This window comes from Macaca mulatta, chromosome 1 (genome assembly GCF_049350105.2).
Source record: "Macaca mulatta isolate MMU2019108-1 chromosome 1, T2T-MMU8v2.0, whole genome shotgun sequence".
Taxonomy (NCBI): Eukaryota; Metazoa; Chordata; class Mammalia; order Primates; family Cercopithecidae; genus Macaca; species Macaca mulatta.
This window is the reverse complement of record NC_133406.1, coordinates 124453836-124575731: the sequence shown is the minus strand read 5'-3', so window position 1 is coordinate 124575731 and position 121896 is coordinate 124453836. Positions and strand designations below refer to the sequence as shown.

At 41.8% G+C, this 121896-nt stretch overlaps 1 protein-coding gene across 2 annotated transcripts; it reads right to left on the bottom strand.

Annotated features, from left to right (window-relative positions):
- Positions 1–1124: 1124 nt before the first annotated feature.
- CASQ2 (calsequestrin 2) lies at positions 1125–70770 on the bottom strand. Of its 2 annotated transcripts, XM_015148921.3 has the most exons (11): positions 70214–70770; positions 46305–46389; positions 42041–42141; positions 39556–39667; positions 34418–34491; positions 28426–28556; positions 26950–26995; positions 18965–19019; positions 6290–6390; positions 3990–4064; positions 1125–2520 (listed from the first exon to the last, which is right to left on the bottom strand). In XM_015148921.3, exons 1-11 carry the CDS (start codon positions 70445–70447, stop codon positions 2332–2334), a joined length of 1203 nt encoding a protein of 400 aa, XP_015004407.3. In that variant the 5' UTR covers positions 70448–70770; the 3' UTR covers positions 1125–2331. The 2 variants fall into 2 exon arrangements, with proteins under 2 accessions (XP_015004407.3, XP_077806655.1); XM_077950529.1 differs by lacking the exons at positions 26950–26995; positions 28426–28556 and having other exon boundaries at positions 70214–70748.
- Between the last annotated feature and the right edge of the window lie 51126 nt (positions 70771–121896).

Below are 121896 nucleotides of genomic sequence, written 5' to 3'. Positions count from 1 at the left end.
CACCTTGTGCTATCATTTGGATATTTGTTCCCACTAAATCCCATGTTGAAATTTAATCCCCAGTGTGGCAGTGTTAGGAGGTAGGGTCTAAAGGGAGTGATTTAAGAACTTGGGTCATGGGATAGAGCCTTCATGAACAGATGAATGTCCTCTCTGGAGGAAGTGGGGTGTGAGTGGGTCGCTCTGTTAGTTCCCTGGAGAGCTGGTTGTTAGAAAGAGGTTGGCACCTCCTCTCTCATGCTTCCTCTCTCACCATGTGATCTCTGCACACACTGGTTTTCCTTTACCTTCTGCCATGAATGGAAGCAGCCAGGGCTTTCACATGATGCCCAGTCTTGCAGCCAGCAGAATTGTGAGCCAAGTAAATTTACTTCATAAATAACCCACTCTTCGTTATTCCTTTGTATCCATAAAAACAGACTAAGATACCTTGTAAGCTCTGTTACCCAATAGTGCTGGGGAATTATAGGTATTCTGGTTAACCAATTATTCATCCACCAACTCAATAAATGAGTATCTACTTTGTGATGGGCAAAGTGCTAAGTGCTAGGGATTCTAAGATAAATTCCTTGCCTCTAAAGAGCCTGCAATTTAGTGAAAGGACAAACATGCAAATATATGTTATACCTTAAATGATAAGTGACATGATCCAGGGATTCACAAAGCACAGAGGGGAAGGGGCACCTTCAGGTCACCTAGACAATTGGATAAATGGTGCTATCACCCACCCAAACTAGGACTCCATGAAGAGGAGAAGGAGATGCTTAGGGGAGAAGGCAATGAGTTCAGGTTTTATTGTGTTGAGTCTGAAGTGCTTGTACAACATCAAGTCAAGATGTCCAGAGGCAGTTGAATGAATGTGTCTAAAAATAAGGCGAGGAGTCAAGGTTAGAGACTCATATTTGGAGGTAATTAGCACATGGATAGTATTGATGGGCATGATGACATCGTTTTGGAAAAGTGTGTAGAGTTGAGATGCTGTGAAATACCATCATTTAAAGAGCAGGCAGAGGAAGAGGGGCTGGAAAGGAAAATAGAGAAGAAATAAGGAGGTAGGACTGGAGCCAGATGAGAATGAGCAGAGTCAGAAAAATCAAGATAGGATTTTCAACATTGTCTGAATATTTTCAAAATATGAGTTTAATGACAGAATTAGTTAGCTAGTTTTCCACAAAAACTATTGCTCTATTTTCAAAAAATTTGTACAGTGTCTTACACATGTGCTAAAAGATTGAGAAAATAAATTAGAAAATCATACTGCACACTTAACACTAAAACTACCAAGCACAATATAACTTTTAGACAGCTCAGAAGGCACTTTGGAATTTTTTTTCAGTGCCTCAGGGCATCAGTATGAACTCCAATTACTGTTGCCCTGGCCAACTGTGAGAGTACTGATAACTGGAGAGTTAATTGACTGCTGGATAAAGCAATCTTTAATCCAAATGGGAAGGCTCACTAGCAGCTACAGAGAAGGGGTATTCAGATCCCAGCTTAGGCTAGGAAGCTAGCTGACCCAGTCAGAGACATGAACCCATCAGAAAAATGTAAGACCTTTCATCTTTCTAGTTTTCCCCCACCCTCACTCCTGCTAATGAATATGTGAGACTTACCAACCAGAGGGAAGTTTAGAGAGCAAATCCACCTCCCATCCCAGTTTCCTAATACACTAGAAATGATGGTGACAACTGTACACATTTCAAGTCCTCTCCACAGCCATCCAAAGGCTTGAATATCCATAATGATATGAATGACCATCACGTGAAATAAGCTTAACAGAGTCATGAGAATATGATTTACAAGTTTGCTTCCAAGGCTAGCCTTCCCTAAGAAGGATCGTCTTGGCTGGAGGAGGGATTCCAACTCATGTTCGAGGTATGGAGGGAACTAAATCATTAATCATGTGTCTTCCCTGGGCTCTGATTATAAGGTCACTCTATGCCTGTGAGTTAGAAAGCTGTCAATTCTGTTACTGTCATAATCAAAGACAACATAAACTGGTGTTAAGGGATTGTTCACCCCAGACTGCCATGTTCAGGCACTGCCATGACCCTTGATGGTCCAGCAAAGAACAAGATCTGTTCCATGACTGTCAAGACAGTCAACATGGGGATAATTTTCCTCCTGTCTCTGCTAAGTGGGATTGCTGCATTTGAAAAGGCATTTGCTGAATGATACTGCTCCTGATGCAAAGGGAGTGGGAAAAGAGATAATGGAAAAGGGAAAGGAGCTGGCTGGGTGTGGGGCAGAATTGCTTGCTGCCACCTTGTGCTGTCTGTATGGTAGTGGGTAGCTGTGATTTTGTTTTCATCAGAATTGTTTGGAGTTGGGCTATTCATCATCATCATCATCACTGTCATCATTATCCTCATCAGAATTATTATCATCATCATCGTCATCATCTTCATCATCATCTTCAGTGTTTATCTTTCCAGAAAGCACATCCTCAATCCAGTCCTCCAGCTCCTCAGCAGTTGGAAGATCATCATCATCTGGAATCTCCATCCAGACACTGTCAGCCTGCAGTGAGGGATTAATGAACGAGTGAGTGGATGCATGAAGGCTGAGCCAGACCAGGGGTAGCTGTGCTGAGTAGCTGTGCTGAGTGCCCCCCGACTCTCTCACACTTATTAGGAATGTGCACATTGTTAAATGGAAATGCCAAACAGCAAAACGATATGTGTAATACACTGTTTGTGTTGCATAAAAGGAAATGTGTATTCCATTACCCAGTGGAATATGTATATGACATTTCTGGTAATATACTCATGCAACAACCACCAGTGGTTCCCTCTAGGAATGAGACTAGGGGTTGGGTCAGGGGAGTAGGAAATACTTTTTACTTTGACCTTCTATTCTACTGTTCTGTTTTAAAATGTTTCACTTGAGCATATTTTAAAAGTTAGGTATTATTATTAATTTTAAAGTAGCTTACAAAATAAATGAATGTAGAGTTCCCTAGGTGATTGAACACCTACCAACGGGGAGAAAGACAATGCTAACTGGCCCTCATTCTTTTTTTTTTTTTTTTTTTGAGACGGAGTTTTGCTCTTGTTGCCCAGGGTGGAGTGCAATGGCGTGATCTCAGCGCACTGCTACCTCTTCCTCCTGCATTCAAGCAATTATCTTGCCTCAGCCTCTCAAGTAGTTGGTATTACAGGTGCCCATGACCATGCCTGGCTAATTTTTGTAATAGAGATGGGGTTTCACCATGTTGGCCAGCTGGTCTCAAACTCCTGACCTCAGGTGACCAACCCAGTTCGGCCTCCCGAAGTTCTGGGATTACAGGCATGAGCCACCACGCCTGACTTGGCCCCCATTCTTAAGAGATTCTACCTCAATTAAGTATGGCTCTAATAATCCTCTGTGATCATCCCTTTCTGTCCATTATTTGCCTGGTTGTATCTGTTCCCACTTCAGCTTTATGATGGTGGAGTTGTATCAGATGTCTGGACTGAGATCTAAGATTTCTTCGCATTCTGCCAGTGCACCTCACTAGCCTGTCCCACCCTCACTTCAACAATGCCTGAACTCTGAGGAGAAGCCCCTTACTCGCATATAATTTTCTTCCTTCCCTTCTGCAGGCCTTGTCTCCTGGCTGGGATTCTGGGCCACAATGGCCCCATCACACATTGTACAATGATGGCTCCTGGTGTGGGTTCCCTTTTGTAAAGGACCTTATTGTTTGTTGTTTGGCTTTGGGGGTAAATACAGGAGAGTTTACTTGAGGGGAAAGTTCCAAATCAGTGATTCAGGAAAGGCTGGTCCCATAGGCAAGAAAACGTGTCCATGGAAGGGAGCCATGTAACCACAGATTGGAACTGGCTTGGAGACCAGGCGTGGAACACACTGGCAAGTTTCCTTGAGCAGGACCCCCGCCCTCTTCTGAAGAGACTGGACTCCTGTAGATGCTCTCACAATCTAGGCTGTGTAGCAGAACACAGGGCAGGCCAAGGGTGCCTGAGCAAGCCTTCATAGGGGATACTCACATCTGTGACATTCACCACCCCAATCTGTGGCCTGAATAGGTCAATCTTGAAAGTCTTCTCCCAATAGGCAACGAGCTGCAGCAACAAAAAAATAATATTAGACAGCAGGCAGAGGGCATTCTCTGTTAAGGACCCACCCACCGTCCCATTGCAGTAACTAGGTCACCATTGGTTAAAGGTCTTCAAAACAGCTGTGGGCACTTAGCAAATTGAAGACTTGGCCCCAGCCTTCAAGCACTTCAAATAAGCATTAAATAAAAGATGACATAGCATAAATTACGGAAACATGTGTCTACAGCTGTAAGAGAGAAAATTATAGAGGTGGTCTAATGTTGCTTTCCAAATTACTTGTAGCTGTTTTATAGTTTGTAGAGCCATTTCCCTCCACCTCTTTTTTAATGTCCCATTTTTAAAAATACCTTATCTTGTGCTACATGAGATAGCTGGGAAAGCCATGATGGGTCATAAGTTGCCGAGTAAGGAGAAGGCTTCTTCATTCAACCAGGCCTGGACTCCATGTGGACAAATCTCTGACTGGGGCAAAAATAGAGGAGCAAGGGACCACAGGATTTTTTTTTTTTTAATGGAGATGCTCAGTGGTAGAAAATCTCCCATGCAAATATATGGCCTAGTGGGGACTAGGGATAATCAGGAATCTGGAAATCAGAATAGTCTGAAGATTTCTTCTTTGCAAAAACCAAGGCAAACACATAGAACTGGCCAGAAGAGAGGCTGGGCGCAGTGGCTCACGCCTGTAGTCCCAGCACTTTGGGACTGGAGTCCGGGAGTTTGAAACCAACCTGAGCAACCTAGTGAGACCTTGTCTCTACAAGAAATTTTAAAAATTAGCTGGGCATGGTGGCACACACCTCTAGCCCCAACTGCTCAGGAGGTTGAGGCAGGAGGATTGCTTGAGCCTGGGAACTTAAGGCTGCAGGAAGTTGAGATTATGCCACTGCACTCCAGCCTGGGTGACAGAGTGAGATCCTGTCTCAAAAAAAAAACAAAAAACAAAAAACAAAAAAAAAAAGAACGGGCCAGGAAAACTGCAAACCATCTGCAAGCTTGTATAACAAAATAGTCAGATAAACTAGAAACACAACCAGGCAAAAGCTATATCACCAAAGCTGTACTGTATGCAGTCTTATATGGCCATGACTTTGTTATAATTACCCAGTGCTATGACAATGGTCTCAAGTGTCACGGAAGCCTCTGCCTTTGATTCGCCCCCCTCCTCTACATAGGGCTGATTTTCAGGACCCTTGAGATGCCTCTCAATTTTCTCTATTTAATCACAGTATCATCAGTCATGACCTATGCAAATAATGATAATTCCTGGAAGATAAAGTCATCATTCATAACCTAATGATAACTAAACTTGTACTGATTACCGCGATAAGCTTTTACCTAAAGCAGTAGGTAGACCAAGCTTTAGCATCATGTAGACCTAGATTGGAATATCACATCTATCACTCACTAGCTTTAACCTTCCCAGCTATCATTCTCTCCACCTTGTGACAGGGATTATAATAGTACCTACTTCACAGCGTTGTTGAGAGGATTGCTGTGATGAGGCATGTAAAGCATTACTATAGTTCCATGCATACAGTAGAGTATATCAGCTATGCTTATTGTCAGTACCAGTACTTATTATCAGTACCAGAACCAGTACCAGGGTTCAATTCATGTAGTGTACAAATTCTGTTTATTCTTTTTAAAAACATGTAAGTATAATCAAAGCTTTCGGGCCACTGATCATGGACACTAGCAAAAGTGTGGACTTTAAGGTTCTTTCACATTCATCGTAGGCTAGACACTATGCTAGGTCCTGGGGAGAACATGATGAACATGACAGGCATAGGCTCTCTTTCTCTCCACAAAGTTCTGAACTCGCTGAAAAATGTTCATCTCTGATTTTAATTACTTGGTAATTCAGGTGGCCTCAGAACGATGGTCCCCACCCAGAAGGTCAAAGTAGTTCTGGGGACAGGGAGTGCAGTGATGAGGGGTAGCTCTGGAGCTGCCGCCAAAGGAGTTTACCCTGCCCACTTGGGTGGGTCCCCAAGGGTCAAGGGTTTTCAACTCCTGGTTTCAACTCCAGGGAGTAAGCCTCATCCTTTCAGGGTCAGCACCAGGCCCCAAGTTCAATACTGCCCCAAGGGCCAAGACCTCCCACATTGGATGGGGGCTGTCACTGGGTTTCTTCAAGTGCCCCCACCTATTTCACCTCCTTGGATGCTAAACGCAATCATGAGGCTGTGACAGCAACTGAGGGTGGGGCGCTGGCCGGAGCCACTCACCAGAGGAAAGTCGTCGGGGTCGATCCACAGGATGCTCAGGTCGGGGTTGTCGGTATTGTCCCGGGCAACCTGTTTCAGGATCTCCAGGAATTCGTAGCCATCTGAAGCAGGATTCAAGAGAGTTGAGTAACCCCTGCACACACACAGCTTCTAACGTGGAGAGCAGAGTGCGGTTTTTCCACGAGGACTTCTTAGGCCATTTGGTGCTTACCCTCAATTATAGGATTATTCTATAGAATGAGTCAGATGAGAGCTCCAGGCACAAAGCAGCTTATACAAAGGAAACAATAAAAAATTTGAACAAAGGATTAAAGGTTCACAGAGAACTGGCTGGTTTTTCACTGGAAGCCAAACTTCATTTGTGAAAACTGCCCAGCCTTGGGTCAGAAAGTCAGTCCCAGAACAGAGAAACTGCTGCCTGTCCTCACTGATCCCATGCCATCTCTTGAAACAGATACTTTGCTGTCCCTTAGAGTCCCAATAACATCTGCTGTATAGACCAAGAATGTTTAAGCCTGGACCCTTAGTTTTCTACAACCAGGAATTGCTAAAACCTTCAAACCAAACGAGCATCTGATTTACAGTTGGTTTCACAGCTCTGAGATAGTAAACGCGGCTTCCCTCCCTCCCTCCCTCCCTCCCTCCGTATTTCCTTGTATACTGGGCCCTCCCTCTGTTCAGTCAGCAGCAGTCATTGCCCTAGGGGCGGGATGATTCATAAGAAAAGCAGAGAGGAGCTTTATAAGTTTCAAGAACACAAACTTCTTAGCTTTAAAAGCCTAAACCTTGAAGGACTGTGAGCATACAACTTTTGCCATAAACAAAAATTATAGGAGAATATTCAGTAAGAGATAGCATACTCTCAACCCTCAGCACCACTCCCCAGCCCCCAGCTAGAAACTGAAAAAATGGTTTAGATTCTGGAAGATCCCTGAGAATACTAAACTGCGCCTGTGTGTGTGTGCGTGCGTGTGTGTGTGTGCGTGTGCATGTGTGCACGTGCGTGTGTGTGTGCATGTGCAGAAACACAAGCCATGTGCGCATGTACAGAATCTCCATTGTTTCCGGGAATCCCAGGGTATAGAAGACCCATGATTTGTTTCCGAATTAAACTTAGGCAAATGAAAAGATCCCAGAATCCCCTAAAGAACCCCCTAGTATAGGAGCACTAGGGCAGAAGAGCCTGTCGAAAGGCCCCATGGAGTTGTCTTGTCATTCTGAGGAACTTGGACAAATGATGATGACCCCTACCAGATGTGCACCCCACTCAGCTATGCCTGGGAACCAGAGAGACCCTGGATCCCTCGGGATGGTGGAATTGGGGTGGAGAACCTTTAATTATCAGCCCCAGCTTCCACCACTCAGTGGTATACACTCAAAATTGAAATTTAGGTTCAGTTCTAAATAATAAAGTTACAGTTCTTGCATAGCTGAATTCGTGGCTTGAAATTTATACCGTGAATATAAGTAACTCACCAGCTACTTGGGAATTCAATTAACTGTGTTTTCTTTGCAAAGTTTTTTCCTTTTGCCTGGAATCTCAGCAAACTTGAGCTCCTCCCTATGGCCTCTGTTTAGCAAGCCTCTCCTCTCTCCAGGAATGCTAGCTTTTGTTTGGCTCTTTTGGACTCTTGGTAAAAGTTTTTTCTACACTTCCTTATCTCTAATGCATTCCAGGCAAAACGCATACTATTCTTAGCAACTCTACTTTGAGTTTTTGAGTTGGTGTAGTCACTGTTGCTAGCTCACACTGAAGATTCAGGCTGAGCCCCCTTAGGCCTTACTACGTGGGAAGCACAGCGACCTCTAGTGGAGAAGTTCCTTTTTGGCGGGGGCGGGGGGGGGGGGCTCTGTTGCCCAGGCTGGAGTGTGTGATGGGAACATAGCTCACTGCAGCCTCGACCTCCCAGGCTCAAATGATCCTCCTGTGTCAGCCTCACAAGTAGCTAAAACTACAGATGCATGCCATTATGCCCAGCTAGTTTTTAAAATTTTATTGTTTTATTTTGTAGAGACAGGGATCTCACATTGTTGCCCAGGTTGGTTTTAAACTCCTGGGCTCAAGTGATCCTGCCTCAGCTTTCCAAAGTGCAGGATTACAGACTTGAGTCACTATGTCAGGCCTAGAAGTGGTCTTTATGGCTGGTGTCCACTTCTTGCAGAGATACAGAGTGGACTTGGGTAATCTTTTAATCTGTGCTCATAACCATATTACAAATGAGATTATGACAGACACCGGAGACTGACAGGGCCCTAAGCATTAGAGTTCATTTATCTGTAATTGCGGGGCTGGGGGCAAGGTGGGGTAGGGGCATTACTCCTGCTGCCTGTAGGTGGAACTGAGAAGGTCTGGCCCCTCCAGTGTATCACTGGCTGCCAAGTGTGGACACTATGGGTTCTCCTTTGGCCATATGTCTGTCACAGGAGAGGGAAATATGGTGCCGCCTTGGTTATCTGTAGAGATAGGAATCATAATACAAAGACCACAAGGAGGAATTCCTCCAAAACAACTTCAGTTACTATTTTTAGCTGCAGAAAATAAAGAAATGATAATCAATGAGGTGACCCTGCTAGTACTTTGGAAGATGAGAGAGAGTCAAGCATAAAAGGGACATGACAAATCTGAAATTCACAAAGAGGATGAAATGCAACAACACAGACTCAAATGAAAGTAGAAAGCAAACTTGTGGTGCAAGAGACTGATTCACATAAAGAAAAGGAGAGTCTAGGTAGGCACGAGTGTTGTGGAGGGACAGGATCTGTGACCCAGAACTACAAGCTGCATACACAACAGAGCGCTGTTGTTTTCTTATGGGAAAAACTCTCTTAACATTGGGATGCATCAAAAGGAATGTGGTATCCAAGAACATACCTACTACATTCCTATTTGACATTCTAGAGCAGGTTAAGAGACGAAAAGAAAAACTGAACTGTGCAAGAAAAATCAAATGGATGGTAGTATTTATGTAAATGAGCAAAGTCAAAAGTATGGCCTGAAGCCCATTTTCAAGAAAATAAAAAGAGTTTTGTAATATTCTTTGTGTCTATGGAGAAGCAAAGAAATCTCAAAAACCATTCCCAGAATAAATTAATAAATAAGGTTGACATTAAAGCTGAAAAAGTTTCCTCTAGATCCAAGGGCAGGTTTCAGATGTTCAGGGTGATGAACTCTGTAATGGACAATGTCTGTGTCCCCGAATACTTTTAATGATAGAACAGAGCCCATTCTTCAGGGAGTCAACCCAGCATAGCCCTTAAACACACAGACTCTGGGGCCAAATGACCTTGGCCAAGGTCCTGGATGTACCCTTAGAGTGTGACTTAGAGCAAGTTATTTAATGTTTGTCTCCTCATCTGTAAAACGGGGATGATGACAATGATAGCATCTACTTCACTGGGTAGTTGTGAGTTAAATGAATCAGTTTTCCTGCAGCACTTGGACAGTGCCTGGCATAGAGTAAGGTTTAGCCATTATTTTACTTAAATTACCTGACATTCTACATTCAAAGGCAAGGAAGCTAGCTGGAACTCCCTAAGCCTGGCCGTTCCTCTGTTCATTTACCACATCGGTATTAAGTTCAGTGATCTGGGCACCGGGAGTGGGGTGGAGGCAGTCTTGGACCCACGTGGTAGAGAACATGCCCACGGAAAACTACATCACAAGACAGTACAGCGTGGGGCAGTTCCTTCCGGCTCCTGTTGCTGATTCTGTGACCAAAGGCTTCAGGGATGGCTGTGCCAGCTGGTGTGACCACGAGAACCCTGCCTTGATAACTGGGTCAGGAAAAGGTTTAATTCCTTTGCTTTTAAGGCATTAGCTTGTATGGATATTCCTGATCAAAGGCTTACGAGCCTCCAGGGCTCTCCCCTCTTCAGACCCCAGCCTTGAGTGCAGACCTGTTAAAATGGATTCTCATTAATCTGTGAAAGTGAGTTAAGGCAGCTAACCTGGTCTCACATGTATTCAGTTGCTAAAATTGTAAGTTACAAGTTCAATTTTTTCCAAAGAGAGCCTCTGTTTCTTTGTAAAACTGGCAGGTCCCCTGGAAAAGAGAAACATTCTCTGTGGATCCTCCCTTTTTGACCAGGAAGGCAGGTGTAGGAAGCCGCGTTTCACTTTAGTAATTCAATGTTAAGCAAGAACTAGTCCACTGTTAAAATTACATGGATGAATGACTGAGTTTAAAATGAGTAAATGTTTCCTTTATCAGTGGTAGACATGGCTTGGAGGCCTTTCAAGACTGTGGTCATGCATGTTTCAGAAGGAATATAGCCCATACTTCAAAAAAGTATATAGAGATAAAGGGGGAAATACTATTCAGAGATGTGTAGGCTAATAGTTATCTAGACATAGCAAGTAGAGGACTAGTCTCTGCAGTCATCAGAAAAGCATCAGTTCTCAAAATGAGAAGAGACCCCGGCAACCCAGACATTCCAAACATCCAGGTAGGTGAATAGCCCCCACTCAAAACATTTGTATCTTTTGAATATTTCCGGGACTGAGACCCTTCGACATTGCTAAAGGCTGACTACAGAGTTGATCATTGTAACAGCCAAGAATCTTATCCTTGCATCCAATTGAAATCTCCTTTTATACACATGACGTTTACTCCCCACTCTTCCTTTATGGACACTAGACATTGTTCTTTTTTGTTGTGTTTTGAGATGGAGTCTCGCTCTGTTCCCCAGGCTGAAATGCAGTGGTGCAATCACGGCTCACTGCAGTCTTGACTTCCCAGGCTCAAGTGATTCTCCCATCTCAGCCTCCTAAGTAGCTGGGACCAGAGGCACACATCACCACACAGTTAATTTTTTAATTATTATTTGTAAAGATGAAGTCTCTCTGTGTTGTCCAGGCTGGTCTTGAACTCCTGGGCTCAAGCGATACTCCCACCTCAGCCTCCCAGAGTGCTGGGATTATAGGCGAAAGCCACCACGCCCAACCAGGACACAGGACATTGTTCTCCACATGCAGAAAGTCTATAATCACGCTGCTCCAGCCTTTATTTTCTGAGTGTCTATTGAACACTTACTGGGTACTGAGTACTTTCGCATTTGATTTTTACAACTCGTCTTGATGGAGGTTAGGAAGATTTTATCATCTCCATTTTAAAGGGGATGGAATTAAGACCCAAGGAGAGCAAATGACTTGCCCAGCATCACACGGGAGCAAATGGTAGAGTTGGGAGTTGAACTCAGGTCTTAAGTCTGCACGTCTGGCGCCACTTCCACTGTCTCCTACCCTCTGAGGTCTCCTCACTCCTACCAGTGTTGCTGCCATCTTCCTTCCTCGAGTTTGTGCTTGAAATTTTTAAGCCCAGTGTGAAAGCTTCAACATCAGGGAAGCAGGGGCTGGGACTCTGAGGAAACTGTCCATGGGGTCAGCGCCAGGGCTGGAGGGCTGGCCTCTACCTTCCCATGGAAGAGTCCCATCCCCTCCTTCAAACCACACTGCCAAGCCCTCGCCTCCCAGCAGCTGCAGTATGGTGGGTTGGCTAACTCAGGGATGGCTCTGAGGGGGACTGGTGTCTCAGAGATGGATGTAAATAAAGAGACCTGGAGCTGTGAGAACTGCAACTCCTCTCCTGCCACTCAGGCTTAGAGTCCTGAGAGGCCATGACCCACAGCCAAGGGATGCACGTTGAACCAGGAGGTTTCCCACGGCAAGCGAGTGGCCTCTGGGAATCACATCTTTGTGGGAGGAGAAACTGGTGATTATCCTCTCCTGTTTCCCTGGCAGGGACTGATGGGAATGAGCCTTCACCAAGCCCTAGGGGACCGGTCCCAGGCCAGGTACAGCCAAGTCAGGAGCCAAGGCCACATTCAGCAGAGGCTCGTGTGTCTCAGACCAAGCAGCGGTCTAGGAGCGAACAGGCCCACAGCACGCTGGCTGTGCTCACTCCACAAAGGCACTGAAAGGGACCCTTCCTGACTCAATGCCGTGGGAAGTTCTGGGCCTCAGGGTCTCTGCTCCTGTGAAGAGAGGCCTGAGCTTGGGGGGGCCAAGCTCTTAGAGTGGGGTCCTGCCCTTACTTATGTGGCAGGTGGACAGATAAACGGCCGGGGCTGGAACCACAGAGCTTAGAGGTTGTGTCTAAAGAGGGCACTGGGTCTGGAGTTTAAAGACCTTGCACAGGTCGCTTAACCGCTCCCCTTTCGTCTCCTCCTCTGAAAGTGGAGAGAACAGCAGCCACATGACCTCTCAGGCATGTTGATATAATGAGATGCTCTCAGCATGTGGGTTGGGTAAAGTGTGTAGGGAGACACAGGCAGAAGGGCCTCGTAAAGACTTCCTCTGTCTTCTTCCTTTTTCTCCTCCACCCCCATCACACTCTTAATCATTTTAAGGCTTTTTTTTTTTTTTTCTCACTACTTTGATCCTTCATTGACGGGAAGGGTTTTTGTTTGTTTGTTTTGTTTTGTTTTGTTTTTGAGATGGAGTCTCACTCTGTCACTGAGGCTGGAGTGCAATGGTGTGGTCTTGGCTCACTGCAACCTCTGCCTCCTGGGTTCAAATGATTCTCCTGCATCAGCCTCCCAAGTAGGTGGGACTACAGGTATATGCCACCACGCCCAGCTAAGTTTTGAATTTTTAGTAGAGACGGGGTTTCACTATGTCGGCCAGGCTGGTCTCGAACTCCTGACTTTGTGATTCACCTGCCTGCAATTCCAAAGTGCTGGGATTACAGGTGTAAGGGTTTTGTTTGTTTGTTTGTTTTCATCAGGCAGGTATAATTTGAGTTCCCACAACATCTTAAGCCCAGAGCCAGGGGCTGAGACACAAGGGTGTATAGGACAGGTCCTCTCTCAGAAAGGCCTTGTTGGTCTCTAGGCCAGAGCTCACTCAGTAAGTATGGAATTCTCAAAAAGCGGCCCAGCATCTGAACTGGACCCTTTGGGAAACCTCAGAGGGAGCTCTCCTCTCACAAGATGGAGTTGCCAAGAAGTCACCCGTGAGAGTCAAACATCCGCGTAGGACAGGGGACATTGTCTGGGCCCCACGGCTGTGAGACGGCACTTGAGACATGTGAATACACTACCACTCCTTACCACAGCCCTCTTTCTCTGCCTGTCTTCTGGCCCTAAGATCCCGGAATTGGTGAAAAAGTAAAATGACACGGTGTTGTCATGAAGAGAAGCTTAAGCTGGTTGTTACAGAGCCCAGACTTGGGGCTGGACTGCTAGGTTTGAATCCCAGTTCTATCACTGATTAGCCATGTGAGCTGGGGACATTATTTAACTTCTTCGTCCCTGTATTTTCTCATCTGTACACCGGGGAAGATGATAAAAACAGCACCTAACACGTTGGGTTGTTGCGAAGGTTAAATATGTTGATACTTGTTAAGTGCTTGGAATAACATTCAACACATAGCAAGAACCAGGCCAGGCACAGTGGCTCACGCCCATAATCCCAGCACTTTGGGAGGCTACTGAAAATACAAAACTTAGCCAGGTGTGGTGGCCCATGCCTCTAATCCCAGCTACTCCAGAGGCTGAGGCAGGAGAATCACTTGAACCCGGGAGGTGGAGGTTGCAGTGAGCAGAGATGGTGCCACTGCACTCCAGCCTGGGCAATTGAGGGAGACTCTGTCTCAAAAAAAAAAAAAAAAGAAGGAAAAGAAAGAAAGAAAGAAAGAAAGAAAGAAAGAAAGAAAGAAAGAAAGAAAGAAAGAAAGAAAGAAAGAAAGAAAGAAAGAAAGAAAGAAGGAAAGAGAGAACCAAATGTTACATTTGATAAACCAAATTTAAAATCAAAAGCTCAAAGAGGCAGTTAGTGGTCCTACTTGAGACAATGGTCTCAAAAAGATTTTTACAGGAACCTGAACCAGTGGAAGCTTAGATGGAACAGAGCTTGGAGACATTCTTTCCAGGGCCTGTCACTAATTCTGTTCCACATGCGCAGACAGCAGCCTGTCCTTGCATTTCCAGCTAACCTTGTTAGCGCTAATATTCCCAGTGCCCTTTGAGGATATCCATCCAGCATGCACTCATGTAGAAATGCCGCTTTGCAAACCTTTCATCACATGTTATAAAGAAGATGTCAGCCTGACACAGACACATCTAGGAGTGGTGAGGAAGAGCGTCGTTCATTTTCAAACCTGTCAGACGAGCGGCTCTGGCGGGCGCTTTGAGCGCAGGAGCTGGAGGAAGACTGGCAGCACCACCAGGCAATGGGCAAGAGCGCAGGGCTAGGAAATGCCCTTCCCAGCCAGGCCTGCCTGAGGGCACGGGATGAGTACAGCAGGAGAGATCCAGCGATTAGGCTCTAGGGCCAGGAGAGCAGACCCTGCCTCCTGGCAGGTGGGGGTGAGAGTACAGGGTTGCTGCTTGCCCTCAGCTTTCTACAAGGGGTGAACTCAAGTTCTTGGCCGTGAGGGTCATGTCAGAACTGTTGGGAGAAGAAAGTGGTTGGGGCAGCTGGATCGCTGGGACGTGTGGTTGTTGCTGCTGTATAATCTTAGATCCCAAACCTGGACAGTGGGAGGAAGCCGGACTTTTATTCCCTGACTAGGCTCTCAAGCTTCCAGGTGGTTTTGCGCTCTTCTCACCTCCCCCTGCTCTGCCTGCTCGTGCCCCCTTCCCCAGTACATGAGGCAGCACTGCACATGCTCAGAGCCTGCACTGGCTGGGGCATTGTTTGGAGTTGGTGTGATAGGGTGGACTGTGCACAGGAGGGGCCCTTGGGAAATCTAAGCTTGATTTTCCACTATTCCTATAACCCTGTGATCTCAAACATGCCATTGCATTGCCCTGGGTCTCTGTTTTCTTGTCTTTCAAACGTTGGAGGTGGAGAAGATGGTGAAGGGCAATAGAGAGGCAGGAAGGAGGACCAAATGATCACTTAGCACAGGCCCTGCTACAGACTTACATGCCACTCAGAGTTGCTACCCTGACGACTTCATATAACTCTATGGCAGGGCCTTGTGGTTAAGGGTGTGGGCTGGGAAGCCAGACGTCCTCAGCGTCATTCCAACTTTATGCTTCCCAGTGAGGTAAGCTCTCTCAGCCTCAGCTTCCTCAGTTGTAATAAAAATAATGCCTTCCTCATGGGGTTCTTGTGTACGTATAAGTACACAGTAAGTGACAATCACCATCATCTCCCTCATAGTCATGATGTATTTAGAGGTCAAGACAGCCTGCTTGAATTTGAATCTTGGCTTAGGTACAGTGAGTGATTTGGGCAACTTATTTAACCTCTAAAGCTCACGTTCCTCATCTGACACCAGAATAATCATCATCAGGCACATATTACAGAGTGGCTTTAGGTGCTAAATAAGGTCATCCACATAAAGCTCCTAGCACAGTTCCTCAATGATGTTAGCTCTTTAAGAAGAACTGTATTATTTTCCTGAATGTATGATCTTCTTCCCTGGGTTGGTGGGGTAGGTGTTTGGCTGGGGCGAAAGGCCATGTCTAACTTGTTAGCAAGAACAAAGGAATGCAGAGGGACTGTTTTGCAGGAATGAAATTCCTAGTCCTGCAGTCAGGCCCATTGCCCCAGGTTACACACCAGTGCTCTGCAGGTAAATCACTGATTAACCACAAATTCAGAGTCAGGGACTTTCACAGACAGTTCTTCCCCTTTCCCAACCCGGAGTGGCAAGGCCCTCGCTCACAGAAGATGCTTCCAGAGCTCCTACCCCTCCCCCTCCCCTCACCTCAGTGCGTGCTTACAGCTTCCCAGTACAAGCCCCAGCTTGGGCTCTTTTGGGGAAAGACACAGCTTCAGGCCCAGGGATATTTGTGCAGGGAGGAGGTGGAAGTAGTTTCTGGAGCTTGATTCATTACAGCAGCAATCTCGGTCAAACAGGTTCCTGCAACTTCAGGGAGGCCTCTTTGTTCTATTGTTCCAAAGAGCCAGACAGGCTTCCCCACAGTCCTGGAAGGGGGCAGGTGAGGTGGGGAAGGAGCCCTCTGGAGTCTGGCCAGCAGGCTGCTGCCTATGGCAACTGCATCTCTGTTCACATAACACCAGGGATCCAATTCTGTTTGATTATAGTTTGTAAACCTTAGGCAATTGGCTTCCTTTGCTATTTGCTCCTCTGGGGCAGAGTGGTGGCCAGAATCTGTGGAAAACCCACTGAAACCACACTGGCTTTTTTTTGAGGGGGTGGAGACAAGGGCTAGATCATGATGAAAAATGAAAAAAGCCAAGAGAGTGCTCAGATAATTCAGAACATAAATTTGGTTTTGATACAATGGAATATGATTCGGCCCTTAAAAGGAATATGTGCAATATCATTGGGACACCTTGAAAACATCATGCTAAGTCAAAGATGTCACACACAAAAGGCTACATAGTAAATGATTCCATTTGTATGAAATATCCAGAATAGGCAAATTTTAGTGATAGTAAGTAATTCCTGCCTGCAGAGGTGGGTGAGAGGGAAATGGGAGTGACTGCTAATGGCTGTTTTTCAAAATATTCTAGAATTAGATACTGATTATGTTTGCACAACTTTGTGAATGTACTAAAAACCACTGAAATCTTCACTTTAAAAGGGTTAATATTACGGTATGTGGATTATATCTTGATTTTACAAATTATATGATAAAAAATGTGGGTTTCACTCTATAAGAAACTATGGAGGCTATTAGTGTATTGCCAAAAAAGGGAAGGAAAAGCTGGTCTGCCAGTGAAGAGTTTGGGGCTCGGTCTTGTTTGGTCATCTAACTCTCTAATCATCTGCCAGACAAATATTTATTGAGCACCTACCATGTGTCAAGACATTGTGCAAGAATCAGCTATATATTGATGAACAAGGCGATCTGTTCACCCTTGATGATCTACCACTAACTGTGTTCTCTTGGGCAGTTTTCTTTTTTTTAACTTCTCCAAATGGCTGTTTCCTGATCTGTCCAGTGGAACCATCTCTAAATCTCTCCCTATGAGTATATAAGAGACTGAGGTCCCCAGCAAGTACCATGATGTCTACATTCCCTTGTCTTTGGTTACATTCTGGGTTGTCTCAGGGTTTCCAAAATGCACTTCAGAATCTGTGCTTCCACTTTCTTTTGGGGACTCTCTATCTCACAGAGTACTGCCATAGGAAATTGCTACCTGCAAAATTAATTTGCCTGCACTTCACTCTCCACTGGTGTTGAAAAGAGTGAAACCAGTGAAAAGTTGTCCAAGTTCCAAAAACAAAGTTACAAATTCATTTACAGGGTCATCTTGCACTTTTAAAATAAGCTGCTCATTTTCCCCAGTTCTCATTATTTAGGGGAATGTTTCCTACTTCATTTCCTAAGCACAGACAATACTTTATGGATCAAAGTATACATTTATCCTATTTTCAGGTAGAACTGTGGTTGATATAGGCTCGATGGCAAAATTGGTAAATACTCTTTTAATATGAACAGAAGTTCACACATGCACACACACACACACAAGCACACACACACCCTGTAAAGCTGGTATGTTTTAATATCCTCCCCAGTGCCCAGTGTACCTTTCTATGTTTGAGCAGCAAAGCAGAATGTTTGAGGTTCTTGAAAGCATCTCCAAAAGCATTTTATAAAATCAATTGGAGAAAAAAATAAAATCCCACTAGGCTTCCCACACCATCAGCAGCCATTGTGAAGCTGGCTTGCCCTCTGGCCACTTCTGGTCACTGTGTACTACCCCAGGATAATGTAGCCCTTGTCACAAGACTTGTTATCCCTTCTCTGTTCCATAGATGAAATTTAAGACATGGTGAGATTAAAAGTGATATGGTTTGGATCTGTGTTCCCCACCCAAATCTCCTGTTCAAATGTAATCCCCAATGCTGGAGGTGGGGCCTAGTGGAAGATGATTGGATCATGGGGGTGGTTTCTTATGGTTTAACACTATGCCCCGCTTGGTGTGAGTTCTCACAAGATATGGTTATATAAAAGTGTGTGGCGCCTCCCCACCACCTTGGTCCTGCTCCTGCCATGTGAGATGTCTGCTCCTGCTTTGCCTTCTGCCATGAGTAAAAGCTCCCTGAAGCCTCCCCAGAAGCAGATACTGCCCTGTTTCCTGTACAACCTGAAGAACTGTGAGCCAATGAAGCCTCTTTTCTTTATAAATTACCATGTCTCTGGTATTTCTTTATAGCAATGTGAGAACTGACTAATACAATAAGATTTCCATTTGAGTTTCTCTTTTAGGTTCTGCATACCAATAAAACTACTGACATCAGCTGGTCTAAAAGGCTGAGCAAGGAGCTGACTTATGGAAGAATGCAGTTTCCACATCCTCATGATTTCATCCTCTTACCCAGATCAATTGATGACCCCAATTTTCCAGGCCCTCACCTTCCATGACCCTCTTAAAAACCCTTGCCCAGAACCCCTTGAAGAATTGGATTTGTGGCTTGAGAATCCCTCCCCTTACCCATTTGGCAACCTTGCGATTATTAAACTCTTTCTCTGCTGCAAATCCCACTGACTCAGTGTATTGATCCATTGCTGTGCAGCGGTGTAGGAACCTGGTAGTCTATAACATTCTGATTTGTTCACATCTTTTCTTCTCTTAGCCATGTGCACAATTGAAAACAAACTCATACTTAATGGGTGCCACCAGGGGGTGCCCAATATCTTGCAGTTGCATTGCGGATGGGACGTGAGAGAAGAGAAAGGTGAGGGCTGACAAAGGTGAGAAATCGGTTCTCGCTAAAGTTGTAAAAGAGCAGATTGAAAATTTCCTACCTGGGTCACTCTTCTCTGCAAAGGCCACAATGTGGATCCCATTCAAATCATCTTCCTGTATGAGAAAAGAATCAAAAGTTACACTTCCAGCTGGAGGGATACAAAGGACTGAGCCTGGGACAGAGACTCAGAAGCTGGAATGGAAACAGGAGAGGTAGGGAGAAGTGTGGAAGCGGGGATGAACACAGAGGCACAGAGGAGTAGAGTGGGGCTCACATTAAGGAAGGCATGCTGAGGAGCAACTGGCAGGAATGCATAGGGTTTGGACCAGGGACTCAGATAAATGAGTTTGCAAGACAAGAAAATACCAACCACACGTAAGACATTAGCACTAAATAAGCCTCACTCCTGTGGTCTGGTGGTTCCGGGAGAGCAACAGCAAAAGGCAAAATGAAAAAGAACATGAGTCTGGTTTATGAGGAGATCTGAGGGCAACAATGGCTCTAGAGGCGGCTCAGTAGAAGCAGCTGTCAGTCTCTGTTTCAAGAGTTTACCACTGGCAGATAGAGTCAGTGATGCACCAGATTATGCAGGCTTCTGAATGCTGTGGACAGATCCTGAAACTATCCCCAAATGGATGGCAGACAGGAATCATTGAGGTCAATTAGGATGTGGGCTGGTGTTGTTCACACAAGAATCACAGACAACGGTTGAGCTTCCCTGTTAGGTCCCTGCCTACGGAATCCATGTAGTGTGTAGGGGACACTTTGCTTTCTGTGACCTCTAGGTGACTTCCTTGAAGTCCTTGCCCAGTCAGTATAGGCCTCCAACGCATTTCTGAGGCTGCAGGAATTGTCTGGAATTTGAGTGTAGGGAAAGTTGAGGGTGTGTGACTGAGAAAAGTGGGTATAGCTGTGGGGGCAGGGGCAGGAAGAAGAACCTAAAGAGAGTATTTTAAGTCTATGGGGCAAACGAGGGGCATTTCATGTCTCTACACCCTGGACAGCAAGGACCCTATGCCTTGTGTCTCCTTTGCAATGATTATTTCTGGAGAAAGAGGAGCTGGAGCTTGGAAGCGGCTCTGCTGTCACAAATGTGATTCTCAGGAGACTTGGAGAGGAATATGTGTGAGAAAGAGGCACCTGGGGACAAAGCTGAGTGCATACTGATGATGAGACATGGGGAGAGGTATGCTTTGGGCACTCGGAATGTCATATCAGAATCATCCTATGGAGAAACCTCCAGGCGTCTCAACCTTCCCGTGATCTCTGTTTCCATTTCAATTGATTTTAATGCTGGTGCAATCCTATCTAAATGCTAATTTTTTTCCTTTGAGTTTGGAATGGACAAAACTTCCACAAATTCTAAGAAAGATTAAACGGAAAATATTATTATTAAAAACAAGAGAGTGGGCATTGCCTTGGTCAGATTCTCCGGGGAATTTAATTTTACAGATATACGCATGTGTGTGCCTGTGTGTGCCGGCTTATTACACAAATCCGACAGCAACCAGAAGGGGAGTCCGAGGTTTCCCTGTTTTACATTTGCTATTATCGCCAGACAGAATATCCCGATCCGTTCTCATTAGGCTAGCCTGTGTCTCTGTCTCCTGCCATCAGATGGGAGTGAGCGCTGTTAACTCTGTGAAGCGGGCTTCATTTCTGTGTGCCCTGCTAGAACGCATTTGGAAATTGGCTTTAGAATTAAGAATCCATATTTGTTTTCTAGGAGGCTGCTCATAATATGGCTGTCACTCCCCAGACCCAAGATGGCCCCTGGAGGGAGCACTGTCACTAAGGGAAAAAGCTTGTCTCTGTGTGGTCACAAAGATTCAGCACGCAGACCTGTATGCCACATCTACAAGGAAGCAGGCCAGCCCTAGGTGCCAGGCATTTTCAAGTAATAAACTCACAGAGTAGGAACCCAAGGGCAAACCGGCAAGTCGGGGTTACTCAGTGAGAACCCAGCTTGCACAGGGAGGAAGAGCTATGCTGATCTCAGGGCTGGGAACCCCCAGGGCTTCTCTGAATCCCACAGCCTTTGCTACTCAGATCTCTCTTTTGGTCTTTAGGTTACATTGTCTTGGAAATTCCGTTTTTAATTGCATGAATCTTCCCTCCTCAACTAGATGGCAAGCTCACTGAAAGAAGGGATTATGCCTTAAAATAACAATTATTAAAGTGGCAACGATATCTGCTATTTGCTATTTTTTCCGTACTTACTTTGTAAGAACATTATCTCAAAATCTCCTAAGAAAGACTTACTCTTATTGAATGCTTGAAGAATCGAAGTGACTTACCTAAGGCCACAGAACTACTAGTGACAGAAGGGGGATTCAAGCCAATTCTGTCTGGCCCCAACGCCCACTGTCTTGGTCCATTCAAGCTGCTATAACAACATATCAAAAACTAGGTAGCTTATAAACCACAGAAATGTATTTCTCACTGTTATGGAGGCTGGGAAGTCAAGGCACTGGCAGATTCGGTGTCCGGCGAGGCCTGCTTTCTGTCTCAGAAACACTGCCTATCTTCATGCTGTATCCTCACAGTGGAAGGGACCAGCTAGCTCTCTGGGGCCTCTTTAATCAGGGCACTAATCCCAACATGAGGGTTGAGCCCTCAAAACCTAATCACTTCCCAAAGGCCCCATCTCCTCACACCCTTACCTTGGGGGCTATGCTTCCAATGTATGAATTTGTGGGGGGACACAAACATTCAGACCACAGAACCTGTACTCTTTCTTTCTCACCACCACCAGCAGAACAGGCTCCATGAATGTATTGCCCCCTGCAGGGTTTGCAGAAGATGTTGCAAACTTGGATCAATGGCTCTTAAGTTGAAAGAGGCTGGAAAGAGGCCTGCATGGAAAGTAACTGAGTGCAAGATTTCCCAAAGAACTGGAGATTTTGGAGTAACTTCAGTGAATCCCTTCCTTTGGATCCCCCAGCACTTTGTATGTCCCTCTGTTGCAGCAGTGAGCATACTGGGTTGGCGTTATATGTCTTGAGACTGTTTCATCTACTCAACCTGAGCTCCTAAGGACAGGACAGCAATGTTCATTTTTATAACCTCATTGCTTAGCACAGGGGTTCTTTTTAATGCCTAGACTCAAAAAAGGAGTATGGCAATAAAAACCTTACTCACTGAGGCCGGGCGAGGTGGCTCACGCCTGTAATCCCAGCACTTTGGGAGGCCGAGACGGGCAGATCAAGAGGTCAGGAGATTGAGACCATCCTGGCTAACACAGTGAAACCTCATCTCTACTAAAAATACAAAAAATTAGCCGGGTGCGGTGGTAGGCGCCTGTAGTCCCAGCTACACGGGAGGCTGAGGCAGGAGGATGGCATGAACCCGGGAGACGGAGCTTGCAGTGAGCTGAGATCGCGCCACTGCACTCCAGCCTGGGCGACAGAGCAAGACTCCATCTCAAAAAAAAAAAAAAAAAAAAAAAAAAAAAACCTTACTCACTGAAGAAAATTAAATTAGAAAATATTAGGTATACCAAGAAGAAACTATGTGTATCAATTACCTACCAACTGCATACATCACCACTTAATATTTTACTCAGTTTCCTTCCAGTCTCTGTTGAATATTTGTTCTCATGTTGAATGAAGAGATGCAAAGAAAAAATGTGGTTAAAATAAGCAGGCTCCCTATTTAAGGTGCAATGGAGTGACCTAGATGCCTGTCTGGGGGTCTCTGACCCCATCTTGAAAGTATTTTGCTGTTGCAATAGAGGGAAGCTTCTTTTAGAAGAAACTGCTGACTCTCCTTCCCTGTGGGCAGTTCCCCAGGACTCTAGCGGGCCACTTGGCTAGATGGAGGGTGAGGTCTCCAAGGGGAATGACAGATCAGCACTGGGTCTCTTTTTGACAGCTTGACATTCTTTGAGTATTTAAAATAAATAAATAGCTTTCCAAGGTACACACAGCAAATATTACCAGGCACCAGTTTCTTTAGTAATCATATGTGATGTGTTTTCTATGGCCTGCATCTTAAAAACCTGCACAATTAGAGAGAGAGAAAGATCAATAGTTGTTTTAGTCCTAGCTGGCTTTCCCATCTTATTTAAATACTTCTCAGTGTCTGGGGAAGTGGATGTTGAAGATAAAGACTTTTCTTTTTCTTTCGAAATGGGGTTTCACTCTGTTTCCCAGGTTGGAGTGCAATGGCACATCTCGGCTCACAGCAGCCTCTGCCTCCCAGGCTCAAGGGATCCTCCTGCCTCAGCCTCTCAAGTAGCTGGGATTATTGGCACGCACCACCACACCCAGCTAATTTTTGTATTTTTTGCAGAGACGGAGTTTTGCTGTGTTGCCCAGGCTGGTCTTGAATTCCTTGACTCAAGCGATTTGCCCACCTCAGCCTCCCAAAGTGCTGGGACTACAGACATGAGCCACGTTGCCTGGCCAAAGACAAAGCCTTTGAAGTTCACTAGCTGGTCACTTTCCACAGCCACATCTGTGGTTTAAGTTGCTGTGGCCATGTGGCCCACAGAGATGCCACTCTTCAGAGCAGTGACCTGCCAAGGGGCACAGGTAGAGGAGGAGGTATGGAAAGTGGCTCCTCAGAGGTCCTTTGGATGCACTGATTTCTGTTTCTCCCTTTCAAGGAAACAAAGGTGACACTGGAGGGGCCTGTCCTGCCTTCCCTCTCTAGTTGGAGACTTGAATGAGGGGCTGACTAGGTCTGGTTAGGGCTCCTGGGTAAGTCATGAGGCTTTTCCAGAATGGGGAGGGAAGGAATAAACCATTTCAGTTGCCCTTTTCTCTACCTGGTTAAATTCAATGCACTGCCCTTCCCCAAGTAGAGAACAATTCAATATGCACTAATGTGGAAAATAGGAGCCATCACCATTATTTTATATTATTGCAAAAGGCTGTATTTTATCTTATTCATTAAATGAAAAGAAAGGAGAGAGTGAGTTCCAATGAAACCAGACACTGAACTTCCTGTCTGAACATCTGCCTCTAATGTGTCCACAGGGAGTATTTCTGCAGCAGTGTGGGATATGTGAGGACAGAGGCTCCCCATCTACAAAACACCATGGTCTTGGGTGTGATACTGCTGTGACAGGAAGGAAAGACCTGGGAGAAGGGGTCCATGGTTTTATATTCCCTCCCTTCCTAGAACCTAGGTAATGGAGATGTGCCTCTTAGGAATAAAGACAATAAAAAGAAAAAAACTGAAGATAAAGCCATAGCAGAAGAGAACATCAATAATGACTCTCAATTTAAAGTGGTATTTTGTGTCATGAAAGACAAAGACCAAGATCCTGTTCCAAATTAAAGGTGACTAAAGAAGCATAAGCAGGCCAGGCGTGGTGGCTCATGCCTGTAATCCCAGCACTTTGGGAGGCCGAGGAGGGAGGATCACCTGAGGTCAGCAGTTCAAGACCAGCCTGACCAACATGGTGAAACCCTGTCTCTACTAAAAACACAAAAATTAGCCAGGCATGGTGGTGTGCACCTGTAATCCCAGCTACTTGGGAGGCTGAGGGAGGAGAATCACATGAACCTGGGAGGCAGAGGCTGCAGTGAGCCAAGATGGAGCCACTGTACTCCAGCCTGGGTGACAGAGGGAGAATCTGTCTCAAAAAAAATAAAAAGAAAAGAAAAAGAAAAAGAAACATAGGCAAATGCAAGTGTGGGATCCTGGATTGGATCCTGGGCCAGGAAACAGAGATGTTTTTCTTTTGCAGTAAAGGACATTGGTGGGACAACTGGCCAATCTGAATAATGGTAGTAGACTTATTATATCAGTGTTAATTTCCTGATTTTGATAAGTCTCTCTCTCTCTCTCTCTCTCTCTCTCTCTCTCTCTCTCTCTCTCTCTGTCTATCTATCTATCATCTATCTCTCTATGTATCTGCGTAGATAGAAGGCATCGTAAAATGTTAACATTTGGGAGATCTGGGTGAAGAGATAATGAAGTTCTTTGCACTACTTTTGTACATCTGAAATTATTTTAGGGTAAAAAGTAAAAACGATTTTAAAAAAATATATATTATTTTAAAGCACTATTATACCTTTTTGCTATTACCATTTTAAAATATATTAATAAGACTCTTTTTTTGAGACAGGGTCTCACTCTGTTGCCCAGGCTGGAGTGCAGTGGTGCAATCACAGCTAACTGCAACCTCTGCCTCCCAGGTGAAAGTGATTCTCTTACGTCGGCCTCCCAAGTAGCTGGGACTACAGGCGCCTGCCACCACACTCAGTTAATTTTTGTATTTTTTGGTAGGAATGGGGTTTCACCATGTTGGCCAGGCTGGTCTCGAACTCCTGACGTCAAGTGATCTGCCCACCTTGGCCTCCCAAAGTGCTGAGATTACAGGCGTGAGTCACTATGCCTAGCGATAAGACTGTTTTAATATCTTTGAAAGCTTTAAATGTTAGGAAAGTTTGTTTCTATTGTGCTGAGTTGGTATTAAATAGTCCACTCCTCTGGATTGTATTATTTACCCTTTGGTATCTTGTGAAATGTTTGCTTTACCTTCAAACATCCAAGTAAGTTACAGACCAGTAAAACAATGTCAAGTTACTCCCTGGTTCTGTTCATCCATCACTTCAAAGAATTAAATAGATAAATACTTCCGTGTTAATTCATCTCTCCTCCTCCCCATCCCTCACCCCAAATGGCCCCTTGTGGGGATATAGTCACTCCGGGGAGGCATTCTGCAGAGAACACCAGGTTTGGCTCCAGATGGCCTGTATTTAAGTTCCAACAACTAATGGTTATTAGTTATGTGTCCTTTAGTGATTAATCTGTATGAGCACCAGTTTCTGACTATGTAAGATGGGGCTGAAATAGTACTTGGTTTTTGTTTGTTTGGGGGGACAGAATCTTGCTGTGTTGCCCAGGCTGGAGTGCAGTGGCATTATCATGGCCCACTGAAGCCTCAAGCTCCTGTGCTCAAACAATTCTCCCACCTCAACTTTCCAACTAGCTGGGACTACAGGTGTGCCCCCTATGACCAACTAATTAATAATACTTCTTCTACATCACTTTCTAGAGCTATTGGAAGATCCAAATAAAAGGATGCATGAAACGCTTTGAAAAATGCTCCACAGCCTTTGTTATTTATGAAATTCTGTACAAAGTTGAGGTGTGGGTTGGGGGTTTATCTCCAAGGCCCTCCATCTAACACTATTTGAGCTGCCTGACATATTATCCATGACACAGACCTAGAGGACAAGTTGGCTCAGCTGCTTGCCAGTACCTTCACTTGATATTTTTAAAAACAGCTACCATATTCTGAACTCTTCATATCATTCATCCTTATAAAAAGTCCCAACTCTAGATAAGGAAATTTAGAAGAGCTCAGAAAGGCCACATGACTTGACGTAGGACACAAAGCTACTAGGTGGCAGATTCTGGACCTGAACCCAAGTCTCTATGACTTTGTAGCCTGAGTCCCTTCTGCTGTGTTACTGTGCGGCTCTGGTGGTCAATGAACAGAAGCTATAGTCACTGTGGGAAATGAACTAAGAGCGATTTTGCCTAGTGAGTAGTACCAAAAAGGCTTAGATTGATCCATCAAGAACTGTGTTTTAATTGAGCATGATGTTGTCCATGTTTTTGTCTTGTTTTGTTTTTTGTTTTGTTTTGTTTTGTTTAAAACAGTGTCTCGCTCTGTTGCCCAGGCTGGAGTGCAGCACCATGATCACAATTCACTGCAGCCTTGACCTCCCAGGCTCAAGCAATTCTCCTGCCTCAGCCTCCCAAGTAGCTGTAACTCCAGGCACGTGCCAGCATGCTCGGTTACTTTTTGTATATTTTGTAGAGATAGATAGGGTTTTGCTATGTTGCCCAGGCTGCTCTTGGACACCTGAACTCAAGTGATCCCCTACCCCAACCTCCCAAAGTGCTGGGATTACAGTTATGAGCCCTCGTACCCAAACTGTCCATGTTTCAAATACTCACCTAGACATCCACCTCAGCCAAATAAAGCTTGGTTTGAGTTTAGGGACTTAATCTAAGAAGCACTGCTCTTGGGGACTATACTCATCTCTACAAGGCAAAGAGAATTTGCCTCTTTCTTACCCATGTTTCAAACATTTCTTCTGGGCGCAGGCGACGTAGAGTGGGTCTGGAAAAAAAAAAGGGCTTCCTTGAGTAGGGGTCACTGTGGCAGATACAGCAGCCACAGCATCTTGAAATGTAAAATGAGATGCTGGTTCCTTTAAGGCATGGAGAACCCTAAAGACCCACTTATCTCCTAAGGAAACAGACCAGCTCTACTCTGCTGTGTCAGGCAGCGAGCTGGGCCTAAGCCACTCAGCCTTTTCATAGACCCACTGATCCAAGGATTATAAAGTCTGTTACAAACAATGGGTCAGAGGGCACAGGGTCAGCTCACTCCCAAGGCAAGATGCCATTTCCCTCCTCACAGGTAGCCACCACTCCGGAGAGCCCACAGCAGGCCTGGAATGAGAAACCTGAGGGGGAAAACAGGAAATCTCGGATTTTGTAGGTTAAAACTGCCTTTGTTTTATCATCTGGGGTATCCATTGAAAGTCCTTTAGAGATATTTAGGGGAGCAGACAAAATATAGAGCAGATCTATATTTTGCTCATAGTTTCATTTCTTTTTGAATATTGGCAAATAGTGCTGGACATAATAATATTTGTTCCTCCAAGTACTGCCTTCCTGAAGGAACTAGGACTGTCCAGGCGAGGGGGATCACAGTCCTCCAGGTAAAATGAACACACACGTGCACATGTCAGGTAGGATAGATGGACAAGACAGTGAGCGCACTACCATGTTCCTTTTTCCCATATCATCCCTACCTCAAGAGCAGGGGTCAGAAGACTACAGCTGGTGGGACAAATCCAGCCAGGGCCTCCTATTTTCCTAAATAAACTTTGACTGGGACACAGCCACACCCATTTGTTTATACATGATCCATGGCTGCTTTCATGCCACAGCCGCAGAGTTAAGTAGTTGCAACAGACGCCATCTGACCCACAGAACCTGGAAGATTTACCATTTTGTTCTTTACAGAAAAGATTTGCTGATTCATGCTAGAGCTACCCTGAGTGGTATCAAGCATTCCTCTCCCAGAAGTCCTATGCACAGAGTGTTCATCTTTGGCTAAGTTACTTAACTATTGAGTCCAATTTCTTGATCTGTAAAATTGGAATAATAATTACCCAGTAAGGTTGGAGATTAGATAAAATAGTTTCCCTAAAACACTGGGCATGGTTATTGGTATACAGGAACTTTCAGTAAATTGCTATCATTTCTAGTACAGAATTTTATTTATATCTTGCCCTGGCTTTGAGGGGATTTGCTGACTGAGGGATTTATCAAACCCTGCTTGCAGGTGCAGACTTACATTCAAAAGTAATCATATCCCTGCTAGTCATCACTGATCAACAAAGCCATACTACTGAGTTCTGTACTCCTGGGGTACTAACTAGGTTGTTGCTCTTGGTGGGTCTGAAATGGTAGCACAGAGAGGCTCCTCTCCATTCCCCAGATCCCGGGCCCCCAGCCCCCGCATGCTATCTCAGGCACCTTTGGTGTTCCTTCACAAACTCTACAATCTCCTCTTCTGTGTAAGGTTTGTTGGGGATGGCAATGGGCTCATCCATAAATGGCTCATAGAAGTCAACCTCATTCATCTTCAAAGATAATTTCTTTGCAACCTGTAACCATTAGAAATAAGACAAAGTTTATTTGGATGCTAGTCTAGAATAGCAATGTGTTGTCCATCTAAGACAAGTGTGTATGTTTTCTGGCAAAGACATAAAAACAAATGTACAGTTTTAACTTCAATGTTGAAGTGATAGGAACTCATCACCCAAGGCCTGGCTAGCCCAATCTTCTTTTGTGATCAAAGAAGGAAAGATAGGAAGGAAAAAGACTTATCTAGCAAATGAGGGTCAGGCTGGGGCAGGGAGCAGTTGAGATGAGAAGTGGGAAGTTTAATTCTACAATCACCGTCACTCTACTGCATTTGTCAGGGCTGGATGGGAAGCAAATGCCAATGGAACATATTTACTATCCTGGGTTGTGTGGTTTTAATGGAACCAATGTTGATAAAACAGGCAATTGATGGAGATCCTTAAGGCATATAGGTACTCAGAATCAGAACCCAACTCATTAGCCTGTCTTTGATTTGCTCATAACCCTGATTGTTATTTAGGTTGAAGTGCTGGCCCTACAGTTAAATCTCTCAGTACCCAGCTTGCTTTGTGGTTTGTCAGACTTTGGGAGCTGCCCGGTTTGTCAGCAGTCATGAGGTGACTGACCATCTTGCTTTGCTCTGGGTGGAAGGGCTTCCTGGGATGCAGGACTTTCAGTACTAAAACTTGGACAGACCCCAGTAAGCCAGGATGGTTTGCTCATCTTACAACAGATAAGGAGCTCGGAGAGCCAGCCCATAGCCTGGAAGACGTTTTCTCTCTGGATTAAAGCAGCCACATGTTCAGTGTGTTGTCAAGGCAGAATGGTTGCTGTTTGCCTGCACAGCTGCCGAACTCGGGACCTCTGTTTGTGAAATGATTTGAGAGGCCTGGAATGTGCAACGCTCTATAGAAAACCAAATGCCATTCTTTTCTAGTTCAGAGCTGTGGTTCAAGAAAGCACAGGGATAAACAGTGGTTCTCTTGAAGCTGAAGAGGAACTGCCTAAGAGCTGATGCTCTGTGGGGGTAACCCATGGTGCCGTGACCCAGGCTGGCTGCAACTAACTGGGGAAGAAGAGGAGCTGGGTATTGCATAAGCTCTTACACAAGGAGGTCCATTCTGAGGAAACACTGATATCCATATGGTTTTTGTCATCAATTGCTATTAATTCCAGGTCACTATATTCCGAAAGGCATTTTATATAGTACTTAAGGGAAAGAAATTCCAGCATCCTACTCAGAGATAAAGGAAACAGGCCATGTTTTCTTTTTTGTTGACAGGTTAATTTTAAGAGAGGGAGACGTGGAGTTTTTCCTAAGTGCTTTTCCATCGTCTCAGGGGTGGGGGGGGGGTGATATAGATGAGGGGCTGATGAAGCAGGGAACCAAAGTAGGCTAGAAAATGACATTGAATTCTGGTTTTCTGAGTTCGCTTACTATATATCCTAGGAATCAGAGGACTGTTTCCATGAAAGGAGAAGTGATCAGAATGAAAACAGTAATAATAACAAACATACGGAGTGCTTATCATGTGCCAGGCACTGCTGCCAGGTGTTTTAGGTTGATTCTTTGTTTAATTCTCACTTGGATTGTATGTGGTAAGAATGATTATTATATTTATTTTACAAATGATGAACCTGAGGCACAATTTGCGTGAGAGATTTGTCAGGATCATATATCTGGAGGGAGCAGAGCCAGAAGTCAAACCCACCCGGTGGTGGTGGTAGTCTCCAGTCCTTGAATGCCAGTGTCTGGGGCCACAGTGCTGTCTATGAATGTAAAAATTGGATTGTCGCATCCTTAATTTAAGTCTTGGAAATGCTGAGTAAAATTTCCCAGGGATCTCCTCCCTGTCTCCCTACCACCATCATGGAGTGCCCTCATCTTGTATCTCAGAGAATTCCTCTCTTTCATTTTTTTTTCTTTTTTCTTTTTCTTTTTTCTTTTTTTTTTTTTTTGAGATGGAGTTTTGCTCTTGTTGCCCAGGCTGGAGAGCAATGGCACAGTATCAGGCTCACTGCAACCTCCACCTCCCAGGTTCAAGTGATTCTCCTGCCTCAGCCTCCCGAGTAGCTGGGATTACAGGCACAGGCCACCACACCCAGCTAATTTTTGTGTTTTTAGTAAAGATGGGTTTTTGCCACGTTGGCCAGGCTGATCTTGAACTACTGACCTCAGGTGATCCACCTCCCCCCTCAGCCTCCCAAAGTGCTGGGATTACAGGCATGAGTCACCTCACCTGACCCCCTCTTTCATTCTTATTATTCCTGTCTTGGATGGTAAGGACTGAAGGGGATTTGATTGGTTGAAGCTTTTATTCATTCATTTATTCAGTAAGTATTTAGTGGGGCCTACTGAATCCAAGGCATTATTCCAGGAGGAGATCTGGTTCATGGGTATTACCATTATATAAGAATGAATTATATTATTAAGAACCAAATAGGTCCATAAAATGAATTCTTTCATGCTTTTATTTGTTAACTAGTTGGAATGGATTTAACAAAGATAAGAAAACTACAAAGTACAACGCTGATTTTCTGACATGTGCATGTGTATGAATTTTGATACAGGTCATTTTTCCTCCAGTTCGCAAGTCAGTTTGGTTGTTGCCAATGAAACCAACTCAAGTATTAGGTTGGTGCAAAAGTAGTCACAGTTTTTGCCAAAAGTAATGGTTTTTGCCATTACTAAATTTAGGTCTTCCCAACATCTATCTTCTCCACTAACTTTGTTTAGTCACAGCTCCCTTTGGCTCCAGTGTGATTTTAAAAAGAAAGTGATTTTTCATCTCATTGTTCACTCAGACAGAGAAAGGAACAGGTCAGTGGGAGGGGATGTGGGATTATAAGAACTGATATTTTTCAGGCTGTGAGGTACAGCAGAGTGGAACCATCCTTGGCCCTCTGACACTTTCTTGTTCTAACTGCTTCTTCAGAGAGTTTGCGCCTTCCTGTGGCTTGATTTAGGATTAGTATCAATAGATCAGTACTGGTCCCAAACCTGAACACCCTTTATAATTCCTTGGGAGGCTTTCAAAAATGCAGATTCCCAGACACTGCCACAACCCTAAAAAATTAAAATTTCCAGGGCCAGGACCCAGAGACTAATGGTTTTAAAAGCTTGTCAGAGGATACTAATATGGATAGTGGTTGGGAACTACTGACCTCCAAATTTACATCAGCAGCCATGACATGTCAACCTCTTTACGGTCCTGCAACTCACATGATGTATTTATTGGTTTGTTTACTTTTTAATTTTCTGTCTTTCCATCTTCTCTTTCCCACACTAAACCTTAAATTCTAAAGGGCAGGAATCTGCTTTGCTCAATGTTGTGTCCCTGGCACTGAGAAGAGTGCCTGGCACGTAAAGGGCACTCAATAAATACTTGTTGAGTGAATGAATGACTGAATTAATTAAAGACATTTCCAGTTGAAAGTTTCCCCAACTTTTAGAAAATAGAATTCATAACCCCATCTCATGTTCCTCAATAGATTCTTCTTCCTAGATTTCCTAATGTTTTCAGTAGCTTCATAATTTTTGCTGTCTTGATGCCAAGACTTGCTATCTTAAGTTATTTTGAGGCCTTCTCTCATCACCTCATCAATGGCCAGATCTTCTTGTTACATCCACTTTTGCTAGTGCCGGTTGTTTTTTGCATTTTTGTAACTGCATTAGTGCTTTCTTGTCCCTTGACTCTCCTGGTTTCTGACCTTAACAAAGCACTTCCCGGTCTCTCTGAGATTCCCTAGGGTGTGTTGTACAAACAGCTCCTTTCAGCCACTTCACATTTATTACTTTTCCCCTCTTCTGTCCTAGCACTCCCTGCTGGACACCGCTGAGGCTCTACTGGGTGCAGTCATGCCTTCTGAACCCCACCATCTCCCCTTGGACACCCTTTCCACCCCAACTGACGGGTGCAAGTTCTTAAGCACCAAATGGTGTCAGAGTCCTCTCAGTGCTCTCCGCTCTGTGTGCCTTTGTCTTTTTAAATGTTCTGAAATCCAACAAGGCTACGTGAACGCTGGAACTTATGACTCAGTGTCCTACAGAGTTTTAATAAAGCATCTCTCTGAATTTTTAATGATAGCCTGACCTCACCTTTTTCATGGGCCACAGGCAAGAAGCTATACAGTTGCACTAGGAGGCACTTCTATAAACAGATACTACGCTGAGCTCAACATTGAACCACCCCTCTAAAAACTAAGGCTTTGTTGCTTGGCCAAATTAATTGGCCTGCCTCTCTCTTCCTTTCAGCTGGATTCTTACCCAGGAGCCACTTTAGCCACACCTAGTCCATCAGAACCAAATGTTCCATCAGAACCATATGTCAGTAATGGATTCAGTTTCGGCTTCTCTGTTCCTCCCTTTCTCTACTAATATCCTATCCAAGCCTCCCACTTCCTGGGCCTAGATGACTGCCTTCTTATAAACAATGGTGCTCATAGCTGGCTAACTATTACCGAATGCTTCCTGTGTGCCAAACACCAGTCACGCAGTTTGCATATATTGCTTCTTTCTCTGGAGTAAAGTAGGACAGAGCACTGACTTTGAAGTCAGGCTGGTCTGAGAATATAGCAAGCTTCTCAACTCAGTAACTACATGACCATGAAAAAATCACCTAATCTTTCAGCACCTCAGTTTCATCCTCTGTAGAATGAGGATACTAATTCCTCCCTTATGTGAGTGTTGAGAGGATGAAGTAAGAAAATCCATGTTAACTTCTTAGCACACACTCTGGCACAAAGACATTTCTTAGCACAGACTCTGGCACATAAAATTTTTTTGAATTTATTATTTTTTATATTCTTATTTTTTGAAAGAGGATCTCACTCCATTGCCCAGGTTGGAGTGCAATGGTATGATCACAGCTCACTGCAGCTTCAACCTCTTGGGCTCAAGTGATCCTCCCAGCTCAGCCTCCCAAGTAATTGGAACTACAAGTGTGTGCCACCACACCCAGCTAATTTTTGTATTTTTTGTAGAGATGGGGGTCTCACTATGTTGCCCAGGCTGGTCTCCAACTCCAAGGCTCATGCAATCCATGCCCCTCAGCCTCCCAAAGTGTTGGGATTACAGGTGTGAGCACCTGGCCCATAACAGACACTTAATACATGATAGTTTTAAAATATTCTTGCTCGAGATCCTTCCCAACTGTAATACAACTAATTAGAATAAACATTCTTCAAGTTTAGATTATAATACTTGGATTATAGATCACTCTTCTGGATCATAGGCTTGAAGACAGGGCCACTTCCACAGAAGTGGTTCATCGTATACAAGAACTGAACGCAGTCTCATCCCACCATGCCCCTTCCCTGCTCCAGCTCACTGGCTTCTTCTTGTATTTTACAGACCACTTGCTTGAACTCATCACAGAGGAGTTCCCATTCTACTCCCCATCCTGACCCAGTAGAAGGGGAAGTATGTAACCCCAGGAAGGGAGAGGATACCCGCTAAGGAAAAAGGAAGCAGTGACTGAGTGGGCTGGCACACTCTGGGCCCACACATTTCCCATCTCAGTGTATGAGAAGATAAGTGTGGGCCATCACTTTTCCTTGGATGTTTTTAAAAATATTCTTACATCCTCTGAATTAGTCATCTTTGTACTCATCTTAAATCCAATAGTGATTTAGTGATCTTATTAAGAATAAATCACAGGCTGATTGACTCTCAGGCTTACAGCATTTATTCATAACCACCACCACCACCACCACCACCATTACCATCACCCTCACAACTAAGGCTTCTTAACCCTTCTAGAGAAAGAGGCAAGGGAGGATAGTTAATGTTGCTACAAGAAAAGAAAGAGTGGTGGCAAGTTCAAACTTCAATTCTTCATGCCTACAAAACTGTTCACATTGGGGTTTCGTAGGTACTTACCCCTTTGTCAAAGGTGGCAAAGAATTTGATGTAAGGCTGGAAGTGTTCAGCTGCTTCTTCAAAAGCTTTGTAGTCTAAGGGGAAAAATAAAGATGAAGGGAGAGAGATTTTCAAGATGCACACTGAAGAATCTTCTTTTTAAATGATGTAGAGAGTAGAAAGTCAATTAATCCTGATGGGATAACAATTTAGTAGATATTATTTAGATAGGTATTATTTAATATTATTTAAACCCATAGTTCCCCACAAGGAGTTGGAATTGACTGGCATTCAAACACCCAAGAGAAGACCCCTTCACCACACTTTTATGAACTGCAGGTAGAAAGCAGGAAACAGAGGGAACCGGGAGGACAAGAGAGAGAAGAAGGCACGTAAAACTCCAAACCGAAATAAAAAGGCCTTTCACTCTAACTCACTGCTACTTATAATCATGCCCTCTAGAGAGAGTGCAGTTTGCCAGAATAAATGAGCTGTAAGTAAGAAGGAAATTCATCTCACTGTGTAAAGTAACCTCAATCACAAATGACATCACAGAAGTATTTTAAACTTCTTAATGGAAGTACCCCTGTTGCTGAATTCTAGTTTTCTTTCCCTTTTTTCATTTTAAAGTTTTCTTCTTTATTCTGATGCTTCAAGAGGATTTCTTAAACTTAAACCCTTGATAGACTATGGTCCCAAGCTTGAGTCTACACTGGCCGAGACAGTATGAGATCAGGTGAGTGTGGGAGTGCTGTACCTTGGTCCATCTGGGGAGTCACTTGGGAAAGAGATTTGTACTCAAGCCTTAGTTGTGAGGGTGATGGTAATGGTGGTGGTGGTGGTGGTGGTGGTTATGAATAAATGCTGTAAGCCTGAGAGTCAATCAGCCTGTGATTTATTCTTAATAAGATTAACTTCTTTCCATTTCATGGAATTCCATTTCCCTTAACCATCATAAGTATAAGCCTCTGTTAGACAATGCAGAATTTACTAAGATTCTATCAATTTTTTTCTAGAATAATGTGAATTCAGAGGATCCCAAAATGAATAAGACAAAGATACTGATCTTCCAAAGCTCTCAGCCTCGCGAGGGCTATGAATCCTTTAAAGAATCAAAAGGCAGCGTGATAGTTGTTACCACAGAGGTGAGTGCCGCAAGCACAGGTGAGAGGGGGGTTGGAAAGTCATGAGAATACTTGCACATACTGATACACACTCACACTAACTTGTCCTCATAAAAGTAAGTGGGTAGTCAGAAAAGATACCCTGTAACCTCATAGCTGGAGTCGAGAATTGGGTAGAGGGGAGAAGATGGCTGAGAGCATTTTTTTTTTTTTGAGGTGAGGTCTCCCTCTGTCGCCCAGGCTGGAGGGCAGTGGCATGGTCTTGGCTCACTGCAAGCTCTGCCTCCCGGATTCACGCCATTCTCCTGCCTCAGCCTTCCAAGTAGCTGGGACTAGAGACGCCTGCCACCACGCCTGGCTAATTTTTTGTGTTTTTTAGTAGGGATGGGGTTTCGCCGTGTTAGCCAGGATGATCTCGATCTCCTGACCTCATGATCCACCCATCTTGGCCTCCCAAAGTGCTGGGATTACAGGTGTGAGCCACCGAGCCCAACCAGCTGAGAGCATTTGAAGAATGAATGGAGTGAAGGTAAGGAAGTAGAATGGCTAAAGCAACACCTAGGCCATCTGTGTCTAAAGCAGCAATGGGCTCTATCAGAATCCTCTGTCCCCTCTTTTCCAATCCCCATGTCCCTGATGAATTTCTCCTCCCCTCCATGTACTCTCACCCTGATGGAAAGAATGGCTTAGGCCTGTGTCAGGAGCCTCCCTTCCTCTCTTGGAGAGTTGGTCGACATCACTTTAAGACGAAGAACGAAGCAAGGTGACCTCTAGATGGATGATTCAAAATGTGGCTTGACCTTTAGCCTCAGCCAAACAGCAGTTGCTTTCCAAGAAGCCTCCTCCTCTTGTGTTCTACTCTGTTGGAGCTCAGGTCATGTCTAGGCTTTCCCTGCCTCTTGACCAACCTGTTCCTGGTCCCTTCCAGTCAGACTCCCCTCCCACTTTCTTTGATGACTCTTTTGGCTTCTGGAATAGGCTCCTGAACGTTTAGTTCCCAGCCTCCAGCTTACTACAAACTTATCTTAGCATTTTCTCTCCTTTCTTCCCCCTCTCTCAGGGTTGTGCATACTGGATATTAGTGTCACAGATTTTAGTAACTGGGTGTGGTTGATGGCACCAGTTAGAAACGCTGACCAGAAATGCTTGGAATAATATCATCGGTCTTACAAAGAAGAACCAAACCAAGTTGTTGGGGATGAAACATTCAGAGAAGTAGATAAACATGTCAAAATAGATTCTGAAAGCACTGCGCAAGATAAGTGTACACAATTAAATGTATAAACGTTGTAGTGTATAAATTCAATACACAGTTAAGTGTGTAAACTCTGAAGTCAGATTTTGAATGTCCAAGTTCAAGTATTGATAGTGCAGCTACAATGACAAGGAGGTGTAAAGGCTTTACACCAAGTTCTTTCTGAAAATCTTGAGATTCAAATAATATTTCTTCAGAGAAAAAGGTCATCATATAAAGGTTTGCCTGTGAATCTGCATGCCACAAAAAGGTTGTTATTTTTAAAAAGGGACTCCAATAACATTCAAACCCGTACAACTCCTTCTCTTTATAGCTTTTGGTGAAGAAATGGGTTCAGGAGACCTCTCCCCACTCTTTCATCCTGAAGTGGGTTAACTGGGCAAGAATTTTACAAAGAGTCTTTCAGCTAAAAAGTAGATTTTAAAATATGCTATGAATTATACTTACTTTGAAAATATTTTGAGGAATCATTATTGGTTCCAAAAAAGGCTAGACCTTGCTAAACACCTGCCTAAATGTACTTAATTGAAAATTACAAGGACTACGTGAAATATGTAATGTACTAACAAAGTCTATAAATTTAAAAAAAAATTCAACCTTAAAAAGCGGTTAAAATGATTCACTAGCAATTTTATTAACTTTTAAGAATGATTATTAAGATCAGTAGAGCAATATCTGTGTATTCCTAAGGAAAAGCTTCATTATTATTTTGAAATATTGATGATATAAAAATTTAATTAGGATTTGTAATCCTTTCAAATTCATTCAAATTATTATAAGAAATGTGAACATTACGTTTGTCAATGAAAAGAAAAGCAATAGCTGTCAGATTGAACTAAGTGCCCTTGAAGGACACTTTACAGATGGAATTATCTGAATTATGTCCAATGGCAAAAAAAGAATGCTCATCAGTCAAAGAAAGAGCAGGGCCAGGCGCGGCGGCTCACGCCTGTAATCCCAGCACTTTGGGAGGCCAAGGCTGGTGGATCACCTGAGGTCATGAGTTCGAGACCAGCCTGGCCAACATGGTGAAACCCCGTCTCTACTAAAAATACTAAAATTAGCCAGGCATGGTAGTGGGTACCTGTAATCCCAGCTACTCAGGAGGCTGAGGCAGGGGAATCACTTGAACCCGGGAGGCAGAGGTTGCAGTGAGCCAAGATCATGCCACTGCACTCCAGCCTGGGTGACAGAGCAAAACTAGGTCTCAAAAAAAAAGCTATATTCTTGAGGCAAGCATAAGAGTCTCATTTAAATTTTTTTTAAAAAATTGGAAATTTTTTTATAATGCAATATGTAATATATTTCATATTACTTTGTACACTGTACTAGCCATGTGATAATGGGCAAGTTAATTGCATCTTTCTGTTCCATCCTTTCATCATCATTAACATGCAGATAATAATGATAAACACCTCACAGGCTTGTTGTGAGAATGAAATTAAGGCATCCATATAAGATCCTAGCATAGGCCCTGGCATATGAAATGTGTTAATTAAATAGTGTTATTATGACGATTCATCTAGGCGGGGGAAGACGCCAAGGGTACTGAAAGGTGTGCTCTTTATCCTAACCTTGGTTTTGCTTCCCTCTTATCTGCCATCCTGAGCTACATGGATGAAGAGGATAGAGGAATATAAAGATGGAAACAAATTGAGACAGAGGAACTGAAAAGGAAGGGGCAGGAGAAGCACCCCAGAGTAGTCAGGACTGATATGGATATGTACGAACTAAAATAAAATTGCCTAAAGAAGAACTGGGGCAAATCTCCCTGGTTAGCCACCTCCCTCTAGCACTTTCATTTTAAGCACAGTAAATGCAGGTTTTAATAAAGCAAATGAAAAGAGGGTTAAGTTGGGACACGGGAGACAGAAAATGAAAGCATTGTTGATGAGGTGACTAAGGATGCTAGTGGGCAGACTGTTTAAAGAAATGGGTTTGCAAACAATTTCAGAATATTTTGGGGTTCCCAGGAATAGTCATAAGCAGCCCACATTTGCACTTCCTACTTGTATGAATGCTACCAGAGTTATGCTCACCCCCGCTAATGCTTTTCCTCTCTCCAAGGCTGAGATACCAGAAAAAAGCCTACCTCATTGGGGCCATGCTGCCAAAGCAGTTTTTAAATATGTACAGTACTCAAGTGCTTACTCCTCCTGATCCCTTCTCCCTGCTCTTCCTGACTCACCCCACCACCCTCTCATCCCTATATGGGCTGTGGTGATGTTATCATAGGTCCTGTGTCCACCCAAAACCTGGTCACAAAGCTTTCAAAGGGAATATGCCCAAGGGTGTGGCTGCACTACGACAGGCAGCCTTGGTGGTCAGCAATTTTTCACATTCTGTAGCTGCTGCTAAGCCCATTCCTACCCCAATTTTCCACTCATGGTTTCCAATTGACTACAAAGCTCTCCAGCTGGTGACCATAGGAGCTACCAAGGCCAGGAGACAGCCCATTGCTTGTCCCATTGTAGGGGAAAATCTGACTGGGAGGTGGGTAGGCAGGAAAAGTGGAGAAGGGTTTTCCTCTCTTTTGTAGAACACTCAGTCTGCTTTAAAACCAGAGGACCTGTCCCCACCTGAATATTCTTTCAGCTTTCCTGACTGTTTTGTATAATTTTTGCACATGTACTCCACTGTGTTAGGCTCAGGAAGGATTCTAACCACCATTCTACCAGCAAAAGAGATGCTGAAGAGCCATCCTCTTTTGGGGTAAACTGACATATCTTGTTTGGAATCTAGCTTTTAGACTCATAGGCTGGGGTTGGCAGGCAACTTACATTCTGAGTCCTCGCTCTTGAAAAATCCGATGAGTTTGATGTGGTCCTCAATGCGTTCGAAGGCTTGGACTTCCAGTTTGCTGCTGATGATCTCCACTGGGTCTTCAATTAGCTGAAATGGCACACACACACACACACACACACACACACACACATGTTCAAACAAGAGATTTCCTTCTTCACTGGGGAAACAGAGTGCATTGGAGGGAAGTTGTAGCGGACTTTGTGGTTGGTGCCTCAAATATCTATTCCATTCTCCCCACAGTCCCGCAGTGAGCATACCGGCAGTATCTTCTGAGAAACAGACCTTAACTCAAAGAGTGAGATGATTGGTGGGGGCAACCTATTCCTTTTGCCAGTTTTAAAAAACATTTATTTTTAATTGTAGATTGACAAATTATAATTGTATGTATTTATTGGATATAAAGTGTTGCGATGACCTATAAATACATGAAATAATTAAATAAGCTAATTAACTTATCCATCACCTCAAATACTCATCATTTTTTGTGGTGAGAACATTTGAAATTTACTCTTTTAGTGATTTTGGAATGTGTAATGCATATTATTCACTATATTTACCATGCTGTACAATATATGCCAAAGAAGAAAATCTTATTCTTCTTATCTAATTGAGGCTTTGCACCTTTTGACCATCATCTCTCCATTCCCACCACCCCCCACCCCCATCCAGCCTCTGGTAACTACTCTCTGCTTCTTTGAGTTCTTGTGTTCTAGATTCCACATATAATAAGTGAGAACATGTGGAATTAGTATTTCTGTGCCTAGCTTATTTCACTTAGCATAATGTTCTCCAATTCCGTCTGTATAGTTAGTATTTCTTTGTGTTTATATACACCATTTTTTTTTTTTTTTTTTTTTTTGAGACAGAGTTTTGCTCTGTCACCCAGGCTGGAGTGCAGTGTTGCAATCTAGGCTCACTGCAAGCTCCGCCTTCCGGGTTCATGCCAGTCTGCTGCCTCAGCCCCCCAAGTAGCTGGGACTACAGGCGCCTACCACCACACCCGGCTAATTTTTTGTTGTTGTTGTTGTATTTTTAGTAGAGACGGGGTTTCACCGTGTTAGACAGGATGGTCTCAATTTCCTGACCTCGTGATCCACCTGCCTTGGCCTCTCAAAGTGCTGGGATTACAGGCATGAGCCACTGCGCCCGGCCATATACCACATTTTCTTTATCCATTCATCTGCTGATGGACATTTAGGTGAATTTCATAACTTCCCTTGCCAGTTATTGATTCAGGAATGGGCAAATAACTGGCCCAATTAGAACAGATTTGCTGAAGGCTTTGGGAAAAGTTCTTTACTCTTAAAAGGGCAATGGGAAGACAAATTTGTTTTTCTATCATGAAATATGAATGAGGAAACGTGATGTATTGGTTCCTGCTGCTGGCCTTCTTATAGCTAACTTGAGAATAGTCAGCTTGAAGACACAGGCAACATACTGAAGAAACACTTATCTGTGATTTACAGAGAAAAATGGAGCCAGTGTCTGGATTTGATCAAGTCTGAAGTCTCCCCTAACTGGAGCCTTCTACTTAGGTAAGTCAATCACATTGTTTATTGTTTGAAGCAGTTAGAGTCTTATTTCCAAAAGCCTCCTCGTAGCTGATAAAGCTGGGGCAGAACCATGCTGTCCCAGAGTTGTTCTATCACCCCCTCAACTTTTTTAGGGCTTGTGGGTGTGAGTCAATGAGATGGCCAAGCACGGTGGGTCATGAGATGGCACCTTTTTTTGGTAAGAGGTAGCTTCCAACCCACTTCTGACCTTCCCTCTGGTTTTTGACACTGTAGAGAAAGAATGATAGACCACTGGGTACTGGCTGGTAGATAAGGAATCGTCGGCATGGATGCTGAACACTAGGTTCTTTATCTGTGCAAGAATGTGTGTTCAAAGCATTGAACTTCACAGTGGTCACTGAAAGTGTGAGTTTAACTATGGATGAAATATTTTTAGAATGTTTGTTCCTCTGTTTGTCTGAGCATATGGATATGAGGGTGTGCTATGTCCATGGCTGAAAATGAGTGTGATATTGGGGGTCTCTTTAGCTCTGCCACTTCTCTATGTTGCTCTGAGGGTAGCTAACTCAGGGTGACCTGGCTGATTGGTACTCCCATCCCTCCTCTCTCTTCAGGTGGCTGCTTAGCCCCCTCTCTCTCCACATTCCCCAGCTCCTCTTCAGCAGCAGTGGAGCAAAGCCAAGGAGATTTCAATAGATGTCTATGTATAACTGGTAAGAGAATTAGCATAGTATTACTACATTGCTCCCGACAGTTTCTAGGGTGACTTAAAGATCAGCTTCCCGGTAGAGTGCAATATAGGTGCTCCTTAGTTTTTTTGTGAATCCTGAAAAACCTATCACAGACGAGGCCAGGTTCTCCAGCTTGTCTGTTCTTTGGGGTTCTACCTCTCCCTATATTTGAACAGAGGCAGCTCCATGCAGTGTCACCGTGTATACATGCTTACATCCAAGAGGAACTCCACCAAGACATCAGCTGCAAACTCGCCATCAAACTCTATTGTGCGATCACCCTTAAGAACATACAGGCTTCCTTCTTCATCAAAACCTGTAAGAAACAAAGAGGCCCACAGAGAAGGTCATCCTGACATAGGAAGAGCCTTTGCATTGGCTGAGGTCTGGCTCAGGGTTTCTGGGTGACAGTGGGGTCAGGATTAATGGAACTAGCATTAACCCAAGAAGCAGTTGCCTTGAAATAACACTTTAGAAGAGTTCCTGAAGTGGACATTTAATTGGAAATAGTCAAGAACAATTCCAGCTGGATTTTGACTTAAGAAAAAAGTCTATTCTCCACCCCACCACTGCTTTAATTTTCCAAAGATACCAGATACAGCTGATCCCATGTCATTCTCCTTATCAAAGATAACCACTGCCCACCTGACTCCTTAGCCTTGCGTTAAAGTCCCTCCAAAATCTTGTTCCAAATCTATCCCTTTCATTCTTCCTTGGGTAGACCTGTACTCCTTTGAAAACTGCTCTCTTGTCCCTTGTGCAACTCCCTTTGCTTCCTGCCCACGTGCTTATATGGAAAGGTGAGTAAAGGAAAAGTCACTGAGCATTATTCTCTAGACTTCTGTATTCCTTGTTCCCCAAGCCTGGAATGACCTCCATCTTGGTTAGCTTCTTCAGGTCTCAGCTTAGGATTCATTTTTCTAAAGAAAGGTCACTTTAATCTCACTGAGATCATGCCATTATTGATCTTTCTTCAGCTCAATTTACAGGTCTTCACTATCACAGTGAGTTCTCTGAGGGTAGGATCATTGTCTTCTTGGTATCCCAGTGCCTTGTACAGAGCCTGTGCACATCAGCAACCCATTAATGTATGTGACCAGGATGGACAGCTTGCTTTCCTGTTCCAGTTGAATCCCACACATCTTCTTTATCCAGTTGGCCAGTAGATGTTGCAAGGACAGGCTCAGCATCTTCTTATTTTGCTGCCCTTTAGCACCCTTGGTCTGATGTTGTGTACCTTAACAAACACTTGTTGGAAAAATGCATTTTTCTCCTTAGGGATGTTAAATAGCCAAAACTGGCATTTAGTCCAATTGCATGCCATCCTTAATTCCTTAGACTGTTTTAAAACTCTATTAGCTGGAGAAACTTTTCTCCAAATGAACTCTTCTGCAGAACCTCCAGGGACAGGAAGGCTGGACTGCCACATGCTGTGTCCCAAGGCATCCATGAGGTGTAAGGAGCCTTTGGCACATAGGTGGGAAATGGTGGAGGCACCATTTGTAAATCAAAAGGAGCAATGTGCCAGGTATTCTTTTTGTTTGTTTGTTCTTGGAGACAAAGTTTCCTTCTGTCACCCAGGCTGGAGTGCAGGGCCATGATCATGGCTCCTGCCTCAGCCTCCTGAATAGCTGAGACAACAGGCATGTGCTACTATGCAGGCTAATTTTTCATATATACACACACATACATATATACACACATATATATGAAAAATTATATATTTTATATATGAAAAATTATACATTATATAATATATAATGTATATTATATTGTATATATTATATATAATATATAATTATATAGTATATATTATATATACTATATATTATAATACATAATATAATATATTATATACATAATTACATGCTTGTTTTATATATATATAAAATATATTATATATATATATAAATTACAAGCATGAGACACTGTGTCTGGCCCTGCCAGATTTTCTTGATATTGGTGATGGCCGATCTCAAAAGGTGCCCTAGGGAACATCAGCCAGTGTCCTGCTGTTGGATTCTGTCTTGAGCAAAACCACAGTAGGAAGGCTACTGCAATTGTTCAGGCACAACTTGATAGAGGCCAAAATAAGGCAAATGGAAGAGGAATGAAGATGAAGGAGCAGGTTCACAAAATACCTCCACTGTCCTGTAAACGCCCAGAGATCAAATAACCAGAAAGAACCTGCCCCAACTCTTCCAAACTGAGCTTGTTTCAGTGTATCAAGCCCCATCATATTCTTTCCTAGTCTATTTTTATGTATACTTGCTCAGCTTGTCCATCCAAAATTTTTAGATCACTGGGACACTAGTTTTTTTCTCTCAATAAATTTGCTGGAAATTCTCCCAAATTCAGCTTCTCATTAAACCAATGGGAAGGCAGAAGAGGAATCAAGAGACTGCTGGGGAAGGAGGCAGAACTCATTAAACTGTTGTTGTTTGTTTGTTTGTTTTCAGACGGAGTCTTGCTCTGTCGTCCAGGCTAGAGTGTAGTGACGCGATCTCAGCTCACTGTAAGCTCTGCCTCCCGGGTTCACGCCATTCTCCTACCTCAGCCCCCCGAGTAGCTGGGACTACAGGTGCCCGCCACCACGCCCAGGCAATTTTTTTGTATTTTTAGTAGGGATGGGGTTTCACTGTGTTACCCAGGATGGTCTCGATATCCTGACCTTGTCATTCGCCTGCCTCAGCCTCCAAAAGTGCTGGAATTATAGGTGTGAGCCACCGCACCCAGCCATTAAACTGTCTTTGACTCCAGGGAAAGAGTTTAACATATTTTGCTCCCATACTCAAGGGAGAAAAATATCCCTTAATATGTCTCCAGGGAAACAGATATCCCAGGCATTCTTTATTTTTATTTATTTATTTATTTACTCATTCATTCATTTATTTTGAGACAGAATCTCACCTTGTTGCCCAGGCTGGAGTGCAGTGGTGCAATCATGCAGGTAGAAGTCACAGCAATCTTGACCTCCCTGGCTCAAGCCATCCTCTCCTCCCAGTCCTCCCAAGTAGCTGGCACTACAGGCACATGCCACCATGCCCAGCTAATTTTTAAATTTTTTGTAGAGATGAGGTTTCGCTGTTGCCCAAGCTGTTCTCAAACTCCTTGGCTCAAACAATCCTTTGCCCTTGGCCTCCTCAAGTGCCCAGACATTCTTAATAACTCATCATAATTTTATAGTCATGAATTCTTCCTCGTGTCTAACCTAAATAGTTTCCTATAATTTAAATCATTTTTTAAAAAAAGATTGGTCTGCTTGAAAATAAAATAGAAAACAGTTGTCTGTAATTTTCCAGGATAATGGACTTTTATGTACCTGAAGGTATTTATTGAACCACCACTAATCTCTTTTTTTTCTGTACTTACCACTCTAAATCCAATTAACCTTTCTCCAAAGATCCGGTTTTATAACCCGCTATTTTTTTTAATAGCCATTCTTCATTGGTCATGGAGAAAAAGCCAAATGGGCAGTACATGTGTGTCGGTGTTTGAAAATCAGAGGAGCAGGCCAGGAGCTGTGGCTCACCCCTGTAATCCCAACATTTTGGGAGGCCAAGGCGGGCAGATCATTCAAGGTCAGGAGTTCAACACCAGCCTGGCCAATATGGTGAAACCCTGTCTCTTCTAAAAATACAAAAAAATGAACTGAGCATGGTAGCGTGTGACTGTAATCTCAGCTACTCAAGAGGCACAAGAATCGTTTGAATCCAGGAGGCAGAGGTTGCAGTGAGCCGAGATCATACCACTGCACGCCAACCTGGGTGACAGAGTGAGACCTGTCAAAAAAAAAAAAAAAAAGAAATGAAAAAAAAGAAAGAAAAAGAAAACCAGAGGCGCTATCTATATTCTCTCTCTTTGGGATTACAGCATTGTGAATCTTAAAGTGCACTGTACTTAAGCCTGACATATCGACACTAGAGAGTACAACTTCCATTGTGCGGTCACTTAACTGTACCTCACCTATGTCCTCCCTCTCATCCTTAGTGATAATGCCCAGCTGGGGTTTAGCCTTAAATTTAAAAAGCACTGTTACCCTGGCATTATTACTATTAATGCTATCTTTTGTTGGCTGCTTCAGCTGCAAGGCAACGAAATAATATGTGATGAAAGAAGAGAATTTTTAACTCTCTCAGAGAGATCACCACAGTGGTGAGCTAAGAGAAGCTGGCCTTTTAGCTTGCTTTAGAATCTAAAAATAAAAACTTAACTCTTTAGCATTAGTTTCTCCAGGAGGAAACCCTCCTCATTGTACTGATACAACAATCTCTTACATGATTAATGTGAAATTATTCAATTCAGGCCTATATTTACTTTTATGAAACGCTTCTCCAACCAAAGATGAAGGTATGCAGGATCATTTTATATATTTTAAAAGAGAATCTGCTTATGCAAGAATAATTGCAACTGGACTTTTCCTTTTGCAAGACGCATTCCTTTCTTTCCCTCATACAGTATCTCAAAAATCACACTTACCCAGTTTCTTGGCAAGCTTGGCTTCTTTCTTGGCATCCACCATCACAAAGCCTATAGCTTTGTGTTCAAGGACCTGGGCCACAAGCTGAAGAAACAATGGAAAGATGAGCGTGCTAAGGGCAGAAAGATGGTACAAAATATTACAGAATTACTATCCTCTTGTATCAACAGAAGGGTTTTCCTCTATACTTTCTGTTACTATGTGACCAAGTCGAGCAGCAGCAGAGGAAATGTACTGTTGTCCCTTCAGGAGAAGGATGATTCAGAAGAATGCTGAGAATCAAGGAGGGAAAATCTGAGGAGCAAACCTAAGAGAGAAAATTTGGAAGAGTATATCCACTGTCACATACCAGTTTCTGCCCTCAGAGTAGATAAAACCTGGATCAAGAGAAAGAAGAATCAGGAAGGAAGCATGGGTGCCTGACAAGGGACCCTGAGCCTTTCTCTAGCTGCCAAATGTACCTGGGGTAGAGTGGGAACACAAGAGGACCTAAGAAAAAAGGAGGCCTATGTCCTCGATATCCAAGCATTGCCCTCAATTCCCCCACTCCTGGGCTTGTGAAGTAGGAATGCCCATTGGGTGAATAGACCTGAGATGTCCTCTCAAGGTTCCCTGAAGCACACTAAGACTTGTAGAGTATCGGGGGTCAGGGGTTTGGCTTCAAAGGCCAGGAGGATGCAGCAGTGTCCTAGATGGACAGGTAGCTGAAAACTTCTCTGGGTAGACACCAGCATAGATGATGACACCAAGCACAAGATTGGCATTATGTTAAGCTTCCTGAAACGCAGAGTGAGCAAGTAGTGAATACTTGCTTACTTCAGGACTGAGACCTAATTCTTGCCATCTGTTTGAATAGGGACTTGAAACAGAAACAGAATGGAGATGCTACCAGACAGATCATGAAATACTCATACTACTTTTTTTAGTTAAACTTTAAAAAAAAGATAATTGTAGATTAACATGCAGTAGTTGTGAGAAATAATACAGATATCTTGTACATTTTATCCAGTTTCCCTCAACAGTAACATCTTGCAAAACGGAGGTACGGAGGTACGATGTCACAAATTGTGTACTGACATTGATACAGTTAAGATACAGAACATTTCCATCACCACAAGGATCCCTCTGTTGCCCTTCACGGTCACACCCACTGCTTCATGTCCCCATCCCCAACCACTAATTTGTTCTCCATTCCTATAATTTTGTCATTTCAAGAATGTTGTGTAAATGGAATTATATAGCATGTAACCTTTTGAGACTGACTTTTTTCACTCAGCATAATTATGTAGAGATTTGTCTAGGTTGTTGCATGTATCAATACGCTGTTTTGTTTTTTTTTTTTAATTGCTGAGTGCAATGTATGGTATGAATGTACCACAGTTTGTTCAATCGTTCACTCGTTAAAGGATATGTGTGTCGTTCTCAGTTATTGGCTAGTATGAAGAGAGCTGCTATAAACTTTTGTGTATAGGTTTTTGAGTTAAATATTAGTCTCAATTTCTCTGAGATAAACGTCTAATAGTACAATTACTGGGTTGTGTGGTAGCTACATGTTTAGTGTTTAAATGAAGCTGCCAAACTATTTTTCAGAGTAGCTGTATTATTTTACCTTCCCATGAGCAAGGTATGAATAATCCAATTTTTCCACGTCTTTGTCAGGACTTGGTAGCATAACCATTTTTCATTTTAGTCATTCTGACAGGTATGCAGTGCTATCTCATTGTGGTTTCAATTTGTATTTTCCTAATGGCTAATAATGTTGAGCATTTTAAAATGTGCTTATTTGTTGTATGTATGTTCTCTTCTATGAAATGCCTGTTCACATCTTTTGCTCATTTTTCAACTGGATTGCTTTTTGGTTGTTGAATTTTGAGAGTTTTTTTTAATATCAGTCCTTTTTCAGATATATGGTTTACAAGTATTTTTTTTACTCTGTATGTGTGTCATTTCATCTTCTTTTTCTATTTGACAAATAATAATTGTACATATCCATAGGGTACACAGTGATGTTTTTTATTCATATAATGTATAGTGAGCAGGGTAATTAGCATGCCTATCATTTCAAATATTTATCACTTTCTTGTGTTGAGAACATTCAATATCCTAATCATTTCATCTTCTTAATAGGATCTTTCACAGAACAAACATTTTCAATTATGATGAAGTCCAGTTGATCACTTTTTTCATTCAGGGATTGTGCTTTTGATGTTAAGTCCAAGAACTCTTTGTCTAGCCTCAGATCCTGAATTCTCCTATTTTTTTCTAAAAGCTTTATGGCTCTTCATTTTACATTTAAGTTCATGATTCACTTTGAGTCAAATTTAAAATAGGTTGAGGTTCCTTTTTCTTTTTTTGCCAATAGATGTCCAACTGTTCTGACACTTTTTGGTGAAAAGGCTGTCTTTCATCCATTCAATTGCTTTTGTTCCTTTGTCAAAAATCGGTTGGCATATTCATGTGGGTCTATTTGTGGTTTCTCGATTCTGTTCCATTGCTCTATATGTCTGTTCCTCTGCCAACACCACATAGTCTTGATTGCAGTAGCTAGGATCAAGTATACCTGAAAGCAGGTAGACTATCTCTTTTCACTTTATTCTTTTTTTTTTGTAAATTGCTTTAACTATACTAGTCCTTCAGCATTTTTATATAAACTTCAGAATAATCTTGTTTATACATACAAAAAAATCTTACAAGAATTTTGGTAGGAATTGCATTAAATCAATTTAATCAACTTGTGTATCAACTTGGGAAGAGTGACATATTTACTATGTTGAGTCTTCCAATTCATGAATATGGTATGTCTCTCCATTTATTTGATCTTCTTTGGTTTCTTTCATCAACATTGCATAGTTTTCAGCCTACAAGTCTTGCACAAGTTTTGTTAGATTTATATCTAATCAGTTAAATCATTTCAGCTACTGTAAATGGTTTTGTATTTTTAATTTTCATGTCCATGTGTTTATTGCTAGTTTATAGATATACAATTAATTTGTTAATGTTAATGCTAAACTCACTTATTAGTTCTAAGAGGTTTTTGTTTTGTAGATTCCTTGGGATTTTTCTAGGTAGACAATTTTGTCACCTGCAAATAACTTCTTCCTTTTTAATCTGCATGCCATTTTATTTATGTTTCCTTACTGCACTGGTGAGAACTTCTAGCACTATCTTGAATAGGAGTGATAAGAACATCTTGTTTTCTTAAATTTTTTGTTTGTTTCCCAATCTTAGAGTTTCGTTCATTTTTCCTTTCACTTCTATCAGTTTTTGCTTTGCGTATTTTGCAGTTCTATTTTTTGGTCCAGAAACCTTTAGGATTTATTGTCTTCTTGATGGTTTGACCCTGGGTCTGTTTGGCTCTACAACTCATACTATGAATCCCTCTACTTTCTTTTCTATGTTTGTTTCTTTCATATCTTCTTCATTTTTATGTCTTCCTTTCATTGTTCCCAGTATCTGTGTCTTCTCCTTCAGAGCTCCTCTTCTGAACATCTTGAGGTTTTTCTTTGCATATTCATTCTTCCCTCCCAGACTTTTTCATCTGTTCCCAGGCTCTTTCTTTCTCTCTGGTTTCTAACCATTTCCATTCCTTGAAGAGCAAGGATTGTGAGCAGAAGCACCAAGAGCAGCTCCGAGGAGTACCTCTGGTGGTTGGGGCCTGGGAGGTGGGTGTAGAATGGCAGGTAGCAAATGAGCCAACCCCCACCCCCACCCCTCATTCAGTTTTCTCTTATTTATTTTATTTTGGCTGGAACTAGGCAAAACTTAGGATGAAAGGCATCATCAGTGTTTATGCATGACTCATCTTGAGATTTTCTGCAGTGCCTAAACAGACCAAACTTTCTGCAAGTCACTTGGCTTCACTCTATTGCATTTAATCTATTAGACAAGGTCATTTTTTAATGACTTTTCTGGTTTCCAACATAAGCCCCCTGTGTTCTATTTAGTGCTGTCAAAATCTTAAGTTAAATGTTCCCTTGTATATCATTCAGAGTCAGTAAGGATGGGACCTCATGGCTTTGTGGTATCGTAAGTTTTCTTACTCCTAGTACGTGAGCCTCTGACAGTGGTTCGTAAACTTCAGTGTGCATAAGAATCACTCAGGGACTAAAGTGGGGCTTCCTGGGCCTCAGCACAAGAGAGTAGAAAATAGACCTGGGTGGGGCTCAGGAATCTACATTTTTATAAACCACACTACCACACCCCATTATTCTAACACAGCAGATCTCAAACCACACACTGGAAAACACTGCTATAAATGGTTGTCAGCACACCCAAAGTGACATGACACAGTGCTCTTCTAACTGCTTGGCTCTTTAAGCCCCTCTACCTTTGGCATAGGAGAGAAGTATTCCTAATAGTAAGAATAACCAATGACACAAAATAAGAAATGAACTCTGAGAATTAAACAGAGAATTTAACTCTGATCTCTTCTAGGTATGCACTACCATGTTTTATCTGGTTTTAGGCAGATCCAAATGTGTGCCTCTCATAGGCATGTAAAGCATGGCCTTCTGGTTATCTTATGGATATTTATATGTGATTTTTGAAGATTTATGAGTGGGAGGTGCTATCTCAAATGAACTCTAATCTTTTTTCCTGATTCCCTGGTTAACTAAACACAGCCAATCACTGTCCTGTGCTATAGATGGAGAGACAGAGCAGGCAACAACACATGGGCCAGGATCCCATGCCTAGCTGAGACTTTCCCACCTCCTCTTCGGCACCCTTAGTCAAAATCCCTCCAGAACTCCCATCACTCTTGCCTCCCATGCTGACAAGACCCAAAGTCTGCCTACTTGAGTTCTGTCATCACTGCTGTCAGTCCTAGCAAGTCTCCTTCATGGGAGCCAAGGGTGCCAGGGCTGGCAGCACTTGAGAGAGCAATGAGACTGGGAAGGGGAGAATGGCTGTGGTAAAATTCTGGGACCTTCTAGGTGACTCCTGACACGGCAGCCAGGAGCCTCTGCTGGGCCAGTGGGGCAGGCAGGAGTCTGTCTACCTCTCACATTTGGGTTGGCCTCACCTCCACCTTTGCTTTGGCCCTAAATCTCCAGCTCACATGTTCCCTTCTCTCCTGCAGCCTAGTCTCACTGCATTCTCAGGTCACTGCCAGCCCTGGCCACCCTTGGCTGCAGAGCCCAGCTCCAGTTCATCTTTCACTCCATTCTCCTCTCTGGAACTCCAAAAGCCCCTCACAAGGGCATAGTACTCTGGCACTTATTGTGTAATCATTAGAGTTGTGTATAGTCTCTATATTGTGACTCTTTCCTCTATAAGAAGAAGGACCCTCTTGTGTGCTTCTTTTGTATCTTGCAGTTTCTTGGAGACACTCAGCATACTTGTGGATGAATGGGTGGATTGGTCCAAGTACTTCACAAGTTCAAGGGCATTGTAAGCCAAGGAGTTAGAGGCAATTGTCATCAAATACAGTGACAAAGAGTTACATACATGAGAAAAAAAAGCAGAGTCAATATATCTCCTAAATTCCCAGACAACTAGTACACGCTTTTCAGATAGGTTTGCAATTTTCTCCTGTTGATGTACAACTGTTTCTCTGCTGGTTTTGTTTGTTTGGTTAGTTACCTCTTAGACAGTCCATCCTAGTGAATGGGGTTGTCTCTTATCGGTTGGTTATATTCAGCCTCTGGGCATTGGTCAGTGCTCATTCTTCCTAGAAACATTAGGATTTGCTTTAACCATTGCTGATTCTATTGATTACAAAAAACGTTTTTTAAAAGTTATTTTAAGGTCCTTAAGGTTTTGTTTTGTTTTGGGACCTGGTCTCACTCCTTTGCCCAGGCTGCAGTGCAGTGGCACAATCACGGCTCACTGAAGCCTTGACCTCCCAGGTTCAAGCAATCCTCCCACTTCAGCTCCCTGAGTAGCTGGGAATACAGGCCTGCACCACCACGCTTGGCTAATTTTCTAAGTTTTGTCAAGACAGGATCTTGCTTTGTTGCCAGGGCTAGTCTTCAGCTCCTGGGCTCAAGTGATCCTCCCACTTTGGCCTCCCAAATTGTTGGGATTACAGGCATGAGCCACTGCACACAGCCTAAAAAGTTCTATGTAAATAATATGCATAATTCAATAGGAAAGAAGAGGATATTTATAATATAGCTTTACTCTTGTTAAAAGATTGTATCCTGTAGGTATTTATTGCATCACTGTTACCCCTGTAATGACAGGGTGGATCCAAGTAGATCTCATCTTCGAATGAATAAATGACTCATGGATACTATGGCCCAGTTGTTAAGTGCACAGGGCTTGGAATCAGAGACCTGGATTTTTGACTTGTCCACAAGCCTGTGCTGTGACTCCAGTGTAAAAAGTGGACAATACCAATATCTATTCAATGGGACTGTTTTGATGATTTAACTGAATGCATGTAAAGTGCTTGGCACAGTTCTTGGCATGCAGTAAGTGCTTAGTAAACATTAGATTTTCTTCTTAATATTATGACAGCTGGCTAGGGTTCTGGATCTTGTTCCAATTCAGAAATACCATAGTGTAAAGTATTACAATGGAAAGAGAACAATTATTAATTGAGAACCTACTGTTTTAACAAAAATGAGTAAGACACATGTCAGCTCCAAGGACCTTGTGATTTAATGAGGGAAGAAATTCATTTAAAAAAATAGCTCTAGGGCCGGGCGCGGTGGCTCACGCCTGTAATCCCAGCACTTTGGGAGGCCAAGGCAGGAGGATCACAAGGTCAGGAGATCAAGACCATCCTGGCTAACACGGTGAAATCCTGTCTCTACTAAGAAAAATACATAAAAAATGGCGAGGTGTGGTGGCCGGTGCTTGTAGTCCCAGCCACTTGGGAGGCTGAGGCAGAAGAATGGCGTGAACCTGAGAGGCGGAGCTTGTAGTGAGCCGAGATCACACCACTACACTCCAGCCTGAGAGACAGAGCTAGATTCTGTCTTAAAAAAAAAAAAAAAAAAAAAAAAAAAAAAAAAAAAAAAACTCTAGGTGCTACAGGAGTAGGACAAAAAAAGAGCTATGAAGATTTAGAAAGTTTGCGAACTGGGAGGTCAAATCCTGCAGAGCCTAGTGGGTTGTGATGAATACTGTGTATTAAATTTCCATGCACTCAGGATGAACCTAAATCCCTAACATGGCCACGAATGTCCTGCACTCTTTGTCCCACCTGTCTCCAGCCTCATCTGGGGTCACTCTGTTTCTTACTTAATACAATTGTCTTCAGCTTCTCAAAACACCAAGCTTGTTCAGGTCTTTGCACAGGATCACCTCCTTCAGCTGTGCTCTCAAGCCCTAGGCCAGTTGAAGATTCAGCTGCTTGCAGGGACGTGGATGCCTTGTTCTAATTCACACAAAGGCACCAACACATGCTCTGCTTCTACACACACCCTTCACTCCAAATAGAATTCCTTTTCCCTGTCTGTTTGCTGGTTTCTACTTTCCTTGAAGTCTACATTTAAAAGTCAGTTCCTCAAAGGCATTCCCTGACTCCCAATCTCAATTTTTCCCTTTTTACCCTTGATCATAGCACCCTGTGCTTTTCCTTTGCAACCATTTCGCAGTTGCAAGTGCACATTAATTTATATGATTCTTTGTCTAGCAATTGTCCATGCTGTAGCGTATAAGCTCTATGTCCATGTCTGTTTTTCTCCCATGCCATCTCTAGCACCTACCATAATACCTGAACAGAATAGATTTCAAAACAAAAAACAAAACCAGTAGTTTCTTCAGTAAATGAATGAATGAAGAGGGAGGCTGCTTAGAAAAGGGGATGCCAGCTAGACCTTGGAGGAGGAGTGTGTGGATAGGTGGAGGGGGGCTGCAAGGGCATCCCAGGAGGAAGAAGTGGTATAAGCAAAGGTTTGCAGGTGGGAATGTGCAGGAGTGTGCAGGAGAACAGGCTGACCTACTTGAGCAGTGGGCTTATTCGGGGCGATGAAAGACGTCCTGTGTTAAAATCACACTAGAAAAAAAGTGTGAAGGATTTAACTACTAGGACTGGAAGCTCTGATTTGGGGTTGTCTGAGTAGGAGAGTGATATGACTAAGTTGTGTTTGGCAAGAGTGGATCTGAGTGCGTAGAGGAGACAGAAAGGAGAGTGGAAAGGAAAGGCCACAGTTGGGAGGCTGATGTCCTAGCCTGCATGGGAGATGTCTCTGATCTCAGACCAAGACAGTGTCAGTGGGAGAAAAAGTGACTTGAGCAGGTGATGCTACAAGTTGAGAATCCGTCAGACCTGGTAAGTCTTCCTTTGGCTTTGGAGAGAGAATGGAGAGAGATCAAAGAAGAGGGAGGAGGCACGATGGTTGGAGGGTCTCCCATGAGGAAACGAAGTGGAGGACACACAATGATGGCAGGAGGGCATGACAGAACTGGGGAAGCTTCTCAGCATGGATTCAGACCCAGAGAGTTCACGGTCACGGCAGTCCAGCCCAGACCCGGAGGTGCTGATCTAGGGCTCAGGGGAGAGGTCCTGTATGAGAAGTGAAGGCTTGAGGACAGGTGCCATCTTTGGGAGATGAGTGTGAGAGAAAGCCACAGGGTCAAGTGCTGGCTGTCTCAGAAGGAAGAGCAAGACACCTACCCTGGAGGCAGAGTGGAGCCATGGGAGAAATGTGGGGAGAGAAAGGATCCTGGTGTCATGACTCCAGAGTCACAAAGGAGCGGGTGGTCATATCAAATGTTGCAGGGAGTCAAGGAGGGGTAGGACCCCCATGAGGCCTCTCATCTCAGGACTGGTAAGTCACGGGTGACCTTTTAGAGAAGAGCTGGGACAGAAGCCAAAGCACTGGGAGTTAAACCACGGGGTGGGTGACAAGGATATGTTACAGCAGGTGTGGTTCGCCTAATTAAGGAGTCACACAGAAGCGAGAGGGACACCCTGTGCTGCGTGACTGCCCCTGGGGCTCCCAGGGCAGCACATCCAATACCTCCAAAAAGACCCCACCCAATGCAGTCTCTTCATAGGACTTACCAGCTCGAATCCAGGGAAAGACAGGAAGAAAGTCACATTTATACCATTGCCCAAGAATTGTCTTTGTAGAGGAGAAAGACTAATTTACTACACAGTCAGAGGGAGGGTGGGGAGGTGGCGGGTCATAAAGAAAAAGGAGGTGGTTACTTGTTGAAGGGAGGTAGGTGGAGATTACTTTCTGCAGGGCCAAGAATCTGAAAAAGAAGTTGAGCCTCGGGGAAAATGTCACAGATCTCTGCTCCAAGTGAATGTCCCTCAAGCCAGTCATTAAAAACGCCCTGGCTGTAACCCTGCTCTCTTCATGTAAGCCAAGAGCCACACGGCTGTTCATACCCACTGTCCCTCATGCCATCTGGCAACATGTCAAGCAATTCAACAACTGTGTGTCCTCCCCTGAAACCAGAGAGCTGACGTTTCTCTCCGGTAATCTCCTGTCACTTTCTGCCACCCTCAAAGTAGGCCTGAGCTATGTATAGCTGGGCAGCTGGCATGTGATGGTGTTCACGAAGGAGGCTGGCTCAATGAAGGGACAGCTATTCTGTGGGATTCAAGCGAGTATCGGGGGCCTCTTTAGGGCTGGGATAGGTGGCCTCTGAAAGAGCCTTCGGGGAGAGGGAGGCTGTTGATTGTTTTTATTGGCATTTTGGACTATCACGTTGGTCAATGCCAAGGAAAAGACCAAGGGAAGATGCTATGTATTTTTTCCACCCCACAATTCTGAGAGGCTATGTAACAACAACAATATAAAAAAAAATAGCACTTACTGGGTGTTTACTATATGCCAGCTATTGCTCCACCTGCCTTACAAGAATTATCTTATTGAATCTCTACAAAACCCTCATGAGGCAGAGGCTTGCAGATGAGAAAACAGAGGCACAGAGTGGTTAACCAACTTGCCTGGGGACACGCAGAGCTTAAGCGACCCAGCTAGGATTTCAACCCTGACACTCTGTCTCCAGAGCCCAAACTTTCATCAATCACATTTTGTTCCTATACCTGGGCCTCCAAGGGACCTGGGCCCAAATCCTGGCTTTGCAACTTACCAGCTGTGAGACTCTGGGCAAGTCACAACTTAACTGATCTTCAATTTCCTTATCTAAAAAACTGAGATCCAATCTCACAGGAGTAACATGTATACAAGGACATAGTGAAAGTTCCCTACCAATTAATTACAGGGCAAACCCCACTACACTAAGTCAGTGGTTTTAGAACCTGGGTGTACATCAGCATTCCCTGGAGGGGTAGCCAGTAAAAAGAGATTGCTGGGCCCACCCCAGAGTTTCTGATTCAGCAGGTCTGGGAGGGGACACAAGAATTTGCATTTCTGCCCGGGTCCCAGGGGCTGCTGAGGCTGCCGGTCTCGGGCCCACACATTGAGAGCCGTGGCCCTACCAGTCTCTAACACAAAATCACAGCCTTTTATTGTGGAGCATTTTGCCATGTCCAAACTGACAGACTGAGGGAGACTGTCCCTGAAGGCCAGGTTTGTTTTGTTTTATCTAAAAACATTATTGCAATGGAATTTTTAAAGAGTGAATTTGTCTGACGTGGGGCAAGGCCATGCCCTTTTCCAATTTTTCTCAACAGAATTCTGTGCCCCAGTGCCTGTGAAAATGCAGTCTGGAAGCCTAGGCCCTGACCTCCTCTGGTAGCCCCTCCCTCCAACTCTCCTTGGAAAAAAGTTCCACATGATACTCAGTGCTTTCTGGGGCCAGAGAGATCATCCCCTTTTAAACTGTCCTTCAGTGAAGGTCGATACACCTCATTTTAAAAAGCGGATGGGGTGCTTCCTCTCATGGAGAGGCCTCATAAATGTAAACTAATGATTGAATGAAGAGATCTTTGACTTATTGCTTCCACAGCACACATTGAAAAACAGAAGAGGAACCTGCTCCTGCTTGGCTGAACTTTCTGAAATGTCTGACTAGTGTTTACTTTGATAGCATCTGCTAATGACAGCAAATGCCATGGAAAACTAACTTGTGTTTTCCCAAGAATGGCAGTTTTCAATGTGCTTTCACATACACAACGATTTCAGGAACAGCCCATTACTAAGCACCAAGCATGTGCCCATCACTTTACACATATTACCTGTTTTGTCTTCTTAAAACCCCTACGAGGAGGGTACTGTGGCTTAGATTTTTCTTGTTTTGTTTTTTGTTTTGAGACGGAGTCTCGCTCTGTTGCCCAGGCCGGAGTGCAGTGGCGCGATCTCTGCTCACTGCAAGCTCCGCCTCCCGGGTTCACGCCATTCTCCTGCCTCAGCCTCCCGAGTAGCTGGGACTACAGGTGCCCGCCACCACACCCGGCTAGTTTTTTTGTATTTTTAGTGGAGACGGGGTTTCACTGCGTTAGCCAGGATGACCTCAATCTCCTGACTTCTTGATCTGCCCACCTCGGCCTCCCAAAGTGCTGTGATTACAGGCGTGAGCCACCCTGCCTGGCCTCTGGCTTAGATTTTATAAAGGAAGCACTCAGCCTTGTGGAGCTAAGTGACCCGCCTACAGTCACACAGCTAGTGCAAGGACTCAATCCCAGCTGGCTCTGACTCCAAAGCCTGTGCATCTCACACTGCTAGGTGCTACTGCCAGTAGTCATTTATGTGTTGCATTCACTACTTCTGTGTCTGGAGGAGGCTTCGCTCCCTTCATAAATCAGAGGTGTGTGGTCTGGCTAACAGTTAGATATCCAGGGCCAGAGTAATTGTGTGTGCTGTGTAGGTAGAAGCAGGTGATCATGTGAGGGAGTACTTGTTAGGTCTCCTGGCCACCCAGCTCATGGCAGATGGTGAGGAGAGGCCTGTCTGGCTTGGGGCACCTGGACAGCAGGTGGGAGCTCCTGGAACTGGCACCCTGGGCACACAGAAGCGGCTCTGGCCTGCCCAGCCCATCACATTGCAAGATGCTGCACTGGCCCCTTTCCTTCATGGCTGTCCAAACAGAAACAGCTTAGCTGGATAATTCTGGCCTACCACATCCAGTTTGTAAAAAGGGAAGCCTTAGAGGCTTCCTTGAACAGGCTCAGTTCTTCAGGGGGCTGGCTTTCTAGGTGGAACAAGTCATTTTGAATGCGCACTAAAGCTAAGCTGACAATTATGCAAAAACATTCTGCACCAACCTGTAAAGCTCAAACTGCCACAGAGTAGGGCTACTGAGTAAAGAAAAATCTTATGATTTGGAATCAGATTTTCTTACTTTTAATTTTACTGCCTTATATCATAATAGCCCTTATAATATAACTGCAGTGGTGACTTTCATGGTATCTCATGCCCCCATTTTAAAATGTATAACTTTGGGGGCCGGGCATGGTGGCACGTGCCTGTAATTCCAGCACTTTGGGAGGCTGAGGCAGGCAGATCACCTGAGGTCAGGAGTTCGAGACCAGCACAGCCAACATGACGAAACCCCATATCTACTAAAATACAAAAATTAGCTGGGCATGGTGGCACATGCCTGTAGTCTCAGCTACTTGTGAGGCTGAGGCAGAAGAATCGCTTGACTCCGGGGGGCAGAGGTTGCAGTGAGCCAAGATCATGCCACTGCACTCCAGCCTGGGAGCCTGGGTGACAGAGCGAGACTCCATCTCAAAATAAATAAATAAATAATAAAAAATAAAAACTTATACCTTTGGGAGGAAGTCTACCTCAGGAATGTGATGAATAGGTGTCCTGTTTGGGCTTGTGCAATACGGGGGGCTTTGGAGATAGGAGTAATGAGAGAAGGTTCCAGTGGTCTAAAAACTTCTGAATCAACAGTATATTTTCCAGTTCATGAAACCTCTATTTTCTTATAATTCCATGGGTGGAAGGAAATATTTAACTGTAATCAACTCAACCCATGCTTTTACAACTAGCATCTCTGTGCTTTTACCATCTCACGCCAAGGATCCCCTGTATTACCGATATGTGCCCAGCAACCCTCCACACAGAATTCAGCAGCACTCGGGCTTCACAGAGAACTGCAATTTAAAAGTGAGCACCTCCTGAGAGAGTATGGGCTCTATGGGAGGCTTCGTTCTCCAAGCCAAACCAAAATAAGCCTGACCTCATCTAATTTTTCAGAGTGGAGCAGGTGTGAATTTGGAGATTGCCATTATCGGGCAGTGAACAGTTGGAAAAAATACCTGAATCCTGTGTGTGTTGCTATTCGCTGCCCAGTGTTTCCACGCGGCTCCATCTGCAGATTCACTCAACTCCAGCAACTTCATTTTGCCTTCCCCTCTTGGGGTTTGGAAATGCAACCACTGGGATATTTGCCTGCGCTAAATAGGTTTAGAACAAGGGTCAGCCTTATAAAGCTTGGAGGTTTCTGCCCATGTGTATATATATTTTGGGCTGAGAGTCCCATGGTTTAAAAAAAAATCAATTTTACCCATATTTTGGTGGGATTAAGCAAGGGTAACAAGCAGGTTCCTGAATCTGGCAAATTCAACCTCTTTACAATTCTACTCAATACTTTAAAAATTTTAACTTAATTTAAAAAGAGATCAAGGAGAAGTATATTTCCAGTATAAGCAATTTATTTCTAATTCTTGACATTTTCCTTCTTCCCCTCTCCAGCCATCCATCCAGCTAACATTTATTAAATTCCAAGTGCCAAGCAACAGCCCATTGGCTCACACTAGTCATTTAGGTTCAACACATAGTCTAGTTGTACAATTTAATGCAGCTCAAGTGTAAGTGAAAATCCAGAGTACAAACTAAAGACATCTGTGCCTTCGTAAGTTGGCACAGCTTACAAACATGAAGCAATCCCTTTCAGCTGCTCCTTGGCATACTGGAAGGAGCATGTCATTTGAAACCAAATAGGTTTGGGTTCAAACCCTGCTTCATGATCTAATGTTTTATAGCTTTGTGACTTTAGGCAATTTTTACTTAGCTCTCTGGCTCATTTCTCTGCCTGTAACATAAGAATATGTTGTAAGAATTACATGAAATTACATATGTAAAGCCCCGTATTGGCATGGTTTATGGTAAGTTCATAATATGTGCTTTTCCCTTCTCCTTCTTCCCCTTCTCTTCATTCAACATTCATTCGACAAACACTGTTGAATACCTACTGAGTCAGGCACTGATTTAGGTGTTGGGGCATAGCAATGAGTAGAACAAAGTCCTTGCCTTTGTGAATGTCACATTCTATAGTGGGTGCTGTAGTTTGGATGTTTTTCCCTCCAAATCTCATGCTAAAATTTGGTCCTCAATGTTGGAGTTGAGGCCTAATGGGAGGTCTTGGGGTCATGGAGGTGAACACCTTTTGAATAGATTAATGTCCTCCATGGGTGGGGCAGTGACTGAGTGAGTTCTTACTCTATTAGTTCCTGCTAGAGTTCCCTGAGAGCTGGTTGTTAAAAACAGCCTTGCATCTTCTCTCTCTCTCTCTCTCTCTCTCTCTCTCTCTCTCCCTCTCTGTTTCTGTCTCTCTTGCTTCCTCTGGTGCTGTGTGGTATCTGCACACACCAGCTCCTCTTCACCTTCTGCCATGAGCGGAAGCAGCCTGTGGCCCTAGCCAGATACAGACACCCAATCTTCAACTTTTTCAGACATCAGAATTGTGAGCCAAATAAACCTTTTATTCTTTATAAATGACCTAGCCTCAGGTATTCTTTCATAGCAACACAAATGTACTAAAAGAAGAGGTGTCAGACAATGTGCAATAGGTCAGCCAAGTACTATGTAGAAAAAGCATAGAGGAGGGTAGAGGAGGTAAAATGAATGCATGAAAAGTGTGATTTACAAAGGCTGTCAGGGAGATAACTTCTTTGATAAGGTGACATTTAAACATAGACCTAAAGGAAGTGAGTTCTTATCATCAATAAAAGAGGAACATTTCCCTAGACCATTCCATCTGCATCTTTGTAAGTGCTATGATTTGGATGTGGTTTGTCCCCATCAAAACTCATATTGAAATTTTATTCCCAATATGGTAGTGTTCAGCAGTAGGGTTTAGTGAGAGGTGTTTGGGTTATGTGGGTGGGCCCCTCATGAATAGATTAACGCACTCATTCAAGGGTAAGTGAGTTTTAATAAGAACAAATTAGTTTCTGAGGGAACAGGTTGTTTAAAAGGGTCTGGCTTCCTTGGTTTCTCTGCCATCCTTTCTCTCTCATAACATGATTCCTTTCTTATAACATCTATTGCTTTCTGCTTTCTGCCATAAGTTGAAGCAGCATAAGGCCTTCACCAGATGCAGCTGCCAATCTTGAACTTTCCAGCCACTAGAATCATGAGCCAAGTAAACCTCTTTTTATAGATGATCTAGCCTCAGGTATTCTGTTATAGCAACACTAAGCAGACTTAGACAGCAAGTAAGATGAATATTTCATGAATAAATGAAAGAGCAAATATTTCTATTTAGGCGTTCCCCAGACTTAGTTTCATATTACAAAATACTCACCAGTTTTCTCTGAGAAATTTTCCCATGGTTTCCCATAAAACATCATAACATCTTAATACCCCACTTCCATCTACCTTCAGGGTTCTTAGATTTGTCATTTCTTTTGGGGAAAGGGCTAATGTGCCACAGCAACCAAATAGATGCATGTCTTCTCTTTCTGAAGGTCAACTCTGAACCCTGACCCAAGGATAGTTAGAAGGCCAACTTCTGAGTTGGTCTTAAAAAGCCAGGCAATTCAACTAGAAAGATCTCAAATAGGGTAAGACTCCTCAAGTCCCAGATCATTTCCTTTTAAGGAGGTCCAAAGGATTAGTTACTGACTGTGTGAGTGATGGATCAGTGGGAGAACCCTGGGAGGCCTGGCTGAGTCCCAAAGCAGATATGAATCCCTGCACCCCTAGAACCAACTTAACATCCCAGCAGCTCTCCAAATCAGAGCTATACTGACAGCTCCAGCACCATTCTGAAGAGTGAATAGTCCAAAGGTCAAACAGGTAACAACATGATTCTGGTCATCTGGAAAATTTTCCCAACCCAATAGACTGTCGCAGTGCTTTGAAAACTTTAATGTGCCTACAAAGTACACAGGGATCTCATTTAAGTGTTAAGTTTGATTCTGGGATGGAGCCTGAGATTCTTCATTTTTAAGATGGTCCAAGTGATGCCATTTGCTACTGGTCTGGGGTCCGCCTTTTTATTCAGATGAGGTCTCACTATGTTGCTCAAGCGGGAGTGCAGTATCTACTCACAGGCACAATCATAACACACTGCAGACTCAAACTCCTGGCCTCAAGCAGTCCTCTAGTTTCAGCCTCCCAAGTAGCTGGGCTGCTTTCAACCTTGGGGTTCACATTTTAAGCATCAAGGTTCGAGCAGCCTTCAAACTTGGCTGTATCTTAACAGCACTCAGAGAGTTTTTAAAAATTGCAGCATCTGGACATCAGCCTTTACCCAATGACCAATTAAACCAGCACCTGTGGGGATGAGACCCAGGAATCAGTATTTTTTAAAACTCCTTATGTGGTGCTAATGTGTGGCCAAAGTTGAGAACTACTACAATCAACTAAGAACACGTACAAAAGTTCAAGTGACTAGTGAAGGAAATTCACATTGATAAGCACCCACTATACTTCAAGCACTCAATTAGTCATTCTATTAATACATAGACGAATTTCTTCAGTAGTAACTGACATAACAAAAATAATAATACCTGACTCTTTCACAGCTTCTTATAATTTTATAAGAAATTCTTATTCACCTGTTTCCATTTAATTCTCCTAATTCATGGAGGTAGGAACTAATGGTTGATTTTATAGATGATTTTACATATAGATTTCACAGATCAGTGTAATGAAGTGAATCTGTGTGACTTACTCAGTATAGTGAGTAAATGGAAGAGAAGTTCAGGTGTTCTGCTTTCAGTTTTCCCAAGCATTGATACTTCATCTGAGATTGGATATAGAGAAATGGTGGTATACCAGCCTGGCCAACATGGTGAAACCCTGTCACTACTAAAAATATGAAAATTAGCTGGGTGTGGTGGTGGGCACCCGTAATCCCAACAACTTAGAAGGCTGAGGCAGAATAATCGCTTGAACCCAGAAGGTGGAGGTTGCAGTGAGCTCAGATCATAGCACTGCACTCCAGCTTGTGGGGGGTGAAGGGGAGGAAGAAGAAGAAGAAGAAGAAGCAGAAGCAGAAGCGGAAGAGGAAGCGGAAGCGGAAGAGGAAGAGGAAGAAGGAGGAGGAGGAGGAGAAGGAGAAGGGGAGGAGGAAGAGGAAGAAGAGGAGGAGGAGGGAGGGGAGGTGTTTAAAAAGTGCACATGAGTCTTGTCAATGATGATGCTGGGCACATTGCAAAGCCTGAAGAGGCTGCAGTCACTCTCAGCTAAAGTTTACTTTTTATTGATATACAGATAGTTTAGGAGACTGAGGCCTGAAGGAAGAAGGAAGCTCAGTCTGGTAGGGGCTCTGGCAGACTGATAGCAGCAGCATCAAGAGATCCGCTAAACAGCTGCAAAACTCAGAGGCCTACATCACACAGGATTATGATTCTTGATCCTGTCATAGACAATGAAACCAGCATCCCTCTCCCCTACAGGGCCTAATAGATAATTTGTGTGAGTCATCATCTAAAAATTATTGGAAAGTAACCTATGTTTCAGCGTGGGAAATTGGTTTGCATTTTTAGGTAGTGGTCCTGCCATTTAATACCCAAGATAGCTTAGGAGAGATCCCCTGGACAGGCACTGTGTGGATGGCAGCAGAGCATCCCAACAGACTCTATTGGTGAGCTACAGTGAGACCTTCTTAAGCAGGAAAAGCAGAAGAACCCCACCAAGGGTACACAGGGGAGCAGCCTTAGACCTTGAACTCTAGTTGCAGCCTGTTGAAAAACTACAAGACCAGCAGGTCGACCTGGTTCAACTTCCAAGAAAACGTGGCCATTTTTGTGCCAAGACTCCAGGTTTTCTGCCTGCTCAAGGGACCTATTTCACCCTAAAGAATGAACCAAGCTTTACTGTTCACAATCCAGAAAGTGTTACTTGTTCTTTATCCATACATTCACTGATACATTCATTTACTCATGCAAAGATTATTGAGTGTCTGTTAATAGCAATGAAAATTTGATAAATGAATGAATTATTTCTATTCAGGGATTTACAATGCTGGTTTTCATGTTCTGAAACACTCTCTAGCTGCCTGAAAAAAATCCCCCATAGCTTTCCTTAATCCAGTAAATGCATATTGGCTACAGGTTAGTCTACTTAGTTGCTATTCCCCTCTCTCCACCCTGCCACCCAAAACACAGATACATGGCTAATAGCATCAATTTTAACTATGAAACATGTGAATACAAAATGAAAAGTGCCCAGAGGTCCTAGAACTGAGCTCTGAGGTCTTTGCATGTCTCTTTCCTCCTTTCCTTCTATAGACGATTTAAGTGGCCATAAAATTATTTCTACGTAAGTGTGAAGCTCACCAGGAAAAGGCTTTTGTCCTTTTCTTGTCTTCTTTTTCAGGTTGGAATGCCGGACACCTAGCAGTGAAGTGGTGTAGAGGAAAAGATAAAGGTCTTGGAGTTAGGGATAAGATCTGTGTTAAGGCAGAAGGGGAAGAAGAAGGAATCGATTCCTCATCCCAGGCTGGGTGCTGGGCAGAACGGAAATGCCATGTGTAGAGGGCTCAGGAATTCACAATGTGGAGGCCATGTTGCTCATGCCTGGCCAGCTGGGGCTCCACCTGTCATGTTGTCGTGTGACCAGTGCATTCATTTAGTTGTGTTTTTGAGTTACAAGCAGTTTCTTGATCCTTGCCCAATGTGAACTTGGCTCAGTTTGCTTTTGTTTTGCTTTGCTTTGCTTTGCTTTTTGCTTCCCCTATTACCAAGTTTGATTTTCATTCAGGTTGTTCTCATGAGGCTTCTAATCTAGAGGGAAAAATCCAACCCATGTCTCCATGGGGGGAAAGGGTAAGATAGAAAGGATTAGAAGGAAACTGGAAGCACCTCTCGAAGTAGGTGAGACTGAACCATGTCTGAAAATGGGGCAAAGCCTAATTTAATAAATGATATTGATGAGGTGGTTGAACATAGCCGACACAGGCTCAGCAAAGCCTTGAGAGCAGAGGGAATGCCAAACAGGGGTACATTGAGAGCGGCCTGTGACCACTGGCAAGTCACTCCTCCTCTCCAGCCCCAGAGAGGAGGAGTGAATAAGCAGTAAGAGGAGGAGTGAATCAAACTGGCTGGGAATAAGCAAGATGGCAATGCATTTCCAGTCCCCAGCTCCCAAGGCCTGGTTTCCTCAGTTTGTAAACTGATGGGGTTGGTTGCACTGTGTTTAGAATCCTGACAAAATAGTGAGTGTGGGCTGAAAGAAGCCAGCATTTGTTAAGTATCTTCTGTGTGCCAGAGCTATGCTCCTGCTGGGCAGCCTCATTCAATCCTCACAACAGCACTGTCATCTCCACCTTGCAAATAAGGAAGCCAGGTCTATCTGATCTGGAAGCCCATGTTAGAGCATTCCATCTCTCAAGCACTTCAACCTCAGGGAAATGGTGATGCTGAAGGACTTTTCTCTGGCAATATTTATAGGACACGATAGGAGCAGCGGCTTGCACAGCAGTTTCAAGAAAAAAGAGGAAGCAGGAAACAAAGCCACAAGGAGAAACTGAATTCCCTGACCATCTCCTCTGTCTCTGAGTCCTGTAATGCTAGTGGAAGTTGGCCACTGTGGTGTGACTAAATTAACTATCTTGGCAGAAGCTGCAAGAGACAGCATGCAAAATTGCAACTCCTTTTATAATTTGTGTTGACATCCCAGTAGAAAAATGAGAAAAGGCATAGAAAAATAATTTATGGAAGAAAAAAATATATAAATGGCAAAACAATTTTATGGAAAACTTTAGCCAGAAATAAAAAAGAAGTGTTCATTAAAACAATAATGAAAAAATAAAGATTTTTAAAACTCTAAAAATTATGTCAGGATCCAAATATATGGTAATTATTTTTAAAATATGTATGATGATACACTGGAATACTATGCTGGTATTAACATTACTGTTTAATAATATAGAAATACAATATACGGATGTGAAGAAAAGCTGGAAACAAAACTGTATAAATGGTAGAATTCCGAATTGAAAAATGTGTACTTATGTACAGAAAAAAAAACTGGAAAGAAATCTACCAGAACATTATCCATGTTTATTTTGGTGTGATTACTTTTATTGCCTTTTAGTTCTTTTTCACATACTCTGAAATCTAAGGGAGTATATGCTACTTTGTTGATGAAGAAAGCCAAGCAGGAATCAGAACTACCAGCTGTTTAAGTCAGGGTTACAGCTATGAAATGAGGGGTTCAGAGCAACCTAGATGACTTCCACAGTTCTTTTGAGCTCTAACATTCATTCACTCATTCAACAAGCATGTGTAGAACATCTGCATGGAACTATGGATCATACACTGACCCTTGGGCCCTCCAGAACTGGCCTCTGGCCAGACCGGAAAGCAAAGTTTGAGTTTGCTGCCTCCTGGTGTCATATAACTTGCCTATTTCTTGCTAAGCTGCATAGACCTTATCTTCTCCCCCTTCTCCTCTTCCCCTTGTCAAGTCCTGTTCTCACGACAAATTCAGATTCAGGGGATGTAAGTGATTGGCAACATCTCAAAGGTCTACCTCTCCCAGAGGACCTTGACTAAGTCGGGACAAAAATCTTACCCTAAAGAAATGAGGCCCTCTTGGCCAAATTTTAGGAAAAAGCTAGCAGGTGGAAAAATACTTGAGAGCCATCAGAATATGTGCTGTTTTACCAGTAATTCCTACTCATTTCACAAACCAGTTCTGGCTCTTCCTCTTTCCTCTACTCTCCCCGAGAAACTTACAAGTTGCTCTATTGTTACAGCAACCTCCCTGCACTGTAGCTCTTAGTTCGCGTGTTTTCTTCCGTGTTCAGCTGTGAGCCACTTGAGGGTCTCATGTTCCCTGTATCCACAGCATCTATCCCAGCACCCCAACATAAAGTAGGTGGCACATGCATGACTAATTGAATGGCATTTCAAGTGCCCCTCATCAGGCAGTGACCTCCTGGCTCTGTGGATGAAGCTGTTTCTGGCTCTTTTCATTGACATCCCTTAGAGATGCAGACAAAATATACGTGACTGGCCATAGCGCCCTTGGAGTTTCTTACAATGGGGTGGCCCTAGTGTGAGGAGCTATGAGCTTCTAAGTCCTAGAAATTCCTCAGCTGTTTCAGCCTAGGGATGGCAACTCTTCACTGGAGAGCGAAATCAACTTAATAGGTTGAGATCGATTTTTAAAGTGAAATAGAAGAGAACGGGATAAAAATAGAAAAAAAATTTTTTAATTCCCCAGGTAATAATCATAAGTATAGTTCCATGAAATTTTTGTTTCTGGTGTGTGTGTGTCTGTGTGTACTGGGTCATAGTCAGTTATAATAAAAAGTGTCAGAAGCTGCCTTAAGCTGCAAGGGGGAAGGGAGCCGCCTCCCCTCCAGCTATTTGCCCATGGCTGAGACCACACTGCCTGATGGATGGACACTGGGAACTACCTCCTCTTTTCCCCCTACCCCCTAACAGCCACAGCCCTGGAAGCTGGCAGACTATTTTTCTTAGTGCAAGTGTGGGGTCTAGAGGATTAAGAGGACAAAATAGTTATTTTGACGATGACAAAAGTTTAAAGACGTGTTCACTCTTTCCACTCATGGACTTCTTGGAGCCATTTTTTCCCTTGATGCTGCACCTGACAAGTATCTCAACAAAGGCCTGCCCCTTCCTCACCTTCACTAATGGAGCCCAGGCCTCCGCCTCGGTTTGGACTTTTGCATAAGCAGTGCCTCCAGGCCATGTACTTCTCGGCCATGCTGGTGGTACAGCTGGCATCATCAGACCCGGGCCCAGAGGCTGAGCAACTCTGTTTAAGGAAGACTCTTGAAACCGTCTTAAACAGTCTACCCAGAAGCCCTTTGGGCATTTTCGCACTGATTTCAGGAGAGGCGCAGTATAGGTATCACGTACTGCCTTCATCTGCAGTAGCTGTGTAACCTTGGACAACTTAGCCTCTCTGCTTCAGTTTCCCCATCTATCAAATGGAATTGGTAACTGTACCTACTTAATAGAATAAGGATTAAGCAAGCTAACACATACCAAGTGCTTAGGACAGTCCCTGTACTTAGTAAGCATTTAATTAACATTATTATTATTTAATCATTTCTTAAGCCTGCATGATAGTTATTATTTTTCTATATTTATAGATAAGAAAATGAGGCTCTGAGAAATTACGTAATTTGCCCTGCGTCCTATGCCTAGTAGAGACAAAGCCAGAACTTAAATCCGGATATCCTGATTTCAAGTTCTGTGTTCTTTTTCTCCTAATGATGCCTCACTCCAGCTTTAGCAGCCTAGGGGCATCAAATTAACTCCTGTCGTGAACTTTTCCTTATCGGTCTCTGCTGGGCTGGCACCCAACTGTGGAAAGGGCACTCTTGGATCAAAGGTGTCTGGAGGGATGGTAAGCCCAGGGGAAGTTCCTGTTCATGATTTTGCATAGTCTTTGGGGACATATATACTTGGGGGAGCTAGAGATAGATAGATAGATAGATAGATAGATAGATAGATAGATAGATAGATAGATAGACAGATAGATGATAGAAAGAGATTTCTTTTTAAAAAATTAGAATCAGAAATGAATGTCCTTGACTGTACTGGCCAACCAAAGGCAATCTTTTGGAGTTCTAGGCTAACTGGACAGCAATGAGCATATAGGGGAGAATCCTTATGCCTTCTATTAAGTTTTCATAACAATGTCTCTTGATAACTGAGTATGGCAGTTTGAAATGGAGATACAATGTAAGTGTTGGTTTCATGGGCTAAGCAGCAGCTAAGTTCTATGTCCTGTTCTTTTCCAGCCTTTGATTTGCTCATTTCTATAGAATAAAGTCTTAATAACTATCCCTGCTTTCTCTTTTCTTGCAACCCACAGAGAGAACTGAACTTCCACATTCAGCACTCAAGGTTGGAAATATATTTTTGATGTATTTGGGATAGTTTTGCTGGATTTTATGACAGTCAATGTTTCAATTGGAAAAAATTCAAATCCACATGGGTTTTATACGATAATTCTGTTAATCAAACTGTTTCATCAACCTGAGTTCTCTGATTGCACTGGTTAATAAACTGTAATTCTCAAATATCCTTTTCACAGGTTTGCGCCTGGGCTAGGCATGGGGACTGATGAGGCATCTTGGTGCCCACTAGCATTCTTGGCACCCTCAGGCACTCTTAAAGTATAAGCCATCTTAAGCTGTCCAGGAGGAGCTGCAGGAATAGTTTCTGGGGCACTCGCAAAGGATTAGAAAATGGGCCCCAGTGCCAGGTTACAAACAGGCAGGCCATGTAATGCGGATAAAATAAGAACTGACTTCAGCTCTGCCCTAAAGTCACACCAACAACTTTCTGAGGAAAAAAAAAAAAATCACATAAATGAATATGCCGCTCAGAAAATCTGCACACAACTACATTCTGTAATGCTGACTGACAGCAAATCACAAGAGAGGAGAGTCATTTAGTGATATTTTCCATCTGACCCCCAGAGAGAGGCAAGGTCAAGTAACTCTGGTCTCTCCAGGATCACAGGGAGATTTGAGGGAGCAGAGTGGGCACACTGAGTGACATCCACAAGTAGTCCCTGGATTTCATTTCAGCCAACCGTTTTAACAACAGTTTCTGCATTCTATCTGGGAAACAGTGACTGGGACAAGGGCCCTTGAAAAGTCAAGGGGGCCATAGAGACTTTACATCAGACCCATCATAGTGTAGCACGTTTGGTCCTCTTCATTTGAAGAGTTAGGACCCACCCCTCATTGTTCACACACCCCAGCTGTGCAACAAGGGCATCTGATTCACATGAGGCCAAAATAAAGCAGACCTCAGTATATATTCTCTGCATCCTCGTTCCCATATCCCAACCCCTGGCCAAAGGCATTCCCTCAGCACCTCACTGAGGCAGCGCGGACAGCACGCCCTTTGATTACTTACCTCAAGCACGATTTCTTTCAGTTGGAACTGTTTTTGCGCGACCTTATCTGAAGACACCGGCTCGTGGTAGTAGAGGCAGAGCAAGTCATATTTCTTTAAAACCTGCTTGAAGTTCTTCTCGGAAAGACTTACCACTCGGTCCTTCCCATCATATGTGGGGAAATTAAGCCCCTCTTCTGCCCTGCAAGAGGACAGAAAATAAACCCCCACAATAAACAAGTGAGTTCTCTTCATTTGGAAAAATTTTTGTTTCTTGTTCCCAAATAAGCCGTGTGCAGAAGAAAGGACAGAAGACTATTAGAGGCCTTGTTGAGCCAAGCAGGGAGCAGACAGGCTGATTTTGTCTCTCTTCTTTGCCCTTCCTGGGGCGGAGAAGTGACTCTTCACCTCCTTGGGTCCAGCCAGCTCTGGAATCGTGGGCTCAGGACAAAGAGCAGAGGCGCACACACTCACTCACACACACACACACACACGCACGCGCGAGAGTAGAAAAACAGCCAAGCTAGGGAGGCTGGGAGGCCAAGCCCCAGATACCTTACATAGCTCTGCTCAGCCTCTGTCTCATTAGGAACTCCATTTTTAGGATGCAGTTGTTTCAGGCTAAAAATAAATCATGCAATGAATAAAAAAGTTAGATACGACACTGTAGAGGGATTCGCTGATACAGTCTGTCCGAATGGCGAAGAGGGAAGAGGCAGGAGGAAAAAGACAAGAATGTGCACGCATGAAATAAGGAGGCTAGAAAGGTCAAAGAAGAGAAAGAAACTCGAGAGGGAGAGAGATAAGGGACTATGATGCCAATAAGCAAATGAGGAGTTCAAACATACAGAATGACACTCATGCATTACTGAATTGTTCAATCACTCCAGGGAGGTAACTCAGCCTGTGGTTGCTCACCCTCTGTTCCTCACTGCAACATGAAACAAAACGGAGCCCCAAGGTAGACTTCCTCATGTTCTACTCCTGTTTTTTTCTGCCTTCCATCCTCTCTTCTTAAAAATCCTCTGCCAGCCACTGGCGAGGGGTGCAGGGACACCCTGCTGAACCCAGCTGACACCAGAAGAATCTGTCCTCATTAGAATAAAATGAAACAAGGTTCACAGCTCAAATCCCTACTCAGCCTTTTAACAGCTAATGAACTTTGGAGGGTCACTTGCCCCCTCTGATGATCAGTTCCCCTCTATGTAAAGTGGGGATGATAATAACCATAAAGTTTAAAACACATAGATGAACAAGCATGGCACAAAATAGGTGCTCAAAAATGGTAGCTATTGTACTTCCTTCTCACTGGAGCTGGTGGAACATTGGTTATATAATGGATATTTGTCTGTTTCTAATATGAATGGTTTGTGAACCCTTTCTTGTCCATTTTCTCCTTGAATCCAGTAGGCAACTGGGGCAGAAGTGATCAGGGCTCATCCCACCACTGAGCTAACAGCAACTTGTCTGAGTTTGCAGCGTTTCTAACTGCCAGAGCAAGAATTCCACCCTGCCTCAAAGCTGCTGCTCCTGGTTGTCTTGCCTCTGACTCTGGGTGATTCCCTTGCAAACACCCCTTTTCTTAAGTACCTTCTTGAGCATCTCTTCCAGTCCAACCCTAGTCCAGTCATGTCTCTCCATTCTTCAAAGGCATCTAGGGCACTCATGATTCTGACCAAGTTTCTGTTCTCCTTCAGTTATAAATCAGCTTTGAAAAGACAGAGTACTCTGTCACACACAGCTTTTGCAGGCGTTAGAGGGCAAAGAGAAGATCTGTGGCCTCTATGAGTAAGGCAAGGCTCCCCTGCAGTCAGAGGGCCTTACATTGAGAGTCAGGCTGATGAGGGGTTGTCTTGATGCTACACTTTCATGTGCAGGAAGTTGGGGCCTTGAAGAACCCATCACTAAAACCCTTGACAGCCTTCCATTCTTTCTAATGGTGTAGTCTCTAAGTTTTCAAAAGATGGAGCCAAGAATATCCATGCTAAGGTGCACTTAGCTTTCCAAGTCAGTGGCAAGCATGCAAGATCTCTGCTTTCTTTAGGAAATTTAAGGGGGAAAAGATTTCTGAGTGAAACAATGTGTGTCTTGTCTTTTTGAGGTCAGCCTCCCCAAACTGTTCCCAGTTGTCTTGATCTCACTGGGTTACCTTTATTTAGAATTTGCTCCACTTTTCTTAATATGTAAGTAGGTTTAACTGTTACTGAAAAATCGGGAGATATTTAAAGTCAAAGTCCTTGAATTTCCTTCTGACTTATAATTGACAAAACTATAAGGGAAAAGAAATAATTTTTTAAAATTTAGTTTAGCCTTCAAGTCTGGTTTACTATGAAAAGCCTGAGCTGTGGAAAGTTCCTGCCCCTAGATCACGGACTCGATTTGGGCCAGGCAGCCCAGCCCTGAGAACAGGCAGCCACTGACATATGCTGTGGTGATCATGTTTCCCCCAAGCAGCCACGGTAGATATGAGGTCTACATTCATGCCCCACTCTCAGCAAGAGGTAGGTTTTCATAGTTTGCATTTAACATGCCAGGCTTATTTTCTATCGGCCTTTCATTTTCCTATTTTTGTTTTTCCTCTGCCTTATTGATCACCAACTTTAATTATTTTTCTTTTTCTTTTCTTTTCTTTTTCTTTTTTTTTTTTTTTTTTTGAGATGGAGTTTCGCTTTTGCCGCCCAGACTGGAATGCAATGGCCCTATCTCGGCTCACCACAATCTCCACCTCCCAGGTTCAAGCCATTCTCCTGCCTCAGCCTCCCGGGTAGCTGGGATTACAGGCACGCACCATCACGCCTGGCTAATTTTGTATTTTTATTAGATACGAGGTTTCTCCATGTTGGTCAGGCTGGTCTTGAACTCCCAACCTCAGGTGATCCGCCTGCCTCAGCCTCCCAGAGTGCTGGGATTACAGGCATGAGCCACCCGGCCCAGCCAATTCATTTATTTTTTAAACAAAGAATGCTTCACACATTTCTGAGTCAACCTTACCTCCTGCAAATCAGCTGTTTTGTTCCAGCTTTAACTGCGGCCCAAGCCAATGTGTCATGCACTTCTAGTTTATGTGGTTGTGCTGAAATGTTTTATGTGCCATTAGTAGGTACTTTTTGTTTTGTTTTTGAACAAGCGGTAGAACAAAACACACAAATCAATACAAATAAATGTTTATTGTTGTCACAATATATGGCATAGGCCCCTTGTTTTCCTAACCATTTCCAGTCCTTCACTGTGAGTGGTGGCCACCTAGAGTCCCTTAATCTAACCTAGCTCATTTACTTTGTTTATTCTTGACAGGTGGCAGAATGATTTTCTCTCAGACCATTTTATCTACAAAGAGAAACGTATGTCTTTTCTCACGCCTCCCTTCGAAGGTCTGCAGGTCTCTATCTGGGTGCCTCTGAGGCGGCTTAGCGAGAAAGAACCGCCCCCAGAAAGGCAGGAGACCTGGGTTCCGCCTGCCTGTGTGATTAGGTTAGGAGCCCTCAGGCTGGGGCCCTAGCACTCGAAATTTGTGAAAGAGGGTTAGAGTCACCAAGCTCCTACGGCCCCCTTTCTGGCTCTAAGATGTTAAAATCTGTTACAAGATTTTCTTTTACCAGGATGGGCCTCAGCCCAACACACAGGTGTGATGAAGTTTGATGAATGTTAGCTGCGGAGGAGGGTTTTGATGGGCGTGACTCCGGACGAGTCCAAGCTTGCCTCTTCTCCAAGGCAAAGATCGCCTACAAAGTCACTGCTGCCAAAGCCCCCTTCGTTGGCTAAAATACTCCACCCAGTGGACAAAACAGAAAATGGCCTATTTCTTTGCTCCGGTTCCTGGAGGGAAGCACAGCCTGGTAGAAAGAATGCAGAAATACTAGGGTCTAGAGCCCTGTGCCCCATGAGCCTCCGGCATCCTCTGAACAGATCTAAACAAGTTTGTTAGCAACTCCAAGGCCGTACTTTTCTCTCAACTTTATCAGGTGGTCCCTGGAGCCTTCCTGCCTCCTCTGCACGAGGAAACTCCTCAACAGAAACAAGCAGAAAGAGCTCAATGTTATCCTGAAAAAGAGCCCCAAAGCTCCAATATGAGTCCAGGTTTTGACAAATGTCACTTCCTTAAGGAGGCCTTCAGTGTAGACCAGGAGCTGACACTGAGTCCCCTTACACACTGTACTTCTCCTTGGAAACACTTCTCTCACGGGAGAGCCTTCTCCCTCTCCCGGCTGAACCTCATTGCTGCAGGGGCAGCATCTGCTCACAGCATCCTCATAGCAAGTAGTAGTTTTCATTAAATGCTTAGTAAATAAATCTGTAGCATTACTTTGTGGCCTGGCCCCGTGGCTCACACCTGTAATCCCAGCACTTTAAGAGGCTGAGGCGAGAGGATCACCTGAGGTCAGGAGTTTGAGACCAGCCTGGCCAACATAGCAAAACCCCATCTCTACTAAAATACAAAAAGACAGGCATGATGGCACCTGCCTGTAATCCTAGCTACTCGGGAGGCTGAGGCAGGAGAATCGCTTGAGCCCAGGAGGCGGAGACTGCAGTGTGCGGAGATTGCACCACTGCACTCCAGCCTGGGCGACAGAGCCAGACCCCGTCTCAGAAAGAAAAAAAAAAAAGCCAGGTATTTTAACAGCAGAAACAAGAGAAAGAGAGAGGGAGAAGGAAGGAAGGAAGGGAGGAAGGAAGGAAGGAAGGGAGGGAGGAAGGAAGGAAGGAAGGAAGGAAGGAAGGAAGGAAGGAAGGAAGGAAGGAAAAAAATTTAATTCAGTAGACAAGAACAGATAAATGGAAAGCTTAGGGCTACTTTGTCCTGGAACTAGGGGGGAAATACAGGGTTCTCAGGGGTAGCAGTAAAATAACAGAAAAAAAAACCCGAATATGGAGGTCATATCAAAGGGTCCAAATGGAGGGTATGGTAGGCGGAACAGTGCCCCCCATTCCCCCAACCCCCCACAGGATGTCCAGTATAATCCTCAGAACCTGTGTGTGTGTGTGTATGTGTGCGTGTGTGTGTGTGTGTGTGTGTTGCCTAATATGACCAAGGAGACTTTGAAGATGTGATTAAGTTCTGGATTAGCCTGGATTATCCTGATGGATGCTTGTGAAACAGAGGCAAGAGGGTCAGAGTGAGAGAAGGAGATGGAGGATGGAAGCAGAGGCTGGAATGACACAGGCCAGCAGCCAAAGCATGTAGGCAGCCCCTATCTGAGAGGTAGAAAAGGCCAGGAGAGGATTTTCCCTGAAATCCTCCAGGAGGAATGCAGCCCCGCATCCCATTTTAGACTTTTAACCTCCATAACTGTAAGACAATACATTTGTGTTGTTTTAACCACTAAGTCTGTGGTAATTTGTTACAGCAGCAATAGGGAACTGAGGGTGACAGTGAAAACCGACTCCGACAAAAAGCTGCCTATCCTATATCCTCAGCTTTTTTGCCTGCAAAGTAACCTGTACCTTCACGTAGCCCCATTGCCTGTACCAGACAGATGTGAAAACAACTCAGCACAGCGCAGTTGATAGGGTCGTTTACATTTATGGCTCCTTTGGTCCTCACTCCATGAGGGAGCTGGGACGTATGTTTCTTGGGGCAAGTCACTAACACCTCTCAAGGCCTCTGAAATAATCTAGATCCACATTCTCCTACTTTTTTGACCTTTCCTTTTTATGGTAATATACCATCTCTCAATATCTCTCCTTAGGAGTTTTTTTAAAGTTGCCATTTTTGTGTAATATATTTAAAAAGAAATGATTTTCAAATATATCTAGGTTGACATATTATTACAGACTCTGTTATAAAATTCATTTTAATATCTTTCCTAATGATCATATACAGAATGAAGATAGATTATAATTTGTCAGTTTATAAATGATTCATCGTTTCATTGAATTAAAATAGACAACAGAAAGGTTGATTTGTTAGCAAATGTTTAAATGGCGTATTGGTTTAGGAAACAAATGTATATGAGAAATAAAGATTGAACTTTTTCCTTTTTTAAATTTGTTTAATTGGGATATAATTGATATACAAGAAATTGCACATATTTAAAGTGTGACATTTGACACATTTTGGCATATGCATACACACATGAAACTATCACCACAATCAAGATATTTAATATATCCACTGCCTACAAGTTTCTTGAGCCCTTTTATAATCCATCCTTCTTCCCTCCTCCTCCCCCTAGTCCTTAGGCAACCTCTACTCTTTTTTGCCACTATAGATTAGTTTTTATTTTCTATAGTTTTATGTAAATGGAATCATACATTACCTATTCTCTTTTTTTTTCTTTGATGTGGCTTCTTTCACTCAGCATACCTGTTTTGAGATTCAGTAACGTTGCATATATTAATTGTCATTCATTTTTATCACTAACTAGAATTATATTGTATCAACATATACAATTTGTTTATTCTTTCCCCATGAATGGAAATTTGTGTCATTTTTACATGTAAAGCTACTATGACAATTAAAATCTGTGATTCAATCTAGTTAATATAGTATGAATAAGTATGAATCAAAGTAGGGGTTTTTGGCATATTCCATTTTTCTGTATTATACTATTTCTTGAAAAGACTCCAATTCTACTGAATTGCCTTAACATGTTTGTTAAAAAGTGGTCATCCAGCCAGATGTGGTGGCTCACACCTGTAATCTTAGCACTTTGGGAGGCTGAGGTGGTTGGATCACTCGAGGTCATGAGACCAGCCTGGCTGACATGGTGAAATCCCATCTCTACTAAAAATACAAACATTAGCTGGTTATGGTGGTGGGTGCCTGTAATCTCAGCTACTCCGGAGGCTGAGGCAGAAGAATCGCTTAAGAATCACTTGGAGGCGGAGGTTGCAGTGAGCCGAGATGGCGCCACTACACTCTAGCCTAGGGGACAAAGTGAAATTCTGTCTCCAAAAAAAAAAAAAGTGGTCATCCGTATATATGTTAGTCTATTTCTGGGCTCTCTGTTTTGTTCCTTTTATTTATCTTTTTAAAATGTCAATGCTGTGTATTAGTTTTGATTACTGTAGCTCTGAAAGTCTTGAAATCAGGTACTGTTAGCTGTCCAACTTTCTTCTTCTTTTTCAAGTTATTTTGGTTATTCTAGGTCCCCTACACTTCCATATGAACTTTAGAATAGGTTCAACAAGTTCTAAAACAAAAATCTGTTGGGATTTTTATTGGGGAGAATTCATATCTTTGCAACACTGAGTCTTCTGAAACATGAACAAGATATATCTCTCTATAAACTTAAGTCTTTAATTTCTTTCGGAAATGTCTTATAGTTTTCCCTATTTAGGTACTAGATCTTTCATCAGGTTTAATCTTTAAGTATTTCATATTTTGGTACTTTAAAAAAAGATAAAGTTTTGTGTTTTTTATTTCAATTTGTTTGTTGATAGTAAATATAAATAAAATTGATTTTTTGTGTGTTGGTGTTGTATCCTGTAAACTGGCTAAATTTATTAGTTCTAGAAGCTATTTTGTAGAACCCATTAGATCTTCTTTATAGATGTTATTTGGTCTGCAGATAAAGACCTATTTATTTCTTCGGTTGAAATTTGGATGCCTTCTTTTGTTTCTATGGTTTGTTTTATTGCACTAACTAGAACCTTGAGTACAATGTTAAACAGACATAGTAACTGTAAACATCCTTATCTTGTCCCTGATCTTAGGAGAAAAGAGTTCAGTTCACTTACCGGCAGGGTGGTAGCTACAGTTTTTGTTTGTTTGTTTTATATAGATGCCGTTCGCTAGGGTTGGGAAATTGACTTCTTTTCCTAGTTGGTTGAAAGTTTTTCTCAAGAATGGATACTGCATTTTGTCAAATACTTTTTCTACATCCATAGAGATGATCATATGTTGGTTTTTTTTTTTTTACTGTGTTGATTTGGTAAATTACCAACTTGATTTTTTTAAGTTAAATCAACGTTGGACTTCTAGTATAAACCCCATTTGGTCATGATGTATTATTATTTTTATAAATTTTTCAATTTCATTTATGAGAACTTTGTTTGGAATGTTTGCACCTTTGTTCATGAAGGATATTGATCTGACATTCTTGTGGTGCAGATCTGCTGACAATTCTTTTAGCTTTTGTTTGTTTGAAAATGTTTTTATCTTGCTTTTTTTTTTTTTTTTTTTGAAAGATATTTTTACTGGGTAAAAGTTTTAGGTTGACTTTTTTTTCTTTCAGTACTTTAGAGTTGCTCCACTGTTGTCTTATTTACATTCTTTTCTATAAGTAATTACTGTCATCCTTATGGTTGTTCCATTGTATATAATTTCTTTCTTCCTCTGGCTGTTTTCAAGATGTTTTCATCAATAGTTTTGAGTAATTTCATTATGATGTGACTTGCTTTAGTGATTTTTTTTTTCATGTTTCCTGTGCTCCTTGGATCTGGGCATTCATAGTTTTCCTCAGATTTGTTAAATATTTGGCCATTATTTCTTCAAATGGCTTTTCTGTCTTCTCCCCATTCTTAAGGGATTCTCATTATATATGCTAAGCCACTTGGAGTTTCCTAACTCATGTTCTTTTTATTTTCTAAAATTATTATTATTCGTGTTTCATTTTGTATAGTTTCTATTGCTGCGTCTTCAAATTTGCTAATCTTTTCTTTTTTAACATACAATCTTTTGTTAATACCAGTTAGTGTTGTTTCATCTTGGAAATTATGGTGTCCACCTCTAAAAGCCCGAGTTGGGTCTTTTAAATATTTCTTTGTCTTAAATTAGGTTTTTAAAGATATGAAATACAATTACAATAACCATTTTAATGTTGTTGGCTGCTAATTCTAATATCTATGCCAGTTCTGAGTCAGTTTCAATTATTATTCTTCTCATCAGCATGATTCATATTTTTCTGCTTCTTTGAGTACCTAATAATATTTAATTAGAGGCAAGACCTTGTACATTTTACTTCATTAGTTACTGATTTAAAAAATATTTTTAAATCTTTTCTACTTTTGTTCTGAAATGCAGTTAAGTTATTTGGAAACAATTTGATCCATTCAGGTCTCTCTTTCTCTCTCTCTCTCTCTCTCTCTCTCTATATATATATATATACACACACACACACACACACACACACAATTTATATATATATATATGTGTGTATATATATATACACACACACACTTTAAGTTCTAGGGTACATGTGCGCAACGTGCAGGTTTGTTACATATGTATACATGCGCCATGTTGGTGTGCTGCACCCATTAACTCATCATTTACACTAGGTATATCTCCTAATGCTATCCCTCCCCGCTCCCTCCACCCCCCAACAGGCCCTGGTATGTGATGTTCCCCTTCCTGTGTCCAAGTATTCTCATTGTTCAATTCCTACCTGTGAGTGAGAACATGCGATGTTTGTTTTTTTGTCCTTGCGATAGCTTGCTGAGAATGATGGTTTCCAGCTTCATCCATGTCCCTACAAAGGACAGGAACTCATCCTCTTTTATGGCTGCATAGCATTCCATGGTATATATGTGCCACATTCTCTTAATCCAGTCTATCATTGATGGACATTCGGGTTGGTTCCAAGTCTTTGCTAGTGTGAATAGTGCTGCAATAAACATACGTGTGCATGTGTCTTTATAGCAGCATGATTTGTAATCCTTTGGGTATACCCAGTAATGGGATGGCTGGATCAAATGGTATTTCTAGTTCTAGACCCTTGAGGAATCGCCACACTGTCTTCCACAATGTTTGAACTAGTTTACAGTCCCACTAGCAGTGTAAAATTGTTCCTATTTCTCCACACCCTCTCCAGCATTTGTTGTTTCCTGACTTTTTAATGATTGCCATTCTAATTGGCATGAGATAGTATGCCATTGTGGTTTTGATTTGCACTTCTCTGATGACCAGTGATGATGAGCATTTTTTGATATGTCTGTTTTCTGTACAAATGTCTTCTTTTGAGAAGTGTCTGTTCATATCCTTTGCCCACTTTTTGATGGGGTTTTTTATTTTTATATTGTAAATTTGTTGAAGTTCTTTGTAGATTCTGGATATTCGCCCTTTGCCAGATGGATAGATTGCAAAAATTTTCTTCCATTCTGTAGGTTGCCTGTTCACTCTAATGATAGTTTCTTTTGCTCTGCAGAAGCTTTCCCAGCACCATTTATTAAGGATACAAAATCAATATGCAAAAATCACAAGCATTCTTATACTCCAATAACAGACAAACAGAAAGCCAAATCATGAGTGAACCGCCATTCACAATTGCTACAAAGAGAATAAAATACCTAGGAATCCAACTGAAAAGGGATGTAAAGGAGACCTCTTCAAGGAGAACTACAAACCACTGCTCAACAAAATAAAAAAGGACACAAACAAATGGAAGAACATTCCATGCTCATGGATAGGAAGAATCAGTATCGTGAAAATGGCCATACTGCCCAAGGTAATTTACAGATTCCATGCCAACCCCATCAAGCTACCAATGACTTTCTTCACAGAATTGGAAAAAACTATTTTAAAGTTCATATGGAATAAAAAAAAAAAATAGCCTGTATAGCCAAGACAATCCTAAGCAAAAAGAACAAAGCTAGAGGCATCACACTAACTGACTTCAAACTATACTACAAGGCTACAGTAACCAAAACAGCATGGCACTGGTACCAAAAGAGATATATAGACCAATGGAACAGAACAGAGCCCTCATAAATAACACCACACATCTACAACCATCTGATCTGTGACAAACCTGACAAAACCAAGAAATGGGGAAAGGATTCCCTACTTAATAAATGGTGCTGGGAAAACTGACTAGCCATATGTAGAAAGCTGAAACTGGATCCCTTCCTTACACTTTATACAAAAATTAATACAAAATGGATTAAAGACTTAAATGTTAGACCTAAAACCATAAAAACTCTAGAAGAAAACCTAGGCAATACCATTCAGGACATAGGCATGGGCAAGGACTTCATGACTAAAATGCCAAAAGCAATGGCAACAAAAGCCAAAATAGACAAATGGGATCTAATTAAACTAAAGAGCTTCTGCACAGCAAAAGAAACTACCATCAGCGTGAACAGACAACCTACAGAATGAGAGAAATTTTTGCAATTTACCCATCTGACAAAGGGCTTATATCCAGAATCTACAAAGAACTTGAACAAATTTACAAGAAAAAAATCAAACAACCCCATCAAAAAGTGAGCAAAGGATATGAACAGACACTTCTCAAAAAAAGACATTTATGCAGGCAACAGACACATGAAAAAATGCTCATCATCACTGATCATCAGAGAAATGCAAATCAAAACCACAATGAGATACCATCTCACACCAGTTAGAAAGACTGCCTTCTCTTGTCTTAAACCTTCATCATATTAGTGGCTGAGCCTGGTTGTTGAAAGATAACTGCAAACAACTCCCGGGCTCCATAATTTTTCCTCTAGAAAGATAGTGTGAAGACTTTTTTTTCCCTTCAGAAACAGCTCAGCCATCTCCTCCAATCTCATAAACTAAAATTGAGTCATATGCTCGCACTGAAAGATAGAATCCACTCAGACCCCAGTGGGGTCAGTTCCCTGAAAGCTGGGCTGCCAGAAAGGGGTGGAATACCCAAACAATACTCAGGTCACCGTCAAAAGTCAGAGGATTGAGGGGACTGAGGATATTGCAATCATGATGTCCACTTGGGTGGGCATCAGACCATTTGTAAATGCTTTGTAACATAAGTGTGAACAATCTCTTCCTTCCTAATAAATGAAAAGCCAAATTTGTTATAATTATGATAGCATCTTTTGCACTCTCATCTTAGATATTTTGGAGACATCTGGATGTGTACATGGGATTTAGATCAGATAAATTAAACTAATAGAGTTATGAAGATCACCTTGAGGTGAACTTGGAGAATTAATAAAATTCGTATGATCCTCTTCCCTTAACTTGTGTTTCATCCAAAGTTTCTTGTATGTTCTTGTCTTTATGTGTTATAGGCACAAATTAGGCAATCTGATGACTAAGAACAAAGACAATTGAAAGCTCTGCAAGAGTCAAAACCACTGTGGCAGCTGAGTGATCATCTGAGAGCCTGAGTCAGGAGCTGGCCCATCTGACCCCACTGAGGGCCATGTGGACTAATATATTTAATCAGAGGCACTCAGCAGTTTTATTTTAAGTGGCAAGACATTTAGGTTAGTATTTTAGAACTTATTAAAATAATTGAATAAGATGCCTTAGTGCCATTAATGTCATGAACCCTGGGAACATTGTCACAACTCCCAGCTGAGAAGTGCTGAAACAGACCATTTGTAGGACTCACCACGTCCCAAGTGCTGTACCGAGCACTTTACATGCAACGAAGAATATATATCCTCACAGATACATTGTGAGGTAGTCACTGGCATTGTCTACATTTTACAGATAAATAAAAAGGTGAAAAGAGGTGGTATTCCCTTGCCCGATGTCGCCTGATAGTAGGCAGTAAAGTGTCCCAAGCAGCTGGGATTCTGGCACCAGAGTATGTGTAATTAACCACTACACTGTATGCCTCTGTTAAGTGCTTGGGGCAAATTTTTTAGATAAATAATGGCTTTGGCTTCACATATATGAATAAATCAATGTAAGTGTTGGACTTTCAGCAGAGGTCTCTGTATTTCATGCCAAGCTCTAGTCTCAGGAAGTATTCTTGCAAGTGCTTTCACTTCTTTTGAGGCTTAATACCAGAAGTTTAGATTAGTGATTCCCATTCAGAGGCGATTTTGATTTGGCAGTGTCTGGAGGCATTTTTGATAGCCACAACTCAGAGGTGTGGTGACTGGGGTGTTCCTGGACCCTAGTGAACAGAGCTCAGTGATGTGCTAAATATTCCACAATGCACAAAACAGCTCTCCACTACAAAGAACTGTCCAACCCAAAATGTCACTAGTGCTAAGGTTGAAAAATCCTGAGTTATACTGAAACAGAGCTTGCAATGTGCACGTTGAGATCCCCTCTCTGTGGATACTACCCAGAGTTTTGTCCCTGTGACTTGAGTAGCAGTCACCATGGCTAACCCTGCTCACAGAGCCTGAAGAATACATGGCACATTTCATTCCTTGTTTGGTATATGAGCACTGGTTCAGCTTGTATCGCCCTTTATAGCCCTGTCTCCTTGCCTCACAAGCTATGGGATAAGTTTAGAGTGGGAAGAATACTTTCTCCTTAACCGTTCCAGGGCAAGCATTCTCAGTGTGTGTGGCTCTTTTATGTTTTCTGAGTCATGCTTTAATATAATCCTTTGATTCTTCTTTCTGCCTGTCCTGTTTGCTAGGTTCTTGTGGTGGCAGCCACCCAGTCTCTGAAATCCCCTGTCATCCTCAGCACACAACCAGCCTGATGGAGCTGAGGTGCTCAAGCTTCTGTGTGATTTTGTCCTGTTGTCAGAGCTCTCAAGTGCTTTGGAGTGCACAGACACATGACCGAGATGAAGCATGGGGCAGGTCCTTGTGGTGTTGGTGCAGTGGCATCCCGAGGCCTGTGGGCTTATATGAGCAGGAATGATATCCTCTAGGGCAGTATCTCAGCACTGCTTCAGGAATAGCTGCTGTGTCTTGCAACATGTGGTCTGCATTTGTAGCATCCAGAAACATTCCATTGCCACTCCTTCCTAGAGCAAAGGAACTGCTAATCCTCCCTCTGACTCATAACTAAAGCCAGCTTCCAAAGTGGTGAGGTTGCAGAGCTTGAGGGAGGGGCCTCATGGTCGTCCCAAATACCTATTCCACTTGTTTGCTGCTCCAATGAATTCCTACACAGTCAGTTAATATTATTATCACTCACTCCAATTTTATAGAGAATCCTTAAACTCAGAGAAGTTAAGTGATTTTTCTGAGGTGACACAACTAATAAGATGGTGATGCATGCCTATATATTTCACACTCACTACTCTTTGCTGGGTCATTACCAAGAAATGCCTTGGCCTTATCTAATACTGGATGGGACTAATTAAGTCATCCAAGTATCTAAGCAACAAGGATATGTCCACACCAACACACCTGAATGGAACTTCTAGATCTGAAAAACAAAATATTGATGGTCCCCAACTTGTGATGATTCAACTTAACAATCTTTAAACTATACCATGTTGCAAAGGCAATATGCATTCAGTAGAAACCATACTTTGAGTACCCATACAATTGTTCTGTTTTTCACTTTCAATGTAGTATTCAATAAATTACATAGGATAATCAATTATTTCTCATAAAAAAGACATTGTGTTAGATGATTTTGCCCAACTATAGGCAAATATAAGTACTCTGAGCATGTTTAAGGTAGGCTAGGCTAAGCTATGATGTTCAGTAGACTAGGTATATTAAATGCATTTTCAACTTTTTTTCAACTTAGAATGGATTTATTAGGACAGAACCCTATTACAAATAGAGGAGCAAATGTATCTGGAATAAAAAATATACTATATGGGATTAAACCCAGATTAGACATTGGGGTAAAAATAGACCAGTGAACCAGAAGAAATAGCAATGAAAACTATGTAAATAAAGGACAAACAAATTTGAAAAAAATAGACTCCCAGTGACCTGTGAGACAATGATAAATAGCTTATCATACATATAATTGGAAGCCCTGAAAGAGCAGAGAGAGAAGAGATCAGAAAAAAAATTTTTTTTCAAGAAATAAATGGCTAAAAGCTTTCCACACTTGATGAAAACTATAAACCTACACATTTAAGAAGTTTAACAAACCCCATCAGAGAAAGGATAAAAGGAAAGCAAGGCAAATTATAATGAAATTTCTGGAGACAGAGGATAGCAAGAATTAAAAAGCAACCAGAGAAAATACCTTATCTATAGAGGAATAAGTATAAGAATCACAGCATACTTCTTTCTAGAAACTATCCAAGCCAAGAAACTGTAGGAAAAAATGAAAGAAAAAAAAACTGTCGCCCTAGAATGTTTTGCTAAGAGAAAATATGTTTCAGAAGTAACAAGTAAGAATGGATTTTAAAAGGACATAAAGAAACTTGTGAGGATGGAAAAGTTCATCATCTTGATTTTGGTTATACATACATGAACACAAATGCATAAACATAAAATTGTACATTAAATAGTGCAACTTACTATAGATAATTTATATATCAATAATGCTATAAAATTATTAATAAAAAGGAGAAATTCAGACTTTTTCAGATAAATAAAGGCTGACAAATTCATGATCCACAGACCTTCACTACAAAAAATGTAAAAGGAATTTCCCGAGGAAGAAGGAACATGATGTCAGATGAGAATTTGGAACACAACAGAGGAATGAGTAGCTCCAGAAGAATCTGGTGAGTACGACTGTTTAAAGCAAAAATGATATAAATATATTATGGGATATATAGCATATACAAAAGTAAAAAGACCTTGACGCTTTTTTAAAAAAGTAAAATGTATTACAACAATAGCATAAAGAATAGAATGGGAGAGATGGAGATTTACTGTTGTAGGGTTGTTATTTTATATACAAAGTAACAGTATATAAAATGCAGATATGTTAAAGATAAAGGACAGAAAAAGAAATATCAAGTAAATATTAATACTAATCTAAGGAAAGTTGGAATGGCCATATTAATTTTGAAACTGGGAATTTACCAGAGATAATGAGGAACACTTCATAAGGATAAATGGGTCAGTTCACCAATATACCTAAAATCTGTAAGTCTGTATGCACCTAATAATATAGCTTCAAAATAAATAAGACAAACCTGATAGAACTGAAGGGAGAAATAGACAATATACTACTATGGTCAGATATTTTAATTTTTCTCTCTCAATAACTGATTTTAACATTTCTCTCTACATAGTCAGATATTTTAATATTTCTCTGTCAGTAACAAGTAGGCTGAAAATTAGGGTATAGACATCTTGAATAGCACTATCAATCAATTTGAGCTAACTGATATTTATGGAATACTTCAGTTTTTAATGTGGCAAAACGCACATACTTTTTAAATACACATGGATCAAGAAGGTAGACCATATTCTGGGCCATAAAACAAGTGTCAATGGATATAAATGTTGAAATACAGACTGTGTTCTCTGATTACAGTAGAATTATATTAGAAATAAATAACAAACCCCGGGCGCAGTGGCTCATGCTTGTAATCCCAGCACTTTGGGAGGCCGAAGTGAGCGGATCACCTGAGGTTGGGAGTTTGAACCAGCCTGACCAACATGGAGAAACCCCATTTCTACTAAAAACACAAAATTAGCTGGTAGTGGTGGCACATGCCTGAAATCCCAGATACCCAGGAGGCTGAGGCAGGAGAATCACTTGAACCTGGAGGTTGCGGTGAGCCGAGATCGCGCCATTGCACCCAGCCTGGGCAACAAGAGTGAAATTCTGTCTAAAAAAAAGAAATAAATAACAAAAATATGAAAACAATCATCAAATATTTTGAAATTAATAAGACACTTCCAAATAGCTCATTGGTCAAAGGTAAAATCATAAGAAAAATTCAAAGATATTTTGAATTGGATAAACATAAAAACACTAGATATCAAAACTTATAAGATACTTCTTAAATATTTCTTTGAGAGAATTTTATAGCATTAAATGCTTATTTGAGAAATGAGGAGAGGTCTCATATTAGTTATCTCAGCTTCACTTGTAAGAAACTAGAAATAAAGCAAAATTAACTCCAAAATAAGCAGAGGAAATTATAAAGATGACAGCAGAAATTAATGAAATAAAAGACAAAATAGAGAAAATCAATGTACCCGAAAGATGGTCCTTTGAAAAGATACATAAAACTGATAAAAACTTCACCGATATTAATCAAAAAAAGACACAAATTACCAAAATTATGAATGAAAGCAGGAGCATCATTACACATCTTACAAAATTCCTTGAAAGATACAAACTACCAAAATTTGTCCAGGAAGAAATAAATAAGCAAAGCAGCCTTATATCTATTAAGAAATTTGAATGTGTTGTTAAAACCCTTCCCACAAAGAGTACTCCAGGCCCATATGGCTTAGCATTTAAGGAAGAAATAATCCCAACCCTACTCAAACTCTTCCAGAAAACAAGAAAGAAGAAAACCCTCCCCTCTCATTTTTAGGAAGGCAAGAAAACAAGAAAATGATACTATAAGAAAGAAAACTACAAACCAATATATTTTTTGAACATAGACACAAAATTCTTGAAATTACCTTAGCAGACTGAATCCGACTAAGTGGGATATATTTCAGAAATGCAAGATTGGTTTTGAAAATTAATCAATGTAATTTATCATATAAACAAAAAAACAACATATGATCATTTCAATAGATGGATAAAAAAGCATTTGAAAGCTCAACATCCATTCATGACTTAAAAAAAGAACTCTCAGCAAATGAGAAATAGAAAAGAATTTGCTCAACTTGAAACAGAGCAATTTCAAAAAACTCATAAATAACTTCATATGTCATAGGGAAAGACTGAATACATTTTTCCTCCTAAAATTAAACAGGAATGTCAACTCTCACCATTTTTATTCAATATTGTACTGGAGGCCTAGCCAATCCAATAAGACAAGAAAAAGAAATCCAATATATACAGATTAAAAAGAAAAAAAAATTGTTTCCATTTGTAGATGACATGATTGTCTATGTAGAAAATTCTAAGGAATTTACAACAAAAGCTTCTACAACTAATCAGTGAGTTTAGCAAGGTTAAAAGATATGTCAATATGCAAAAATCAACTCTATTTCTATATACTAGTAATCAGAAATTAGAAAGTAATTTTAAAATACTATTTACCATACCAACCTTATAGGGACAGATTTAATAACAGATGTATAAAACCTTTATACTAAAAACTATAAAATATTGCTAACAGAAATGAAAAAATACCTAAACAAATGAAGCAATACACCAGGCTTACGGATTGGAAAACTCCATTTTGTTAAGACTTTAATTCTCAACAAATTGGGCTGTATATTCAATTTAATCCTAATGAAAATCTCAGAAATCATTTTTATAGAAATTGGCAAGCTGCCTTTAAAATTTATATGGAAATACAAAGGATCACCACTAGTCCAAAGAATTTTGAAATAGAAAGCTTGAGGACTTATCCTACTTGATTTCAAGACTTACTGTAAAGCTACATTATAGAAGATAGTATTATATTGGCATAAGCCTAGACACAATGTAACAAAACAGAGGGCTGAGTGCAGACTCAAATGAATATGATGAATTGATTTTCAACAATGTTGTCAAGATAATTCGATGGGGAAAGGATAGTTTTCAAAAAATAGCCTTGGAAAAACTGGATATCCCTCTGCAAAATGATTGAACTTAAACCTTGCTTCATGCTATACACAAAAATTAAATAAAAATGTCTTGCAGTCCTAAATGTAAGAGCTAAAAAATAATGATACTCTTAGTTATGTGATAGAAAATATTTGTGACTGTGAATTGGGCAAAGTCTTCTTAGATAGAACACAAAAATAAAAAACCATTAAAAAGTGATAAATTGGACCTCGTTAAAATTAAAAACTTTTGATCTTTAAAGGACATTCGATCTCATTAAAATTAAAAACCTTTGATCTTTAAAGGATACCGTTGAGAAAATGAAAGCCATAGACTGCATGAACATATTTGCAAAATATATATCTAATCAATAACTTGCATCCGGAATATACAAGTAACTTTTACAATAATAAGACAATCTAATTAATAATTAAGCAAAATATTTGAATGAACACTTCACCAAAGAAGATATATGAATGGAGAATAAACATGTGAAACAATGCTTAACATCACTAATCATTAGAGAAATGTCTATAAAAATCAAAGTAAGATACCACTGCATTACTCACCGGTATGGCTAAAATTTAAAAAACTGACCACATTAAGTGTTAGCATGTAGTTCAACTGGAACTCTCAGACATTTCTGGTAAGAATGCAAAATAGTACATCCTCTTTGGTAAACATTTTGGTGGTTTCTTTTAGGGTTAAACACCCTTACCGTACAACTCAACGATCCTCTAGATATTCATCCAAGACAAGTGAAAACTCATGACCAAAGACCTGTAAACGAATGAATGAATGTTCCTAGCAGATTTATGCATAATAGCCAAAAACTGGAAACAAATCAAATTATGAACAGATAAAACTTTGTGGTGTATCCATATAATGGACTACTCCTCATCAATAAAAAAATACAAATTGCTGATACATGCAACAACACGAGTTGTCATGCTTAATGAAAGAACTCAGAGTCAAAAGACTACATACTATATGTACTATATAAATGAAATTGTAGAAAAAACAAGCTATAGCTATTAATTTTTCAAGAGGTGAAAATTTTATGAGGCGATTATTAAATATGACCAATATTAAAAATTAAATTATATAAACATGATTAAATAAATTATAGTAAAACAAAGTTAATAAATACCCCAAAGTCATATACTTCTTGCTTATTTTACTATAATTTCCTAATAGATATGCTCTTGAAATTATTTTATTTTATTTTATTTTATTTTATTTTATTTTATTTTTATTTATTTATTTATTTTTTGAGACGGAGTCTTGGTCTGTCGCCCAGGCTGGGGTGCAGTGGCACAATCTCGGCTCACTGCAACCTCCACCTCCTGGGTTCACGCCATTCTCCTGCCTCAGCCTCCCGAGCAGCTGGGACTATAGGCGCTCGCCACTACGCCCAGCTAATTTTTTGTATTCTTTAGTAGAGACGGGGTTTCACTGTGTTAGCCAGGATGGTCTCGATGTCCTGACCTCGTGATCCGCCTGCCTCGGCCTCCCAAAGTGCTGGGATTACAGGCGTGAGCCACCGCGCCCGGCCAAAATTATTTTAATCTATTGTATCTGTATTGTAGAAATTCTGTATAATGGTGCTCTATTGCACACCTCTTACCAACTCTGCATTCAGTGATGTCATGTTTGTTGGTAACATGAAATCGACCATGATGAGAATATTTACACCATGGAAACTGGCAAATAATAAATTAGGGTTTTGTTTGTTTTCCAGGAGCACTGTTAAACATTTGCCAGCATACCACTGAATATATGCATAGAAGATTCTGTCTCAGGAAAAGGAGGGAATATATAGGATGGATGAAAAGATCTTTCTGGAGGAGGCTGGATTTGAACTGACCCTTGGAAAATGTACAATATTTAGCCTGATACAGAAGGAAGACAAGGACATGCCAGGCACAAGAAACAAAAGCAAAAACCAAGGGACAGTCTGGCCGGAGTGAAGGCTGTGTATAGCCTTAATGAGCAATAATGCTGTGAACGTATGCTGGATCCTGGCTGAAGGAAGCCTAGAATGACAGCTGTAATGGATTTCTGTTATCTCTCTTTCTTCTCACTTTCCCCCTTCTTCTCGTAGTAGCCTTCTGCCCACAGCCATGCTGCGCCATTGGATTCTGTCCCACACAGAGCACACCCCACCCTCCGTCCTTAGTGATAGGTCCTAGGGGAGACACACAGCCCAGGATGGCCCAAGCAGAGCCCCCAAGCAGTTGTTTCTTAACTGGATATGGTATGCCAAAGGATATTTTCCCCTTCTCTAGTTACTAAGCTTGAAGAATGGCAGTCCAGAGCTGACTCAAGACACATCAGGAGGAGATAAGAGAATCAGCACATAATAAAAGCAGAGATAAGAGAAGAGAGAGGTTTTGAATCTTTCGTTTCTGTTGTCTTCAGATCAACTCTCCCTGATCTTTATGAAATTGAACGTGCAAGTGAATAAATTCTCCTTGTTTTGCTTAACCTGGATCAAGTTTTTTTTGTTGTTGTTTTGTTTTGTTTTTTTCTGTCCTTTGCAACTAAAGATTTGAAAATAGTACACTATGCTCAGGATTTTTGACATATATTCTTTATTCCTGAAAACCTGAATTTGTGTGTGAAAGAGCAAAAGGCAGGGGGCCAAGTCTTTTATAGCCAGGTGTCCCACTGTTGAGAGGGGTTTCGTTCCAATCTTTCGCCTGTCTTAGAGGGCACTCTAGCAGATGAAGTGGGCCCTGGGCCTTGGAACAGGAAGGACCTTTGAGGTCATATAGGCCAATAATTTGTTGTGGTTTGCAAACTAAATTCCTGGAGCTGTTGGCTTGCATGGAAATGCCCCAGGATGTGTTAAGTGGGCCTACAGGGAAGTTCTCAGCTCCCCTGCTCTGCTAATAGCAATGCAGCTGTGGATGGCAAGGCAACCGGAAGCATGCTAGTGTAGTACGGATAGCACATTGCATGTATTTATGCTGTAGTCCGACACTTCACGCACACTGCAAAGAAACTGTTTTCTTCTGAAATCAAACCCCAGTATCCTCCAAGGTGTGAGCAGAGAAGAATGCTGGAAGAAGAATCCACTCAAGCAAGAGAGGCAACTGAACAAGAATTTTCAGAAACCATTTTCCTGAGTTTTCACCTCCCACTTGAGATTCTCACCCCAGGGCACATCAGTTTCCATTTAACAGTCAAGTTCAACAGTGGACAAAATTGTTTCCCTTGGTTCTTCATAGCACAGCTGAGACAACCTGACATTTTCAAAATGAGTTTAACTAAATACTAAAGGAGAACAAAAATGAAATTATACCAGTCAGTACAAATAGTGACTTTCCAGAGTACTGGTTTCTGATCCTAAGGTAACCACGGGGTGGTCTTAAGGATAGTGTGATAATTTAGATTATTGTTCAGCAAGTATTCATTCCCTATCCCTTCCCACTGTGGATGGAATATGCATCCCTGTCTCACTGATGCTGAGCCATGCCTGACTTTCTTTGACCAATGGAATGTTAACAGATGTGACATGGACAGAGGCCTTAAATGTGTGTGTAGTTTGGCTTTTGCATCCAGTGATCTTCCATGAGAAGATAAGCCTTCAGTGGCACTTCCCCTTTAGTCTAGACCCTAGAATGACATGTGGACTGGACCTAAGCTCAACCGGAAGCCAGGAGCACCACCTAGACAACCCACAGCCTGAAGCAGAGACTCCTGGGCGGCTCATCCTAGATCAGCTAAATTGTAGAAAACCTGCAGACCATAAGCATGAATGTAACAGCTGGTTGTGGTGACCACTGGGTGCTAGGCCAACTTGTTTCTCAGCATTCCAACAAGAATAGTTGATTAATACAGATGATGTAACATCACAAGTCTTGTCTAAAATGCCTTCCTTAGAGGAAGCCCTGCCCTTATTGCTTGCCACCCAGGTGCTGTATCAAGACATCTTGACCTCATTCCTACTGGCCAGTGAAACTGAGGAAAACATGATACCTGCCTCCAGCTGCTGATGAAGGGTTAAGTTTATCATCCTGCTCAGGAAGTACCCCTGCCACATCACACATACCCACTCCCACAGTGGAAAGCAGTCTTGCTCTAAAAAGTAGTATAGTATAGTATAGTATAGTATAGTATAGTATAGTATAGTATAATATAAAATATGTCTGAAGCAGACAATAATTGCAGTGAATAAGAAGACCTGGCACACCTACAACTGCCATGCTCTTCCAGCAACTTGGATTGCCCATCCTTCCCTTCTTGTGGAGTGAACTGCACTTACCCTTCAGCTCTCAGCACAGCTGACACTTCCTCAGTGGCCTTCCCTGAGGAGATAAAGTCCCCCACCAGCCACTCCCATAACTCTTTTCTTCACACCACTTGGAGGTACAATTTCACGTTCACCCATAGGAAGATTTGTTTACTGTCCATCTGTCCCAATATGTGAGCTCCATGAAGGCAGACGCAAGCTTCAGGTTGCTTTTGCCATGCCTGGCACATGGAGTGTTTAATAAGTATCTGCTGAATAGACCAGACTCACAGGCTCGTGTCTTTTTCCAAGCCTCAGAGCTGCCCCTTTTCTGGGTAATCATTTGATTACCTGGGTTTTCGTTCCTTTCTATAGCGCTTTTTATCCCACGGCTCATGAACTCATACCGTTCCGACCACAATTGCAAAGTTTCTCCCAGCCCTTGAAGATCATAGAAACAAAGAGATCATACAAAAAGGTCTTACCATCTTCATCTTGGATGTGAGGACACAACTTCTTCAGTTAACAAAGGAAGAAACTGAGGTACGTTCTCTCATCCAAGTTTACTTGGCCAACCATTGGCAAGTCTTAGAGCTGTTGACAGGAAATTGGTTCTGCTCCCTTATGTTGTCAGTGTGGGCATAAATTGTTTTCCTCCTCTAACGATGACTTTGGCACCAAATACCATAGGTCTGAAACACCCGTTTCTTATTAAGCAGCCCTGGCTTCAGAGGGTCTGTGAGTGAATAAGGACGGATTGGGAGCCGTCCACTGGCCAGGTGTTTGGTAGCAGCTGCCACTTTCCTTGCTTTGTTTTTTCTACCGTCACTGGTTTTAACCCTCATCTAGAAGGCCACTTTGTCTGGGACAGGGAGATAATGTAGTCTCGCGTCTGTTTGGCAGCTTCATGATTACCAGCTGAGCCTGATTACACAGTCTGCGTGCCTGTCCCAGGACAGACGTGCTGCTGCATGCTGGAGGAAGGAGGCGGCTCCAATAGTGGAACTGCATTTGGGGTCTCACTTCTAACACCTCTCTTTGGCTAACGCAGACCCAGTCCCACAGGCGACTGACTCTGTGTTCCACTGTTAATTTCAAAGCTACTTTCTCTCTCCAGCAGGGGTCCTAGTGGATAGACCAGGCTCTTGTCTCTCTCCACACCTCAGATCTGCCCCTTTCCTAGGAGATCCTTGGTTTTCTGTACTTTCCCTAGCAAGAAAAACTTTCATTCATGAATTCAACAAGTTTAACTAAAACAGTTGGCAAACATTTATCGAGGACTTTTGTGCCAGGAATTTGAGAAGTGGGTTGAGTAAGACACAGTTCTGACCCCAGGAGCTGTCAAAAAGAGATAGAGACAGAAATGCAGCAGTTCCAATAGTGGGAACCCCCAGGAAGAGACTAGTTTTCTCAGGGAAGGGGTGGCAGGGAATAGTTCTGGAAGGCTTCACAGAAGAGGTGCCACCTTGGTGGGTCTTAAAGAGAATGGCTGGGGTTTGCTCCTATGTGTAACTGAGTAACACACAGAGGCGTGGAGATCCAAGGCAAGTGAGGTAGGGAGAACAGCATGGGTAATCATGTCCATGGTGGGTCAGAGCAGGTGGGTAATCAGACATGCCTGGAAGACACCAGGGGAGGGGTGGCTGAGGATGGAAAGTCGGCCTAAGGATAGAGGATGAAGGATGCTATCTGACATGCTGTGAGGCAGGCAGAGTTACAAGCATCAGTTACAAACATCAGCACCGGTGTGAACATGAAGCAGGTCATGAAGCTTCTACTTTGTATAAAAATATTACTTTTATATGATAGGTTAAATATTTTCCTGGAAAATAAAACACATATAAGTAAACTAAGGAAGATTACTTCTTTAAGATTTGGATAATTGTCAAAGGGAAAGCTTGACATCCGTTGAGTTTGCAGTGTATGAGACACTGTATAAGCACTTGATATATATTCACCTCCCTTGGTCCTTACAACTACGTTAGGCAACATATTATTTCTATCATTCCCATTTGGTAGTTGAAGAAAGTGCCTAGTCATGGGCCTGTGGTGAGGAATACAGTTTGAAGTCAGTCAATCTGATTTCAGGGACTATGCCATCATCTTTATGTTCTCTGGGAAATAATCAGAATCCTAAACTAGAGAATGCTTAAGATTTCTTAATTTCTACAGGCAGTGGGGAGCCACAGAAGATTGCTGAGCATAGGGGAGATTTAATAAGCTGATGATGACCTCTCTCTGTTGAGCAAATGAGGAATACAGAAGAAATACTTGCAGAAGTTTCAGGGGTAGCACTTCAAACAATGAGACCATTGGGAAACTTCAGCCCTAGGGAGGCTAGGCATGTGGGGAGGGCTCGCCTGAAGAAAGGCTTTGTGCTAACTATGTGTCTATATGTGTCTATGGAGCCAACTGCATGGAGTGACAGGCTCTGAGGAAGAGGGCTGCCTGTGCCCATCAAAGAATGGCCTTCGTATGTCCCCGTGGCACAGACCCTGGTCACATACCCGTCTTTTTCATATCCCTTAAATCACCCCTCAGCAGGAGCACCTGCAATTATGAGTCAAATATTCTAACCTGAATTCCCTTTCTATTCGTATGACCCATTTCAGCAATCTAAGGACAATCTCATAAATGTTAGGTGGGAAAGAGCTTTACCTTGCCAGTCCAAGTGCCTAAATTGATGTGCGTGTTCCCCAACAAGCAGAGGCAAACCCTGCTTGTATTAATAGGGCACTTTCAGAATTCCTGCAGCGTGAGATGCCTTTCACCCACCACACTGGAGTTACTTCCCTTGGATTCATCACTTCATGGCTTTCCAGTCTGCATTGTCTTTGTTCTTCTCTGACCATCTTTGCAAACTAACCTCAGAATTATGTTCCTGCTTTTCCTGGGGTCTGCAAATCCTCTGTAATGAGCAGCCATCTGCAGATTCATTTTTATGCAGTTTCCCTTCCCCCCTCAGACTGGTAATAAAAATATTAAACAGGACTAAACCCGGGGCTGACCCCTGCTGCACCCTGCTAGACAGCCCCTCTTGGGATTGGCTGCCTTTTATCATTGGCCTTTTTTTCTTGCAATTTTTTGTCCAATTTACAGTCACCTCCCCCTGTCCTCAGCCTAGTCAATTAGAGCCGAATGTGAGAGTAAAAATGTTGGGAGATATCCCAAGCTTTTCCAGATAAAGTCCAAATCTATGTCTGTTTTTATACATCAGGAAACAATTTTGGGTAAACACTGAATAACTCCATATTAAATATCAACATATTTTTATGTTAACCATAATCTGGACAGTTGACTTAATATTTTATTTTCAACAAGTTCTTTGGGATCCTGTCTTCATGAGTTAACATTTTCTAATAAAAAGTAAAAATTTCACTCAGTTTCTCTTTTTGATTGTAAACCCAGACTTGGGACATTTTGCACTTCAGTTTCTTCAGATGTAAATAAAATGAACTCATTTGTGTTTACAACAAGCTCCAAGAAATGTTTGATAGGACTACAAAGGATTATTTATTCTTTAGAAATGCTTTGTCTTTTGACACAATTATTTCCCCCAATTTGGGGATCTCACCAAGAGAGACACTGGGTAGATCTGTTTCATTTTTACTGTGTGTATTCCACACATCTAGAAGTCCTGGAAGCAGAAGAGGAGCATATCACTCCACTGGGACTGCATTCTGAATGCATGGATGTGCTATGAAATATAAATGTATCTTCCTGGACAGAGTTTTCTTTTTTCCCTTGCTCTCCTGAGACTCAGGGCTCATGGCGTCAAAAGCTCAGGTGCATCTAGCCATGAGAAGGCGTCTTTTCAGCTCTCTTTATCTTTGCCTCAGTACCCTCATCATAGTAATGAGAATGGACAGAGATTTAAAAGCAAATATGATCTAACAAATAGGCCAGACCCCTTTCTAATCCACATCCAGAACAAAAGATAGCACTTCCTGGAATGAACTCCCCGAGAGAGAAACACTCTCCTCCAGTTGTGGAAAATCTTTTCCTTTCTCTCAAAATATTCAAAAAGTCTTATACTTTTAAAAGGACCATAAAGAGAGAGCCTTCAATGTTTGGTCTATAGTTTAAAATTTTGTGCGACTTTTTCTTGATCAGGAATGCTTTAACAAACAAGATTATCCAAACTAGGAATTTAATAATAATTTTTACATTACAACTGCACAAAAGTGCATGAAATAAGAGAAACCCCATCAGTCTTCATATATTTTGACTCTATTCTATACAGAAAAGATATAGTAAAAATAAAAAGGATTGTGTATTTCACGAAACACTCTTAAGATATCACTCTCCATGATGAATGAATTTCTGAAAGTAATATATATCAAATATAGTGTATATGACAGATTGATTTATTCTATACCCATAATATTTGTGTTATACATTATTCAGGTGCTATTTTTGTAAATGTATGTCTAAAAACATCTATAAATGTGACTTCACTGCTTAGCTGTCTCACTGATATGGTGATGTCAGTCTTTAGCCCGTCTTTCTTTGTATCTCGGTACATCAGGTCTCAATGGCAAGGGAGTGGGAGCTGTCCCGTTTCTGAGTCCCTGAAGCCCAGGTTGTGTTTGTGTATGGGGAGAGTTAATGAGAACAGAATGGCTTTCTTCCCCTAGCTTCCCCAATCCCATCTGTTCAAACAAAAGGCTGAAAGGGAAAGAGAACTGAGACCCTGCTGGTCAAGGGGGGAGGAATAATAACACATATCCTTGGGCAACATTTCAGCACATGCAACCCTTTTATACTGTGCTTAAGCTTTTATTCAGACAAAAGGAAGTCGGGCCAATGTAGGTTCCATTTAAAACTAAAATTAAAAAAAAAATACATTAGGCCCAAAGCTAGTTTTTCTTTTTTTAAAAAACTACATTTGTTAGTCTAGATTGAAAAATGAGAACTATGAAAGGAAAGGAAAAAAGCAATTTGTTTGTACTGCAATCTGCTGAGTAATCCACCTGTGTAGGCAGTGGTAGAAGACCAATTTCATTTGTTTTGAATGAAGTTCAAGGACAAGTAATGAGCATTATAATAAAAAGAGTTAAAAAAAATCACTTCCCCGACTTCCTAAGAAGAGTCTATAAAAATATTGTGATTTCCAGTGGAGGACAAGAAAACCAGTTGCCTTCAGTTCATCAGGTTAGCAGCTTGCCCACAGAAGCATGGCAAGCCACTCTGGAAGGTCAGAACAACATTCCCTGGAGCAGTTCATCGAGGCTGACTGGCTCCTAGAGACGGCTGCTAAAATCCCAACCAGCCACCCTCAAGGGATTATTTCACAAGATTTGCCAATGCCCTGATACATGCTGCTGTTCATTAAGGCAGGAGAAGAAAAGATTTCCTGGGCATTTACTCCACAATTTAAGCCGGAGCTATTGGGCCATCTTAGCATCCATGGGAAGGTGAATTTGCAATCAATTTTCTTTTATCTGTATTATAAACCGTATACTTTAAGTCAGCCACCACAATGGCTGCATTACCATCACATACATAGAGACTTACCATCTTTTTGAAAGTGTATAAAATAACTTCTGCTCTCTCCTCTTGAGTTAACTTTGATGCTATCACTTCTGTAAAAAGGAAAATAGGAAAGGGATGAAGATATTCACAAACTGAGATTGCCAAGGAGTTAAGATGTTTAGGTCGCTATATATTTGGAAAAAGAAAACAATCCACGTCTTCAGGATATTTCCCAAATGACAAAAAAAGAGAAAGGAAGAGGAAAATAAAAAGTAAATGTGAGCATTAAGAAATGTCATCTTAGGACCTCCCAGGAATTGTGAAAGCCTGAGAAAATTTTATAAGGAAATGCAGTTAGAACACCTAGGACACGCCGAGGCGCAAAGTCTGGCTCCTTCCGTAGAAGGGCCATCAGCTACTGAAGAAAGGCAAACCAAACCTAAAATCTAAGGGAAAGAAATTTCCTGAATGAGGGGGGTGACCTCTGAAGGATCAGTAAGCTTGTGTAAAGTACAAGTTAGCAAATCTTGATTATCTTGGTGAACATGTTCTCATAAATGTTCATTTTTATTGTGTTGTCAACATTCAATTGTGCATGCAAATGGAAGGCAAAGCAGGGAAAAGACCGTCCAAAGTGGTGATTGAGCAAAACCATATTATCTGGCTTTCACCTGCATCATATTATTCTTTTTTTTACAAAGCATTTTCTTTCCTCATTATTTATTTTTGCTTGGGCTAATTTTAAAATGAGTTTTTATTCCCTTGGTACAACAGTCAGTGTTGGCCTGGAATGAAAAACACACCCCTGATAATCCACAGAGAATGTAATCTACAACATTAATAACTAGCGGCTGAAAGCATTTGCCTATTCCATTTTCCTCCTTTATTCCTAACGGAAAACAAGAATATAAATAAGCCTACTTTATAGAAGACCTGAGTTTTTTAAAGGGTCAACTACAAGAAAAAAAAAATTATTAACAAAATTAGATTTTGCTATGAATGTCTATCTCAAAACTAAAGTTGTATACCATGTAAAAAGTTTGCTCTTGGAGATAATAGGAGCCATATTTTAAAAATAATATGGCTCTAAATGAAACTGTCTTTGCAAAATTATGACAGTAAGAGACCTGACGTAGTTGACTCCGTCTTGCTTCTAACCTCCAAGCTGTTCTTGGTCATTATTGGGTGTAGGCCAAACTAACTTTGGGAGAAATATAGTTTATAGTTTAATCTTAAAGCAAGGATGATAATAGCCCTTCCCAAAACTAAATTGCCTTTGTAAAACTAATGAAAGCCTACAAGGTTAGGATTATGAGAGGGTCTTGAATTCTGCTAAGACGTAGGCATAGTTAAATGACAACTAGCTATTGTTCTGGAGGTCACAAGAATTGTAACTTCCCCAATTACTCCTGTTAATAATATCACTATTGTAGAACCTATGATTGGCCTTTTTTTCAGACTTTTGCATTGCTGATGAGAGCTGACCCTAACCAGACCCCCAACTCATGTCTCAACCGGTCCTGTGGCCCCCACCCAGAGACTGACTCAACACATGAAGACATTTTTCCACACCCCTATGATTTCACACCCAACCAAGCAACATTCCTCATCCCCTAGTCTCCCGCCCACCAAACTATCCTTCAAAACCCCTAATCTCTGAGTTTTCAGGGAGACTGATTTGAGTGACAAATTCAGTTCCTCCTCATGGGCTGGCTTCAATCAGTTAAACTCTTTCTCTACTCCAATGCTGTGGTCTCAGTGAATAGATTTTGTCTGTGCAGTGGACAGGAAGAACCCATTGGAAAATCACATAAAGATAGCATATTTAAGGTTGAAAAAACGATCAAGGCTAATTATTGGATGATCTCCATTGAAGGATTCTCACTATGCTGTCCACAGTAGCCACAAGAGACAAACATGCTATGTTTGGGACAGACTCCTTAGATATGACAAGGACTCCCCCAACATATGCCCCTAGCACTGCAGTTTCAGGCTACTTAAAAAAAAAAAAATGTGTTCTGTAGTTTTTGCTGCCATTTCATATGAGGTAATCATTATACAAGTAAATGGGACCCCTTCTGTCTGTTATCATTGATGAGGTATATATGCATTTGAGAGTGGCAATGTATTCTTCACATTTGACTAAAATTTAGATGTATCAATTTATTCTATAACCATTCATTGTGAGACATTAAATAGAGGCTGTAATGTACTAAAAAATGCTCTGTCCAGGTACATGTGAGGGAGTGGAGAATATGATCTGCCAGGTTGGGGCTTGGATATTTATCCAGAGGGTGATAAGGAGGCACTAGAGGTTGAAAACAGAGAAGGTGTGAGCAGATCACTGAGAAACAATGCAGTTTCAGCTACAGATCATCGCAATAAAGTGAATATCACAATAAAGCAAGTCACACAAATTTTCCTAGTGCATACAAAAGTTATATTTACATTATACTGAAGTCTATTAAGTGTGCAATAGCGTTCTGTCTAGAAAACAGCATACATTCCTTAATTTAAAAGTACTTTATTACTAAAAAGTGTTAACAATCATCTAGCCTTCAGCGAGTCATAATTGTTTTTCTGGTGGAGTGTCTTGTCTCAGTGTTGATGGCTGCTGACTGATCAGGGTGGTGGTTGCTGAAGATTGGAGTGGCTGTAGCAATTTCTTAAAATAAGACTACAGTGAAGTTTGCCCCATCAGTCAACTCTTCTTTTCATGAAGGATTTCTCTGTAGCATGCAATGCTGTTTGATAGCATTTTGCCCATAGTAGAACTTCTTTCAAAATTGAAGTCAATTCTGTCAAACCCTGCCAGTGCTTTATCAAGTAAGTTTAGGTAACATTCATTTCAACAATGTTCACAACATCTTTACCAGGAGCCGATTCCATCTCAAGAACCCACTTTCTTTGCTCATTCATAAGAAGCACTCCTTATCCATTCAAGTTGTATCGTGATAGATAAATATGATATCAATTTGCATTAATGTCATCATTGAGAAGTAACTGCAGATGAGGTGGGAACAGCAAAAGCACTAGAATTAGAAGTGGAGCCTGAAGATGGAACTGAATTGCTATCAGTCAGTTCAGCTGAAGCTTTTAGCATTGACTTCTCCTCTCTAGCTATAAAAGTCCTAGACTGCATCTTCTTCCAATACAAGGCTATTTCATCTGCTTTGAAAATCTGTTGTTTAGTGTAGCTGCCTTGATCAATAATCTTACCTAAATCTGCTGGATAACTTACTGCAGCTTCTGCATCAACACTTGCTGTTTCACCTTGGACTTCTTTGTTTTGGAGATGGTTTTTTTCCTTAAACTTCGTGAATCAACATCTGCTAGCTTCCAACTTTTCTTCTGCAGCTTCCTCACCTCTCAGCCTTCATAAAATTGGGAGATTTGGGGCCTTGCTGTGAATTAGGTTTTGGCTTAAGGGAATGTTGTGGTTGGTTTGATCTTCTATCCAGACCATTAAAACTTTCTCCGTATCAGCAATAAGGCTGTTTCACTTTCTTATCATTCACATTTTCTTCTAATTTTCTTCAAGAATTTCAAGAACTGCACATTCAAGAACATTTTCTTTGCATTTGCAATTTGGTTAACTGTTAGGTGCAAGATCCCTAACTTGTGGCCTATCTCAGCGTTCAACATGCCTTCTTCACTAAGTTTAATCAGTTCTAGCTTTCAATTTAGAGAGATGTGTGACTTTTCCATTCATTTGAACACTTAGAGGCCATTTTAGAGTTATTAACTAGCCCTAATTTCAATATTGTTGTGTCTCAGGAAATAGGGAGACGTGAGGAGAGACAAAAAGACATGGAATAGTTGGTTGGTGGAGCAGTCAGATTACACACAACATTTATCAATTAAGTTTACTGTTTTATATGGGTATGGTTTATGTCATCCCAAAACAATTACAATAGTAACATCAAAGATCACCAATCACAGATCACTATAACCAATATAATAATAATGAAAAGTTTGAAATATTGTGAGAATTACCAAAATGTGACACAGACATCAAGTGAGCATATACTATTGGAAAAATGGAGATAATAGATTTGCTTGACATAGGTTGCCACAAACTTTCATTCTGTAAAAAAAAAAAGACTGTCTGTAAAGTTCAAAAAAGTGAGGCACAAAAAAGTGAGGTATGCCTGTATTTGCAATTACAGTTGACCATTGAATGACAGGAGTTTGAACTGCACGGGTCCACTTATACTTAGATTTTCTTCTACCTCTGCCACCTCTGAGACAACAAGACCAACCCCCCTTTTTCTTCTCTTCCTCAGCCTTCTCAAAATAAAGACAGCAAGGATGAAGATCTTTATGATGATTCACTTCTACTTAATGAATAGTAAATACATTTTCTCTTCCTTATGATTTACTTAATAATATTTTATTCTCTCTAGCTTACTTTATTTTAAGAATACAGTATATAATACCCATAACATGTAAAATGTGTTTAACTGACTACTTGTTATTAGTAAGGATATGGTCAACAGTAGGCTATTAATACTTTAGTTTTGAGGTAGTCAAACTGATATGCAAATTTTCAACTGTGCAGGATCAGCGGGGTTGGGGGGATGGGGAGATGGTTTCCCTAACCCCTAAGTTGTTCTAGAATCAACTGTGTATTATTTAGTTTAACCAAATTCTTTCTCACTAAATGAATTAGTGGCATTGAGAGATTCCTGGAAAGACATAGCAGACTAAAACGAAGAACAGAATGGCAGAGCCAACGTTCTACTCTTAGCCTGAGTTCTTTGTCAGCCATGTTATGAGGTTAAAGCAAAGATGATACAATAAACTCTGTCAAAAAGTCAGCCAAAAAAATTAAAAATTATCAAGAGTTTTTGAAATATAGCTTTGTATCATTAACCACAAGGTATGATCTATATGGTATGTATTATGTTTTCATGAAGTGAGGTATCTTTTTGGCCACGTCTGCCATGAAAATCTAGTGGATAAATAAACTGGGCTTAGAATCACAACTTTGAATTACTATATTGTAAAACATTAAACTAAATATGATTTTAAAGAATAAAATGTATCCAACTATATTACCCTCACTAAAAATATTATTGTGAATTACAATTCTAAAAGAGTACAAAAAGTTTTTGTATCATTAATAAAAAATAATTTCAGAAATGTTAATTTCATCTTTCTCATTTTTTTCCAGTTACTGTGCTACAGAACAATTCATCCCAAAACTTACTGGCTTAGAACAGCAACAATATTGATTTTGCTCACTATTTTGCAAGTTGTGGAAAGCTCTCAGGGATAGCTTGTCTCTCCTCCACATGGTGTCACTTTGGTTGGCTTGAAGGCTGGGAGCTAATGCTAACTGTCAGCTCCTTTCCATGTGGGCCATCTTCTTGTATGTTGGCTAAGGGCTCCCAAGGCATGTGTCCCAAGAAAAAAAGAGCTAGGCAGAAGTATTATCTTCTTTTATGACTGAGCCTAGTTAGCCAGCACAGTTATAAAGTTCTGCCAGGCTCAAGGGGGAGAACACAGCCTTTCAGTCAAGTAGTGTCAATGTCACACTGCAAGATGAAAAGGTAGGAGCAGATTATGTTGATATGGCCATCTTCGAAAAATGCAATCTTACAAAATTATCATTTTTATTATCATACAACATTTTGTGTTTTACACAACATATCAGTACATCCTCATATTTTATACATAACTAAATATGTATATATTTATAACATTGTCAGAATGCTTTATAAATTGGAGTGCATAATAAAAACTGAAAACTTTTCTCATTTAGGAAATTGAAGGAGAGTAAAATACAATGTATCTTTGCATGGCATAGGAGATACTAAACATATTTTTTCATCCTTCCTCATTGGCCTTCAGACTAACAGAGGGGTCAGTACCTTGTAAAATAGTGTTTCACTAGGACTTTTTGCCATAATTAATCTCCCTTTCCCCTATATTCTAATAGCAAATTATACCTTTGGTACCACATTTCTCACATTACGTTTTGCATTCAAATTATGTACATATATTATATAAGACAAAGTCTTATTCAGTTCTGTGTGCTCAACAGTTTGTAGAATGGTTTTTACACAGTAGATGCCCCTCAAAATACTGAGTAGAATGAACTAGCTAAAGTTTTAGGATCTTTACTCCAGCAGTGGAAGTTGGTGGTGGAAGAGCTGATTTACTTAGAAGAAGAGAGAGAAGGGAATGTGCTATGGTAGTCTATTTTCCAGACCACAGCACTCCCTAGCATGTACTATACATAGTACGAGCCAACTCTGAGGGCCACAATAGTAAGTAGGTAGAGGAAGATGAGTAGGTCCTTAATCCAAAGGATTGTAAATATCTACTGCTCTCTGTTGTCACAGATGCCAATGTCTCTGATCCCATGATCACGGTGTAGCAGAAATAGTTCCAGATTGGCAGCCATGACATTTCTCACTGACTGGGGGTAACCTTTTGGAGCTAACTTTTGGTTTCTCCATTTGCAAAGGAGTAGATTTGCATTAATAAATTCTTAGGTGCCCTGCAGCTTGAAAATGTTCTGATTCTCAAAACCCCTGTATGAGTAGTTATGAAGGTGAAGCAAGGTTGGTGATCCCAATTCATGATCTGAATATGGCACTGTCTTATGATTTAAAGAAAACCACTGAAAATATAGATTATTATTCTTATATACCCAATGCCTAGAATAGTACCTAGCTCAAGATATGTTCAGAATATTTATTGATATAATAAAGAGTGTAGTTGATTTTTGCCCATTGTTCCTGGCTCAAAATTTCTTGGAATTTTCTGAATGATAGGAGTGTCTTTTGTTTTCATAAGAGCCCCTTTTGATCATACCTCAGTTTATGCTAATGAGGTAACTCATGGTAAAACCTTTGTTTTAAGGGAGAGGCTGGCCATGACAGAAACACCAAGATGTAATGAGAATGTTGGAATTTTCAGCCTCACCTCCTCAGCTCCAAGGAGGGCAAAGGAGCTAGAGATTGAGTTCAATCACTTGGCCAAACATTTAATCAATCATACCTACGTAATGAGATCCAAGATAAAAACTCTGAACACCATAGTTCAGGGGAGTTTCCTTGTTGGTGAAGAGGTTGATATGCTAGGAGGCTGACACACCCAGAGAGGACAAGGAAGCTCCAAGCCTTTCTCCCAGACCTTCTCTTCCATTGGGGTGTTCTCCAATTGTAGCTTTCGTAATAAAACTTTAATTTTTTTTTTTTTTTTTTGAGAGGGAGTCTCGCTCTGTCACCCAGGTTGGAGTGCAGTGGTGTGATCCCGACTCACTGCAAGCTCTGCCTCCCGGGTTCCCGCCATTCTCCTGCCTCAGCCTCCCGAGTAGCTGGGACAACAGGCACCCACCACCACGCCCAGCTAATTTTTTGTATTTTTAGTAGAGATGGAGTTTCACTGTGTTAACCAGGATGGTCTCAATCTCCTGACCTTGTGATCCGCCTGCCTCGGCCTCCCAAAGTGCTGGGATTACAGGCATGAACCACTGCGCCCAGCCTAAAAATCTTAATTTTAGTGTACTTTCAGTAAATTCTGTGAGTCATTTTAGTAAATGACAAGAATGGGGTCATGAGAACTCCTAAATTTGTAGCCAACTCAGACAGAATTGCAGGTATCCAAGGACACCACTTTCAACTGACATCTGAAGTAAGGGCAGTCTTATTGGAGACCTTGTCCTCTAACTTGTGGTATCTAATGTTAACTTCAGGTAGTTAGTGTCAAAATCAAATAACTTTGCCCTTAACTTGTAGAGTCTGCTGTAACTGTGGGTAGTGTCAAAATTGAATTGAATTCTAAGATATCCACTTGGTGTTGGAGAATTGGGGTTAGAAAGTAGTAAGTATTTTCCTTAGTAAGTAAGTAAGGTCATAATAAATCACATTAATGAGTACTCATTCTATGCCAGGTACTGTTCTGGATGCTTGATATGTATCACCTCATCTAATCTTCACAACAAAACAATGAGATAGATGTCATTATCATCCTCATTTTACATGTAGGAAACTGAGGCATAGAGGGAGTAATTTCAGTGTTATACAGCTGACAAAACTGGATTTAAACCCATATCTTAAACCACTACCCACACACAGTCCTACTACTCAGCCCTGTCTTCTTGATCCTCAGGCAGCTGAAGCAACACCGAAAAAGTCAGACTTGAAAATTCTGGGCATACTGATGGCAAATGTTCAGAAATATGGAAGAGATTGCTTCTGAGACACTTCATAAAACAGGCTGTGATATGGTTGCCAGTTCCCTGAGAATTGAAATATGCCACATAACTCACCTCCACTCAGATATTAAGTGTGAAATACCTCAGACCCTATTAATCAGACCCATCACCAGAATCAATATTCATTAAACAGCCTTGTGTATGAACAAAAGCTAATCACAAAGAAGACAAAGATGCTACTCCCATGTTGGTTCTGCCCAAAAGGAGAGGTAACACTAATGGAGACAAACCTTCCTTCCTGTCTTGAGAAGAGGGAGGGTAGAAAAAAGTCCCACTTATCTGAATGGATTTGAAGCACTCCACAGCTGCCCCTATGCCCTCCTCATATCTCTTCATATGTAAAGTATTTTCTATTTGGAGGACAGAGCAAGACTAGATTAATGGCAGGTCTGATGACCCCTATCTGTAAAGAGCCTTAACCTCTCATAAAAATACTTAATAGAGTTCTTTCCCTTTAATTGCATGCCACAATCTTTGGGGGCCCATCTATCTCTATGGATGCTCTGGGCACTAGCCTCCCTTTGTAATGTGGTTCTGCCTGAGTATGGAATCAGCTGATGAGGCCAGGGGTCCCAAGGCAATACACCATCTGGCCAAGGTCATGGGTGGCAGATTACCAATTAGGAAGCATGGCAGGGAGGATGTTGTGTGGCTGGGGGCCAGGAATAGATGGTGGATCAGCCATTAGTAAGGGAACTAGTGTAGGTGTTGCAGCAGATTAATACACAAACCTTTGCTCTCAGGGGATCCTGCATGAAATCTTAGATTGGGTCACTAAGAGCTTTCAGAGGTAGAAAATGGAACAACTTTATTAAAACATGAGCATGCACTTAGAGCAGTGTTTCTCAAACTTTAATGTGCATGTGAATCAACTAGAGATCTTGTTAAAATGGCTTTGGATTCAGTGTGTCTGAGGTGGGCCTGAGATTTTGCATTTATAACAACTCAGGAGATGCCAATGCTGCTGGGCCATGAACCACTCTTAGATGCAAGGTCTTAGAACACATCCCACCTGGTTCCCTGCTTCCCTCTTGAAGGTTTCACCTGTTGAAACCTGGTTTCTGTAGCCCTGCCTTCCACTCCAATTCAATAGATTAAATGAGGTCCCTCTGGCATGCTAATGTATGTTAATCACGAATAAGAAAGTCCAGGTTCCTTTTTTTCTCTTTTGCTTTTCACTTACTTTTTAACTGCACCAGTAATACATGAATATATCTGGAATATTTCAGCCAACCCAAACATCATATCATTTAATTTGTGAGTTCTTTTTTATCTATCTTCAACATAAAGACTCTTAAAAAACCGCACACACAATACTATTACTATTCTCAACAAAGCTAATAATAATTCCTTTGTGTTGTTTAATATCTAGTCTATGTTCAATTTTAAATGATTGTCCCAAATATGTCTTTTTATAGTTGATTTGTCTAAATCAAGATCTAAATCACAGCTACACATTGCATTTGATTGATTTGACTCTTAAATCTCTTTTAATCTCTAACAGTTTCTCTTATTTCTTTCTTTCTTTTGTTATTTCATTCAATTTATTTGTTGAGAAAACTAGGTTATTTGCCCTGTAGAATTTCTCTCATTCTGAATTTGCCTGATTGTATCCACATGGTGTCATTTAACATGTTCCTTTATTCCCTGTATTTGCTGTAAATGAGTAGTTAAATACAGAGACTTAACTAGATTCTGTACCTTTTTTTTCCAGTAATACTCTAAATGGTGCTGTGTGCTTTGTATCTCCATCACATTGCAGGGAACATTATTAGTGGTTGTTTCACTTTTAGAGATATTGGAATTGATCATTGGGTTCTGATGCATTTAGCTGAACTATCTATTATAAAGTCTTCCATCAACCTTTCACTTAGTGGTTTTAGATGTCATGGATAACCCATTTGCACTCTTGAAAGTATTTCTCTGGCATGCTGTGCTTCCCTAGTGTAACAGTTTATTCCTCAATTTTCTCTACTTTATGGTAAATTCCCTCAAGGCAGGGTCATGTCTCTTCCTGTCTTCAGCACCTAACCCGTTATCTGACATATAGTTGGTATTCGATAGTTATTGAATGAATGAATTCTGCCCCTAACATCTCCTGAAACCAATGGATGCATGCCATAAATTGGTTCTTAGGTTACATATGTCTAGGATGTTTCAGGGGCTTTTAAAGCCCTGCTAATATCAAAGGCATTCCTTTCAGAAATTCTGCCACCCTGTTGGACTCAGTATGGACTTCAGAAACAAGGTAGTATTTTAGCCATGACTGGGTTTCCCAAGTCCATGGTGCCAACGAGCAGATAAGGAGATAAAAGGAAGGTATACTTTTATAGAGCCTTTTCCAGTTGTTGAATTAAGAAAACACATCTCAGGGTCAGACACATGGTCACAGGCAGAGACTTACTGAGAACACAGATAAGCACATACTTTGAGAATGAAGCAAGGAGATACTCCAGGTAACAATGTTTTGTATGACACTTGGCTGACTTGAACCCTGATATCTCATTTCAGAGTAGAGGTGTCACTGATGCTTGCACTGAACTTTGCCCTCTCTTCCAGGAAGTCTTTGAATCTAACTAGGGCTTTAAAAGGCAATTATGTGGAACTATTCATCTAATGGGATAGTAGATGGCCTCTGAACTTCTTCAGTACATCAGTGACAGGGGAGAAAGGGGGTGTTTGCTCCAATAGCCTAGCTAAGAGCTTAGCTTTTGGAAACTGAAGGCTTAAGGACATCATGCCCAGTAGGGGGAGCCCTTATCAATGAAGATGCCTCTGGGATGTTGGAATGAACAGGAAATGCTAGGAGGAAGTGTTTGCTGAGGTCCTGAAGACACCCTTAAAACAAATATGTGGAAACTGCTAACTTTCCAAGTTCCAAATTCTAGCAACTTTGTTCTCTTCCCTATTATTCAGATTGCTAATGTGAGTCTACACACTGATACCCAAGCCTAAACTGTAAAACAGTGGTTCTTACCTGGAGGCAATTTTGCTCCCAACTACCCTCTACCCCCCAACCCCCCACCCCTTATTCTCAGCACACATTTATGTGTCTGGAGACATTGCTGGTGATCAGACACTTGCACTACAAAGAATTATCTGGCCCAAAATGTCAATAGTGCTGAGGTTAATAAATCCTGCCTTAAAACAATCTTTTGTTCATTTGCAAGTGTTAATGATATTGAATTATACAAACTCTCCAACTCTTAGTTTCTCATCATTCTTCTGTCTTTCATCTGAATTCCTAAAATCACACTCTCAAGTTTCTTGAACTCTTCGTTCAGAGTTATCCTGTAAATAGCTCTGTTATATCCTTCAAAATCACATGCCCCAGATGTAGTTCTCTCACTAGACAAGTCTCCACCCCGTCACCACCTATCCCAAGTACCTTCTCTTTCTCTTTCTTTCTTTCTTTCTTTCTTTCTTTCTTTCTTTCTTTCTTTCTTTCTTTCTTTCTTTCTTTCTTTCTGTCTTTCTTTCTCTCTCTCTCTCTTTCTCTCTCTCTCTCTTTCTTTCTTCTTTCTCTCATGTTGTTTTTTAAAGTCTGCTTTTCACACCTCATATTTTTTGAAAGAGAGAACAGAAATATGGAAACCAGCTAATGAAACAAATGAAAACGTCTCTGGTTAAACATGTTTATTCTCTATGAATACTCCTTATGCTTCCTATTTCAGAATTAGGGAATATAATTCCCTAACTGGACCCCTAGGTCCAATTAACTAGGGCACTTTTGGGGCCCACCTGCATTCGAAATTAAGAGATTTGTACCTGACAGAAAAGTCTAGGAGGTTTTAATTTTGCTGAATTTGAAAATGGAAAGCTATGGCATCTTTGTCATTGTTGAGTACCCTTAAATATTTGGATGAAGGTTGTAGAGAACCCAAGTGATAGAATTGGACAGTTACTAGAACCCTCAAGCCCTAGCTCTTTCTCCATAAAATAAATGATTGTCTCAGGATCTCTTCCAGCTTCAGACTCGGAGTCAGGGCCCCCTCTCAAGGGGCTAAACTGAAAGATTATTTTTGAAAGTAGTCAGAAAACCTGCATGCTCAGCAGGCAGGACAAGTTGGGTTGAAAATAGGAAAAGGTTTAGTAGGTTTGCCACATCCCCTCATGCCTTTTCCTAGGAGTGTTATGGTCTCCTTAAATCATCATCATCATCATCATCATCATCATCACCACCACCATGAGTAAGGGCTGATGCTTTATCTACTAATTCTCAATCTTCAAAATAATTTTTGAAGTACCATAGAATGTAAACAATTTCCTCAAGGGTAGGCAGAAGACAAATGGCTATATATACATATATGAAACATCTAGGATGGGAATAAAATGGAAAGGAGAGAATTTCTGAAATAGCAAAACCTGATCGCGGGTCCTTGAGTGCCCAAGGAGACAGATCAGCATCCACCACAGAAAGCTGACAAGCTCAGCCTCACCGCCCAGTGAGGTCCATAATAGTAAATGTCATATGGTAGGTTCCCTACCTTTCATATTTCTTTCCTGTCACCTCTTAGAACTATATACCATCTAAATTTTCTGCTTTCTCAGTCTATGGATATAAATGAAATTATATTATTATCAATTGACTGGCATTTCTGTTTTTGCCCCCACCTGTGCCCACCTGCCTCGATTCTTCAAGTCTTCCCTTCCCCACCCCAATAGTTTTGATAGTCACCAAAGAGGGGCCCTGCATACACTCAAAAAACAGTCTGCCCACTCTGGTCACTACCTGCCGTCTGTCACCTTTTCCCTCTTGTTCTCCCCCTCTAATTGATGTCTGCTGATCAGGAAGCCTCTGAAAGGAGTGGTAGTATTGCTACTTTAGATGGTGTGCTCCTCCCAACCCCCAGGAAGCCATGATTCATTCCACATGCTCCCAGTCACCACCAGGTTTTAAAATGCCAGAGCTGCAATGAGCTTCTTGACAGAGTGGGGAAATATCTTTTCCTCATCTCTGTCCATTTGCAGCTGCCCCTCAAAGATTTGCTCAGAGTTGAATGAAGACTTTTGGAAACACAGTGCTTGCTTCTGATGCAGCTATCTGACCAAGAAAACACACACACACACAAAGAGAGAAAGATAGAGAGGTTTGTGTAAACAAGCAGCAGTGGAGCCTAAGTATCTTTTTAGGAAATAAATATTTTCCCCAAATAAGTAGGGTCTACAGAGACACAGCTCTGCCTAAAACCTGGATAACTTTTTTTCTGCTTTTTTACATTTCTCTCCTTCCAGTTAAGGGGTCTCCAATATCTCATTTTCCAATTATGGACCCTACTTTCTACTTACATATCTAAATTTTGTTATATATCCACCTCCACCTCTTACAAGACATGAAACACCTCCTAAGTTTGAAATCACAGTTTTAATAAACTATGTACTCTTCCCATGAAAGCCTCCAAACTATTAAGGCAAAGCTTCAGATTCAAGTTTCTTTGGGTTTTTCTTCACTCTAGCATGTGATCTGGCAACTATTTCTTCCTATAGATGGTAGTGGGAGAGGTGATGGTAATAGAAGACATACTTCCCTCTCTATATTATTTCCTTAAAATTCCTGCTTTTTCTTCCTCAGGATCCTGAGGATCAGACATGGAATGTTAGATCTTAAAGGGACCTTACCAGCCTGTGGTGAATATAGCAAATGGCTTGACGCAACCTCCATCCTCTCACCTCCTGGTCTGCTTCCTGGAAAGTGGGTGCTGGAAAGTTCAACATTTCATTTCTCAAGCTTTCCTTGCAAGAAAGGTCTTACGTACAACTTAGGTTCTGCCATTTACATGCACAAGCGAGGTTTGAATAGTGGAAGCAAGGCAGAGGCTGCCTTCCTGTCCCATTTGCTGTTGTTGCTGGTATGCAGGGTTGAGGACACAGGGCATGTCCTGTGGTAGTGTCCGTCCCTAGCTTCCTGGCATCAAGAAGTGGTGGAAGCAGCAGAGGATGTGTATCCTGGGGTAGCAGGCATGGCGGTGTGTCTTTGAACTCAGCAGTTCCAGTGGTGGCTTTCTGGAGGCCCATCCTAGAATCCCCTCCTCCTACCCTTTCAATCATTTTGTAGTACTTCATTTTCTGTATTGCATTTCTGTGTGCTTATAATAACCAAATTTCTGTATTCTGCATAGAACGCTGCGTCTACGAGGTCATAAACCATGAAGAAATTCCTATCTTGCTTGTTACTAACCTAGGTGCAGAACTGAGGGCTCCAACAGCCACGGAGAGTGGGAGATAATGAAGGGAAAAGCCAAGCCAGGAAGTGGCAGGGCCAGGGGAAGGGGGCGTGCTATTATGTGTGCTGTTACACTTGGTTGTGGGGAGACCTCAGAGAGGCTTTCCAAATATATGCAAGGATGTTGTCATGTTAACTGGAATGTAAAACATTCACAGTGCCTAGGCTTGTCGTTAAAAACAAGAATGGGCTTGGACGACATGGTGAGCAGAAATACCTATTAATCTAAGTCCTCGTCTGGATAAAGTGTAGAGGAGGTGGGCACCACTTATTAAATGTATCTTATGTTTTATAAACCAGCTGACAAAGTGATAAAAGTAAGAAGTAAGATTGTGCACAAAAAGCTTGTATTTGCGTAACATCAAACCTCTGGTTTTCTGGCTGTGGATTATACCCATTGCTGAGAAGTTTAATTTACCAGTTGTTCACATCATGTTATTCAAATAATCTATAAGTTGCCGGCACAGCAATGTATTGCATTTCTAGGGCATACTGTAGATTCTTGCAACTGTTGTTCAGTATAAATTCTGCTTTAAAGTATCTGAAAATTGCCTACAATTCTGGTCCCAGTTTGGACACGACTATCTGGCAAAAGAAATAAGCTGGAGAGTTGAAGGAGGACAATTAGACTTTTTGGAAAAGCTGAAGATTAAAAGGTGAAGTGCTGTGTTGGATAAAAGTTCAGAAACAAAGCAAGACCCCCAAGGCCACTTGGAGAAGAGCAGAGTGGCCTTGGACTCTGGATAAGCTGGGAAACATCCTCCGTGTTTTCTGCAAGTGTTCATTCCTGCCCATCTGTTCTGTGCAATACACAAGTGCCCCACTTACGTTGTTTGCACAGAACCTACTCTGTGGTGAAACGCCAGGTTCTGGCTGCATGTTTTCCCAACAGTCCCTTCTTCTGTCACTCCAGAGTTGGGTGTGTGTCAGGGGTCCCCAAGTGCTCAGGCTTCATTGACAATTAATTAGAGAGATTCACAGGACTCAGAAAAACTGTCATACTGATGATTACAGGTTATTCCAGCAAAAGGATATAGATTAAAATTATCAAAGGGAAAAGACACATGGGGCAAAGTCCAGGAGAAACCAGGTACAAGCTTCCAGGTGTCCCCTCCCAATAGAACTGCACAGGATGTATTTAGTTCTCTCAGCCTCAGTGTGTGATAACACATATAAAGTGTTGCCAACCAAGGAAGCTCACCCAAGCCTTGGTGTCTAGAGTTTTTATTGGAGATCTGTCATGTAGGCATGCTGTACCTGTGTGATTGGTTTTAGCTACTCAGACTCCAGCAGTCCTAGACCAAAAGCAAGTGTTTGCCACAAGTCACATCGTCAGCACAATCTGATCCAACTGGTAACATGTGACCCAAGGCCTCAAGCAAACAAAATGACCCTTGTCAGGCAGAATATCCAGGGACTCAGAGCTCATCTCCCAGAAACTGGCCAAGGGCCGTTGCGGAAATCAGGCCTTTCTTGGGAATGTATAGAGTTTGAGCAACTCAGATCTCTTGAGCTAACACTTTCCTTCCCAGCAAGAAGAGGAAGTTTGGAGCGGGAGGGACTCTTCCTGGTCAGCGGCCTCAGGACTGAAGCCTTTCTGCATAGAGACTCAGCTCCCCACAATAGCAGTGTCTTGGTAACCACGCACATTTGGTCAGACCATATGTGCTAGGCATAAGGATTGATAGTGTCCACACTACCTATGCTACTGCTGAGAGTGGGAAACCTGCTGGAGGATTCCTTCAAGGATGAGTCATCCTCAAGGGGGCCTCAACCCTTTGTCCCCACCCAGCATCACTCCTAAGTGCTGCCCATTTCACCCTTAAACATTACTCAGACCTGCCCCTCCTCTGAGCCTCTGCCACCATTCCCTAGTCCAGATCAACATCATCCCTCAGTTGCACCATTGCAGCAGGCTCTTCCTCAGCCTCCTGGCCCACTGTCATCCCACTGCAGTCAGAGTGAGCTTTAACAAAGCTAAGTCTCCCCTTCAGTGGCTCCCCATGACCTGTAGGATGAAATCCAAGCTCCATGACTCTGAATGGAACATTCTCTTGCCCCCACTCCAGCCTCTTGTCTCCCCTGCCTCTCATCATTGCCTTTGACAATCCAAATTGCTTATAGATCTCAGTATAGAGCTCGTTGTTTCTGTCTGTTCTTTCTTTGCACCAAGAGCCAATCGTAATCCCAAAAGACACAATCTCAAATGCGATTATGCCACATGTTGAAATCCCCAAAAATCAAAATCACAAAAATACAATTCTGGGAAAAGTAATTTTAAAATTAGTTTAAAGATATCTTATTTGAGAAACATATAAAAAGACAGAACACTCACAGGCCACTTTATACCACAAAATAGATAAAAGTAATACATTTTTGCAAGTATAACTACCCAGGTATACTGATAGTCACATAGTGATGAGCAGACAACTGTATTCATAAAGAAATAGGTCAAAAGGGAAATGTACTTATGAATATCATTATGGTTGGTAATTGTATACACCCAGCCTTATAACTGCAATCATCTGAAATACTGTGATGAACAACCTAAGTCTTTTGATGAAAAGGATCAAAAAATGCAGTGGGTCACCAACTCCTCATATGCACTTGCTCAAAGAGCCAAGATCTCAAGAAATCTTATCTTTCACAAATACAGGTGCAACAAAAAGGACATCTCTTCATTTGTTGAGGAAGTTTCAGTGTTTTCTAATGTCCAAGGCAGCAGAAGGAAAGTCTGTTCCAGCTCTCAGATACCAATAGCCTTCTGCATTTGTTCTCTCTAGGACCCTAGCCGATTGGATGGTGTCCTCCAATACTGGGGGAAGATCTTTCCCAGCTAATCCACTCAGTCCCAGGCACAATCTCCTCTGGAAACACCCTCACAAACACACCCAAAATAATGCTTTACCAGATTTCTAGGTATTCTTTAATCCAATCAAGTTGACATTTAAAATTAAGTCCACAAGTTCAACCCTTGTCAACTTGGCACTCGCACACATCTCCTTAAACCATACTTCATTTCCAATAAAGACAACAAGGTAATAGTTCTGCCTAAAATGATACATCTACACTGTGATTGTAATTTAGACTTTAGGGGTTTAAATCTTTTGGGATTCCAACATTCAGGATTATGGCATTTTGGATCATGTGTCTCAGGATTACAATCCAAACGCCTTTGCACCAGTCCTACTGCCTGGAACATTGCTCTCTTCTCACTTCCTCCCCTTAGCCTAGCTACCCTCTGCTCCTGGACTGAGCTCAGGTATCACCTTAGAAAGTCTTCTCCAACTCCCTTCCTTAGCCCCACAAGCCAGGTTAGCTGCTTTCCTCCTCTGTGCATTATAATTATCTGTTCACTTGCCAGCCTTCACTTCTTGAAAATTCTCCTTGTGGACAGACATGGTGGATTATTAGTTTTTTAAAATCTCAAATAGCTAGCACCATGCCTGCACATAGCAGGTGCTCAGCAATTGCTTAGTGTATGAATAAATCAAAGGGTAAATTAATAAATGCATTAGTAGACATGAGAATGAATCCAGTTTGAGCCAGACTTGTCTTGCCTGCCTTTTGAGAAGTCTGTCTTCCTCTTAAGCAGTTTCTTGCACCGTCATAAGCATAGGCTGTGGGTGTGTATCTCAGTTCTGCTGCTTAGTATGTGAGCCCAGGCTAGTTACCTAATCTGTCTAAATCTTGGTTATCTTAGAGTACAACAGGGACCATAATCATGAGGTTATTGTTAATATTCAGTGAGATGAGGTCTATGAAGTGCCTAATGCAGTGTCTGCCACAAGGTTAGTGCTTCATATAGGGAAGTGTTTTCATTGCCCCTAATGATTTGCTTCTATATCTTGTCTGGTCTCCACCTGGACCAACTGGAAAAGCCTTCATTGCTATAATCTCTTGAATCTTCAAGTCTCATATTCAGTGGATAGCAAAATGGCCCTTTCTCCCGAGACTGGGATTTTGGTGGAAGGTAGGGGAGCTAAGTTCCCAAGACAAGGGTCAGCTGGCATTGTTTACTAGATCCCCTAATCATTTGCTTCCTTTGACCCCAGGAGCCAACTGGCCACCAGGTCCTCTGCTTCTGCCATCTCAGATTTCTAACTCCAGTTTTCATTGCCATTGTTAGTAAACTTTACAATTTAGGGACAGGGGACTAAATCACTGAGATCATGACCTCTCCTACTATATTGTCCCTAACCATTCATTCTGCTTCTAGCCCATTCTCAAACTACTGTCCAAGTCCACCATCCTCATGGGGTGATTACGAAGGCTAAGTGAATGCCTGTGAAGTGTTTAGCACAATGCCTAGATTATAGTGAGTACTCAATAAATGGCCACTATCATCAGTCTGATATCATTCCTCTGCTTAGAAGCTTCCACTGGTCCACCACTGTCTATGGAATGAAGTTCAAATTCCTGAGCAGAGCATTGAAGGCCCTTGATGATCAGAACTCCACCTACACCGAACTTTTCCAGCTCTGTCCCTGTCTTACATTGTTCTTACTTGGAATGCCTTTTTCCCACCTTGCCTGTTGAAACCTGCCCACAGAGGCCCAGTGTCAATACCATTTCCATGAAGCATTTCCTGATTCACTTAGTTCTAATTAATCATCTTTTCTCTTGGGATCCCACAGAGTTTAATTTATATTTCCACCCTACCTCTTTGTGCCCTTTTTGTATATTAATTCTGCTATTGAACTTCTTAGCCCTCCTCCTACTAGAAAATGATTTCATGGTGCAAACAAATGTTGGCTACAGGCATCTTGGCAATCAGCAATAGAAAATATGTGGGTGGGACAGACCAAGCCTACAAAATAGAGCTGCCAGAAAGCCTGTTGGAGTAGACTTAGAGAGAGTGTGTGAGGCTAGTATGCCAAGGAGAAGCTTATCAGAGTCAGACTGATCAAGCCTAAGCTAAGGGCTGGAGATGTCTTGTAGTCAGTAATCTTGCAAAGATGTCTGCTCTCCAAAGAGAATGTGGACTTTATTTGAATGGAGACTGACCTAAGATTAACTGGTACCACCTCTTTATGGATCATATTGTCTCAGGGACACAAGAAAAGAAAGGCAGTTCATGCCTGTGCTTGTGTCCACCTCTCACAAGTGGTTAACAGAGCTGAGCACAGGCTCCAACTCTGCATTATCCCAAGCCAGGTGAAAAAGAGGGTTAGAGAGAGGCAAGACCTCTAACTATGCACCCAGAAACTTAGCATGGGAGGGAATGGGGTCCTTCTGTAGGTGGTTCTGAGGGTAGTCTGGTCCTTTGGACTGTGAAGGGCAAGGGAGGGTAGAGCTTGAGGCAACGGCAAACTTGTCCCCCAACTTGGATTCTGTCATAATTCCTTCTTAGACACAAAATTCTCTAGTTTTCCATCATTGCTGCTGGTTTTTCCCTTCCTCTTCTTGTTATTCTTTTTCTCCTCTTTGTCTTCCCCTCCCCTCCTATATCTGGGTCATCTTGTCCTTAGTAACTCTTCCAGTCCCCAGACTGACAGCCTCTTGGTTCCAGGCTAATGTTTACAACCATGATTCATTTTCCCGGAATAAACACGCAGTAATTCTCAATGACAAATATCAGAAAAGTTAGGTAGGGTGGGGTGTTTTTCAAATCACAGCATTCAGGAATGAAGGCTTTGGGACTTTGTGCTAACTGCCTCCACACTCTATTATCATGAGTGGAATAGAAACATGCAAGTGTACCATTTCAGTAGTTTGGCTTTGAATAATCTCCAAAAGAAAGTAGCACTCTATTTAGCCTTTGGTGAACACCTTCCTGGAAAGCTAATACCCAAGATGCTCCATGAGGGCCGGGGTGAGAGGCTGGGAGATACGATGGTGCTTGTCATATTGCGATTTTCCTATATTCATAGGAAAGGCTGTCCTTCTGTTCTCTCCACCTCTTTTTACTTTCATTTCACAATCATCATAATCACCAAGCACTCTTCAAATAACAGTTCACTTGTAGGCTCACCATAGGAAGAAGATATGCAGGCCAGGAAAGCTGAGAATCCAGTCTACTTAATAATATTTTATTTTATTTTATTTTTATTTTTATTTTTTGTTTTGAGACAGAGTCTTGCTCTGTTGCCCAGGCCTGAGTACAGTGGCGCCATGTCAGCTCACTAAAGCTTTGACCTCCCAGGCTCAAGCAATCCTCCCATCTCAGCCTCCCAAGTACCTGGGACTACAGGTGCACACCACTATGCCTGGCTAATTTTTGTATTTTTTGTAAAAACGGGATTTCACCATGTTGCCCAGGCTGGTCTCAAACTCCTGGGCTCAAGCGATTTGCTGGTCTCAGATTCCCAAAGTGCTGGGGTCACAAAGGCATGAGCCACCGTGCCCACCCTTAATAATCATCTTTCTTGTGGTAAATTTAAAACTTGGAATGTAACTTGGGAGAAATGGGGGAAATGATAAAAGACTAGAGATCACACTCTGTACTCTATTACTCATTCCTCAAACCCCACCTCTATTCACTACACCACATATTTTTAATCCAAATAAATAAAGGGACAGCCCTAATGGATAAAAAAGAAAAGTCATAAAAGGGCAACCTGTGGCCAGAGGGAAGCAGGTGGAAGTGGGGAGAGGCTTTGCTGGGAGGTCATGGAAGGATTTAGGTGCTGGTTGTGTAATTGAGGCTGGGGCCTTTTCTAAACACTAACTGAGGGAGCCCCATCCTTTTACACCACCATCTATTAAATAAATCCCCAAATCACCACCTGTGATTGTAGACTGAATTCCGTAAACTCACTTCAGAAATTTACAGCCTACTTATTTCCCCCTATTATGCATAAGCAATCCAATTAACTCCTGTAACTTAATAAAAAGAAAAAAAGTCATTGGAGTACAGGGATAAGATGAAAAAGAAAGACACTCATTGTCTAGTTCTTGTTTCTCCACCATCAATCAGTCCTGTTCCCCCTAGGGTGGGGAATTATTGCACATTAATTGGTGTGCAACTTCCTGTCTGCTGTTCAGGGGAAAAACCTTCAAAACAAGGTTGAGTTTAAAGGTGCTGGTCCAGTGAAGGCAATTTAAGTGGCAGCAGCCCAAGTTTGAGGACAGGGCTCAGATCTTTAAGGGTGCCTACTTCCCACAATTGTGCATTAAATAATCATATTACTATGGTCTGGCTTCCCCAAGGCTATTATATCAGAAGTAGGAGGCTGACCATTAATCGGGTGTCATTTTCTAACATCCAGGCAGAAGAGATGTCTGATTACTACTCGATTACTTTCTCCTACTTAAGGAAATAAGTTAATAAATAAAATATTTATCTTGAAGTTGAGCAATATACAGCTATCTTTCAATTTATGATATACTATAGTTACTAAAATTTTTTACCTAGATGTTATATGCAAATAGCTAAGAAATCGGATAGTACAAAAGGGTGTTTATAATAAAATATCACAAGCTCTTACCTGGCTACCCAAGTCTGCTCTCTGAGGGGCAACTACTTTTCATTGTTTTTGTGTTGAATTCTTAGAGCGGTTCCTTCCATATTTCTAAATTATAGGATTATCACATTAGATGTTACCTGTTAATTTCTGTCAAGGTGGACAGTGCTTTAGCTCTATACACCTTCCTGGTCTTTCTTCCTTCCTACAATATAGTTATATAACTATTTTTTTATTTCTCTACCTTTAGTAAAAATACCTAAATCCCTCTTTTTTGTTTTGTAAACTCTGATTTCTTTATTTGTAAGTTGAGGATATTAAAATCCCTATACTTCTTTCCACTCCTTCTCCTCTCCTTCTATCCCTCACCTGCAATCAGCTATACTTTTTTTTAACCTTAATAAGATTGATAACATTCTGTTTTGTAACTACTGTTAATTGTGCTATTTGTCTATAGCTTTATTCTAAAAGTTAAAAACTAATAAACGAAAGAGATAAATAAATGAAGAAAATACATGTTCCTGAAAAGAAAGACTGAACATCTTTTCTTCCTAAATTTATAAATCCAATGTAATACAATAAAAAATACCATCAGGATTTTTTTTTTCTATTTCTGTGTCTACACAAGTTGATTATAAAGTCCATTTGGAGGGAGAAGAAACAATAATTGACAGAAAAACTTTGAGAGCAGTAGTGGGGCCACAGTCTAGACCTACCAGATATTAAGGCATATTACAAAGCTTCTCTGAGCCATAATGAAAACAGGGTGGCATTTGCCCATGACTAGACAGACAGAACAATGAAACAGAATTTCTAAAAATGTAGGAATACTCAATTGCATATGAAAATTTGGTATATGGGCCGGGTGAGGTGGCTCACTCCTGTAATCCCAGCACTTTGGGAGACCGAGGTGGGCAGATCACCTGAGGTCAGGAGCTCGAGACCAACCTGGCCAACATATTGAAACCCCATCTCTACTAAAAATAAAAAATTAGCTGGGCATGGTGGCACGCGCCTGTAGTCCCAGCTACTCGGGAAGCTGAGGCAAGAGAATCGCTTGAACCCTGGAGGCAGGGGTTGCAGTGAGCCGAGATCATTCCACTGCACTCCAGCCTGGGCGACAGAGTGAGATTCCGTCTCAAAAAAAAAAAAAAAGAAAAGAAAAGAAAACACAAAAGAAAAGAAAGAAAATGTAGTATATGATTAAGGGAAAAGTTCTGTTATTTCAAGATTGCTACATCTTCTTGAGAAATTGATCCCCTTAGTATTATAAAATATTCCTCTTTATCTCTGGCACTACTTCTTGCCTTAAAGTCTACTTTGTCTGATATTAATACAGCCACATCAGATTTTTTTATGATTACTGTGTGCATGATATATCTTTTTTCATCCTTTTACTGTAGCCTATTGGGAATTTGAATTCAAAGTGCATCTATCTTTGATTTTCTCATAATTTGGGCTACGAGAGGGTTGAATACAATTTCAGATATTTTTGGTTCACCTTTGAATTTCACTCTGACAAGTGTCCAAAATCCAATCACTATGAGAAGGCATGGAACTACATGATTTCTCTGCTTATTAGCCCCTCCTCTACTGTTATTTTATCAGAAAAATCTGGAGTTTCCTACTTCTAGGAATTTGCCCTACATATGCGCTAGCAAAAATACCAAAAGACATATGCACAAGATTTTATATTACAGTACTATTTATAATAGTAAAAGACTAATAACACCCTAAACGTCCATCCATAGGGAACTTGTCTTATAAACTATGATACATCTACACAACAGAGTACTATGCAGCTACAAAAAAGGTAATTACCTGGGAATGCAATGATTGACTTGTGTGGTACATATATATTTAACTTTTAAATAAAATGATATGTCTATACAAGTACTGGCACATGAATGTTTATAGCAGCT

Bases quoted from the DNA above. Each gene is read 5' to 3' on its own strand.
- CASQ2 (XM_015148921.3), bottom strand. From the start codon at position 70,447: ATGAAGAGAACTCACTTGTTTATTGTGGGGGTTTATTTTCTGTCCTCT. The intron at 34,492-39,555 runs GTAAGTTGCCTG...TTTTCCCCTTAG, and splicing joins CAAGAGCGAGGACTCAGAAT to ACTACAAAGCTTTTGAAGAA. The intron at 4,065-6,289 runs GTGAGTGGCTCC...TTGTTGCTGCAG, and splicing joins ACCCCGACGACTTTCCTCTG to CTCGTTGCCTATTGGGAGAA.